General features: G+C 40.6%; 5 protein-coding genes across 11 annotated transcripts in view; all 5 read left to right on the top strand.

Moving 5' to 3' along the window:
- tln2a (talin 2a) overlaps positions 1 to 29,607 on the top strand; it is a 107,238-nt gene extending 77,631 nt beyond the window's left edge. Inside the window, exons 32-58 of the mRNA XM_056412213.1 lie at positions 139 to 278; positions 610 to 703; positions 807 to 896; positions 1,023 to 1,145; positions 1,250 to 1,393; positions 1,910 to 2,071; positions 2,835 to 2,975; positions 3,410 to 3,591; positions 4,147 to 4,279; positions 4,875 to 4,976; positions 5,498 to 5,668; positions 5,800 to 5,946; positions 8,856 to 8,957; positions 9,351 to 9,470; positions 9,949 to 10,095; positions 10,796 to 10,962; positions 11,445 to 11,628; positions 12,346 to 12,471; positions 19,591 to 19,707; positions 20,385 to 20,570; positions 20,690 to 20,797; positions 21,543 to 21,648; positions 22,687 to 22,811; positions 24,326 to 24,514; positions 24,591 to 24,773; positions 25,825 to 25,950; positions 26,761 to 29,607. Of these exons, the coding sequence (XP_056268188.1) occupies positions 139 to 278; positions 610 to 703; positions 807 to 896; positions 1,023 to 1,145; positions 1,250 to 1,393; positions 1,910 to 2,071; positions 2,835 to 2,975; positions 3,410 to 3,591; positions 4,147 to 4,279; positions 4,875 to 4,976; positions 5,498 to 5,668; positions 5,800 to 5,946; positions 8,856 to 8,957; positions 9,351 to 9,470; positions 9,949 to 10,095; positions 10,796 to 10,962; positions 11,445 to 11,628; positions 12,346 to 12,471; positions 19,591 to 19,707; positions 20,385 to 20,570; positions 20,690 to 20,797; positions 21,543 to 21,648; positions 22,687 to 22,811; positions 24,326 to 24,514; positions 24,591 to 24,773; positions 25,825 to 25,950; positions 26,761 to 26,889 (3,744 nt within the window). The 3' untranslated portion in view covers positions 26,890 to 29,607. The remainder of the gene's footprint in view (positions 1 to 138; positions 279 to 609; positions 704 to 806; positions 897 to 1,022; positions 1,146 to 1,249; positions 1,394 to 1,909; positions 2,072 to 2,834; positions 2,976 to 3,409; positions 3,592 to 4,146; positions 4,280 to 4,874; positions 4,977 to 5,497; positions 5,669 to 5,799; positions 5,947 to 8,855; positions 8,958 to 9,350; positions 9,471 to 9,948; positions 10,096 to 10,795; positions 10,963 to 11,444; positions 11,629 to 12,345; positions 12,472 to 19,590; positions 19,708 to 20,384; positions 20,571 to 20,689; positions 20,798 to 21,542; positions 21,649 to 22,686; positions 22,812 to 24,325; positions 24,515 to 24,590; positions 24,774 to 25,824; positions 25,951 to 26,760) is intronic.
- Positions 29,608 to 35,048: 5,441 nt separating this feature from the next.
- Positions 35,049 to 44,032, top strand: LOC130192318 (tropomyosin alpha-1 chain-like). Of its 6 annotated transcripts, XM_056412183.1 has the most exons (10): positions 35,052 to 35,308; positions 35,723 to 35,848; positions 37,861 to 37,994; positions 39,021 to 39,138; positions 39,325 to 39,395; positions 39,556 to 39,631; positions 39,720 to 39,782; positions 40,017 to 40,086; positions 40,724 to 40,802; positions 41,217 to 41,434. In XM_056412183.1, exons 1-10 carry the CDS (start codon positions 35,195 to 35,197, stop codon positions 41,218 to 41,220), a joined length of 855 nt encoding a protein of 284 aa, XP_056268158.1. In that variant the 5' UTR covers positions 35,052 to 35,194; the 3' UTR covers positions 41,221 to 41,434. The 6 variants fall into 6 exon arrangements, with proteins under 6 accessions (XP_056268159.1, XP_056268163.1, XP_056268158.1 ...); XM_056412184.1 differs by lacking the exons at positions 40,724 to 40,802; positions 41,217 to 41,434 and adding an exon at positions 43,342 to 44,032 and having other exon boundaries at positions 35,049 to 35,308; XM_056412188.1 differs by lacking the exons at positions 40,724 to 40,802; positions 41,217 to 41,434 and adding an exon at positions 42,153 to 43,335 and having other exon boundaries at positions 35,049 to 35,308.
- An 89-nt stretch (positions 44,033 to 44,121) lies between these two features.
- fbxo22 (F-box protein 22) lies at positions 44,122 to 53,310 on the top strand. Its single transcript, XM_056412182.1, has 7 exons — positions 44,122 to 45,194; positions 45,451 to 45,583; positions 46,193 to 46,280; positions 47,472 to 47,570; positions 49,478 to 49,630; positions 51,217 to 51,382; positions 51,646 to 53,310. The coding sequence occupies exons 1-7, from the start codon at positions 45,064 to 45,066 to the stop codon at positions 52,031 to 52,033; spliced, it is 1,158 nt and encodes a 385-aa protein (XP_056268157.1). The 5' UTR covers positions 44,122 to 45,063; the 3' UTR covers positions 52,034 to 53,310.
- A 1,200-nt stretch (positions 53,311 to 54,510) lies between these two features.
- On the top strand, positions 54,511 to 107,929 carry LOC130192807 (transmembrane protein 266-like). The gene is made up of 11 exons (XM_056412974.1): positions 54,511 to 54,573; positions 55,556 to 55,657; positions 70,096 to 70,287; positions 88,625 to 88,779; positions 90,464 to 90,537; positions 92,933 to 92,989; positions 93,188 to 93,326; positions 97,905 to 98,020; positions 100,019 to 100,214; positions 105,398 to 105,460; positions 106,977 to 107,929. Exons 2-11 carry the CDS (start codon positions 55,644 to 55,646, stop codon positions 107,606 to 107,608), a joined length of 1,638 nt encoding a protein of 545 aa, XP_056268949.1. The 5' UTR covers positions 54,511 to 54,573; positions 55,556 to 55,643; the 3' UTR covers positions 107,609 to 107,929.
- A 17,787-nt stretch (positions 107,930 to 125,716) lies between these two features.
- Positions 125,717 to 130,640, top strand: isl2b (ISL LIM homeobox 2b). 2 transcript variants are annotated; one of them, XM_056412910.1, is made up of 6 exons: positions 125,717 to 125,823; positions 126,274 to 126,463; positions 126,770 to 127,032; positions 128,264 to 128,553; positions 129,342 to 129,509; positions 129,859 to 130,640. In XM_056412910.1, the coding sequence occupies exons 1-6, from the start codon at positions 125,766 to 125,768 to the stop codon at positions 129,973 to 129,975; spliced, it is 1,086 nt and encodes a 361-aa protein (XP_056268885.1). In that variant the 5' UTR covers positions 125,717 to 125,765; the 3' UTR covers positions 129,976 to 130,640. The 2 variants fall into 2 exon arrangements, with proteins under 2 accessions (XP_056268885.1, XP_056268888.1); XM_056412913.1 differs by lacking the exon at positions 125,717 to 125,823 and having other exon boundaries at positions 126,333 to 126,458.
- The last annotated feature ends 13,539 nt before the right edge of the window (positions 130,641 to 144,179 follow it).

The following is a 144,179-nucleotide window of genomic DNA, read 5'->3' as shown; positions in this document are numbered from 1 at the left end:
ACCATATTGGCATGCAACTAACGCCAAAATGTCCATAATTCAATGCCCAATCTTGTGATATGTGCCCTCTAGTTGTTGTTGTTTTTTTGACCTTTTTCAAATGCAACCAATTAAATTCTATTTGATGTGTTATTTCAGAAAAAGGACGACCAGGTGCAGGTAATCGGGAACCTGAAGAACATCTCCATGGCTTCTAGCAAGCTGCTGCTGGCAGCGAAATGTCTGTCTGTCGACCCCGCGGCTGCGAATGCCAAACACCTGCTGGCTGCTGCTGCAAGGTAGCACAACGAGCCACATGCACACCTACACACTGTTTATTGAATGCTTTTATCTCATATTCTTCTTAAAAGTGCAATTTAAATTGTTATAATGCAGCCTGATCGGAAAAATTCCCTCCTGTATAGGGAATATTTATTTTAAATATTGAACTACTTCAGCTTGCACACAAACTCACAGGCACACAGAGGCATACAATCACAGGCGTCGTTATAAACCCACAAAACACCTCCCAGTAAATGAGCTCACAGATGTGAAATTCGGCACACTCTCAAATACTTTCAGTCTATGTTCGTTTTCATTGTTGTTGTTGTGCGTGTCCGTTTGTTTCAGAGCGGTGACTGACAGCATCAACCAGCTGATCACGCTGTGCACGCAGCAGGCTCCTGGACAGAACGAGTGTGACAACGCTCTCAGAGAGCTGGAGGTAAAACACGACTTTTTCAACCGTGTCGTCAAACGGGGGCCAATCAGAGGCCCCATGGTGAGTTTAGTTTACTTATCTCCTCATGTGGCGTTCATCTCCCCAGGCGGTCAGAGGAATGCTGGACAACCCCAACGAGCCCGTCAGCGACCTCTCCTACTTCGACTGCATCGAGAGCATCATGGAGAACTCCAAGGTAAGGCCTCCAGGGGAAACGGCCGACGGATCAGAGACCTCGGCAGTCTGCACAAACGGAGCTGAGCATCCTCAACATTCCTCCCTGGGTCCGATGTCCTGTCATCCTTTTATTTGTTCCGTCCAGGTCCTGGGAGAGTCCATGGCGGGTATTTCTCAGAACTGCAAGACCGGAGATGTGCCGGCATTCGGAGACTGTGTGGGATCCGCCTCCAAAGCCCTGTGTGGCCTCACTGAAGCTGCGGGACAGGTACAGACTCAAATGGCCTTTTTTTAGTTTGGAAGTGGCAATGCTGGTTCATGCTGGTTCATGCTGGTTCATGCTGCTGATGGGATGCTTCTTTTCTTCCACAGGCCTCCTACCTGGTGGGTGTGTCTGATCCCAACAGTCAGGCAGGGCACCAGGGGTTGGTTGACCCCATCCAGTTTGCAAAAGCCAACCAGGCAATCCAGATGGCCTGTCAGAATCTCGTAGACCCAGGCAGTAGTCCTTCTCAGGTACATGCACTGAACAATGTTCTCTTTATAACAAGTATCCAACAGTCAGTCTGATCTACATTAAAGCAGGACTAGGTGTTGGCAGTATGGTCAGATGGGTGTCTTTGTGTTCCTGCAGAGATTCATCACATAATGATTTAAACATAAAAAGTATGTGTGTTATAATTGTGTCTTTGTTCAGAGTACATGCAGATTTTTGGTGTTGAACGTAAATTTCCCTTAATTATTTCCTAATTTCTGACATTTACGACTCATCTTTGGAGATGTTGCACCTAAATGAAACACATTGTATGCAAATACCTGCTACAGAAGTGTCTAACGGTGTGCCCAGACTGCAGGTCTGAAAGTCCAATATTTACTTCATTATCACATTTTATTTAGAGGCTAGCAGTTTTTTTTACCCCCTAAAGCATTTTCACATAGGTCACTTTCCAGCTCGCCAGTCTATAACAGAACTTTAGGGGAGCTCCTTGCTAACTCAGCTAATTTAACACCTTGTTGTTCATTACGCTGCAGGTGCTCTCTGCAGCCACCATTGTCGCCAAGCACACCTCGGCTCTGTGCAACGCCTGCCGCCTGGCCTCCTCCAGGACCACCAACCCGGTTGCCAAGAGGCACTTTGTCCAGTCTGCCAAGGAGGTGGCCAACAGCACCGCCAACCTGGTCAAAACCATCAAGGTACAATCTATCTTCCAGTCTGTCTTAACTTTTTTTCTCTTCTGCCTTTTTTAATTTTTTGGACTTTGGTTTATTTGATAAGCCCATTAATAAAACATGTTTTTTAAATTTAGACATTAAAAAAATACATTTGTTCTTCTTTTCTATTTCTTTTCCCCCCCTTTTTTTCTTTAAATATGTTCTTTTCTATTTATTTTTCCCTCTTTTTATCTTTGGTTTATTTGATAAAGGACATTGCACATTAATAAAAACATGTTTTTATTTTATTTTATTTATTTTATTTATTTTATTTATTTTATTTATTTTATTTAATACGGGACAGTAGACATTAAAAATAACTTTTAAAATTATTTTTTCTTTAAATATGTTCTTTTCTATTTCTTTTTTTTATTCCTTTTTTCCCTCCCATTTTCCTGTTAAAATATTTGTTTTTCTTTTTTTACTTTGGTTCATTTGATAAGGGACAGTGCACATTAATAAAAGCATTTCTGTAAATGTGCGCATCATCCTTCAGGAGACTCTTAGACTCTTCTCTGTCCCCTAATTGGCTCACCAGGGTATAGCTATGGATTTAGTTTTGACTGTAACACCTTGTTGTGATTGATGTGGGAGGATTTTAGTGGATTCTGAAACATTTGGGATTCTTATTTCTTCCTCGCAAATAATTCATATCAAAACGGCAACGACTGGTTTTAATTCTTGCCTTTCTTTTTGGTTCGACAACTTCCTCACATGTGTTTCATGCACCTCTCCCCCCGCCCAGGCTCTGGATGGGGATTTCTCAGACGAGAACAGGAGCAAGTGTCGCGTGGCCACGGCTCCGCTCATCCAGGCGGTGGAAAACCTGACGACGTTTGCTTCCAACCCGGAGTTTGCCAGCGTCCCAGCTCAAATCAGTCGAGAGGTACGCCCACACGATCACGTGTTGTTAGTATTCATGCACGGCTATTACATGTGTTATTAGAATAATAGTTTTATATTAGTTTGAATTTGAGAGCCTCTTTGTTGCATGTCTTGTTAGTATTTGACAATGTCTAAGTCTCCTGAATGAGGATACTCACGATTCTCACTATTAATTGTTGAAAAGCGTAAATATTGTATAAATATTGTATGAACATTGTATGTAATCTTATGTTTTTTATGTTTGTTTTGTGACTATCTGCCTCTCAAGACTGAAGATGAAATATAAACTCTTGGCTATAACTCTGGCACATTTACAGAATTTTTTTTATTACACTGTCTCTTATCAAATAAACCAATATATATATATATATATTTAAAAAACAGGATATTATAATAAATGCATTCTCGCTGAAGTTTTATTTGTTTTTTCTTTAGGGCTTTGCAGCGCAGGAGCCCATCCACCAATCGGCACGCTCCATGCTGGACAGCTCCACCTGCCTGCTCAAGACCGCACGCTCATTGGTCATCAACCCCAAAGACCCGCCCACCTGGTCCATCCTGGCCGGTCACTCTCGCACCGTGTCTGACTCCATCAAGAGTCTCATCACAGCCATCCGGTGAGTGAGCACAAAAATAACGAAACACTCGGACGGGCGACAACTTTTTACAATTTGGGATATTTCCTGAATTTTATATAATCGTCTTGTATCGCCACTGCCAGAAACCAGTTAGCTTAGCACAAAGATCTTCCCAAATGCGCCAATTTTTGTATTTCCTGCTTCTTCATTTTTATACTACAGGTGAAATACCGGGAGTTTGGCTCGGCCCATTTTTTAATAGCATTTAGTGAGTCTCATTGCCAAAGTGCACTCATAGAAATGGACTCCAACCTCATATCTTTGTCTCATTAGGTCAGTTTCTCCTCGAGGTTTTCCCGCCATGCACGTGGACGGATGTTACACTGAAGTTATTCAGAGACATCCTGTCTGTGGATGGTGTGAGCGATGTGTAAAGCTCTGCACTTCTTCTCTCTCTTCCACTCCGCCAACGTGTCTCATTTTGTCTCTTTTCTCCCCGTCCCTTTCTTATTTTTCTTCTCTTGTCTTTTTTTTTGCTTTCCATTCCTCCTCTTCTTCTTCTCCTCGTTCTCTACTTCCCGTTTCCCTTCTCAGAGACAAGGCCCCGGGCCAGCGGGAGTGCGACTCGTCAATTGATAACATTAACAAATGTATCCGGGACATTGAGCAGGCGTCTCTGGCTGCAGTCAGCCAGAACTTAGCCAGCAGGGACGACATCTCACTGGAGGTAAGCAACCGTCGGATAATAACGCGACATTGTCCTCACGCCACCGCCGTCATCTCTTTTTCTTGTTCGCATTCGTCTCTATTTGTGTGTCCTCGTCTGGTTGTTTCGCTCTATCCATCTTTCTTTGCCTTTATTTTCTACGGTCAGATTGTTTCTTTTTTCCTCGTCTTGCGTCTTGTGTCTCTCTGGTAACTTGTGGATCTAATATCGGTTGTTTGTTATTAGGTTTTTTTGTCCATTCTTGGTCACAGATGGCTCATTTGACCAAAATTAGGGATTTAATATCATTTAAAAAAACGTTTGCAGTGAAAGCCACAGTCTTATTGATCGTCTAGCAGCGGACCTGCAGTACAGTTTGTGTCCCACTGGATCCATTTACCACTCTGCCTGTGATTTATATATTTAAATGCAATATTTAAACCAGTGTTGCATTTAAATACAAGAGTTTGTTTGAGCTTGCATATTAAAAGCGAGAATAACTTCAGGCGAATGCTCCCCTGTTTAGTTCTATACGCCTTCTGCTTTTTAGCAGCTGAATAATTTGAATGTACCTCTGTCTCATAAAAAGCAATTTATTTTTATTTCCTCTCTTCAGGCGTTGCAGGAGCAACTGACGTCCACTGTGCAGGAAATTGGCCACTTAATTGACCCCGTTTCCACCGCTGCCCGAGGCGAAGCTTCCCAACTAGGACATAAGGTATGTATATAGGGCAGGGGGTTAATTAATCTGCTTAAATAGTGGCGCTGTGGAGCAACACATTCGTTTTATTTTATTTTAATACTGCTACCCTTATAGTGGGTAGCAGTATTACACATTTCAACATGAGTTGTCTGGACAAAAATGAGCATTGATCATTATCACAGCAGTATCTCTATTAATATCTCAAAATATAAGTATGTACCTATTTTATATGATTTTTGTTTCTCAGGCTAAATGCTCATTGATGCAGTTTGTTGACTTGCTGTAACTCCTCTTGTCCTTTTTATTAAAAAGGCTACAATTGGATGGGTGACAACTTTTTACATTTTAGGATATTTCCTGAATTACATAATCGTCTTATATCACCACTGCCCAGAAACCAGTTAGCTTAGCACAAAAATTCTTGTTAGTACCAAATTATCTATTATTTTTAAACATGTTGGGGGGTTTTACGGGTAGTAATGTGAGGGTGGAGTTCTCCCAGTCCTCGTGTTTAAATCATGCCCCCTTTGCCTCAGGTGTCCCAGTTGGCCCGGTACTTTGAGCCGCTGATCGTGGCCTCCGTGGGCGTGGCCTCCAAGCTGAGGGACCACCAGCAGCAGATGACCTTCCTGGACCAAACCAAGACGCTGGCGGAGTCCGCCCTGCAGATGCTCTACGCCGCCAAGGAGGGTGGAGGAAACCCAAAGGTAAAACCGTCGCTCCTTCACTCCCCTGGAAGGATCATCTGGACTATTCTTACTCAACCGGTATCGGGGTTCTATTGCCAAGGAGATGATGCCAATAGTCATATAAATATCTCAAATGTCCCACTTCACAGGCGTCGCATACCCACGATGCCATCGAAGAGGCGGCGCAGCTCATGAACGAGGCGGTCGAGGACATCACGGTGACGCTGAACGACGCCGCCAGTGAAGTGGGCATGGTGGGAGGAATGGTGGAGTCCATCGCAGAGGCCATGGCCAAGGTGAGTGTGTGTCTCACGGGAGCTTTTGGGGAAATATCTGTCAGACATTTCTTTTCCCTGGATACCAAGCTTGTGGTTGGTCCACTCAATTCCAACTGGCCCTTTTTTAGTAAGATTGAAGAGAAGCCACAATATTCTTTTCTCGTTTTTTCCTTTTCAACTCCTCGCTGCACCGATTACTGTGAGTGAAGCGAGGACAACGTTGCGGTTGCCCGCGACTACAAATCAAATCGCCTGTTTAAGCATAATCAGGAGTGGACAAAATTGCATCGTGGGAAAATATGTTGTTCAGAACGAAAAAAGAGACAAAATGCTTTTCAGAAAACCAGTGTATTAAATCTGTAAGTTAAGTGAAGTAAGTAAAGTTTATTTATATTGCACTTATCACAGACAAAGTGTCACAAAGTGCAGTACAGTAGTCAATTAAAACTATTTGTCAATAACAGGGGCCAAAACATGTCAACAGTTAAAAGAGCAAAATACAATACACTGTAAAAGATGGTGCAGTAAAGAAAACAATAAAACATCTGGCAGCCTTATTTGGATTACATGGGTACAGCGCTAACGCTACCATAGAACTGTAAATATTTGGAGCTCTGAATTATGCACTGTGCCATCGCGGTATCTGCTGTGTCATCATTCTATGCACCAAACTTTTTTATTTAATATTTTTCTCTGGTTGGGGGGAATTATCTATTTACTTTTTATTTTGTACTTGTGTATTTTAATTTTTTTCTTTCCTAACTTGCTCTGTAATTTTCTGTAATGCTCTCTTGCATTGTGAAAATATTTGGAAAATAAAATATTCCACACAAAAAAGAACAAAATAAAACAAGTAAGAAAAGTAAATAAACAAAGAAGTTAAAAAGTTGATGGTGAGAACAGGGAAACTTTCAGAAGAGCAACTGTCATTTTCTAATTAAGATTTTAATATTTCTTCTACTTTTACTCGTAAGTTCCTGCTACTGTCTTGATTATAACCTCGGTGTCATAGAGGGAAATTGAGTGTCGACACTGTGGCGCTCAGACAGCGCGAGGTCTTTGGATCATCTTTCCAATTAACAGTCAAACTTGTTGGCAAACGCATAAGGTGTGAAGACATTTTAAGAAAGCCTGCATCTCAAGTGCAGACGGCATGGCAGCGACTAATTATATCCCTCCTCGCCTCTCTGGAGCGAGAGTTATCGCAGGGGTGGAAAAAAGTGCCTCAGGTGTGGGTCACCAGGGGCAACAGCGTCTCTAAATGTCATTAATAATTAATGAAAGTGGTTCATTTTGGATCCGTGTGTGTTTTGTCCTCGTGTCCCTCAGCATGTGCACATCAGTAGTTGATTAAAGAGAGATAATCCTCTCGGATAATCCATCAACATGACGGTCACTCTCTGCAAAGGGGATTTTTTTTTTAAATAAATTTTTAAAGGCTTTTTCTGAGAAACTTTGAGTCCTTTAGTCAAGACTCCAGATTCAAAAGTGTTATCTCTCTCACTGGGTTAAGCGAACATCGTGTACTCGCGATATTATAGATTAATTTCGGCACCAGCATGTCACTCATTCGGTGTGTATTTGAAAGTACAATGGCATTAATGTTGGCTTGCAGATGGTTAGAATTATTACAGTTGGGAGCAGGCACGTGCACAGACATTTTGGGGGGCAGGTGCTCAAACTCCAAAAAAGGGCACCCAATGCCAAAAAAATTAATTCTGACAGAGTTGAAGCATAAGCATCATTACACTGATGAAGCTGTCCTCGACCTGCATTTCCTCTGGCAGCATCAGACCGCTAGCTTACATTTTCTTTATGAATAAAGATGAATTATTATCAATGACAGTACAAGCGTTCTGATTGGCTAATGGCCACGTATTGCCCTCCTCGCTGGTCTGATACGGATCCGTATTGCCCTCTTACGTCATTTTCAAAATGAGCGATATTGATAGACAGGAACAGCCAAGAGCAGTGGTCCTCAAACTAAGGCCCGCGGGCCGAATACGGCCCGCCTCCACATTTGGCCCGGCCCTCTGAACAAGAGAGGCCTTATGATTTTTTTTTCAGTCTGGCCACGAAAATCCTAGAATAGCCCGTTAAATAGAACGGAATAAGAACTCTCTCTCTCTCTTTTCTCTCTCTCCTCTCTCTCTTTTCTCTCCTTTCTCTCTCTTCTCTCTCTCTCTCTCTCTCTCTCTCTCTCTATCTCGCTCTCTCTCTCCTCTCTCTCTCTCTCCCTCTCTCTATTCTCTAAACATAACTAACGTCAGTAAACAGCTGCAAAGCTTTGAAATCATGGATTTCGTGAGTGTTTATTTGTTTAGGAAACGTCGGACCAGTTGTGACGTCATGTTTTCAGCAGCGCTAATGTTGTGGTTGATTTATCACAAAACAACGTCAGGGGATAAACACCGTCATGACCTGTTGGTCTGGTGCTGCGGGTCAGAGGAGAAGGAGGTGCACCCGTTTGGTGGCGCGAGGAGCACTGCGAGGAGGAGGAGGAGGAGGAGGAGGAGGAGGACTCGTGAGCGCTGCGGAGCACGTCAGGGCGAAATTCTCACAAGAACTCAAATAAATGCCCCGTCTGATATTAAAACCCATTTGGGGGGAGTTTATGACAGAGAGAGTAACTTTTATTCTTAAATACTGATGATTGAAAAAAGTGGGCTCCAGCAAAAAGGGCCCTTTTCTCATCCAGGGCAAAGGGGGAGGAGCTTGAACACCACTAGGGCTCTAGGGCTCTATCTGTGCACGTGCCTGGTTGGGAGGCTGGATTAGTTCAACATGTCGCTGCAAGTCTAAAAGCTGGATGATTGATTGTTTTCATGTTTGAAGATGTTTGTGTCTTTTGTGGAGGACAAAAAACAATCATGCGTCAAATGAAAATTGCTGTACCGTTTTTAAAGTGTGTGTGTGTCTTTCCTTAGCTGGATGAAGGGACACCGCCTGAACCCGACGGCTCATTCGTAGATTACCAGACCAGTATGGTGAGACACTCCAAGGCGATCGCCATCACCGCTCAGGAGATGGTAAGCCTTCCAGATTAAAATTAAATTGTTGACATTGTTTTGGAAATTAATGATGTAGAGTAGATTTTTTTTAATTTATTTTTTATCTTGTAGTTGTCTGTCTTTGTTGTTTGCTGCTGCTGGCTGTGGGCCATCAAATGAAATGTCGTTGTATTACAACAAAGACAATAAAAACCTCTTTATCTTTAGACGAGAAAACTTGTTTTCAGAATTGTCATATATCAAATATGCAGTTAATCGACATTTTAATGTCTACCACACTTGCAGCCTGAGGCAAAGCATGTCTACTAGGATCAATTAAATTCATATATACTGTCATGGAAAACATTTAACGCTTTATAATGAAGCGTATTGCGTGTGCAGTGGAGTAAATGTGTGTTGTCGATCCCTCAGATAACCAAATCGTTGACGTGTCCCGACGAGCTGGGAGGTCTGGCCTCTCAGGTGACCGGCGACTACGGCCAGCTGGCCGTTCAGGGACGACTGGCCGCTCACACAGCGGAGCCGAAGGAGGTGAGCGCGCCCCGGGGGTCATTGTGTTTATGTAACTCTGTAACGCGGCTCATCTGGACACGTGACATCTCTGGCTTCTGCCCATCCTGGAGAGGGATCCTCCTCTGTTGCTCTCCTGAAGGGTTCTTCACTTATTTCCCTGAAGTAAGGGAAGAACCCTTATCCCTGATCGGATCAGGAAAAAAAAGGTTTTCCTGATCCGATGTGAGGTCAAAGGTCAGGGATGTCATATGTGTACAGATTGTAAAGCCCTCTGAGGTGTTTCTTTTCCTTCTTTTCAACACTTGTAGCTGCATATGTATATAAAATGGTAAGGGGAACAATTAGCTTTGAGGAAATACAACACGGTTGAGCCGAAATATTTTGCGTACAAACAAAAAATATCTCCGTTAAACTGGATTTCTGTCGTTTTTTCTGTCGCATAAGTACGATTTGCTCAGTGAATTTGTGCCGTACCGTGTTTCTCCTCCGCGACCAGATCGGTTTCCAGATCAAGACTCGCGTGCAGGAGCTCGGCCACGGCTGCATCTTCCTGGTCCAGAAGGCCGGAGCGCTGCAGATCACGCCCTCCGACGGCTTCACCAAGCGGGAGCTCATCGCGTGCGCCCGTGCGGTCACAGAGAAGGTACCGTTCCGAGACCCGTGGGGAGATTGTTGTCGTTGTCATTGTGCCAGTTAAGTCTTGAGACTTTATTCTTTCATTTCACGTCTTCACAACAGGGAAAGAAAAGCGATGCATGTGCAACGTGACTCATATTGTCTCCTATTCTCCTCCTAATCCATCATTTCTTTTATGTAAGCGTTCAAGTGCCGAGTCATTTCATCAGGATTTTATTTATACGAGAGGAAGCATCAGTTCATTAATTTCTGCTGCCACTCGGGCATCTGTGAGGAAAACAAATGGATCCAAAACAGTTTTGACACACACTCTGTTCACCGAGTGAGCGATGGCCCTTACACGGTGTTTTGCTGTCACCCGAAATTAGTTTGAATCCTCTTGTGACTCGTGTTTTGGGCTTCTCACTTGAATGCATTATTAGTCACGGTCCACGTAGATCTATATCATGAAACAATGCATGATTGATTTGTGTTTGTTGGTATCTATAGTGCAGTGTGTTGCTGTTTTCTGCTCTGCTTTGACCAATTAATGAGTCGGACTCCTCTGCAACTGACCACAAATATCTTAATATTATTTAACAGTAGTTATCGATTATTTTTTAATGGTCGTGGTATTTCAAATGTACCCTCTGCCTCAGGCCGAGAGATATCCACACACCTGTATGACTCATGAGGCGTGACGTTAGTGTGTGTGTGTGCGTCCTCAGGTGTCTCTGGTGCTCTCGGCCCTGCAGGCCGCCAACAAGGGCACGCAGGCCTGCATCACAGCAGGCAGCGCGGTGTCCGGCATCATCGCCGACCTGGACACCACCATCATGTTCGCCTCCGCCGGCACGCTCAACGCCGAGAACGACGAGTCCTTCGCCGACCACAGGTGAGAGCCGGACACGCGTCTGTGAACAGGGTCCGTAATGTAGTTATTTCTGAATGGGTTTTAGTTAAAGATGCATATCTAATGATCCAAGGCGGGATTTGGCACATTACCTGCCGCTATGAACCTAGATTATTACAGATAATAGTTATTGAGATGATAACTGTACCTCGGATGGAAGGGAATGGAATCACTTTTCTATCTCGCAGCTTCGCTTAGAGGATCAAGAAGAAACTGTGCAGCAGCTTCTTCCATTTTTTGTTCCTGTCAATTTCAGAGATAACAGACGTGACGTGTGACGCGATCTCGCCTCATTATCCTCGTGTTCACACCACATTTGATTGACACATGTCTTTCGATGTGAAAAGAGAGACGCGTGCATCATTTTGATGACCGAGTCACACACATTTACATTTTTAGTCCTCCCATCCCCATCGGAGCTTCAATTCAATTTTTTCTGTTGCTTCCTAATCTTCTGTGTTCAGGGAAAACATTTTGAAGACGGCCAAAGCTCTGGTGGAGGACACGAAGATGCTGGTTTCCGGCGCGGCTTCCGGGCAGGACCGCTTGGCTCAGGCCGCCCAGTCATCCGCCAAAACCATCACCCAGCTCACCGATGTGGTCAAGCTGGGAGCCGCCAGTTTCGGCGCCGACGACCCCGAGACGCAGGTTAGCCGCTCTGTCGGTTTTGTGTTTATTCCCTGTTATGGAAGATTGAGCTGCGTCATGGCGGTCACATTTCAAGATTCAAGGTTTTATTTCCCATTTATGCCTCGACCAACAGTCCAGACCCGTTGGAGAGCTAGTGCAGGGCTCTGAGTCAACAGTTTAGAAATAACACTGTAATAAGGAAGAAAAAATAAAAAATATAAAAGAAAACACTATAATAAGGAAGAAAAAATAACAATATATAAAAGAAAACACTATAATAAGAAAGAAAAAATACAAAATATAAAATAAAAACACTATAATAAGCAAGAAAAAATAACAATATATAAAAGAAAACACTATAAGAAAAAAATACAAAATATAAAACAAAACACTTTTCTCTTGTATTTTTTCTTTCTTATTAAAGAAAACACGATAAGAAAGAATATACAAAATATATTTTTTTTTAAGCTAAGAAAGAAAAAATACAAAATATAAAAGAAAACACTATAATAAGAAAGAAAAAATACAAAATATCAAAGAAAACACTATAAGAAAGAAAAATGCTAAATATAAAAGAAAACACTATACAGAAGGTGGTACGATGTACCAGAACAAGAAAGGTGCTAGTGTGTAAAGTTTTGGGATACAGTTTTATATTACAGAGTAATAATATGTCACATATTGCACATAAGTGTAGCGAGTTGTAATGAATCTGAGTCTGTGTCCTTTCTCCAGGTGGTTCTCATAAATGCTGTAAAGGATGTGGCTAAGGCGCTGGCTGAGCTCATTAGCGCCACCAAGTGTGCCGCCGGCAAGGCAGCAGATGATCCGTCTATGTACCAGCTGAAGAGCGCGGCCAAGGTGAGGGGGGGGGGGCCTGAAGTTCATTCTGGGGACTGTGTTGTCTTCAGATTTTAGATTTCTGGATTAAGCATCACATCAAATCCTTTTTTCTATTTTTTACGACGATTTATTTAACGATCCTCATCTAAATGAATAAATTTAAGAGACGTTCCAATACCATTCGTTTCCTTTCTTAATCTCCAATTCCCGGAACTTTGGTATGGGCCAGTGCGTTAAATAAAAATAAAAATGTGTCTTGGTGCATTGATGTGTGTTCTCGCCAATAATGATGCAGCATTTTAGGCCGAATCTGAGACATTTCCGATATTGGTTCTATATTATGTATGCATAGCTGACGTCCTCCTCTTCCATTGATCATCTGCAGCACCTCTCCTGTCATTATGAAACCTGTTTTCATGAGTCATGTCCCAATAATGTTAACGGCCAATGGAATTCATGTTCTGGATAAAAGGAAACTGTGATATTTGTATCAAAGATCAATATTCTGAATCCTTTGCTTCAACTCATAGTGTTGTGGTCACTGACACACCATGGGGATGCACCCCCACCCTGTTGCATGCTGGTCCTATACCTGCCTTCTTGTATACAGTGTATGTATCTATGTATATATATTCAACCCCAGGTTCTCATAGTGTTGCCCAATTTCTAAACTAAACTAAATGTTACTTAACAACTAAACATAAATTAAATATCCTAAAAAACTAAATAATTAACCTAAACAAATGAGCAACAAAAGCTATCTAAATCTAATTTAAGTATAGCAAACACCTCGAATATTTACACAATACTACTTCTGAGCAAAGCGACTAAATACTAACGACAAATAAAGATTCCCTCCATGCAGCTTGTTTCAAAGCACAGTGACTCGTCACCTCGAGCTGTGAAGATTTAAACGTTTCTGTTTGAAGATGTTTGTGTCTTTGTGGAGGACAAAACAATCATCGTCAAATGAAAATTGAGATGGTAAGCCTTCTGTTGACATTGTTTTGGAAATTAATGATGTAGAGTAGATTTTTAATTTATTTTATCTTGTAGTTGTCTGTCTTTGTTGTTGACAATAAAAGAATTGTCATATATCAAATATACCACACTTGCAGCCTGAGGCAAAGCATGTCTACTAGGATCAATTAAATTCATATATACTGTCATGACGAGCTGGGAGGTCTTTCTTCACTTATTTCGGATCAGGAAAACCTGATCCTCTGAGGTGTTTCTTTTCCTTCTTTTTCAACACTTGTAGCTGCATATGTAAACAATTAGCTTTGAGGAAATACTTCACCACTTTATTCTCCATCATTTGAGAGGAAGCATCGTTAATATTTCAAGGCATCTGAGAAAACAAATGGATCAAAACAGTTTTAAACCACGCCTCTGTTCACCGGTGAGCGATGGCCCCTTACGGTGTTTTGCTGTCTTGAAATTTGTTTGAATCCTCTTGTGACTACGTGTTTTGAGCTTCTCTTGAATGCATTATTAGTCACAGGTCACGTAGATCTATATCATGAAAACAATGCATGATTGATTTGTGTTTGTTGTTATCTATATTGTTTTGTTTTCTTTGTGAATTAATAGGTAGGACTCCTCTGTGACCACAATATCTTAATATTATTTAACAGTAGTTATCGTTATTTTTAATAGTGATGGTATTTAAAATACACCCTCTGCCTCAGGCAGAGATATCCGCACACCTGTATGATATGAGGCATTGACGTTAAATGTGTGTGTCGTGTGAAAATGCTCCAGGTGTCTCTGGTTATAAACCTGAGCCGCCAACAAACGCATGAGCCTACATCACAGGCAGCGCGGTGTCCGGCATCATCGCCGACCTGGACACCACCATGTGCTGGCTCACTTCCAGCTATCGCGAGAGCAGCAGGTCGCCGCCCTGAGAGCGGACAGCGTCTGTAGACAGGGTCCGTGTAGTTGACTTCTGTATGGGTTTTAGTTAAGATGCATATCTTGGTCGGGGTTGGCACATTACCTGCCGCTATGAACCTAGATTATTACAGATATGGTTATTGAGATGATAACTGTACCTCGGATGGAAGGAATGGAATCACTTTTCTATCTCGAGCTTCGCTTAGAGGATCAAGAAAAACTGTGCAGCAGCTTCTTCCATTTTTGTTCCTGTCAATTTCAGGAGATAACAGATGTGGCCGTGATCGATCCCAGACGTTCACTCATTATCCCCGTGTTCACACCACACGATTGACACATGTCTTTCGATGTGAAAAGAGACGCATCATTTGATATTGATGACCGAGTCACACACATTTACATTTTTAGTCCTCCCATCCCCATCGGAGCTTCAATTCAATTTTTTCTGTTGCTTCCTAATCTTCTGTGTTCAGGGAAAACATTTTGAAGACGGCCAAAGCTCTGGTGGAGGACACGAAGATGTTGGAGTCCGCGCCAAGCCCGGCAGGACCGCTGGCTGGCTCAGGCCGCCCAGTCATCCGCCGAAACCATCACCCAGCTCTGCACCGTGGCCGATGTGGTCAAGGAGCCGCACAGCTTGCGCCCGGACGACTCGAGACGCAGGTTAGTCGCCTGCCGGTTTTGTGTTTTATTCCCTGTTATGGAAGATTGAGCTGCGTCATGGCGGTCACATTTCAAGATTCAAGATTCAAGGTTTTATTTCCCATTTGTGCCTCGACAAGACCTGTTGGAGAGCTAGTGCAGGGCTCTGAGTCAACAGTTTAGAAATAACACTATAATAAGGAAGAAAAAATAACAATATATAAAAGAAAACACTATAACAAGAAAGAAAAAATATATAATAAAAACACTATAATAAGCAAGAAAAAATAACAATATATAAAAGAAAACACTATAATAAGAAAGAAAAAATACAAAACATAAAAGAAATCACTATTCTATTTTGTATTTTTTCTTTCTTATTAAAGAAAACACTAAAAAAGAAAATACAAAATATAAAAGAAAACGCCAAAAGAAAAAATACAAAATATAAAAAAACACGATAATAAGAAAGAAAAAATACAAAATATAAAAGAAAACACTATAAGAAGAAAGAAAAAATACAAAATATAAAAGAAAACACTATAAGAAAGAAAAAATGCTAAATATAAAAGAAAACACTATACAGAAGGTGGTACGATGTACCAGAACAAGAAAGGTGCTCGTGTGTACAGTTTTGGGATACAGTTTTATATTACAGAGTAATAATATGTCACACATTGCACATGATAAGTGTGGCGAGTTGAAATGAATCTGAGTCTGTGTCCTTTCTCCAGGTGGTTCTCATAAATGCTGTAAAGGATGTGGCTGCTAAGCTGGCTGAGCCTGGCCAAGGCCACTGGTGTGCGCCGGCAAGGCAGCAGATGATCCGTCTATGTACCAGCTGAAGAGCGCGGCCAAGGTGAGGGGGGGGGCGGGGCCTGAAGTTCATTCTGGGGACTGTGTTGTCTTCAGATTTTAGATTTCTGGATTAAGCATCACATCAAATCCTTTTTTTTTTTACGACTGTTTATTAAAACGATCCTCATCTAAATGAATAAACTTAAGAGACGTTCCAATACCATTTGTTTCCTTCCTGAATCTCCAATTCCCGGAACTTTGGTATGGGCCAGTGCGTTAAATACAAATAAAAATGTGTCTTGGTGCATTGATGTGTGTTCTCGCCAATAATGATGCAGCATTTTAGTCAAAGTCAGTTTTATTTGTCAATTTTCCATATGTGCAAACATACAGAAGATCGAAATTGCGTTTCTCTTCTGTCCAACATAAAGTGAATTGTGCAACATATAGACAACATAGAGTGCAAAAATAGTAAAAAACATGTAAACATATAGACAACATAGAGTGCATAGACAACATAAAGTGCAAAAATAGTAAAAAAACATGTAAACATATAGACAACATAAATTGAACTCGCAGCATTCAGACATGTGAGTCTGAAAGAGGACGGAGTGGGAGGATGGGGAGATAGTTCAGCTTCCTGACAGCCTGGTGGATGAAGCTGTTGGACAGCCTGGCGTGAGCCCGAGGCTCGGCACCTCACAGGTGAGTCTCGGAGCCCGGCATCTCCCAGAGGGCAGGAGGCTGAAGAGACCGTGTGAGGGTGGCAGGGTCACTCACAATCGAGGTCGCCGGCGGGTGAGGCGGGTGTTGTATGCTTTCATATGTCCTGCAAGGATGGGAGGGGGAGGCACCCATGATCCTTCCAGCTGCCTTCACTACGCGCTGAGGCGTTCCTGCTGTGGTCTGTGCAGCCCACGCCCACAGTGATGCAGTTGGTCAGGATGCTCTCGATGGTGCCGCGTAGAAGGTGCACATGATGGATGGGGCTCCCTGCTTTCCTCAGTTTCCGGAGGAAGTAGCCTCCTCTGTGCTTTCTTTCTTGCCAGCGATGTAGTGTTTGCTGTCCACGAGAGGTCCTCACTGATGTCCACCCCAGGAATTTGGTGCTGCTGACCTGCTCAATGTCCGCACCGTTGATGGTCAGTGGTGGGTGATGGGTGTGGCCTTTCCGGAAGTCAACAACGATCTCCTTGGTCTTGCTGTTGTTGAGCAGGAGGTTGTTGGCACCACGTGGTCAGAAGGTTGACCTCCCTCCTGTAGAGGGTCTCGTCATCCTCGTTGATGAGACCTATCAATGTTGTGTCGTCTGCAAACTTGACCATGTGATTGGTGCTGTAGCTGGTTTTGCAGTCGTGAGTCATCAAGGTGAAGAGCAGGGGACTGAGCACACAGCCCTGAGGGGCCCCTGTGCTGAGTGTGATGCTGCTCGAGGTGTTGCCGCACTGCTATTTATAACACGCATTGCTGTGGCCTCTCACTCAGGAAGTCCAGCAGCCAGTTACACAGCGAGGTGTTGAGCCCCAGCTGGTCAAGTTTGCAGATTAGTTGTTGTGGGATGATTGTGTTGAATGCTGAGCTAAAGTCTATGAACAGCATTCTTACATAGGAGTCTTTTTTGTCCAGGTGGGTGAGGGTGGAGAGCAGAGCAGATTGCATCCTCCGTGGACCGTTTGGCCCGGTATGCAAACTGGAAAGGGTCCAGAGTGGGGGGGAGAATGGATTTGATATGCGACATGACGAGTCGTTTAAAGCACTTCATGATTATGGGGGTCAGTGCCACTGGACGATAGTCGTTGAAGCAGGACGGAGTGGATTTCTTTGGCACAGGTATGATGGCGGTTGCCTTGAAGCATGATGGAACAACAGCTCGTCTCAGAGAAGTATTAAAGACATCCGTGAAGACGTCCTTAAGCTCCTCTGCGCAGTCCTTCAGCACGACCAGGATGTTGTCTGGACCCGTTGCCTTGTGGGTGTTGATAGACGAGAGAGTCCTCTTCACGCTGGCAGCAGACAGGCACAGAACCTGCTCATGGAGGGCTAGGGAGGGCGATTGTGTGTTCTGTGCAAAACCGCAAAGAAGCTGTTGAGGTTGTTTAGCAGAGAGATGTTGTCGTCGCGAGTTCTGTGGGTTTATAGTCTGTGATGGTCTGGATGCCCACAGGCACGCACAGGCTGGCGTAGTCTCTCTCGTTGTCTTCAGTGCCGGATTATCTTTTTTTTGAACTTTTTGCTTTCCTGATGCCAGGACAGGCTGGTCGCTATTTTTCGAGGTCCGCTTGCCTTGTCTGAAGACCCTATTTCTGGTCCCTCAGGCCGATGGATCTCCCTGTTAGCCACGGCTTGGTTATCTTGAGTGGTGATGGTCTTTACATGATTACATCATCAATGCACTTGCTAATGTCGCGGTAGCAGTGTAGTGTCTGTGGCACTCCCCAATGTCTGTGTGAGTGGGTGTATGTGCTGGCTGCCTGTGTACCCAATGTCTGTGTGGTGGGTGTATGTGGCTGCCTGTTTAAACATTCCCAGTCTGTTGAGTCAAAGCAGTCTTGAGAGGGAGGCCCCTCTGGCCCACACCCTGCCTCTGGGAGAACCGAACCGGTCGCTTTTCACGTCAGGACTCAGGGGCCGCTGGGCGTCTCACGCGCCGCTATCTCGATGAGGCGGATCTGAAGACATTCCGATATTGTTTCTATATTATGTATGCATAGCTGCGTCCTCCTCTTCCATTGATCATCTGCAGCACCTCTCCTGTCATTATGAAACCTGTTTTCATGAGTCATGTCCCAATAATGTTAACGGCCAATGGAATTCATGTTCTGGATAAAAGGAAACTGTGATATTTGTATCAAAGATCAATATTCTGAATCCTTTGCTTCAACTCATAGTGTTGTGGTCACTGACACACCATGGGGATGCACCCCCACCCTGTTGCATGCTGGTCCTATACCTGCCTTCTTGTATACAGTGTATGTATCTATGTATATATATTCAACCCCAGGTTCTCATAGTGTTGCCCAATTTCTAAACTAAACTAAATGTTACTTAACAACTAAACATAAACTAAATATCCTAAAAAACTAAATAATTAACCTAAACAAATGAGCAACAAAAGCTATCTAAATCTAATTTAAGTATAGCAAACACCTCGAATATTTACACAATACTACTTCTGAGCAAAGCGACTAAATACTAACGACAAATAAAGATTCCCTCCATGCAGCTTGGTTCAAAGCACAGTGACTCGTCAACTCGAGCTGTGAAGATTTAAACGTTTCAGTGCGTCGTGGAGTCTTATAGCAGATAATAATAACATGAAAGAAATATATATATATGAACGTTTCAGTGCGTCATGGAGTCTTATAGCAGATAATAATAACATGAAATATATATATATGTACATTATATATATGTATGTGTGTATATGTATGTGTTTATATATATTTATATATATATATATATATTATAAACCATTTGTAAGATGTTAGCTCCATGTCTTGATGGCTGTGGGCTGTGTGCGCCCCCTGTCTTTTCAGTTTGATAATGTACATCCTCATCGTCTTGCGCAACGCTTCAGAGGTCATATTAATAATACAAAATGTGCTCAGTACCATACTTGGAATGGGAGCCTCTGTGAGTCGTGTATAGTGTAAGTTGTCCTCTTGTGTTGCCGTGTAAAAACACGACTTTTAATGTTTCATATTCTCTCGTTAGCCTCAATATTAAAAGAATTAATGAATCACTTTCATAATCAACGACGATGCGATCGGTTTGAACTCTCGCCTGTTCTCTCGCCAGGTGATGGTGACCAACGTGACGTCGCTGCTGAAGACGGTGAAGGCCGTCGAGGACGAGGCCACGAGGGGCACCAGAGCGCTGGAGGCCACCATCGAGTGCATCCGACAGGAGTTGACGGTGAGAGGCCGTGTGGAGGCCGTGTGGAGGCCGTGTGCATGTACGGGTGTTGGTCGGCCAGACTCTTTCATATGTGGCTGAACTCCTTCACCCGGATTCAACATCCCGACCTTTTCAGATCCGACCTCCAGAACCTTCCGTCAGTCCCTCACACTCGCCTTAGAACTCGTGGTGACGGAGCTCTTGAGGCTCTAACGCTGCCCAACGCTCTGCCTGCACCGCTAAAGGGTTCAGATTCAAGAGCATCATTTAAACTCCACTCAACACCTGTTCACACTGGCATTTGGTTCATTTGCCAAATTGTTTTAATTGACTACCGTACTGCAGTTTGTGACACTTTATCTGTGATAAGTGCAATATGAATAAATGTTGTAAACTTATAATATTTGAAAAGTGGACGGATGTGTTTGTGTTGGAGCTACAACCGTTGATTTGTCTGTGATGAGTGAAATATGAATAAACTTTACTTACTTACTTGTAACACAGATTGATGCTAAATTATGTTTTTTGGTGATTCACGAATAATATTTGGGCTTTTTTTGCCCTCATAAAAATGTGAAGGCGCTGACTCATGAATTTATTTATTTTTTCCTGGATTTAATTAGAATTTTTTTTCTTTATAACGTCTCAAACAAAATGTGCTCTCTACTCCCCAAATCCCACTGTGTCGTCCGCAGGTGTTTAAATCCCGGGATGCTCCCAACAAGACCACCACTCCCGAGGAGTTCATTCGCATGACGAAAGGCATCACCATGGCAACCGCTAAAGCAGTGGCCGCTGGGAACTCTGGCCGGCAGGAAGACATCATCCGTACGGCCAACCTCAGCCGCAAGGCCATTTCAGACATGCTCACCACCTGCAAGGTCCGTTTTTATTTTATTTTTTAAATACTCAATGTTATGATGTTACTATAAATATATAAATGAGAGGAAAGTTCTACGGTCCTGTTAAATCTGGAGCGTGTGTGTTTGGTTTTTTCCAGCAAGCGGCCTACCACCCAGAGGTCAGCGAGGAGGTGAAGAACAGGGCGCTGATGTTCGGGTCAGAATGCACGAGCGGATACATCGACTTACTGGAACAAGTGCTGTTTGTAAGTTGAAGAGTGGGTCGGAGGGAGAGGGGGAGGGAGAGAGAGAGAGAGAGCGAGAGAGAGAGAGATTCTAGAAGTAGAAAAGCTCTTATCGTTATGCATTAGACTGAATTTACCTTTTGACTTCTTATTCTCTGGCTCTCTTATTCTATTCTTTATTCTTTTGTATATATAGAAAAGAAACTCGACATTACAGTTGTATATTTTCTGTTCTCTCCAACACACCTTTAAAAAAAATGTTAAACAACATAACAATATGTATTTTTATACAGTCACTTTCTTTGTCGTTGTTTCAGTTGTCCGTCTTGGTTCACGTCATATTCAGCTACAGCGTCCAACACACAGAGAACTACACACAGAGAACTACACACAGAGAACTACACACAGAGAACTACACACAGAGAACTACACACAGAGAACAACACGCATCAGATGGTGGGAGATGAGCGTAATAATGAATAAACTGCATTAAAAATAATCAAATACCAATAATACAGCTCCAACACAGCTTTTGAAACGGTTTAATTCTCAGTGAAATATTCAAAGTAAAAATGGCATCATTGTATTATGTGTGCTAAATTATATAAACTAGAAACATTCTAGATTTAATATTTATCAAATACTCAGCCTGACGAATTTAGATTTCTTAGAAAATTCCGAGGTTGTGGTTTTAAATTATGTGTGTGTCTGTGTTTGTTTGTGTGTCTGTTTGTCTTTGTGTGTGTGTGTGTGTGTGTGCGTGTAGGTTCTGCAGAAGCCGACCGGCGAGCAGAAGCATCACCTCGCCTCTTGTTCCAAGCGAGTCGCGGGCGCCGTGACGGAGCTCATCCAGACCGCAGAGGCCATGAAGGGTCAGCGCTCCCTCTCCTGTGTTATCATGAATAAACTCCAAAATAACTTCTATTCTTTTACTAATGAAGCTACGAGGAAAACAAAGGGCCATGTTTACAATCCCCCAGTAGGAGTCTACTCTCACATCTCCAGAGAATGAGCTTTTAATTTCCCAGAATAACAGCCAAAACATTCCTTTGTTCTAAACAATCTTTGTAACACTCCTGTCCTCTTTCTCTCGCCACAGATGGAGGTAAGTTGGTTTTCTGTACCGTGACTTTATTCCACCGGCTGTGAGCCATTCCACACCTCCACACCTCCCCTCCTCGCCATCTAACATTTGATTCATTTAATCCCCTTTTTAAAAATTCGGCTGCTCTCGGGGACGTCGAGTCGGCTCCGGCCACCGCGCTTCGTTTTAAATAAATCTCTCCATCTTCATTTCCACGAATGGCCGTTTGTGGCCTCCATCAGCTATGCATGGGACACATGGCTCTCTTTGTGTGTGTATGTCATCACAGTGTTGTTGTTGTTGTGTGGCATGATCTTTAGACACACCTCTCCCCTGACGTGGTTTTTTCTTTTTTTAATCCTGTTTTTTTCTTTATTTAAATTTTAAAAAACTTTATTTAACCAGGTGAATCCCATTGAGATTAAAAATCCCTTTTTCGAGGGTGACCTGGTCAAGACGGGCAACAACGTAAGAAACGCCTAGTTAGAAACAGAACAAGACGAGTTCAGAGAAACTAAAAGTTAAGAGACGGAGAAATGTTTGGGAACCTGCCTCCATTTCTTTCATTGTACATTTTTTTTATTATATATTTCTTTCAATATATATCTAAAAGCAGTAAGAAGTATTTTCCGACTTTCCTGCACGACGAAGGCACGCAGGTAGTTAGGGAGCAGACCAAGCATTGCCTTTATAAAGGTGTACCAATGACACCAGGTCTTGATTGTGTGTGTGTGTGTGTGTGTGTGTGTGTGTGTGTGTGTGTGTGTGTGTGTGTGTGTGTGTGTGTGCGTGTGTGTGTGTGTGTGCGTGTGCGTCCCTCCCTCAGGTTCAGAGTGGGTGGACCCCGAGGATCCGACGGTGATTGCGGAGACGGAGCTGCTGGGCGCGGCGGCGTCCATCGAAGCGGCCGCTAAGAAGCTGGAGCAGCTGAAACCTCGAGCCAAGCCCAAGGTGGGGGACCGCACGGCGCCACCGGGACGTGAAGCGGGCCGTTGTGTAGAGTTGCAGAGCAAAAAGACTCTCCAACTCCTGTGTTAGACACTTTAAAGACGTTATATTTTTTTTTAGGATATAGCGGTAAATGTGGTGAGTCGAAAAAAACACAAGCGTTCATCATATCTTAATATACCTGTGTGCATTGTCGGCCGTAGTAAATGAAGTTATGAGATCTTTTAGTAAAGTTTTAAACCACGATGTAAAAACACTCCAATACAAGTCAAGAGTCCTGCATTGTAAGCTACAGATCGTCTTTATTAGACAGATATTCTTTGTGTTGAAGCATGATCCCTTCAGTGCTCTCGACTTGTCAGTAAACATCTCCGTTTTCTTTTTTTGTGGTTTGTATTCCAAGTTTCAATTTTGGGAGTGAGACGTTTTGTTGTTTGACATTTACAGAACTGTGTTTGTGCCGTCTCCTCCTCGTTGAATATTCCCATCAAACTTTCCTTACTTCGTCTCTAGAATCTCTCACTTTTAACTTCCCGTAACCGTCACTGACTTTCAAGTTGTGAACCGTTAATAATTGTCTGTTGTTCAGTTTTACTTTATATCTCCGCAGCTGAAACTTTCCCACCTTTTGTTGAGTTGAACACATCCGTTATATATTATCTACAGCCAAGTTTCCCCCCCGTCTTCCCATCGTCCGTCCTGTGGTAGTTGTCCCAGTATACATGTCCTCTGGCTCCCAGTTAACCCCCCCCCCACACCTCACCACCGGAGGCCTTCTCTGCAGGGCTCTGTCTGATATGTTTGATATATTAGGTTGTTATTCAGTTCCAACTATATATCAAACATATTCCTACAGTGTCCCGCCCTGTCTACAGACGTGTGGTGTGAATGTTTCTCTTGAAACGTGCAGACTAGAGTACGACTGGATGTGCAACACTGACAGATCATATTAAAACAAATTATTTGTATCGGGCTGGTTGAAGCTTTTGGAAGACATGTTGTTTTCTCTTAGTCACCACGTGTGTTGGAATCACGTCACTTTCTTCTTCTGTGTAAAATGTTTATACTTGAAAAGAAAATGCTCTGTGGCTTCAGGGTTCATACGGTCATGGAAAACCTGGAAAAAGTCCTGCAATTTTTTTCATGGTTATTCACAGACCTGGAAAAAGTCATTGGAGAAAAAAAATACCCAAAAGTTTTGGAAAAGTCATGGAAAAGTCTTATATTCATATGCTCATTTAGGAGGGATATACTGTATGTATTGGAATTCTCAGTTAGTTTTAATACGCCATTTTCTCACGTTTTCATGTCTACACTGAGATTTCACAAACTGTTGGTCATGGAAATTTGGTTTGAAGTCCTGGAAACCCATCGGTCACCATGTGTATGAACCCTGTGGCTTTATATCGAGTTACATTTGTGAGCAGTGGGCTAAAATCCTCGCGGTATCGAAGGTACCGAAGTCCCGCCTCCTTGACAGGAGCCCTGTCTGACTGACTGGTCTCTTTGCCACTCAGCAAGCGGACGAGACGCTGAACTTTGAGGAGCAGATCCTGGAGGCGGCCAAGTCCATCGCCGCGGCCACCAGCGCGCTGGTGAAATCGGCCTCGGCCGCCCAGAGAGAGCTGGTGGCTCAGGGCAAAGTGGGCCTCATCCAGGCCAACGCCGTGGACGACGGACAGTGGTCCCAGGGGCTCATTTCTGCTGTAAGTAATGTCCTAGGGGGGGGGGGGGCATTTTATGCAGTTTGCAATGTTTCCCAACGCTGCTTTTCCTTTCCAGGCCCGTCTGGTGGCAGCGGCGACCAGCAACCTGTGCGAGGCGGCCAACGCCTCGGTGCAAGGCCACGCCAGTGAGGAGAAGCTCATCTGCTCGGCCAAGCAGGTGGCGGCCTCCACCGCCCAGCTGCTGGTGGCCTGTAAGGTGAAGGCTGACCAGGACTCTGAGGCCATGAGGAGACTTCAGGTGCACGCTCAACTCCCCACGTTGTTCTTATATCCGTGTCTATATTCAGGGTTCATACGGTCATGGAAAACCTGGACGAGTCATGCAATTCTGAAATGGTTATTTTCAGGCCTGAAAAAGTCCTTGAAGAAAATGAAATCCCAAAAGTTTGGGAAAAGTCTTGGAATGTGTTATATTCATATGTCATTAACAGTGATTTAAGGGACAATAGTTTGGTTAAAAGAATACATCTTTTAATCAAACTAGTCTCATTTATGTGTGTCATTTAAAGTTATACTGTATGCTTTGGTATTCTCATTGTTAGTTTAAATACAACATTTTCTCACTTCATGTCTACACAGAGATTTCACATAATGTTTGGTCATGGAAATTTGATTTAAAGTCCTGGAAATCTATCGGTCAACATGCATATGAACCCTGACCCTATTTTTATAATACGAGTCGATGGAATCAAGCATTCTGATTGGTTGAGTGAGTCCCAGGGTGTACATTATTGAGCCGTAATGTCCTGTACAAACTGTTTACATTTATCTGACCGTTCCATATCGGTGCGCACTCAAAATAACAATAACGGGTAGATTTTGCGTGACCGTTAGTTGTCATTTCAAGCTTGACAATGTTGCCCAGTTTATGCAAGGGGGCGGGCACAAACATCTCCACCAATCACTGCCTGCGCAGCACCTTGGCGCAAACTCTTTCTAATGCTGGTTGTAAGCGAGACAAACCATGGCAGTGAGTGGATATAAATCCCAAAGCTGCTGGGCGACCCCCTTGAATCAGAATCAGAATCAACTTTAATGGCCATGTAGGTTTGCACATACATGGAATTTGACTCCGGTTACACTTTGCTCTTCCGTACTTATACACACACACAATATACAATAAGCGGGATAAATATAAAAAAGACATTAAAGACAGTAGTCAAAAAGTGCAGATAGTGCAGATGGAAGAGTGACAGGACATTACTGACGATACAGTCACTGCCTCTCGTGCCTTATTGCTTCATTAAGCTGCTGTTTGCTGTTATCGACGGATCCTCTGTCTTCAACAGATCGCTGGCAATGCGGTAAAGAAGGCCTCCGACAATTTGGTGCGGGCCGCTCAGAAGGCGGCGTTCGACAAGGCGGACGAAGCCAACGTGGTGGTCAAGACCAAGTTTGTGGGTGGAATAGCTCAGGTAAGAACACGGAGCGGTGGAGGGAGGTTTTAGAAAGTTTGTTTCACCTGAAAAACCTGAATGGGGAACCTGTGATGGTTCATTTGTTCAATGTGTGTCCTTCTTTAACCCTCCTGTTACCTTTCGGGTCAATTTGACCCCATTCAATGTTTAACGTCGGTGTTCTTTGGGGTCAATTTGACCCCAGGCTGTTTTTCACTGTGTCAAACATATAAGAAATATCAACTTTTTTATATATTTAAAGGGCTATTTAGGTAGTCAACAAACAAACATAAAGTACCTCACACTTAAACTTGGGAAACAATATTAATTCTAATAATTTTCTGGAGGTTTTAACTGCTGGGGTCAAATTGACCCCGAGGGTAAAATATGTCAGTAAATATAAAGGTAACAGGAGGGTTAAATATTTGGGGCATGTTAGTGGTAGATTATGTTTATTTAGACATACAGAAATAGAAATTAAATGCTATCTTGGCTGGCGACTGTGGGTCAGTATTTAGCAAGTATGTCTTCCAATCGTCCTTCAGCAAGACACTTAACCCTGAATTGCTCCCTGTAGCTGTGTCCACGCTGTATGAATTTAACATGTAAAGTGTGTTTGAGTACCTTTTAAAAAAACACTTTTTAAATTAATTGGATTATTATTATTATCTGTCCTCATTTCCATATAGGCTCAAATATTTTTGGGGTAGAATTGTCATTTGGCAGCATTCATTTAAAAGTAGAATTGAGGCTGCGATCTCAAAATATGTTTGACGATGTTGTAAAGTATAGTTTAAAATGTGTTTATTTTTATTTTTTTGGGTCCAGATCATTGCAGCCCAGGAGGAGATGCTGAGAAAGGAGCGAGAGCTGGAGGAAGCCAGGAGGAAACTGGCTCAGATCCGGCAGCAGCAGTACAAGTTCCTGCCCACCGAGCTACGAGAGCACGACAACTAAAACATCCAAACCTCCGGCTGCGAAGAGTCCATCCGTTCACACGAGCCGTGGCCTCTGGACCGGCCCACAGCGACTTCACACACGTCGCCACTGATTTCTACCGAACCGGTGATGGCCGAGTCCGCAGTGGATCCACATCGCGTGGAAAAGACCACTCGCGAGTTTGAATGACTACTGTTTGGACCTGACTACTTCCTGAAAACCAACTGCGTGTTGTCCTCCGCGACCTCTTTGACCGATCTGAACCAGGACGCTCTGGACAAACGGCACGCAGCCCTCATGTTCGCCCTGAAGCTACCGCGTTCTTCTCGTTTCACAAACTGCAGCTCTGAATCCTAAACGTCTGAGGAGAAGACGAGACTGTCCCGCCATTCATTTAACACACAGCCGTGTTTCACTGCAGCGTCACTCGGAGAGCAAAAAGATTTCAGCTCGGCACTCTAGCGTGTGAATGTTGGCCTTTGTGCTGCAACGTGGCACCTTAATAATAATAATAATAATGATGTTTCCATCGTGACGCGTCTTGACTTTATGGAAGGTAGGATGCAGTCTTTGTGTTTCTCGAACCATAGTGTACATTTCAATATCGGACAGTTCTTTTGGGGGAATCTGCCTTTTTTTAAAAGTAGAAAGTGACACAAGTGACTGTTTTTTTTCTTCTTCTTTTTTCTGCAAATATTGAAGGGATCTAACATGCAACGTGCATTTTCTAAGGTGCAACAAATTCTACGCGTTTGTCTCCAAGCTCTTGAATAGAGGCGTCATCGCGCGGAGCCGCTGAGACTCGAGGAGAACGTTTTACACGACCGTAACCACGCGAATGCTTTTCTACACAGGACCACTGATTACCATTTGAAGGAATATTTATTACTCCCGAGTTGTTTTGTTTTTTGGCAGATAAACGGTCTTATTTACCACCACTGGCAGAGGCTGTGGTCACATATCTGTCCCAGTGCATCATACATCTTATGGGTATAAACTGAATTTGATCATCATGCAATAACATGGATGGTGCTCTAGGGGGCAGTGTTGTTTTTTTCCTTGCACCAAAAGTAATAATACAGGAGATGATATTGTATAATTGAGTGCTAAGTAGAAAATATGTGGTTAGAGAAACCAGGCAGGTTGATTTGACTACGGCGTCTTGCAAATCAAGAATACGACTATGCATATATATATATATACATATATATATACACATATATATGTGTATATATGTGTGTATATATGTATGTATATATATACATATATATATATGTGTGTGTATATATGTATATATACATATATATATGTATATGTATATATATATATATTTTTATTTATTTACTTTGGCCCCTCTTTTCTTGGTGGGTTTCTAGTCCTCTCTCCATCACTACCAGGGATCGATTTAAATCTATCCAGCTCCCCAGATTCTGTAATTTCAGAAAAGAAGCACATTTATAAACCCTGAAAATAACGTGGCAATAAGCTAATTGTGTCAAATAAGAAGGTTTAGAATCGATGTTAAAATAAGCGGATTGAAGGTGAAGTGGCTGCAGTTCATCTCCTCTCCTTGGTCCCTCAGTCTCTGAGCCGGACGGTGCTTTGTGCCACTTTACCGACTCTGCTATTTTTGTTTGCCGAGTTTGATTGTGGTGCGTTTTGGTTCCCTCGTCTTACTCTCTGGGCTGTATTTCTATATTCAAACGATACAGCGAGTCGTAGGATGAGGTCCTGCTGTGAACGTGCATGGCTTTGTGCTTCAGATGCGTCTCTTTCTTTCTCCAGAGTCAAACGGTCAAGGATCCACCGACTGATTCTGACCTCCACCCACAAGACGGTGCACCACAGGGCTCAAGACCGTCACATGGTTATTACTTTTTTTAAACATTTGGGTCTGAATTCAGAGATGTTTTCCGGCATTGTATTTTGTGTGTGTGTGTGTGTGTGTTTGGGTGGGTACACTATTCATCAGTCAAGTCTGTAGTGTTATTAGTGCCTTAGTCCGTAGTCCATACAGTGTGGTCAGCTTGAGTGACGGATTCACCTCATCGGTCAGTCAAAGGTACTGGACGAGCTTGTTTGGGGATGTGGGTTCATGTCCGTGGGGGTTTCCTTATTGTTTCAGGAACTTAGAGGAACACAATGTTCATGTAACATCAGCATATATATATATATATATATATATATATATGTATACATATATATACATATATATATGTATATATATTATATATATACATACATATTTGTATATATACATATTTATATATATATATGTATACATATATGTATATATATGTATACATATATAAATATGTATATATATATATATATATATATGTATGTATATTTGGGCACATGTTTGTACTGCATTCCATGGGCATGTACCACAGTGCTTCTAAACTATGATAGACTGGAGATTTGTGTTCTGATAAAACTGCTTTGTTGTATGTTATGAAGTCACTGATATATTTTATTGATTGGCTTTTCCTCCTTGTCTATGAAAGATAAATGTGATAAGAACATGTTGATAATATCTGTGACCATTAAGGTGTCGTGGCGCATTTTAATGAAGTGAAGTAATCAAAGTGTCCTGTGTGGTTTTTCCCCCTCAGAACAGAATCAAATTAAGAAGTTACTACAATAAAGATAAGTGATAACAATATTATAGATATTTATCCGGCCTCAATAAAACTATTTTTTTGTATTCACTGAAAATAAAGCATTTCAATGTAACTTTGTGTGTCAACTTTCATTTGGTTATTTCTTGTGTGAAGCAAATTCAGAAATGTATATACATTTTACAGCGGGGGGGGATTTCCTCATTCTGGTGTATAAAAAAATACCTTTTGAAACGTGCTTTCCACCATCTGAGATTATTAGGTGTTCCCTCATTTTGCTGATCTTCTAATGTAGGGTTCCTCCCGCCAATTACAGAACTTTACCAATACTGCATCCAACCTAATCATTTTAAACGCCTTCATTGAGCAGGTAAATATCAAAATAAAGATGCACGCTCGACTATGGCAAAGTTATTTGGAGCACCTGAATCACTTCCTTCCCACTCAAGTATCTGTAGCCACTTCTGGGGTCATAGCCAGGGTCATGACCCCGGAGTTACTGTCGGACCGGCCCACTCAGTCCACGGCACGCTGAAATATACCAATACACTTAACATTATTTAAGTACTTTATTATGTTTCTGTGTTTCTATGTTAGCCTATGTCTAAGTATATATAAGTATTTTACTGAGGCATTTATTTAAACCGTAGGCCTATATATTATGCAAGTATATATATATATAAATACATATATTAATTAAAATAATATATTTATTTGCTTAATATATAAGTTTTAATTATAGGACTTTGCCTCAATAAAATAAACTTAACTAAGAAACTTTGAATCAGAAAATATCTGATCAAAGAAACCTTGAACACGACTTGGAATCGGATCAAACGTTCAATTCCCACTTTTTGAACAATCCAGTTCTTTTTTTGGCACTTAAATTGTTTTATTTGTTTAGTGATATAAACATAAAACAAGTAAAAAAATGTCAGACATAAACATATATATATATACACACATATACATACCCCTACACCCATACACACACACACACATACATACATATACACACGCATACATACCCTCCAAAAAAAAAAAAAAAACAATCCAGTTCTTGATCACAAAACATTTTATTTGGGTTGGTTACTCAAAATGTATCGAGAATCAACACCCAGAGCTAAAAACACTGTTCTCCACCAGAATTGTATTCCTGTCGGTTTGGAGACAACTTTTTATTCAGACCTTTCTATCTTGACAAATAAAGTTATTTCTATAGATCTGACTCTCCATGTGTGTCTGCTACCTCCTCTCACGGTGCCTCTGCAGCAGCTAATGACGTGCAGAACCACAGCAAGGTTCTCCAGTCTATCGGTGAATAACGGAGAACGTGGAGGTCTCTGTCCGTGGGTCAGTTGGGTGTCAGGACATGATGGTGTTTCCCAGTCGGTGCTAAACCTGACGCTATATTCAGTCCATGCAGGCACGTGCACAGACATTTTGGGGGGCAGGTGCTCAAACCAAAAAAAAGGGCACCCATCGCCAAAACGATTTTTCCAAGTTACGGAGTTGATTGCTAGCAGCACTTGAAACACATTGTGTCGTGAGAAGACATGAGAGTTGAACAAAATGACATGTTTTCTATTAACAATTACAATTTATTTTCATTTACAAAATAATAGAAGTCAAAAATGCCATATAATAAACAACGTACTAACCTCAACCGTTCGGTCATGCCGGGAAATATCAAACTTCTGTAAAAACTTTATAAGGCCTCAATCTGATATTTCCCAGCATGACATCACTCTTGGTTAGTAAGAAGCTATTACAAGTGTTGTTTTTTCTTGCGTTTACTCTTTTCACCCTCTGCAATTACTCATACAAGATTGATCTTTGTAAAACTGGAACAGACAAAACAAAGAGAAACATACCACATAAAACAATGTGGCACATGGATAGCATGACACCGAGAGCTATTGTTAGCATAGTTTAGCTGCTCTGTTCTAGCTGTGAATTATTGTGACATTTATAAAATGAATTAATAAATTCAACATACTATCGAAATTGTCTAAATGGCATTTATAAAACAGATCTCTCTCTCTCAAACATGACGTCAGTAAACAGCTGGACTAGGCTTTGAAATCACGGATTTCGGGAATTTGTGTTTGTTTATTTTTTTTAGGAAACGTCGGACCAGTTGTGACTTAATATTTTCAGTTGTGGTTAATTTATCACCAAACAACGTCAGGGGACAAACACCGTCATGACTCATGACCTGTTGGTCTGATGCTGCGGGTCAGAGGAGAAGGAGGTGCACCCGTTTGGTGGCGCGAGGAGCACTGGGTGAGGAGGAGGAGGAGGAGGAGGGGCGCGGCGGGGGCTCGTGAGCGCCGCGGAGCATGTCGGGGCGAAATTCTCACAAGAACTCCAATAAATGCCCCGACAGATATCCAAACACATTTGGGAGGACTTGATGACAGAGACTATTTTTTATTCTTTAATACTTATTAATGAAGAAAAAAAGTGGGCTCCAGCAAAAAGGGCACTTTTCTCATCCAGGGCAAAAGGGCTGGTGCTTGAGCACCACTAGGGGTCTATCTGTGCACGTGCCTGAGTCCATGCTATGAAGGCAGAGCCTTGCTAAATTTGCCTTGGTCTCAAATTGTAGACATCAACGTCGATCACTGTGGCACAGCTGCTTCGAACACTGCTTTTAAGCCAGGAGTCCTTTTTCTGGTCATTTTCTCCTTAAAGTTGGTTCTTTATGGAACAGTTTAGCTCCACACCTTCCTTTTTGTATTAGTTGTTTTCATCCTGTCACTAACTATCCTGTCATTCCAGATCCTGCTTCCCATCTCGTCAATCCAACTCCCTTCACCTGCTTCTGACCACCTCGTTAGTCCCTCATTCCCTTCACCTGGTCCTCACGCCCTTCTCACCTGCACATCCCCTCATTAGTCCTTCACTATTTAGCTCCTTCACTTCCACTTGTCCTCTGCCAGATTGTCTTGTGCTCTCAGACTAAGCCCTTGAGCGGTCCACTGTTTGTTTATTCAGTCTGTTCCGTTCTTGACAAATAAGTAAAAGATCTTTAAGAGCACTATCTGTCTCCTGAGTCGTGCATTTGGGTCCACCCTAAATCCTGTCGTGACACTTTAGGCTAACTAATGCATATGATTTTACCAACTGACAGAAATCTAACTCTCAAGTAAAGCTCTTAATCTTTTCCAGTTCCCTCTGAGACTTGTGACAAGAGGCCCCGTTACATCCACCTGGCTGAGGGGTCGATGTCTGAAAGGCCGAGGGCATTGCGTTTAACGTGGACGAGCAGCTGATTTGAAGATGGCTCATCCATTATTTTGACGCCCCTAAATCTAATTATGATAAAAGTCAGAAAGCAGATACGGTTACCGATGACCGGCTGCATTCTGCACCTCAAGGATTCATCCGCTGAAGACGATCGTATTCAAAGAGGACCTCCTCGGCCACATTGACCCCAAACTCACTGCTTCATTCTTTATTTTTTTACAGTTTAATTTGAATAAAACGCTGATTCTCACATCAGGTTGTCGGCTCCGATGATGTAAAGTCGCACACCAATGACACGCGGTGACGAGCCTTCACACTGGCTTTAACCCGCTCATCACGCTGATATTTTTACATGACCTCACATATGTAAGCCCCCCGTGTCTGAGCCTTTTCTGATGAGCGCGAGCAGGTTGAATCTCATGCAAGAGGGGAAGTTTCCAAGTATAAATATAGCACTGATTATGTTTAATAATGTCTAGGATGTGCAACAATGAGGAAGAAAATGTAGTTTCACAACTAGTCTATTGCCAATACAGCCATTTTATTTCAAATAATTTAATAAAGGGGCTCATTGTAACACCCTGTTCTGTTTCTCCTGTGTTCCGTGTCTCCTATGTCTCCTCTGTGTCTTCTCTGTCTTGATTGTTTAATTCCCTGCACCTGCCCTCAGCCACTCTTGTCTCGTTACTGTCTGATGTCGTACACCTGTGTTTCCCCCCCTATATATTGTGTCAGTCTTTCCCTTGTCTGCTGTTGGATTGTCGTCTCTAGTTCTGTGTCCTTTTCCCGTCGTCCTGTCCGTGTTCCTGATCCTGCCTGCTTCGACCCTGCCTGCCCTGACTGACGATCCTCTGCCTGCCCCTTTTGGACCTTGTTTTTTTGTAAACTGTTTTGCCTCATTAAAAGTGCTTTTTTTGTTATTTATATTGCGTCCAGCCTGTCACTCTGAGCCTCACCCCGTCACAAGAACCTGACACTCATTTTATATAGACAATGAGCTCAAGTGTTTTAGGATTATTTACAGAGAATCAAAAGCCTAAGCCTTAATCAGAGTAAATCATTAATTGTCGGACATGTCTACGTGTCTATGTGGATCTCTCGGCGTGGATTGTGCAATGAGCCTCTCTGATCTCTGTATACGACCAGAGTGCCTCAAGCAGGCGCTTAACAGTCCAGAAGACAGTGACAGCTGACTGCCTTTAAAAGAAATTCTGAAATGAATTTTCAAAACAATTACAGCAAAGAAACTAAGAAAGATTGTTTCAAACTAAACTCCAGAGAACAAAAATACTGTCGGTGTGGCTTTTTATGCGTGATGGACAAAAAAAGTATTACGTAACACTTCTTAATGTGTAAATAGCTCACATCTTAATTTCACCCATTAACTTATATTTAGCTTGCTTCTTCTTCTTCTTCTCAAGGTCCAATTCCCCCCCCCCAACACAACCATGAATTATTGTTGACAGTAAACTATTATTATTAGCACTATTCTTACCATCTACCTCAGGCTGTGTGACAGCAGCAGCTGTGCCGAAGGCCCTGTGAGCTATCACAGAGGGGGAGGGGGGGGGCTGTTGAAATGCCAATGCTTCTGTATTTTCCTCAGAGCACGCCACTGCGGCCCATTTGAGACGTATAACTTTCAGGCATGTGTTGGCACGAGTAGTCGAACGAGCTCGATGATATACAGGAATCATCCCTGGAAGACCACACTGGCTTATATGAGGGGGGGGGGGGGGGGGGGTGATTGGGATTTATCCAATCATACAGTATATTTGTTTTACACGAATAGCTCTGATACAATTCATTATAGTTGCAATCTCTAAATGTTGAATTATGATGAATTAAACGCGTCTGACATCCTTTAATTTAGCAACTTATATTTTTTTAAAGTATTAGTATTAGTAAAAGTATAAAAAAGTGAAATAAATTATAAGACACATGATCAAATTATGTCCAACGAGCCTCTTCTCATAAGAAATGTATATGCATTGTTTTCCTGGGTGATGAATAGAAGTTTCTCCAAAAATATACCCCCCTCATGAGGAGCTATATTTGATTGTTCACACTCTCCCTCCTAGAAACAGAGGGGGTGCACGGTACCCTCCTCCTCCTCCTCCTCCTCCTGTCCCTGACCTCTACACCCCCATGTATAGTCACAGCAGTGGTCAAATGTCTAAAAGCAACGAATCACTGAGTAGGTCAAGAAGAAGAAGAAGAAGAAAAAAAGAGAGAGAGAGACTTGCCCCGCGTTGACAAACAGCTGCAGTTGTCTCCATAAAGTATCAGGTGTCCATGAAGTGCTCTGGCCAAACCACAGGTCAGACTCTCCAAGACGCAGCTCGCACTCCAGCCGGCCGCTCCGCGTGGATCAGACGCTCCGGGTCCCTTTCCTTCACCTTTCTTCTTGCTTTACGCGGCGGACAGCCCTCGACGACCGATAAGCAGCCATGGACGCCATCAAGAAAAAGATGCAGATGCTCAAGATCGACAAAGAGTCCGCCATCGACCGAGCAGGGCAGGCCGAGTCGGACAGGAAAAATGCGGAGGAGAGAAGCAAAAAGGTCGGCACCCATTGTGTGGAACCTGCTTTTACGCGCGGGGGGGGGGGGGTCGATGGCACCGTGCTGCGTGGCTCCTGTCCAGGATTCATATGTGTGTCTTTTATAGGATTAAATACAATTTGGGAAATTGTAATATATATGTTTTTGTTGTTGTTGTCTTCTTTATTTGGACTCCATGAAGTTGGTAAATACAAAACGGGAATGTTTTCTTTATGATTTCGGTAAAATGTTAATTAATAATATGTTCTCCGATACAACTTTATTGTAAACAGCATTAATGGTTGATATGGAGTGTGTTAAGTGTAGAGCGATGATTCACCGACACGAGAGGTGTAACGGGCTTCTTGAGATTGTCTATGAAAGTCATGGCGTCTGTCTGTTTGTACATCTTCTTTCTGTGTTTCTGTCATCAAGCTGGAGGATGACATCGTGACACAGCAGAAGAAGCTGAAGTCGACAGAGGATGACTTGGACAAGTACTCTGAAGCCCTGAAGGACGCCCAGGAGAAACTGGAGATCGCTGAGAAGAAAGCCATGGATGTGAGTGGGTCACCCATTGTCTCATGGTTTGACCTTGAACCACCCTGTGGGTCCCCTCAGGAAACTACTAGCAGCCCCCGTATGACAAATGATTATGCAAATATTAACATGTATATCTTGTGCATATATGTCTGCATTACACAGTCATTTGGACACATCTGAGGTCCAGTGGGGTTCGGTGGGGCCCTTCATACGCATATGTTGGGGTTTTAAGATCCCTGACAGATTTGTGTTTGTTTTAGTTTCAGCTGGCACTTTTACAGATATTTCCAACAGTGATGAAATTGACTGCATGGGTTTAATGTTACACCAAGTACGCTAAATGTATTACATCACAGCCACAACAACGTCAACAACACCAATATTATTAAGATAACATAAGACGACAGTATATACATAGAGTCCAAAGATATACTTTAGTGATTGATTAAGATGAATTAAGATGTTTGATAGGGAAATTAATAAGTACAAAAACAGATGCATACCACAGATAAGAGAACGAGACATGAGTATACTACAAAATGAAGCATAATGATTAATTGAAATAGAGGTATCCCTTCCTCATTACACCACACATTAGCATCACAACTTAAATCAGGACATAAAGTTACAATCAATAAATACATTTTGTATGCAATATGCTGGTGAGTTAAGTTCAAGAAATGCACTACTTAAAATAGGACAATAAAAGTGTGTGGGGCCTAATTCATACAAATATGGGCAAATAGCTGGGGAATAAAAAATAATAACACTAATAAACTACTAATAATATAAATAATAATATGATTTATGTTGTGTTAATCATACAGTTAATCGTAGTTTAGCTGACTCCGTGTCTATAGTTTGCAGCTGTGGTTTTGATAGGGTTGGCTCAATTTATAAGCCTCGTGAATTTTTTTAAAAAACTAATAAATTGAAAAGCACGTCAAATTGAAAATTATTCAGCAATTCGTTTTTTTCAAATGGTTTATTCCACGTGTGAAAAAAACAAAAATCGTGTACTTCCGGTGTTGGTGGACCGTCCCAATCCTCATCCGCGGTCGATTAAAGGCGGGGTGGGGGCAGGGATCAAACGCGCCGCATCTCCCACTGTGTGTGTGCGTATGTGTGTGAGCGCGCGCGCGTTTTGAGGCAGCCCTGCACAGAGCGGACAGAGAGAACTAGCTTAGCTGAGACCAACCTCCCCCAAAAAAAGCAGCAGACATGGCCGGTGGGAGCTCTCTGGTAGCTGTGAAGAAGAAGATCAAGTCGTTGCAGGACCAAGCCGATGTGGCGGAGGACCGCGCAGCGTTGTTACAGCGGGACTTGAACCAGGAGAAGAGTGCGAGAGAATCAGTAAGCCGACACTAATTATCTAAGGCAATTAGGTCTCCGGGCTTTGCGGACGGCGTGGCCGGGTTAAGGCCCCGGGCAGCGACGGGTTTGGCTCCAATGCAGCAGCCGGGTAGCAGGTGGACTTGCTTGAAATTAGCACGCTAGTTAGGATGCGCGTAAAGATGGAGGGGGCACCACCCTTCTGCACGTCCCGGGTACACAAACAGCCGGTAACAAGTAGGCTAACGTTGCAGCTGCAGGTCCTCTGAGATCAAAGGCTAGCTAGTTGGAGCACAGGGGGAGCTGCCCCCCCCCTCCCGCTTTTAAAATACTCAATTGTATCCATGTTTTGTGGCAGCTTTTGGGACAAGATAAACTAAATCACAATGACACAGGAAATTGTCGGCGTGACTGAAAATGGTGAAAAGAAGGGCGCCAAAATACGTCTTGGTTTGTCCTGTAAAATGCACTGTTGGTTTAAATGTGTATTAAAATAAATGGCAACCCACCCCTTGTTTTAGCTTGCGAATAAAACGTGCAAATTAGATCCTGCAGCAGCCCCTAGAAGGGGGTTGAGAGTCCTGACTCAGCCCAAGCTTTTCCTTGGACAGAGTATGGGATGTGTTGGACTGAAACATGCTTGATGATGATAATACACTTGATCTGACTTGTGTGTTGGTGTTTGTGTTCACCTATAGGCTGAGAGTGATGTAGCTTCCCTGAACAGACGTATCCAGCTGGTTGAGGAGGAGTTGGACCGTGCTCAGGAGCGTCTGGCCACAGCGCTGATCAAGCTGGAGGAGGCTGAGAAGGCTGCCGACCAGAGCGAGAGGTGGGCACCGTGCACCTGCAAAACTGACCTCACTTGGTCAACACGATCCACTCAGGAGACCGTTTGTTAGTCCTTGGTATTGTACAGAAAATGCACACTTCTACGCTTCATATTTTGTGTTTTTGTTGTGTTAAATTCCCGATCACCTAATATTAGATTTTGACAGTTAAATGGAAGAAAATCCAGTCTTTGAATATATTCTACAAAGTATCAGGTCTGTTTTTGATGCACAGTCGTCCTTCACGGGCAAAAAGTTGCAGTACTCTCGCACTGAGAAGTTCCTGTTAAACCTCAGTATACTACAAATCAAAGATTGCGCCCGACTCATGCTCTTGGAAGTCCCACTCCTAACATTTTGCTCCCTGCTGCCTCTGGTGGCTAGAAGTTGTATTGCACTAATGTAGAATGTACGAAATGGAAGCGCAGGGGCTAGGAAAGTAGTTTTTTGAGATGATGCTTTGCATAAAAGCATGACTAAATGCATAATTGTTTACAAATGTGTTTTATATTTATGCAAAATAACTCCTGACCTCTCGTAGAAACGGCCTTTAGCATTCTGATTACACAATGTAATTATGTCTTCTAGAGCAACAAGTGCAGGTATCGACAGCATGGATAACAAAGTCACACACACGCCTCGCCGTTAATCTAATTGTATTTACAGAGCACTGTTCATGCAGGTTGATGCAGCGCAGAAGACCAACAAGCGAAACAAATTACGACAAATCAAGTGTGACTGATTCCACAAGCTCATGTACACAGTGTTGGCCACCATCATAGGATGGGACCAATGTGTCTGTTAACTATCCAGACATTTTGACAAGATGGTAACACAATCTGTGTAAAAGTCTGTCTCGTCCTTCTCGAATGTCAGACCACCTTCACCGAAGGCACTTAAGAATGTAATTTTCTTTAAAAAAAGATACTGTTTTCTTTTGACAGTCGTACAAGAAGGAATTATTTAATCGTATTGACCTTTTTACTCGTGCCTGTGACTTACCCGCCATGCTGTTTTCTGTCATTCAGAGGGATGAAGGTCATCGAGAACCGGGCCATGAAGGACGAGGAGAAGATGGAGCTGCAGGAGATCCAGCTGAAGGAGGCCAAACACATTGCAGAGGAGGCCGATCGCAAATACGAGGAGGCAAGTCGTTTCTCAGCTGTTCGCTGAACTCTGACACTTTGTATTTAACTGCTGACATCAATGGATACTCCCGGGACAGATGCGTATTAAGTCCGAAATAATACGAGTTTAGTGTTGTCCAATACGTCTTATTCTGTCTTGTATCAAACTTGTGTGGGACTGACCTCTGTACGCTGTGACCTTCAGGTGGCCCGTAAGCTGGTGATCATCGAGAGTGACCTGGAACGTACCGAGGAGCGTGCAGAGTTGTCCGAGAAGTAAACGACTTCCTTCCCTTTTCCCTCCATCTCTTCAAGCCGCAATTTTTAAATAATGTTCCAGGCAAATGTAAAAAAAAAGTACAAAAATTTGTGTTTTTTGTGTCTGTGTGCGTGTCTGTGGTCATCTTCCCACTCAACCAAAACCGTGAACCAATAGCAAATGCTATGAGCTGGAGGAGGAGCTGAAAACGGTGCAGAACAACCTGAAGTCTCTGGAGGTCCTGGCTGAGAAGGTAGGAGGCAAAACATTGAAACAACAAATGACACCGCATGAACCCAGCAAATAGTTGGCTAACTTCGGCCTTTTATGTGCAACCACAGTACTCGCACAAGGAGGACAAGTACGAGGAGGAGATCAAGGTTCTTACAGACAAGTTGAAGGAGGTGAGTTAAATGACTTTAGCATAATTAAATCGTGGGAAAATAGTGAATCTGTCCTGCGTTTCGTTTTTTTTTTTTTTTACGGCCATTTTTGGTTAAGCCGGTGATTTTTAAATGAGTCGATGAAATATGCTGACTGTATATCTCTTTATCTGTATCGTGCTTTTAAATGCGTGCAGGGCTGTGGCTCGTACTTTAAACCGCTTCATGTGACCGGCTAACGTTTCCTCCGCTCAGGCTGAGACCCGTGCCGAGTTTGCTGAGAGATCGGTGGCCAAGCTCGAGAAGACCATCGATGACCTGGAGGGTATGAGTCTTTTCCACTTTAATCCTTTGCCATTCAGACGAGTCGTTTTTACAAAATGTAAATACCAGGTCAATTGTGACGTACAAGGCCGTTACTCTTATTTGGGTTTCCTTGAGCTCTCTTCTAATATCATACTATAAACTTGTTTTTTCCCCGGGGTAATTTCTCAAAAGGGTACTTGCAAAGGAAGTGCGTCTCTTAATAAACACTGGAGCAGTGTGAGGTTATTTATCTGGGCAGCAGGGAGGACACGGGCCTCGGTACAGACCTGTCAGTTGTCTGTCATGGAGGGAAACGACAAAGCGGCGGTCGTGTGGTCAACGACATTTCTCACCACAGGGCCATTTTTGGCCTTCTGGTGTCGTGCCTGCTCAAGGCCGGCGTGTCCGACGCCGTCCTCACGGGGTCGGGCAGCGTGATTCAGTGTCTCAGTGACTCCTCAGGAATCTGACGCATCGGCAGCTGTTCCATACGCACTTCCTATTTCTGTCTTGCCTTTTTTGTTTTTTTTCCTTTTGGTCCGGTTTCTCTATTTGTGTTTTTCCCTTTTTTGACTTCTGTTCTCTGACTCTTTATTATTTTCTTCTTTTTGTCTTCTTATTTCAAACCCTTCACTATTCTATTGACCACACAATAGATGAGCTGTATGCCCAGAAACTGAAGTACAAGGCCATCAGCGAGGAGCTGGACCACGCCCTCAACGACATGACCTCCATGTAATTCACCACATGCTTGTTTATCTGTTGTCTCTTGGATCTCAGCACCACTAACACAAATATACAATAGCTCCCTCTTGTGGCATGTTTGAGTGCAGTGATTTCTTTCTTATTCAATTATACTTCGGTAGATTTTTAGAAATCCTTTCACTGCATGCCTATCCATGTGTTCTTGAACTAAAAGGGATTTTTATGTATTTGACTAGATTCTTATGCTAGATTTCCGAAACCATTTGATTATCTTCTAGCTGCTAGTCTCTCTCTTCATAGCTTTTTTTTTTTTTTTTTGTGCAACTCAGCCATATTTAGCCCGTATGTCTCTCTCTATTCTGCATCATTTTCCCCTCTTTTTATTCTGCATGTCTTTTACCTTCCATACCTCAAATACTTTTTCTTTGTTCCTTTTCCTCACAGCTAAATGTTTACACCCCTTACTCCAGAAGCTGGTTGAACATCATCATCATCTCTCTCTCCTGTGCACCACAGCCCAACTTTCTGTCTCTGTATTTCCTCACCGCCCCAACAACACTCTCTGGTATTGGGCTGTCGGGTTCATTTGTTCCTCTTCCACACAGACCCTTTAGAGCCGTATTGCTTTCTGTAAAATAAACATGTTTCCATCCATACCATCACTTTCCACTTTCTCTTGCAATTCTTCATTTCTATTTGTTCCATTTTTGGTTGTCTTTTTTTAAGTTGCTTTGAGTGGCGATTTTGAATTAACTTTGAAGCTCTCACATTTATATTCCTTTTCTAGAGGACTGCTATTTGTTACAATGCAGTTGAGTTATTAATTATCTTCACCCGTGTCAAACTAGTGTTCACTGAAAGCACGACCGCTGTCAGGTTACTTGCTTTATTTGGCCGAACTTGTTCCTAAACTCGTATCTTGAGCACCCTCTAGTGGCCAAAAGGATCAACTGCACCACCAGGGACTTAATTTTAAGTACTGACTGATATCTGCATCCTATTTTATTATTATTAAGGAAGGGAATTCTATTGTGAAATAAGGATACCTCTTATAAATCGATTTTAGCTTTTTTCTTTTCCAGTACTATTACAATTTCTCGGTAAAGGAAAGATGGTGACGGCTTGTGAGACCTTATGGAAATGTGTCTGATAAATGGAGTAAGCTAGGGCACTTGTTTGACGGGTTCAGTCCAGCTTCAGAACGTCTGGTAATACGGAACTTTACTCCATAAACTGACACTTTGTTCTGTGATTTAGCTTTTTGACTAACTCTTTGTCTCTTGTACTAACTCTTTTGTCTTGTACTAACTCTTTTGTCTCTTGTACTAACCTGCCTTCTCTTTCCCTTTTCTCTCTCTTCCATGCTTTCTGATTGTCAAGACTATCTGTACAAGCAGCTTGAGAAAAACCGCCTCCTGACCAATGAGCTGAGGGTAGCTTTAAACGACGCGTAAACTGGAACGGGCTCTCGAACGCTTTCACTCTTTTGAATCTCAAATCGTCGTCCGGGCGTAATCGTCTCGTGCTGTGACATTTTTAAAATGGTAGAGACAACGGTGTCATGACACAACGCTTTAAAACCAAGTACCGCTTTCAACAAACGTGAATACAATGTAAGGTGTTCACATTGTGCATGCTTCAAACTGCGGTCGCAAGGTCGGAGGTCAGGCGACCTCGGGTTATGACGAGTTGCAGATTGGATTTTATATTTCCCGCTCGGTGATCGACGGTGAGGAGGCTCGTGGCCGACATCTGAGGAAGGCTCATAAAATGGCGCGAGGGGTCCAGAATCCTCGTCCGCTGAACTAAATGGACAAGTGTTAATTCGATTTTTTTTTCCAGGAACAATTAATTAAATTATTGGACTTGGTGTTCAGCTGTCCTGAGAGCTAAAATGCCCATTATTTAAATACTAAAGAATATTTGACTTGCGCTTTTTACATTTTTGTTGTTGTTCTTGACGGGCTATCCCCAATCTCTCCATTCGTATGATTAGTTGAAAGAACAAAAATTCAGAATTCACTAAAGTCTAAATGGTACCAAAGGAGGGAGAATGCTTTGGTTTTGACGCAGGAAGGATTTAATATGAGCAGACTAGCATATGTTAGATATGTCTTATATGATCGGAAGGTACATGTGGAGCCTGTGCCTGTACATGTCAATGTAATGGTACAGATTTCACGCTTTAGGGTAACATTTAAACGGCCAGACGGAATAAAAGCTGTGATAATGATAAAGAAGTAGGAATGCAACACGAGGGAGAAAAGGAGGTCGTCTCCAATTCTGGGGTTACATTTCTGGTAGAAATGCTTTGGCGCGGGTGCATGGGCTTGATGCCGGAGGTCATGAGCGTCATTTAAAACCTCCCGTTGTCCTGAACCTCGCTGCAGTATAACCCTCACAGGGAGTTGGCTGACAGGATTGTAGTTGAGAAAATGTACGAATGAATCCTAACGACGCCGTCTGTCCTGCGCCAGAGCGTTTGTCTGTTTTTATATCCTGTGCATCTTTGGGCCGTTTTTTTCTTCCTTTTTTCTTTTTTTTAACCCCTGCAATGCTATATTAACAGATAAAGTCACACGCGCTAGAGAAGACGGCCTGAACGTAAGGCAGATGCTGGATCAGACTCTCATGGAGATGGTAAACATTTGACCCCGGCTCTCTTCCTCCTCCTCCTCCTCATCGGCTCTGAATATGGCCGGTCTCCATATACGGCTGCTCCAGATATACTGTTTGGCCTTGTGTTTATTATAAGTGTCCTCTGAACGTCTCCTGAAGAAACCAGCTGTACACACGAGGTAGCACACACACACACACGCACAGCTAAAGTTAAACTACACTGGTTTCATTACACGCTGTAATCTGAGGTCATGTCTTTAAAGTTTACATGTGTATATGTTGGGAGGATTTGCACCTTTAGGGGAGGGAAGGGGGGAGAATGCACTTCACATAATCGTTGTTATCTAAGACATGAATGAAGTCATGGTTATATAAATGGGACTTTTATTCAGTGTGTTTCTGAAGTTTGTCTTTGTTTCTTCTGTATTGTAAACATTCATTCGGTGTCAGTGACGTTGTACACTTCCATTCCAAGAAAAAAGGGGTTTCTTGTCTGATCAGCCAAGTAAAAACCATTTGCACACTGCTAACTCGTCTGTTCATGTTGAGAACTTGTTTGCCTTTTTGTTTGTCTCTCCCATTTTTATCTTGGAAAAGTAAAGATCATGAATAAATTGTTGGATCAAGTAAACTTTCCTTTACATCTGGCTTTATTACAAATGTTTGTTGGTGGTTTTTGATTTCAACAAGAATGAAGGAGAAACATTTGATGTCATTACAAGTATTTTGCAGTGCTGTGACATGTGACCGATTTTAATTTATTTATAGCCTAAACTTACACATTTTTGTCGGATTTACAATCTGTGCACATACGGCATCCTCTTTCCATGGCCCTCATCAGTTCAGGAAAAAACTCAATGTATAGATGTATCCTTTATTCATTCCCAGGGGGAATGTTTTTTATAGCAGCAGCATGCAAGGTTAAATAGTAAACATAACAAATATTAAGTATGAAAAATGCTCAATACATACAATACAATAAAATTGCAACATATTGTATAAAAGAAAATGCTAACTATATATATATAACATTTGATATATTATATATAATTACATATTAAAGGGAAGAAACCTTCAAGAGGAACAGTGGCGGATCCGTCTTCCTGGATGGACAGAAGTACAATAGAGGTCATGTGTACAGAATGAACATAACAGTTACAACACATTTAATGCATATGAATGAATTATTCATATGAGAGTAGTAGGCATGATGTAAAAGTTACAACTATCAAAAATAACAGCAGTGAATATAGTAAGCTAAATGACATTCCATTTTACTTATAGAAATATATTAGGTGGCGCTTTTGTGCTTGTAATGGTTCTAAAATAAAACTGTCCACGTGACAATTTATTACGGACTATTGCCTCTGGCATTTTTTCCTCCAAGATCTTAAAATAAATTAATTCTAAAAAGGTGAAATGATAAGCATTTTACAAGGGAACACATATCAGCACAAATACGAATATTTTGAGTAACACATTTTCTTTCTTGTATAACTACCATAATTAAATTTTAACAAACTACAGAGAATGTAAAGGGGGAAACTTTAAACTGCCATAGCTCCTCCTCGCCGCAGGGGGGCAGTGTGTCGCAGCGGCGGCGGTGAAGAGGTGGAAGGTCGTAACTGGGCAGTCTTGCAGGAAAAACCGGACCACGTCTTGAGAGCAAAACATGGGTGAAAATGAAGAATTTACCGAGTATTTACAAGACTGCAAGGGTGCTTACGTCCTCAGCAACGTCGCCGAAGTGGTCGAGCGAATTCTGACCTTCGTACCGACAAAATCGCTGCTGCGGATCGCAAGGTAGCGCGACATGTTTGTGTTGAATAGTTAACTTAACGGTAATGGCTGTCGAATGGAAGCGAAACTACTCTATTCAGACCCGTAGACGCAGTTAGAAAGCTAATGTGGCAGCCAGAGTGTCGTCGGAGTCGTTTTACTTTTAACTAACGTGTCTGTGCTTGTGTTTCTATTCTGACAGAAGCACGAACGTCAGTTAGCTAGCCGGTAGCTTACATTTCTCTGTGTGTGTGTGTGTGTGTGTGTGTGTGTGTCTCAGTGTGTGCAGACTGTGGAGGAACTGTGCCCGGAGAGTGCTGAGGACTCACCAGCAGCTGACCTGGGTGTCGGCCTGTGGGCAGTACAAAACGGAGGCCCACGTCCTCTGCAGCATCCTGGCCGAAGAGGTGGAGGTAAACGTGTACCTGGACCGTTACTTTGCGCATGTGCAGTTCGCACGTTTTTGTGAAGCGTGCAGATTGCAAAAGTATGGTTAACTTGTTCATGCTTGGCCAGAATTATTACCTTCGCTTTGAAAATGCGGAAGGTTATGTTTTGATCGCCGTGTATTTATTTATTTAGTTGTATGCGTGTTATTCGCATAACTCAAAAAGTATTAAACCGAATCGCATGGAATTTGGTGGGATGATTGGTTATTATCCGGGGACCATTTGATTAGATTTTGGGATCGATCGGGTCAACGGTCAAGGTCAAGGTCATGAAAATGTCAAAATCTTATTTTTTACCATAGCGCGGTCAATTTTTATCCAATTGGCATGCAACTAATGCCAACATGTTCATAATTCAATGCCCAATCTTGTGATATGCGAAGGTATGCGCTCTACCGAGTGCCCGTTCTAGTTAATATTGTTTTGTACCCCTGGCGTTAAACAGGCATGCATTTTAAAGTAAATATCAAAGATGTGGAATATTATTGGGTCGTGTATTGCATCCTTATTGCAATTCATAATCGTTTTAAGATTACTTTAACACATGCACTTTTTACTTGTGTTTCTTTCCAGAAAGTGTTTCTTCTGCCCAAAACTGTTCTGGCGTTGGTCGACTATGAAGGCTTCACTGGACGAGCGTATAGCCACAGATATAATAAAGGTTGGTCTTGGAGATTTTTTTTTTATTGTCATCATTTGACAGAATATGTTGGGTAATTACACAAGTACTGTCATGCACTATTGTTACCTTCGCATTGAAAATGCGGAAGGTTATGTTTTGATCGCCGTGTATTTATTTATTTATTTGTATGCGTTTTATTCGCATAACAAAAAAAGTTTTAAACCGAATCGCATGAAATTTGGTGGGATGATTGGTTATTATCCGGGGACCATTTGATTAGATTTTGGGATCGATCGGGTCAAAAGTCAAGGTCATTAAAAGGTCAAAATCTTCTTTTTACCATAGCGCGGTCAATTTGTATCCAATTGGCATGCAACCAATGCCAACATGTTCATAATTCAATGCCCAATCTTGTGATATGCGAAGGTATGCGCTCTACCGAGTGCCCATTCTAGTTATGTATATATTACTAAAATCCAACATAAGTTGGATCGTGTTTATGCGTACCGTCGTATTAACTGGCAGCCACTAATATGGGCAAGACTACTTTGATTCATAGACGCCTCATAGAATAATCATAAAAGAATAAACATGACTTTATTTTTGCTGTAGCCGTAATAACTGGATAGTGAATTGGTGAGTTTGGTCACATGATGCTGCCCAGTTGTCTCTTCACTCCTGGTTAGCTTCAACTTGTGACCATTGTTCCTCTTTATCGCTGCACATGTTGTCACATTAAATAGTCGAGGATCTTTTGTTCCGTCTGAGTATTGTGACACTTATATCATGTTCCTTAAATACAGAAAGATGTGCAGAAGGTGTCATTCAGGGTCTTTTTAGTCTGTTTATTTTTGTAGTTGTTATGGTTATTTGCAGTTTTAATAGAGGCCTAGCTTGCACACTGATTTAGGACAGTGGTTAAACTATTGACAATAACTAATTGACACCTTCCGGTTAACCAATAATAGAAAATAAAGGCTCGAATACTAATTTGCTTGTATTTTTCTCATATAGATCTCCACGGAAATGAAAACTGTTAGGTATTGAGCAGCGTTGTGGAACCCTCAACGATGCTTTGCTAATGTACATTTTTCTGAATCAAGAAGTTGTTGCCTTAAGTTATCTCACAGTTCAGTTTCATGTGCTTATGTTTCATATGAAAAATAATCAGTACATAATAAATCGGTCAACATTCTTCATGTTTTTTTCTTTATCTTTATTACTCTGAAGCCAAAAAGAATCGCCACAGTCCAAACACGGTTGACGAGCTGAACCTGCTCTTCCCAAAAGGCTGTGACATCGTGGGCATCACCACACCGGGCGTCGTCTGTAAGTGTTCCTCATATTTCCACATTCACACGGAAGAAAACTCCACATCTCACACCCAATAAAACATGGAAAACACATGGGAAAACCTGGAAAAGTCATGGAATTTGTAAATGGTTATTTCCAGGCCTGGAAAAGTCCCAAAGGTTTTGAAAAAAATAGAAATTTCTTATATTCATATGTGCATTTACGCCAAGTTTTAACTAATCCATATGCTTTTTAAAAGAATGACGCTCAAAATATAAACCGGCATATATACGCTCTCAATACTCGCAGCGCACATTTTTCGCGCTGCAATTGAACGCACCGTAACTGAAAATACATCAATGTTTATTCTTTTAATCAAGCTATTGTCTCTCGTTCATTTGTGTCTTTTACGGTATTAATTGTCTCCCTTTTTACCTTCGCATTGAAAATGCGGAAGGTTATGTTTTGATCGCCGTGTATTTATTTATTTATTTGTATGTGTGTTATTCGCATAAGTAAAACAGTATTAAACCGAATCGCATGAAATTTGGTGGGATGATTGGTTATTATCCGGGGACCATTTGATTAGATTTTGGGATCGATCGGGTCCAAGGTCAAGGTCATGAAAAGGTCAAAATCTTCTTTTTACCATAACACGGTCAATTTATATCCAATTGGCATGCAACTAATGCCAACATGTTCATAATTCAATGCCCAATCTTGTGATATGCGAAGGTATGCGCTCTACCGAGTGCCCATTCTAGTTTTTAATGTATACGTTGAGATTTCACAAAATGTTTGGTCATTGAAAGTTGGTTTAAAGTCCTGCAAATCCGTCGGTCAACATGTGTATGAACCCTGCAAATATCACAAATTTGCCTCAGTGTGGTTTACAATCTGTACGTTAAATGTGTATATAAAAAGGTTTATTATTTATTATGCAAAAAAAATGATGTGGCCTTGCAAGAGTACTCGAGAAAACCCCAAAAAGAAAGATAGCCAGACGTCTCGGGTAGATCAAAGAGGAAGAGTCCACCTCTCGCCACAGTGGGCGACTATTAATCTCCACCGCCGCCGCCGCCTGGTTGTAAAGCACCGCCGGTGGCGGGCGCTTCTCCGCCTCCTCCCTCTGACAGATTGCCTCGTCTGCGCTCCCGTTTCTCCATATAATCACAACCCTGCGGAGAAGCGGCTCCATCAGCCGCGTTCTCCCTCCTCCTCGGGGGGGCGAGGGCTTGTCAGGCTCCCGCGGTTGATGGGGTTTAACGGCCGCCTCGGCTGCGTGCGATCGCACTCGAGTTTGCAGACGAGGGTCACCACAAGGTCTCCACACAAATCTTAATCCGATTGAATTAAATCTTTTGATTGGATTAGGTTTGAAATGTATAGATTACTCGCAATAAGTCTGCCGTATAGCCTTCAGTACATCTTTTTTTATTTATGCACATTGGTAATGGCATTAAAAAAAGACGCCACCTAGACGTCGTATTTCTGCATAACTGCTTATGAGTTCCATAAAGTGAAACGCATTGGAGGATGGGGATGAATGAGACGCGAATGTGCCGCGTTTGCTTATTTTGAATACAGTGACAAGTTTTCTGTAATGTCCACATTCAGTTGGCTCAAAGCCCGCGTCCATAAGGTGGTCAATGTCTCGTATTCCTGTAGATGGATGACAACGGGGCAAAAGGTTTTTCTCATCATGCACTGGAGCTTATTCGTCTGCTAAACTCTATGAACTGAGTTTATTATTGCCTTTTGAATGCAATTGATTGAGGTCGATACAAATCATTCCTGGTGTTTCTTATGCGCAGGCTTTCCGAGGCTGTAGTGTTGAACAAATATCCAAATCGTGTGTCTTCGGTCGGCGATGGCGAGGGACCGCTCGTGGCCGCTCGTTCATCACGACGTTGATAACTCGACGTTCTCTCTCCTCTGTGCAGTGACTCCCAGCGGCTCCTGCTCCAGCCGTCCTCAGGAGTACCAGGAGGGGGAGGCCGGCTTTGCCATCATGCTGCCCAGTATCGAAGGTGTCCACGTCAAGTCCTTTCACTTTTGCAAGAAGTCCATCTCCCCGACGGCTCTCAAAGAAGCAGGTGAGTCAAATCGCACCTCTTTTTCTCTTTTTTCTGACTCACGGTCCAGATGATACAAAACATTACTAGAGAATGAAATGCATATAAAATCACAATTATAATACATCGAGCTATGAATGCTTTATGTCTCCACAGCTGGGACTGGTAGTGTAGGAGTAAACTGTGTTTGATAAAACAATTCAATTCATTTTATTTGTATAGCCCATTTTCACAAATTGCACATTTGCCTCAGAGGGCTTTACAATCTGTACACATAGACATCCCTGTCCCAGAGCCTCACATCGGATCAGGAAAAAATCCCAAACAACCCTTTCACAGGGAAAAAATGGGAGAAACCTTCAGGAGAGCAACAGAGGAGGATCCTTCTCCCCGGATGGACAGAACAATAGATGGCATGTGACCAGAAGGACAGATTAGAGTTAAAACACATTCAACTAGAACGGGCACTCGGTAGAGCGCATACCTTCGCATATCACAAGATTGGGCATTGAATTATGAACATGTTGGCATTAGTTGCATGCCAATTGGATACAAATTGACCGTGCTATGGTAAAAAGAAGATTTTGACCGTTTCATGACCTTGACCTTTGACCCGATCGATCCCAAAGTCTAATCAAATGGTCCCCGGATAATAACCAATCATCCCACCAAATTTCATGCGATTCGGTTTAATACTTTTTGAGTTATGCGAGTAACACGCATACAAATAAATAAATAAATACACGGCGATCAAAACATAACCTTCCGCATTTTCAATGCGAAGGTAATGAACATGACAGAAATGATTTCATCAACCCGGAAGATCAATTTATACGTAAGACTTCTTAAAACAGCTTGTGAAGTATCGACTCCTGCAGCCACCAACATTTCACTGGCACTCCACCACCTCGGTCTCTTCAATAATATTCTCACGGCGTCATTGTGAGCTACATGAAGTCTGTCGGCTTGTTTTTTTTTGTAATGAGACCACATGTGTGCAAGATGCTCCAAGCGGAGACGTCTTCACTCCATCTGGACACAAACTAACCCTGCGTGGGACAATGTTTGCTCGTGCATACGTCATACGACATCGCCTATAGATGTCTTCGTCATCGGTCGTCTGTTCCGTAATATAATGTACGAGATATTTGACCGTACCACAGACAGCGAGGTAGTTATGAGACACTTTGAAGTCAGGGAACTTTAGACTTTTGTCCTATTTGGTTCTACAGATCAGGGTGGACCTCGTGTATTGTATGTCATGTTCCACACATGGGTGGTCCATAGAGTAATGAGCTGCTGGAGACCAGCACTACGTGGGCTAAGACTCACCAGATCATCTGCATACATCAGATGATCCACTAAAGTATTACCAGTCATTTACCCAGTCGGACAGACTTTCAACTGCTTGGACAGATCATCAATGTATCGATTATAAAGAACTGGGTACAAGCCTGACCCCTTTTCGGCTTTCTCCTTTTGTTTTTTTTCACAGGAATTTGTCAATTATCTATACGACTAAATGCAAAACTTTAAAAATCTTCCAGAACTTTTTTTTCTTAAAAAAAAAAGTAGTCACTTGTTTTTCTGCACTTTTTTCTTTCCAGGACTAGTCGACAACCCGGAGCTTCGCGTGGTTCTGATATTTGTCTATGAGGCGTATAAAACGGGAGGTTCGCAGTTCCTGAGCCAGATCCTGGAGCCGCTGGCCAAGAGCAAAGCGCTCATCGCCGGGGGCCTCGTGGAGAGTGTCTTCTCTCCTCCCAGACAGTGGTGCGTTCATGTCCCGCACTCAAATAATGTTTGTTTTCTTCATATTAAATAAATGAATAGTAATGCTTTAATACAAACAAAAAATGTCGACCCTGCACCTTTAGTTACTGTTACAAGGTCAGACAAGCTTTTGCAATTCACCCTTTTTTGTGATTTCCTGTTCTACAACCTTTTACATAATTTTGTATCTTTATTATTAGCGATATGTTTAAAAACAACAACAACTCTTTGCAATATTCCCAATCTCACGTCTCCCTCCGTAGCTGTAGCCAGGGGGCGTTCGGTGTGGTGGGCCTGGCCCTGAGCGGCCCCAAGGTGCAGGGGGCGTCGGTGCTCCTGAACCAGGAAGTCAGCGACCCGAAGGCGGCGGAGGCCACGATCCGGCGGCTGAAAGCGGCCAAGGTCCCCGAGCGGAACACCCTGGGCTTCATGTTCGCCTGCGTGGGCCGAGGCCAGAACTACTACCACAACCAGGCCAACGTGGAGGCGGAGGCCTTCCACAAGGTGTTCCCCAACACGCCGCTCTTCGGCCTGTTCGGCAACGGCGAGATCGGCTGCGACCGCATCGTGAAGGACGACTACACGCTGTGCGACACGGACAGCCTGCAGCACGAGTACACCACGGTGATGACCCTCGTCCATTTGGGCTGAACGGGGGACAAAAGGAAACGAGGAAACGCAAGTCGGGGAACAAGAAACATTTTTTTTTTTTACAGCGTCGCTCGCTTTCAGACTCGAGAATCTCGGCGCCACCATTTCACGCTCATAAAGCAGGAAAACGATCCGGTTCCGCCGATGCAAAGGCTCGATTTTTGGGGAAATTGTGTCCATCGGCTTCATGTTAAAACTAGTGAGTTTCACTAGAGTTTTAATATTATTAGTATTAAAATGGGATGCTGTTTGTAAAATATACGTGTATATATTTTTCCTACATTTGGGCCCATATTCAAGGCATATCTTACCCACTAACCTCGTAGGTCTTGTTTTTGCAGGTAAGTTTAAAAGATACACTTGTGTGTCCCCCGAGCTGTTGTTGTTGTTGTTGTTGTCATTGAGCGCAGGCACTTTTTTTTAATGCAAGTATCAGTGTGTGCTCCCTCTAACCGCACAATCGAGGCAATCTGGATTTTAAAACGCTCTGTCATTTTACGTTTTACACTTATTGTTTTTTACACACACACAAAAATCTGCGTTGACCTAGAAATTAATACTTTTTTTGCAAGATATCTATATATCGTGGTTCAAATGGGCATCAGTGAGAATCTTACAGTGCCTCTTTTTTAATGTTGTTTGTCCGCATCGGGTCATAGCTCCTACTACCTACTTCCAAATATTAATGGTTGGGCTAAATGCTTATTGCAGCTGAAAAGAGTCCCCCCTAAAATTTCAAACTTTAGGAAAAAGTTCTACTGTCCAATGTTAATTTTTTAAATTATTAATTCACTTGGATAACGGTTATTTTTTAAATCCTGTGAATCCAAATAAGATATAAAAACGTTACACATGCCTTTTTATACGACAGAATAATGCTAAAACTCCATTGATGCTTTATATAAATGTGTTATTTTCTAGATGGCCCTGTCATTAATCGTTGCCAACCTCTTTTTTTTTCTCACGAAGAAGAATATTCTGATGACATAAAGGTGCAATTTCCAGTGGATATATGTTTGTTGAGCAGTGATTGTTGCAAGAGTGGTTGTTTTTGAGAAAATTCCAATCTTACTTTTTGAAAAAAATGATTAGAAGTCCTCTTTTTGTGTTTTAATTCCCAAATATGTCCTCAGAGGGTTTGGAGAGGAACATAAACTGCATTTGAAGTTGGTGTCTTTGGCTCCTGAGGCGCATGTCGTTTTGTTGATGATGCACTTTTCTACATGTGCCAAATAACAGGCGTATCTGTTCTGCTCAATAAATTTGCTCAAAACTTGGATTTGTGTGTTTTCATATGTTCTATACCTCCACTGTTCCGGCAGCAGCTTTAGACCCGGTGCCTCAACACGTGGGGCGGTAAGCATCCCCTCCTCCTCGGTTGTAACCGCAGGCCTGCACTGTTAATATCATATCACCGGGTCTCCTAATGTGTGTGCGCACCCTAAAATATGAGCCTCAGCCAATCACATCTCGAGCAGCCCACGTCCATGGGCGTGCTTTAAATAAAAGGAAGAGGCGCTCGAGAGTGATCGATGTTCGGGGTTCAACCACCGACTGGCTGACGGCGATGAATGACAAACGGTTAAGCCAATTGCCGTAAAGGCAATTTTATATTCCCATAGTATCTTTTTTTTTTAATTTTGTGGAAAACTATAAGAAACCCTCATGACACGGAGGAGGGGCGATCGACCATGCAGACGTAAAGCTAATAATTAAAATAATAATAATCTGTGGCCATAATCCGCTCTCAAATTGCCCTGAGAAAATCCACTCTGAGGCTTCTTTCTTTCTCTCTCACACACACACGCACGCACGCACGCGCATGCACACAAGCACAATATCTTTACACTGCTGTGTGGTGAGCGGAGCGACGATCCATTGGCGATGCTGTCAGTGTTTCGATGGCGTTTGGTTAAATAATTTGAATTGTTCCCCGACCCGCTGCTGCTGCGTGGAAAGGGGGAGGAGGAGAGAGAGAGAGAGAGAGCCGAGGCTTCGTCGTCGGGGCTCGCTTTCAGCACCTTGGACGGCTCCTTCTTTTCTTTTCTTTTTTCCTTTTCCTTTTTCCTCTCCTCCTCGCAGGGTCCCCCCCCGCTGTGCGCTCTCGCCGGGGAAACCCCCCTCGGCTGAGGAGCGCGGAACCTGGATCCCGAGGCGGCAGCACGCGCCCCCGCTCCCTCTCACCCACGCCAGGAGGGGAGGCTGCCCCCCCTCCCATCTATAGGGGGTCGTGTCGTGCTCAGTCTGAATGACACTTAGACCGCCACGATGATCTCTGCGAGCGGCGATGCTTCTTGCGCGTGAGCGCCAGACTCCCCCCCCCCCACACCACCCCCCCACCCCCTTTTTTTCTTCTTCTTTTTTTGTTGTTGGTTGTGGCTTTGCACTGAAATCCAAGCGGCGCAAGTGGGGAGTAGCGGCGGCGGCTCGTACAATGCACAAGTGCTAAGGATAGCTGCAGCCTACACACACCGCGAGCCTGCTGCTGCTGCTTCACTCTGAGCATCACCCAGGGAGACGGCGATGTACATCTCACACAGGTAGGTCCTTCTGGCTGAGAATACACACGGAATGCATGGATGGAGCGAGCGAGGAGGTCTCAGTGTAGTGGTGAGCAGAACTCACATTTAGTTGGAATCTGATGGCGAGTTTGATCACGTGATGCATTTATTACTCTTGAAGTCTAAACATCTTTGTGTTGAACGTTTTGATCCCACAACTGTAAGAAGATGCTTCAAGATTAAAAAGTTTACATTTGCAAAGTCCACGATAAGATCGGGGTCACAGCAGTCTTTTCTGTGTGGATTATAGCCGTGGCTCTGAAGCACAGGTGTCAAACAAATCCGGCCCGACACATCATTTCATGTGGCCCCTGATGGCTTGAAAGACATTTGATTACCTTTTCTTGAAGAAATTTAAGACAAATATCCTGTGCTTTTATTTTGAAGGTTTCAAATGAAATGGATTTATGTTATAATATTAGAGAAATGTTCTAATGTACCATATTTCTACAATAATCAAATGCAAAGAGAGTTATTTAACAAGACGTTGGAGTAGTTTATACAGCGTCACAGTTACAACCGGCCCTTTGAGGGCAGGCATGATGCTGATGTGACACCCCTGCTCTAAAGGCAATGTAGTCTCGAGTTTTTGTCCATTTTTATTGCATTAAATTCTTCCCAAAACACATCTTTGACCTATAAAGCTCAAGTGTTGTGGTTTCTGTTAATGTGACATCTACCAGTCACCTTCTAGGACAGCCCCTCAGACAGCGTCCTCAAGCATGTGATGAAAGCAAGTAGCTCCACCGATTTCATATTTGACCTCACCCGATGAAAGAAACCCATCGTCCAGGCTGCAGTAGAGAAGGGGCTTCATGTCGCTATCCAATTTACTTAAAAATGTTTATATAATGCCCCTAATATCAAAGAGCCACCCCGATTATTATTCGACCTGTTGATTTGTTAAAAACTTTTTACCACAACTTCTTAACTTATCCAATAACGGCCATGTTGTCTGCAGGTGGAGCCTGAAAGCACCGTCTGTCAAGTGAGCGGACACCTCGTGACGACCACCTCTCCGTCTCTTCCCCTCTCCATCACCCGGCGTCATGGCCGAAACCGAGTGAGTTTTCTTTCTTTCTCTTCCGAAATTTGGCGAAGGAAAAGAGGCTCAAAGTGTACAAATATGGTCAAATGCAGAATTGTTATCGAGTGCTCGGATATGGTCCACATTCTTGTGGATTCCTGCCTCTACCCCGCACTTCGTTTTCTCAGGATGGATCTCAACTTCTCCTCACACGGTCTTCTCTCTTCTTCCGCCTGTGTTTCCGCGCTTCCCTTTCCTACAAAAATGACCTTTATTCCCACGGACACTGCTCCCGTTGACCCTTGTCACTCTGAATGCTAAACACCGAGCCGCGGGAACTAAACACCTGCACGATGCCGATGACGGAGCTACTCTGAGTCCACTCTGCATAGGTCACTGTGTAAATCCTCATACAGTAGAGATTATTATTATTATTATGAGTTAACACTTTTTTTCTTCTTCCAACAACTCCTTTTTCCACCCCCAGTCTTCTCCCAGCGTTCCATTTTTAAACTGTGCTCTCCAAGTGCGTATAGTGAGAACAGCTGATGCATTACAGAGGGATGTGTGTGTGTGTGTGTGTGTGAAGACAAAGTAAAGAGGTAAAGGGAGAACGCTGTAAATCATTATTCTGTGTGAACTCTTTGTTGGTTTCACTGCATTGATCCTCTTGACCCAGATGAATAGACACAACTCGTCGCTCTCTTGGGGCTTTTGAGCTCGTGGTGCCGCTCAGAGCTCAGCGGGTTCCGGGAGCAGCGTCATGCTGCTCTTGAGGTGAAATGCATCCTGGGACGGATGACGGTGGCTCACGGTGGATTTTTTTTTTTTCAGGAGAAAGAAGCTTTTACTCTTGAAGAATGATCATAAAACTAAACCATGAGAAACACATTTCATTCCTCTTTGTATTATTATTTTAACCGTCAACCTGGTTTTATAGGGTAGTACTGGATGAACGTCATTGATACTACTACTACTACTATTACTATACTACTACTATACTACTACTACTACTACTATACTACTACTACTATACTACTACTATTCCTACTAGTTATACTACTACTACTATTACTATACTACTACTACTATACTACTACTACTACTACTACTACTACTACTACTATACTACTGGTACTACTACTGGTACTACTACTGGTACTGCTACTGGTACTACTACTGGTACTACTACTACTACTGGTACTGCTACTGGTACTACTACTGGTACTACTACTGGTACTACTGCTACTACTGCTACTGGTACTACTACTGGTACTGCTACTACTACTACTGCTACTACTGCTACTGCTACTACTACTGCTACTGCTACTACTACTGCTACTACTACTATTCCTACTAGTTATACTACTGCTACTACTGCTACTATCCTGCTGGTTATACTACTACTACTACTATACTACGACTACTACTATACTACTACTAATATTACTACTAGTACTACTACTACTATTAATACTACCACTAGCACTACTACTACTATACTACTCCTACTACTTCTAATAGTTCTAATTCTATTACTACTACTAGTAGTAGTACTAAGTACGACTAGCACTACTACTACTATACTACTACTACTACTACTACTACTACTACTAATATTACTACTAGTACTACTAGTTCTACTACTACTATTAATACTATACTACTATACTACTCCTCAGGCACGTGCACAGACATTTTGGGGGGCAGGTGCTCAAACCCAAAAAAAGAGCACCCAATGCCAAAAAAAAAAATTCTGACAGAGTTGAAGCATTAGCATCAATACACTGATGATGCTGTCCTCGACCTGCGTTTCCTCTGGGCAGCATCAGACCGCTAGCTTACATTTTCTTTATGAATAAAGATGAATTATTATATAGCAACAACAGTACAAGCGTGCTGATTGGCTAATGGGTCGTCATGCCAGCCACGTATTGCCCTCCTCGCTGGTCTGACACGGATCCGTATTGCCCTCTTACGTCATTTTCAAAATGAGCGATATTGATAGACATCAACAGCCAAGAGCAGTGGTCCCCAAACTAAGGCCCGCGGGCCGAATACGGCCGCCTCCACATTTGGCCCGGCCCTCTGAACAAGAGAGGCCTTATGATTTTTTTTTCAGTCTGGCCACGCAAATCCTAGAATAGCCCCTGTTAAATAGAACAGAATAAGAACTCTCTCTCTCTCTCTTCTCTCTCTTCTCTCTCTTTTCTCTCTCCTCTCTCTCCCTCTCTCTCTTTTCTCTCTTCTCTCTCTCCTCTCTCTCTCTCTCTCTCTCCTCTTCTCTCTCTCTCTCCTCTCTCTATCCTCTCTCTCTCCTCTATCTCCCTCTCTCTCTCTTTTCTCTCTCTCTCCTCTCTCCTCTCTCTTCTCTCTCTATTCTCTATACTCTCTACTACTACTACTTTCACTACCACTACTCCTACTACTATACTAGTACTACTACTATTACTACTACTATTACTACAACTACTAGTATTAACAACTACTACTACTACTATACTAGTACTACTACTACTGCTACTACTACTTCTAGTAGTAGTAGTACTACTACTACTATACTACTACTACTACTACTACTATACTACGACTACTACGAGTAGTAGTATAGTACTACTACTACTATACTATAACTAGTACTGCTCAAACTGTAGGCAACACCTCTAATATAGGAGTCCAGAACATAATTTGTTTTCCCAATATTCAAACATCCAGTGTCGTCCACATAAATGTGACTCGCTGAGTCTTTTCAGAGACCTGTGTTCCCTTCAGTGTTTGTAGGAATAAAATAATCTGTTCCTGTAAACGGACTTAGTGTAAGGAGGTCCACAGACCTCTGTATTGTGCATGAGGCGTATGTTCATCTGCAGCCTTAGTCCCGCCCCCCCGAGGGTCTCCGTGTCTCCTGTGTCTTATAGGGCTTGTATCTGTAAAGGTCAGATAAGAGACCGGTCACACCAGGGCAGAACAGCCGACCCATTCATCATAGTTTAATCTGTAATATTATTAATGAGCTAATGTGCTTGGCAGACTACATTCATATCCACCGGCTGGACAATTACAAAAGGTCCTGTGGAAGTTGGACGGGGCCGGTGCAATACCTGAAGCAATCTTTAAATTATGAATGATGATTTTTCTGCAGGTACCACTGTTTTCGCCTCGTTCATTCTGGATGTGAAGTCCCGTCGGTGAAAGTTGACAGTTTTTTTTCCTTTTGCCTCATCTTCATCTTTTGATGTGAAATCCATATTACGTTGTATGTTAGTCAGCAAAGACGAGAATCGCTCACTGTGTTACTCTTAAAGCTGCGGAAGCCCTTTCACGCCACTGTGAGAAAGAAATTAGGATCATACTTATAAAATACTATCTCATAATTAGGACTTACTATCTTATAATTATGACTTACTATCTTATAATTATGACTAACTATCTCATAATTAGGACTTACTATCTTATAATTATGACTTACTATCTTATAATTATGACTTGCTATCTTATAATTATGACTTACTATCTTATAATTATGACTTTCTATCTTATAATTATGACTTTCTATCTTATAATTATGACTAACTATCTCATAATTATGACTTACTATCTTATAATTATGACTTACTATCTTATAATTATGACTTAGCATCTCATAATTATGACTTAGCATCTCATAAATATGAGATAGTATCCCATAAATATAAGATACTATCTCATAATTATGACTTACTATCTTATAATTATGACTTACTATCTTACAATTATGACATACTATCTTATAATTATGACTTAGCATCTCATAATTATGACATAGCAGCTCATTATTATGAGATATTATCTCATAATTTTGACTTATAGGATCCTATTTTTCTTCTCACAGTGGTGAAAGTACTGAGCAGCAAGAAAAATAAATGTATTGAGTTTATGGCACAAGTGTGACATCTCTATATTCTCTTTTAGGTCTTGAGTCTATCTAAGTTGATATTTTAGGAAAGGTTTGCAGTGATTATTGTTCCCTTAACAATGTTAAGCTGAACTGATGCACAGCAGCCATGCTTTGTGCTAGCGCTAGCATGCTCACAATGACAATGCTCACATGCCCATGTTTATAAGGAGCTCATGCTAGATTAACTATTAAACAAACAAAGCCAAAGTATTACTTCCCCCCCCGGTCTGCTTGCAAGTCTGCGTTATTGCACCGGGGTCATGAGGGTCACGAGTGGGACACCTCCAGTTGTTAGAGGATAAACATTCTTCAGCGCCAGTGGCTCCCGAGTTACTTCATGCCCTTCTGTTTGGGTCCCTTGAGCAACCTTTTGTGTCACATGATGACCTTCTCCTACCTGACCCACAACTCTACAGCCCACAATGAACTTTTATCTGCCACCCCCAGGGAATCCTCCAGCTCCCCTGAATATCACTCATTTCCTCCGGGGGATCTTTGGAAGTCACAGATTTTTTGAAATAAAATTATATTTTTGCCGAATTTTTAAACTGCCACTTTTCTGTAAGATAAGAACACGGGTGATACTCAGAAAAGGTCAAGACGTGTATTCACATTCACGGCGACAACTTTGTATTTATATTTTTACTTGGATAGAAACAGAGGCGGGTTTATACTTTTGTTTGATTTAATTGAAAGTGTTTGGATTTCAGTGAAATAACTCTTCATTACCATGTATGAATAGTAACAATAATATTACAACGCTGGTCTGTACAACAACAACGTTTTATTTACTAGATCACGCAAATATTGTCAGGCTTCAAGTAATGCGTTAGAGCATCGACCAATCAGCGTCCTGTGGGGAGCTAGAGGCGTGTCTTAAGGTGTGTGCTAAGCTAGACAACACAGAGTCAGCGTAGCTTCAGTTGTATCAGAACTGGAGAGGATGTTGTTGTTGAAAAAAAGAGCGAAGAACAAAACAATTGATCGATCAATCTAGGAATTCAATTCAATTCATTTCAGTTTATTTTATATAGCCCAATATCACAAATAACAAATTCTCCTCAGAGGACTTTACAACCTGTACACATACGACATCCCTGACCTTTGACCTCACATCGGATCAGGAAAAACTCCCAAGAAATAGAAAAAAAACCTTTTCACAGGGAAAAAAGGGAAGAACCCTTCAGGAGAGCAACAGAGGAGGATCCCTCTCCAGGATGGACAGAACAATAGATGTCATGTGACCAGAATGAAACATTACAGAGTAACAACACATTTAATGAGTATGCCAGGGTGTATGAATTGTTGGTAGTAGGCATGGACCACGATCCAGACCTTCATGATCCATCAGGCAGATGGAGGTAGAGAGGAGGAGTGGGCTATCGGTTTGACAACGGATAAGGTTAGAAGGGGCCAGAAGATTTCCTGGCCAGTTCACAAGCTATAATGTTTAACCAAAAAGCTAAATGGTCAGACGAAGGCCAACGGGAGAGCGCATTGCGGCCAATGCACTTTTTTCCCCTCTCCTCGCAGAGCGTTTGCACAACGTGATTACTCACTTCTACTCTGAGTACAAACAGAGGACCAGAACGCTGCTGGTGCCAACACCTTCGTCCCTTTGCCCACACATTCTACATATACATGCAAAATCTGTTGCGAGATTGTTGCTTAAGCTCGGCTTCACTATTTCTCAAGATCAGGAGGCTGTATGATGTACTGCCCACTTTGAAAACGAGTCTGCATTTTCACATTTCGATGTAACTTTGACACGAGTCGAAGTCTTTGTGAGTGGAGCAGAGTAGCCAAAGACAGTCCCTGAATTATCCCAAATACCTCAAAATAAACATGCCTATACCCTATTGCTGAACACAGGAACACTTTATACAAATCCACGAGCCGGGTCAGCAGCATTCTACCCAATACCTCAACTGGCAGCCAGGCAGCGCACCAGGTACAGGACTGTGGTCTGTGAGCTGTGGGCAGCTTGTGTCTGTCATGAGCGGTTATGTGTACGGGGATGATTGTTTTGGAAAGAGAGCCAAAACCTGCCGCTGCGCTGTAGATGAGTTTTGGTATGGATGAGATGTTGTGCGTAGGGAACGTGTGGAGAGGACGGCATCTGTCGGCTCAATCCCGCTGCGTGGCGTCACACTGCACAGCCACAGTCTCAGAGTGGTAATTAAGCCTTTGACCAAAGAAATAGGTGTGGAGGTATTTGTCATAGTGGCACGTTGACAACTTTCAAAGTACAACAACGTACTATATATATATAGATAAATATATATATTTAGATAAATATATATATAATATTATAATAATATATATATATATATTATAATATATATTATATATTCATTAATATATAATATATACTATTTTAATAATATATATATTATTATAATACATATATATTATATATACACATAGATATATATATACATAATAATAATACTATATATATTATTATTATTATTATACATATATATATATATACATAAATTCTACACACATATATATATATATAAGTAAATATATTATAGTGTTATATTTATTTTATATAATGACCAAAAGTGATTTATTTTGCTAAACTCTGTCAGAAGGATGTACCAAAAGTGCTTACAAATATACTTTATTGACACTTTATTTTTAAATAAGCAAGGTTTATTCAAATGTCACTTATCACAGACACTTGCAGCCACTAATGCATAAAGTTGATGATCACCATATGCGTCAAAGCATTGTTATAAAAGTTAGTCCTTCCTGTACATTTACAGTATTGGGACATATGATGATATATTCCCTTTTATTGGTTGCTTATTTCTTTATTTATTGCAGCATTGGTTGCAGAATTAAGTTAGTGATAGTGATGAAGCCAATAAATGTTTTCATGTGACATAACTGGTTTGCTTGAAAGACTGAATAACTACAGAAGGGGATTTGGCTGCTACTTTATAACATATGCAAATTATTGTATTTTTCAAATTACTGTTAAGTGAGACTTGCACTTTAAAAGCGGGTCTGGAGAATACAAGATAAATAAATCCTATGTATCCGTAACTATAAATCTTCATAATTAAATATGCATCAATCACATAAAACTATACATCCTTGGGAATTATTTATTAGCAGTTTAACGGTCACTATTTGACAGCAGCAGTCAACCTTTAATCACATTGTGATTTAAATGACGCTCAATCGGGATTCATGCTCATAAATACAAAGAAAACGGAGTCCAGCCCACAGACCAGCACGATGATCACTGACAAAATACACAAATCTCTCATTTGAAATATGCAAAACATTTACAACTTTGGCAGATAATGGTTGTTAAATTGAGTTTATGTCCGACCACATCGCTCATAGTGAGAGGGGGTTGAATAAATAGTTTTTTTAGGGCCCTGAGAAGAAAAATAATGAGTGCCAAATTGTTGCCTCAATAGATCACTTGTGAAACGACCACTTCCTACATCGCAGACATTCTTGCATCTTTACAACTTGTTCGAGGGATATAAAATCTCAGCGACTGAAGTCCTCTTTAAAGTCGATTTCTCTATATATAATTTTATTTTTATTTTTCAACGGCCTTTCTCAAACTTACAGACTTTCTTATAACTCATGCCCTGCTATCTATCGTGACATGACTCATGACATTCTGTGAGCAGACCTACAGAAATATAATGTTCTGTTTTTTACTTTAATATCCATTTTCTCCACTCATATAATACATATTGCACCGTTCATAAGTCAACAGCATCGCAGCCTCTGGTGACTATCTTCTGACCACATAGACGAGTATGCATCTTCAAAGAAACTCTCTCTCCAGCCGAAGGGGAAATAATCCCATCAAATTGGGATGAGGGCAGCGAACTCTTGAGACCGGACCGCAATATCAACTCTTTTTGAAAACAGGGGTCTTTATTAATGAAAAACAAAACAATGCTTCTGTTGGATGCTATACATGTAGAGATGACTACTCTTGGGATCCGCTCCCTCTACTTCTTAAAGAAGCTTTCACCCTTAACTTTAATCATTATATCAGTATGAAGAATCATTATATCTGTATTCTGGCATTTATTTTGTAATTAAGTGTCATAATTTTCTTTTCTTAAATGATGTCTACCTATTTTTTTTAGATGGCCTGGGAGGGCACGTTGGCTCTTTTATTTAGCTGAAGGTCTTTGCTGCACATGCTTACTCACCTGAAACAGTTTTTTGAAAGAATACACTAGCTTACAATAGCCGTGACTTTTTCATTTGGTTATTGTGTTCAGTGGATTTGGGGTTGCGACATTACAGCTGGTGCCTTTCCTTCTTGTATTCATGCTCTGTCGGGTTTCCCCTCACACACTGTGTGTTCACCAGGTGGGTTTAATGGGTCGAGGCCTTGCTGTTGGTTCTGGTTACACTTACATTACATTACATTACACTTACAATACAAGGCGGTAGTTTTTGTTTGTTTACCGTTTCTGCTGGTCAGGGGCGTTTGTAGTATTCAAAGAAAGGGGTGGGGGGGGTTAAGCCCCAAGGGGAGGGGTGTGTTTGGTTATGTGTGCAATTTCTTTTGGGGGTCCCGGATATCCATTGTTAGAGATGGAATTTCAGGGTCATAGTGATATTTTATGCTCAAAAATATGATAATAAAAATATATTAAATATATATATTTAAAAAATGGAGAGATGTCGATAGTTATTTCTTGTATTTCAGGAGACAGATTCTAACTCTTTCCTTTCATTGGCCTCAAGTAAACCTAAATGTAAGCAGGTAACAATCGTTAATAACTACCTGGACTGAAGCCCCCCTAAAGCCCCCCTAAAATAGGCCTAACGACACCCCTGCTGCTGGTTAATCTGTCACTATAGCAATGCAGTTGGATTTCTTTTGTCTTTTTGAGCTTTACATCTTCTTACTTCTAACTACATAATTAAGAAACACCTCTATGATGCTATATCGTGTATACAGGACTGTCTCAGAAAATTAGAATATTGTGATAAAGTTCTTTATTTTCTGTAATGCAATTAAAAAAACAAAAATGTCATGCATTCTGGATTCATTACAAATCAACTGAAATATTGCAAGCCTTTTATTCTTTTAATATTGCTGATTATGGCTTACAGCTTAAGAAAACTAAAATCCTATCTCATAAAATTTTAATATTTCCTCAGACCAAGTAAAAAAAAAGATTTATAACAGCTGAGTGTTTGTCAAGGCTCAGGAAACCCTTGCAGGTGTTTCGAGTTAATTAGACAATTCAAGTGATTTGTTTAATACCCTACTAGTATACTTTTTCATGATATTCTAATATTTAGAGATAGGATATTTGAGTTTTCTTAAGCTGTAAGCCATAATCAGCAATATTAAAAGAATAAAAGGCTTGCAATATTTCAGTTGATTTGTAATGAATCCAGAATGCATGACATTTTTGTTTTTTTAATTGCATTACAGAAAATAAAGAACTTCATCACAATATTCTAATTTTCTGAGACAGTCCTGTATGTTTGGCCTCCAGATGCTACTATTGTCATTTTTTAACGATAACCTCAGATTCTTTTCACAGTTCATCTGTGCATCTTTTGGTATGGATGAGTAAAAGTGTTTTTATAAAACTGTTATAAAACTAGCAATAAAAGCGTCAATGTCACCGATTAGCATTGCGCTCATTTAACATTTTTCCGACAGTTCAAATAAACGCAGCAGAACCAGAGATGGTTTTTGTTTTTCATTCCATGAATTCTTCTTACACGTCAAAACCTTGTGCACACATTACCCACAATTCTACCGGAGCACTGGGAGTTAAATCAAAGGTTTTGGTGTGTTATGCTAGTCGCGGCTGACGTGGCCTAAAGCCGCTACGCTCAAGCACAAACGAGGAGCATCATTAATTTTGACTCCACAAATCCAGAGACTTTTCAGATTCTTGCAGTTCCATCTGGAGACGCAATAAGCTACAACTTTTTTCCAGAAGGATTTCCCAATACCTTTAAAGTTGTATTCTAAAATCGATTTTAGAGTTCCTCTTTAACGGACACGGGGCTCACAAATTCATGAATTTTCATCCATAATGCGTAAGACTGAAGATGTGTTTGATTGAGAAAAAAAACACTCCGCATTCATCTTGTTGAACTTTGACCTGCACCTCGACAGTGCTGTCGCTCAGAAACTTAGCGTTGTCTTTTTAAGGTCTTTTTGTTTTGTCACTCATCTTTAAATTGTGTGTTTCTCAGCTCAGGTAGGAGCTGCTTCAATATGTTATTTGCCCGTCTGTAGATTTTTTTCCGTATTTGGCTGATTACATCCGTACTGTCCAGTGTTGAGGTCACAGAGGTTAGACCAGATCAGCCTCGGTGGCTTTGTTGACGTCGTGATGGTTCCCATAACGGGCGGTTCTGCCAAACACACACACACACACACACACACAGATATTGAGATGTCCTTCAATGGCACAGGTCACTCCAGATTGCATCAGAGGTCCTTTTAATGTTGACTTTATCGCTGTATATTTACGGGTTGTGTCGTGATATGGGATCATAGTATGTGTGTGTGTGTGTGTGTGTGTGAGAGAGAGAGTGTTGGGAAGTTACTGTTATCTGCCTGCATATCTATCAAATCTATCCTGTCTGTTTGCCTGTCTGTCCTTTCCTAAAGGTATGTCTGTGGGTCAGATTTGAGGTTGTTTGAGGAGGAAACACTAAGTGGAAAAAGAGTATTTTGACTGCGTGAATGCAAATGGCTGATGTGAATACTCTTGGCGGACTCTTTGCAAGCTCAGCTATAGTTTTTCTTTGTGTTTTAGCCACGAGGTAAATATGGAATGACTTGCAATATTATGAAAGCACAACAAACACGAATCTATGATTCATAGTGTCCTTTTCATCGTGCATTCTTTTGTAGTTTTATATTTGTATTTGTGAGTATATGGAGGTACCTTCCCCTCTCTTTTTTTACCACCTTCTTTCTTCTTTTTAATCGTCTTATCACCGCTACATTTCCAGCTTTTCCTCCTCCCTCTCTACCCGTACGTTTTTCTCTCTACTCACATTTTGTATTTATGTTCACTCTTACTTTTTATGTTTGACCTCCTCTTCTCATCACCGGTCCTCTGAGCTCCTCTTTACCCCTCTTTGGGTTCCAACCCCAGGTCCTACCCCATCTTCTCTTCTTTTACTGTTCACAGATTCATTTTCTTCTTTACTGCCCTCCCCTGTGCCCTCTCGTATAACCCCTGATATCCATCCCTCTTTTCTCCCACTCCTTTGACGTTGAGAGTGGGGACCCACTCGGCTGACAAAGAGAGAGGCGATGACGTCACAGCAGACATGATACACCAGCATCTGCTCCGGTCTAAAAATACACACCACATGGCTCACACACACACACACGCACACACACATGCACACACACACACACACACACACACACACACACACACACACACACAGTCAGTCTGCAGCTGCACTCAGCGTTTGTTTCCACCTCCACGCTCGACTGAGATGGCCCAGCTTTTACACAACTGGGGCTTGTGGGCACGCAGGGCCACGTGCTGCTGGCCCACAACTGAGGAGCCTTGACGTGTATTAATATCAAGGTTTAAAGACTTGCTGGGTTAGTGTGTAGCACGGAGGTTTGAGGCTAGGAACACAAAGGAAGGTTGGCATAATGATCTGTCACGTACTGCACTTAAAAATAAACAACTAGAACGGGCACTCGGTAGAGCGCATACCTTCGCATATCACAAGATTGGGCATTGAATTATGAACATGTTGGCATTAGTTGCATGCCAATTGGATACAAATTGACCGTGCTATGGTAGAAAGAAGATTTTGACCTTTTCATGACCTTGACCTTGACCTTTGAACCGATCGATCCCAAAATCTAATCAAATGGTCCCCGGATGATAACCAATCATCCCACCAAATTTCATGCGATTCGGTTTAATACTTTTTGAGTTATGCGAGTAACACGCATACAAATAAATAAATACACGGCGATCAAAACATAACCTTCCGCATTTTCAATGCGAAGGTAATCAATGCCCTTTTTGTAAATCACATGGAGTTAAAACCTAATGCATTGGAAATATTGACGGAAGGTGCATTTGAGTTAAAGAAAACTTCAAATTAATAACTGAACTATGTCATATACTGTAATGATGTATTTAATTTCCCCTTGAAGGCATATGGGTCAAACATATTAGGCTGGTCTTGTTTCTATGTCAATATTTCAGTATTTCATATTCCAGGTATTCCCCCAAATCCCATAGATGTAATGTATTATAACTCAAAGTGGGTCAACAACACATATTACTTTTGCAACTGTGATTCACTTCATTCATTGCTTCACAAAGCAAAACTATTTAACATGCGATGCATGTAACCAATCCTTTTTTCCCCCTCAGAATAAAGAATATCACGAGTTGATATACAGGACTGTCTCAGAAAATTAGAATATTGTGATAAAGTTCTTTATTTTCTGTAATGCAATTAAAAAATTATTAAATATTAAAAGAATAAAAGGCTTGCAATATTTCAGTTGATTTGTAATGAATCCAGAATGCATGACATTTTTGTTTTTTTAATTGCATTACAGAAAATAAAGAACTTTATCACAATATTCTAATTTTCTGAGACAGTCCTGTATATATAAAACTTTTTTTTAAAAGAAATTTTACTATAATCTCAAGTATTTACTATTGTAATGAAATGCACGCTAACATTATCTCGCTATCTGTGTCTGCCACAACTAAGTAGCTTAATTAGCTGACTTGCTTTGAAGCATATCTCATATTTGCAATGATCAAATTAGCATTACAAAGTTATGATAATGCTAGTGTCACATTTAAATAATTATTTTAAGATGCATTATGAAGATTGAAAGATTGTACAGAATCTAGCTGTGACATCTATCTCAACCTTGAGAGTTGTTTACTCTAATAATATTTAAGAATGTTCATATTGCCTTCAATGTACCCTGTACAACGATCACATATCAGGTATTGGCTACCTCTCAGTTCTCAGCTGACCTCAATGTGTCTCTTGTCACCCCTCCTTCTCTGAAGCTGGTTTATTACCTTCGCATTTGAGAATGAGGAAGGTTATGTTTTGATCGCTGTGTATTTATTTATTTATTTATTTGTATGTGTGTTATTCGCAAAACTCAAAAAGTATTAAAACGAATCGCATGGAATTTGGTGGGATGATTGGTTATTATCCGGGGACCATTTGATTAGATTTTGGGATCGATCGGGTCAAAAGTCAAGGCCAAGGTCATGAAAAGGTACCAAAAAAGTGGCTGCGGCGAAGGTATGCGCTCTACCGAGTGCCCGTTCTAGTTATTATTATCTTTATTTAAAAAGGGTTAGGGTTAGGGTGTACAGTTAAAACATAAATAACCATTTAATGCACTGCACCAGATTGTAGCTACACAGCTAATTAGCATCTTTCGTCCCTTGACAGACCATAATAAATATAAAACAACAACAAACATTACAGGATAAGACACACGACAACAGTATGTGTGGTAAGAAGAACACAGAATACACAAAGCAAAGCGACAGTACAGCACATTAAAAGTAAGTACATTATTAAAATAAAAACCATTAAAAGTAAGTAATACATATGATTAAAAGTAAATAATAAAAACATTAAAAGAAAGTAATAAATATGATTAAAAGTAAATAATAAAAACATTAAAAGTAAGTAATACATACGATTAAAAGTAAATAATAAAAACATTAAAAGTAAGTAATACATACGATTAAAAGTAAATAATAAAAACATTAAAAGTAAGTAATATATACGATTAAAAGTAAGTAATAAAAAAATAAAAGTAAGTAATACATACTATTAAAAGTAATAATATACTAATATTTAACCACGGCAAACATTTCCAGACCGCTTGAGAAAACCTGAACAGTCGCAGCAACACACTCTCCCCCCCCCAAGTAAATCTCTGCCTTTGAGCAAGGCACTGTATACCCGCAACTCCTCTGGTCCTCAACAGTGGAGGATTGTGTGATTTCTCAGTAGCTGAGTGGGTGTCTGCGTGTGACCTTCGGTGACCCTGCGCTCGCTCCCCGAGGCCATCGCTGTAAATAAGAGTGTGTTCTTAGTGAAGTTGCTGGGCTGAATAATTAATCTTTTTTTAAATCTGCATTGCATTTGTGCTCATATGCTTCTTCAACGAGAGCCTTGCTGTCCTTATCTCCCGCTCTGTTATCGTGGTCTATGTCTGCTACCTTTAGGATAATTGATGAATGTCATTATAGTGTGGTTCTGATATTTAAACTATTCAAATATTCACCTGAAATGTAAAAAAAAAAAGAGAAGAAGATTGTTTCTTTGAGGCGACACTAATCTGACACGGCATCTCCAGACCAGCATACTTTATAAATTGATTTTCACTGGTTTGACTTAAAATATTTCTGCAAACATTTAAGATTTAAGAAATGTTTTTTTAGTGATGCCTTTCCTTGTTTTGTCTCCTCTTTGTGCGTCTCTGTGTGCGTGTCTTTTCTGTTTGTCTGTGTTGGCATGTAACTAGGGAGGTGCAGCAGGCCAGTCTGTCGGACCTGGAGATCATCTCCCAGCCAGCGGAGGACGAGAACCAGTACTTGACTCCTCCGGTCCAGCTGGTGAGTTTCAGCTACAGAGATCTGCCCCTCGCGGCTCTGGACCTCTCGCTGGCCGGCTCGCAGCTCCTCTCCAACGCAGACGAAGACGAAAACAGGGAAGGGTGAGTGAAGCCGACGTTGTGTCGTGATGCCTTGTTTTTACGGGATGGATACATTTCATTTGTTCGTCATCTCAGCCAGGAGGATCATGAGCATGTGAACATATGAGTGTGTGTTACACCCTTAAAATGAACTGGTCAGAGACACGTCGTTTTTCTGTTTTGCAACTTTCATTTAATTAACAAGTTCCTGGTTAAAACAAGCATACGTTGTGTTGTCTTCAGCCTGATTACTGCAGCTGCCCTTCACACACCCCTCTCTTAAAGAGACAGCGCCGCTCTCTTAAAGAGAAAGCGCCGCTCTCTTAAAGAGACAACGCCCCTCTCTTAAAGAGACAACGCCCCTCTCTTAACCCTTGTGTTGCCGTTGGGTCATTTTGACCCGATTCAATATTTAACCCTCCTGTCGCCTTCGGGTCAATTTGACCCGATTCAATGTTTAATGTCGGTGTTCTTTCGGGAGTCAACAAACAAACATAAAGTACCTCACACTTAAACTTGGAAAACAATATTAATTCTAATAATTTTCTGGAGATTTTAATAGCTGGGGTCATATTGACCTCAAGGGTAAAATATGTTAGTAAATATAAAGGTAACAGGAGGGTTAAACATTGAATCGGGTCATATTGACCCGAAGGCAACACAAAGAGACAGCACCCCTCTCTTAAAAAGACAGCGCCCCTCTCTTAAAGAGACAGCGCCCCTCTATTAAAGAGACAGCGCCGCTCTCTTAAAGAGACAGCGCCGCTCTCTTAAAGAGACAACTTCCCTCTCTTAAAGAGACAGCACCCCTCTCTTAAAAAGACAGCGCCCCTCTCTTAAAGAGACAGCGCCCCTCTATTAAAGAGACAGCGCAACTCTCTTAAAAAGACAACGCCCCTCTCTTAAAGAGACAGCATCCCTCTCTTAAAGAGACAGCGCCCCACTCTTAAAGAGACAGCGCCCCTCTCTTAAAGAGACAACAAATGATTTACCTTAACCACACATTAAAAGTAAAATAAAAGAAATTACCACAGTTGTATTAAATTGGTAAAATATATGACATAACATATTTCAGGGTGCTACAGGTGCACCTCTGTGTCTGTCAAGGGCTAATCTCATATTCTGCTGCAGCGTTATGTTTCGGGTGGTCACGTATGATTGCATGCTCTAGGTCCCTCTCATGGTTGCATTGAGTTTCAGTGACCCGTGTTTTACATTGGTGAGACGGAGGGGTTACTAATTGTGGGTTGTATTCATTCAATCGCACAATACAGCAGTGGTCATTGCAGAGACACGTGGTGGAAGATCTGAGTGTGACTTTCTGGTTTTTTTAATATCATTTTCCTCAAAGGCAAGTGTGAGTGACAGACGTGTGCTCATTTATTGGTTTCAAACAGCTTTTTATGTGAATTCACAGTGACAATGATGTGTTTCTGTGAACAGTTTGGCAACAGGGAGGTGTCAGTGACACACTGGAGGTATTTATTCCTGCTGTGGGTGAACACAGCACAGTCACTGTTGAGCCAACAGAATTATGCATCTTATGAACAGACTCACAATCTACCACAATAAAACATAAAACACGAAGGTGCTTTTTATCTTCGCTGAGCTTAACATATTATATGTTTGTTAAAAAAACGGAACATCTTTTTGGAAAACTAATTACATTTTCCAATCATTTTTTTCTTCTCTTACTTCATTGCATCATTACGGATTTAACATAATAGTCTATACATCGACTAAAAAAAGCTTAAATTCTGTTTCAAATAGTTCCACATGAACAAATGAACAGCCTGCCTTTGAATGAGCAAATAGTTGCACATGCCAGAGATATTATCATATTGGACCCTTCTCTCACCCGTCTCTTCAAAAAGTAACGATGAGATGTAACCACATATTGTAAAGTTGTATAATTTTTAAATTGAGTATTTCTGGGTCAACCTTTTTTTAAATTTATTGTCAGTGTCAATCTTACTCAAACAAACTATAACAGACTAACAAACGGTTGCATGTTTGCATTTTGTTTGTTGCAAAATACAGTATTTTTTTTGTTTTACTCTTGATACTAGTTCATTGCAGTGAGAAGATCTTTTTCATCTTTTATAAAGGTTGCAGTTAAACTCACCAAAGAAGACCACCTGTACGATGGAGCCTCTCTCTCTCTCTCTCTCTCTTAAATGCCCATAGTATGCATCATTATCATCCATCATGTATTAAGTTTCCCTTCCCAAGTCCTTGACTCGCTGTCCCTGTTGCTCAGTCGTACTTCCATTTATCACGAAGTGACACCCTCCGGGCCGCCCGGCGTCCGTTAAGTCGACTGAGATCAATTCATCATTTCAGACAAAATCTCCGCCGTGTTCCCTGATCCCGCTGACAAAAAAGAACTTGACTGTAAGCGACATCTTGCAGCGCAGGAGCCAATGATATCACTCTCTTAATTTTTGCGTAAGTAATTTTTTATATGACGCCACCATCAATTATTGTATTGGTTTTCACAACAATGTCCTGTATAGGAACAACAACTGCAACATTAATCATGAATATAGTACTTTTTACAGTCATTTATTTGAAGTCAATTATAACTTACACATTGCCACATGCAGTTCTTGACTGATAACTTTGTTTTCTAGGATTTATATGAAACCACCAATCAATATTTGGTCTTTTTACTATTCATACTTTTATTTTTCCTCTTGTTGTGAATTCTGTTCCACTGCACTACGCACACATGGGACTCAATTAGTCGTGTCCACTACAGGCGCTCAAGGAAGAAAGCCACATCCATTAATTATACAGATAAAAATCTATACTATTGTAATGATTTTCAAGGTGATGACGACATAACATCACAAAGGCACGTCAGTTAAACCTCCGACCTGCTGATGGTGGCTCTGCTTTCCCCCCTTTTTTTCCATTTTAACATGATGTTGTGAAACGCTGGTATGCCATATGGATATGAGGTCACGTCACAGCTGTCCTTTTGATTAGTCACAACATCAACAGATCTTCTTTTTTTTCACTGTGCAAAGCCTGCCCACGGGGTCCAGTCCGCCCATTCCGTCCAGCAACTCTGACTCAAACCTGGCTCTGAGCACACGCTCTCCCTGGGATGCACACAAACACCATCAGCTGGAGTTCAGGATCCAACACACATACGCACACACACACACTCACATGCCAACTCCACACACACACACACACACACCACCTCATCCAAGTTGCTCCGTTTGACACCAAATCAGGTCTCACTCCATTGGCTCCCTTCAGTTAGCCGGTCATAGACCAGAAACAGATGGATTTTGGACACTCACACTGCAGCCAGTACAACCCTTGTGTGTCCTATTTCTGATCAGGGTCAGTGATAGCATATATATATATATATACATCCCTATGCATAATGGATAGATGTGTGTATGCTTAACATGCTTGTATTTGCTTGTGAAAACATCCACTTTACACTAATTACGTATACAAGCTGTATTTCCTATTGTTGCTCAACCTGTGAAATACCTGTCGGCCTATAACTGGGTCACGGGCCTGCCGGTGTTGAGTAATCACAAAACATGACTATACCAATATGTTCAAATGAGCTCGGGGTCCAGAGGGCAAGAGACTAAAGTTCTGGTCCAGAGGCTGAACCACTGTGAGAAGCCCCCGCTGTAAGAAGCTCCATCAACACAGCGGTGAAGGTTATTTTACCACTGAGCCCAATTTACTCAAACTGTGCTCAGTGCGATGGGGTCACTATTTCATATTCAAGTCATTAGTGCGAAATGTCTGCCTGTAAAAACGCTGCCAGTGGGAGTTGTAAAAGTCATCATTCTTTCATTTAGCTTTAATGAAATTCCATTTAAATCCAGCAGGCATGAGCTGTCCAGTAAATGTGTGTGTTACATCTCCGCTGTACCTTAAACGCGAGACTAATCTCTCACATTAATCATCATCACCTATATACCTCTTGCTTGGTGATGATAAAGGTCAAACATAATTTAAATATATATATATATATATATAGGTCTTCTTTATAAAGGTGCTTTTGCCAACCTGTGAATTTTCTTTTGACAGAATACATTTAAATAGTGGGAGTCAGGATTGAAAGAGAAAAAACACCCACCTGAGAGTGTGTGAAGATGAATTAATTAATTAAATTAATGAATGTAGAATAGAGAATAGATCACTCCCTAGGTATACATTGTTTTCTTTTTGTTTTTTATTTCATTCTGTATCTTTTTTGTTGTTTATCCTATATGTTTTAACACTTCTTCTTATAAATATGTGGTGAGCATCATCTAAAAATCTGCACATGCAATGTCAATTGTCTGAAAGACATCTGTAAATGTCTAATTGATGCAAATAAAAAGAAAAAAATCCAATTGATGCAATTAAAAAAATGAAGAAAATATAAGATCAGTAAGATGTGGCGAGCGAGCAGCTCACTGAATGTGTCTGTTGTCCCCCACCCACCCCACCCCCGGGACCCTATTCTATTCTAGAAGCTGGGCTTCTCTGTGATTACACCTGTGTCCTCCGTCTGCTCGTTACCGTATCGATCTCACCCCGTCAAACAGACAGCAGCCACCGGCCTCATTAAATGACATTCACGAGCGCCACGCCCCGTGCACCATCATCATGTTTTATGACCGTCTCCATGAGGCAGTTGGGCGGGGGGGTGGGCGGCTTTCTCGTGTCAGCTCTTTTTCGACATTTGTTGGATCGTAACAGTATGTAAGAAGTCTCATCGGGCCTCCGTATCTGTGTTTGCTTTTCAGAACGCAAATCGAAATAAAATGCCGAGAGACCAATTGCTAAACACGCCGTACATGGGGCAAAGGAAATTAACCCTTTTTTTCTGGACGTATAGAATGATTGAAGTTAAGAGAATGCAAGACCTAAATGAAATTGTACATGGTTGAGCAGGGGTGTCAGTCATTTGCCGCGTGGGCCACATCACCCTCTTAAAGGGCCGGATGTATAAACTACTGCCGAACATGTTGTTAAATAACTCTCTTTGCATTTGATTATTGTTTATTTGAGTGTAGAAATATTCTACAAAGGAAAATGTCTCTCATATTATAACATAAATCCATTTAATTTGAAACATTCAAAATAAAAGCACAGGATATATTTCTCAGATTTCTTTAAAAAAAGGTGATCATGTGTCTTTCAAGCCATCAGGGGGCCACATAAAATAACGTGGCGGGCCGTATTTGGCCCGCGGAACCTTATGTTTGACACCTGTGTCGTAGAGGAATCAGTTCTAGCTGTCCCACTGATTCTACCTGGGAAAGTGGATTGCCCCCCCCCCCCCCAGCATGCATTGCATTAGCTGGCTCATTGGCTTCCTGATATAGGGAAGCAGCGTCACGGAAAAAAAGCTGTGCGTCGGAAAATGTTTAGGCGTAGCTGTCGATGTGATGTTTTGTACACAAAAAAAGATGATAACGCCCGCTCTCCTGAAAGTGAAAATATCCCAACCGCGGTAGAGGTGTTTCATCAACACGGTGACGGCTCATTGGCTGAGGGGCTGGAAGCTATCCTCACTCGCAGTTTGGGAAATAAAAATTTTTTCTCATCTACTTATTCCAGAAAGAACCTTTAAAAAAAAGATGCAAACTTAACACATATGTTTTAACCCTCCTGTTACCTAAGGGTCAATTTGACCCCATTCAATGTTTAACCCTCCTGTTACCTTTATATTTACTGACATATTTTACCCTCGGGGTCTATTTGACCCCAGCAATTAAAACCTCCAGACAATTATTAGAATTAATATTGTTTTCCAAGTTTAAGTGTGAGGTACTTTATGTTTGTTTGTTGACTACCTAAATAGCCCTTTAAATATATAAAAAAGTTGATATTTCTTATATGTTTGACACAGTGAAAAACAGCCTGGGGTCAAATTGACCCCAAAGAACACCGACATTAAACATTGAATGGGGTCAAATTGACCCTAAGGTAACAGGAGGGTTAAAAGTGTGTTCAAAGTTTACATCGTACCGTACTTGTTCTCAAAGTTATTGTAAATAATCAGTTTTTTTGATGAGTCCTTGAAATCGATACCGCAGGGTGGAAATAAATCCCACGTGTACTTGTTGGGCGAGAGACGACATGCCCGGCTGTATTTTCTCCCTCCTGGGTTTACAGATTAGATGCTGAAAGGAGCACCGTTTTGTGTTATTATGGTTTGCCTTTACACTGCATGGCTGCCGAGTGTTTAATAGCAGGAAGCAAGCAGAGGGGATTAATCAAGACGAAAGGCTCCCCGTGTCAAGCTGCCACCGTGTGATGAAGCACCTACTGTCAGCCATGTTTGCATATCATGGCCCGTAGCATTGTGAAGGTGGAGCTGACCTTACCGCTCTCTCTCGTACGCTGCACTGCCCTCCCTTCACATGACGGCCCGAACTCGCTCTCTCTCTCACACACATATATTTGAACATGCATGAACAGAAACACTGAGATAGAGATGTATTACTGACCGTGTTTACATGCATTCGAATAACTGGCTTAGTCGGACTGAAATCGAATTATCCGTTTCATGTAAACACCTTTGTTCGACTATGTGCGGTCCGACTACGATCCGATTAACACCCTGGATAACTCGATCCGATCCGGTTGATAATTCGACTATCGCGGCATGTAACGGTGAATTGGATTAGGAACTGGACTTTGCGTCTTTGCGCATGCTTGAGATCCCGCCGCCCTCCTCCCCCCTCCCTCCCATGTCGTGACCCGGAAGTCGAAAGAGTCGAAAGAGACGATAATGTCACTATTAACATCATGCAAGAATAGTAGAGGGATGTAGCTTCGCCTTGTTCTCTGTTCGCCATCTTTCTCGAAATGTTGATGTTGTTGTTGTTGGTTGTTGTTGGTGGTGGTGAAGAGGTCAAGCGGAAATGGCTGTATCACCACGAGTTGTAATGAAAACAGCGCCACCTATCGTATCGGATATGACATGCTTTCGGCCAATAATTCGAATTACTCACTGCCATGTATATTGGGATAATAGCAGATCCCCCAAAAGATAGCATAGTCCGACTAAAGCAAGATTCGAATTATACCATCATGTAAACACACTGAGTGTTAATCTAATCCTCTGTAATCACGGTTTACTTCAGATTCCAGTTTATACTGTTAGATCACATGTAACTTCCGGGGCTATGGCCAGAATTCAAAATTAGCATATGGATATCTTCAGTGTCAGTATGTCATGACATATGAGAAATATGGAGCAGATTACATAATGTATGGCCGAGTTACAACGACTTGCATTTTCATGGCGAAGGGTGTTTTTTGCCGTTGCGCCCACCGCACATAGTTTAATATTTTTTACATCTTTTAAGGATATTTCGCTGGAATGGTCTCAAGAGCATACTGCCTGACTTTGGAATGAATCGGGTTTAATCTCCAGGAGGAGTTGACTGTTTTACAACTCTCCAAAATGTGAAAAAAGTGCAAAATATGCAGATATTGATGGATTGATTGCAGCGCCCCCTAATGTTCAAATATATCATATATTGATTCATCGATGCTTCTTCACATTTAGATCGGCTTTTCCTTACCTCTCTTTATGAATATTTTAATATAATTTATGCTTTGTTTCGCTTGCTTCTCCTCTTATTCCTTCTGGTTTACTATTTTCCTTTCACACTCACCGTCTCGTCTTTTTTCATCGTTTTTTTCTGCCCTCGTTTTCACACAAAGTAGGCCTTCCCAATGCCTGAAAACCAATCTCCGCCGTAACTCAACAAAATGCCAAAAAAGTGGTGCACGTTCTCTATAAATCATGCTGTACACACTAGTCGGCACATCGCGCTGACCTACCAAGATGGCCCCTTCAGCAGCCTCGTGGTTCACGGTCCTGTGGCGAGGGTGAAGACAGGTTGCAGATTTCCAGCACTCGTTCACTGCACTGTTGCCTAACACAGTGTTTGTTCCTATCAGGAGAGATGTGGGCGACATTGTGGGAGGTTGTTTTTCGAGCTATAGCATCAGGGGGCAGTTGCAGTGTTAGCAGTTTTGGCGTCATGGTAAGTGGAGTGTGGTTATTAATAGAGTTGGGCCCATCCATCTTCCTGTCTAGGAGAAAACGCTGGAAGGACCGAGGTGGCGTGGGCTTGTGTTCAGCACTTTCATGGCCGCCCACTCTCCTCCTAGTCATCAAGATGCTTTTGTTTGTTTGCTCACTTTTCTTTTTTTCTCTCGTGCATTTCAGCTTGTAAGGCTGCTGCTGGGTGTGTGACTTTGTCAAACATGTCAGCGAGGGAGATTTGAAGGACCGGGTCCTCATCTGCAACATGCACTGATGGTCTAAACGGTCACTGGTGTCACACACATGGTTCAAAATCTTTGAATTGAGTTCCATTCAATTTAAAATATCTATTTTGCAGCATCTGATCAGAGGGCATATAACATGCTGACTTTTTGACTGTTGATTTCCTCTCAGAGAAACAAAAATAATGGATTTAACACTGTAGGCAACAACATCCATAGGTTGACTGTCACTGAGAAATGTGACTATGATGGGATACAACACTTGAACTCTGTTTAAAGGACAGGCCACATGGATTTAAATACAGCCATGAAACTCAACTCCTAAAGCCAACAGAATGTAAAACACTACTTTTAAAGCATAGCCACTAACACTCCACAAGCTGCTGCAGTACCTGCTGCTGCCAGCACGATGCACATGTACAACGAAAAGATCACGGTGTGTAGAGTATGATTCTAGCAATGTGATACGGTTGAAGTACCTGAACTCATTATTGTCTTATAACACCTGGATAAAAAGCCTAATATTTTAAGATTCAAGTTTGCGACACTGGATCACCAGACCACCGAACACCCATCCCCCGCTGTTGATACAAGTGCCCACCTGAGCAGGGGAATGATGTCATCACCTCCCATCCCAGTGATGGCTGTTTGGCTGCCAGACGCCGAGACAGAAGCATATGTCGCTGGTACGGCTGTTCCAAATGTGCAAAGGAGTCCACAGTTAGCTATAACACCAGATGGTTCATCTAAATCTGGAGTGAGCAACGGGGGGAAAAGAGGAACAAACAAGTGCTCCTACACCCTCTGCCTCCCACCAGCTTAAGGCCAAGGGTCCAAATGTCACATTTGCAAGTTTCAGAAAACGGTTAAGGAAGGAAAGAAATCATGGCTTTTTGCTTATGATCACAACTATCAACATGGCTCTGAGACCTGAAGCATTTTGTCTCACTTGAAGTTTAAACATTGTCTTCCTCTCTCAATGCAAACCCTTCACGGATGTGTGCAATAATACGACTGTGGGTCCGTCAAAGCATTTTTTACTTTCCCCTCCTGCAACTTTGTTAGATGAGGGGGAAAAAAAGTTTAATGTTGAAATGACTTCCCTTTTGAAATTATTATGCATCCTCTGATGGCCCTCACCTAGTCGAGCCAATTTGGCTGGATTTAATTAGAGAGCACAGGAAGTCGTCTGAGACGGCGACCTGGGAATGACCGGCCTCCCTGTTATCTCCCGGGCTTCTTAATTCCGCCGCCACTGGGATGGCTGCCGGCCAGCGCAGTGCACAAGTTCATCGTTTGTCAAATAGATGATTTTCTGCCCGTCCTGAGGATAATAAATCTTTTTATGTCAGAGATTCTCCAAAATGATGAACATTTATGAAATGGTACTTTTATTGCAGGATTTAAAAGATGTGTTCAAAGTCGGTAATTTACCCTCAAACTATACTCTTCTCTTTTTTAATAACTGAATTGTAAATAGCAGCCCGTTAGACCTAAAACTAAATCATACATTATAATTAGAATGATTTGATTGAAATAATCATGAATTACTCTTTTCATGACTGATTATGTACAATATTTAGACAATCATCTGGTAGTTCGGATACAAACTATTGCTATGTCTATCCAGGTGATCTGTTTTGTAATGTGTCCTGATGTGTTAATGTGTCTCCTGAATTAAACTGGGCCACGTGTTACACATATTTCCATCTTCACTCGTGGTGTAACATACCATATATTTGCATATGAACCGCAGATTAATTACACAGTTTAACGGTAAACATCACAGTGTGAAATATTATATTATGTATAATTATCTGCCAATATTTAGTCGTATGTGATCGGGACATCGGCATTTATGCTTTTCTAGTCGCCGGTCTTTGATAATGTTACATTGTAAACAACCAGCCCGTGTTTATATTATTAACATAATGATATAAGAAGGTTTATATTGACAGGACGGTGAGACGGAAAAAATTACGACAACAAAGTCAAATCATAACATTTCGAATATTGTCTGGAGCCTCGTAGACCAGCTGCTATAATCTGTATCTGCCAATATGGATGATCGATGGTCAGCATTAGTACAAAATAATTTGATCAGGGGTCTTCAAAAGTTATATTTGCTCCCTTTTTTTTGTTCCACTGAGTTTTATGATCCGTTGCACTATTTGCTGTATATTTCATTAAGTTAATGGTCACAAAGAAATACATGCACAGCTCGAGTCACCCATCCTTAAATCAAAGGTGTCACATTGCTTTTCTAGCTAATAATGGAGAGGGATCAAGTAACAGAGAAGAAGCCCATTAGTGGAGCTGGATGGCCTCAGAGCAAGCGTAAAGAGATCTGTTTGTCTTTACCTCTTCATTCAAATATAATTTATCTGGACGAGAACAACATTCTAACCACCATGTTACCACCCAAACACAACGTGAGTGTTGTAGGTTCAAAAGGTCAGTCATTAATTAACACATAAAAACATCTCCAGAGAGTTTCAGGGTGATCTATCAAGGCTTAACGATGGGGTTTAACTGCACCTATTTGTTAGGCTCAAATCTGATATAACAATAACAATAATAATAGTCGTTATATTATTGATAATGATCATTATACCACACCTTAATCATTAACTTTTCATATTTCTTTCTAGTTATTGCCAAAGTGGAAATGTAAAACCAAAAAACAGCTCGAAGCAGAAAGTCAGTACCTCGGATATTTACTGTACATCTTGACACTAGAATCTGTCATTCATTCCTTTGGTTCTGTTTCCACTGAAAGTGCTGCCGGAGTGTTTCGGCCTCTTCGATGCTGATGTGTTGTGATCAATGGTGCACAGGCGTCGGTAACGGGGAACCTTTCAAATGTTAAATTAATTACTTGCAATCTAACAGCATCAGTGAAACTCAGCATGTATTTTATGCTTAGTTGGTACTCTCCTTTTCCATGCTTGCTTTAGCATAACGCATAACGTGTGTATTTGTGTGTATTGGTTGTGGAAATGTGGAGTCTGCTGGAGACGCACTATTTCCTACAAAAAGAGAGGATGCTTCCTGTCTGCTTTGTTAGGTGAGGCTGACTTCGCCATAAGCAGACTATGATTTGGTTTATATATATATATATATAAATAGTATAAACAAAAACAAACAAGTAAAAATAATTAAATATAAAACACCTCAAAAGGGTTTCCTGAGCCTTGACAAACACTCAGCTGTTATATTTTTTTTTTTTTTTTTTCTGATCTCTTTTTTTAAAATTATAGGATTTTAGAGTTTTGTTTTTTAGTATTTTATATAGCAATAATAATAAAAAAAAAAAAAACAATTTGCAATATTTTCTTTTGTGTAATGAATCCAGAATATATGTTTTTTTTTTTTTTTTAATATTATTAAAAAAAAAAAAGAACTACAAATATTCTAATTTTCTGAGACAGTCCTGTATATGTAAGGAGTAGGAGTGTCTTCGGTGGACATTCCTTAAAACAATTAATTAAGAAGCTAAGGGAACTATAATTACAAATTCAACTACTGGTGCAAAGTGAACGTATAAATATATATTTGTTGAGGCTTTTCCATCTAAAACAGGCAACTCCCAAAGAAAAGTACTGATCATAATATCATTTCAAGAAACTATGCAGAGTACATTCCTATAATTTTCAATTGTGAGCACTATAAATACTGCATACTACTGGCCAAACTTTTACTATTTGAGTGAAATTACTCTTTCTTTATTGCCGTCTATTGGATTAAGGATTATTTATTGTTAAAGCAATACAAACCCCTCTACTGTGGTGGAGTACTTTATCCAATAAGACTATCAGGTGCTGTCCCAGTGTTTGGTAGCTCACTCAACATGCCACTATCGATTATTTTTCTTGATTTATACTCCCTCCTCTGTGTCCCTGTCCACCTCCACTCAATCTTACTGATACTAGGAAACAGCTCAACACACACTAATGTAGAGAAAGAGAGAGAGCAGGAGAGATAGAAAACAGAAATGCAGAGTGAGAACAAATGAAGAAAGAACATTAACATGAACTCTATATTAATGTCCACATTGTCTTGTAATTTGATTAAAATTACTATAGCACTATTTATTTTTATTAGGTTGTTTAAAATGTCAACGTGAAAATCCATGACGCCAGAGTGAGTTCGAGAGGTGACCTTGTCCATTGCATGTCTTTGTCACTTGTACTGGTGACTCGTGCCAGGTGGTTCCGTCAGGCGGTTAGGGCTGAGCGGGTCAGAGAAACAACATTAGCTACTGTTCTGTTTGCCATAATAAGACTCATTAATATACGGCATGTGTCACCATCAGGATCTGACTACGTGTCCCCTCTTGGCCCTGTTGGTTTTGGCATGACATAAAGTAAGGACAAACACACATTTAATGAATTTAAGCCTTTTTGTATCAGAGCCAAGTTTTTGCACTTCCTGTGAATTTGCATCCCTTATTCATCACTGTGTGTGTGAGGGATGTTTTGGCTTCTCTGGGAGCCTGTGCAAATACCTGTTATCAATTCTGGGCAGATTGCAGCGCACAGGTTTATTGCCTTGTTGACTCATTAAAAATATCCCTAGATGATGGATTTGATTCTGCCTTCCGATGCTTTATGCAAGGCCATCTTTACTAGATCTTGATCGTGATTAACACTACAAGTCTACTGCCAAGGGACATATAGATAAAACCTCCAACGGGTAAAATGTACTCGCTTGTTGCAGTGCATTGATATTCAAACTACAAGGTTTCTTTAATTTACCACGCTACAACACCAGGATGCAAAACAACATGTGAAAGTTGTCGTCCCTGTAAGCCACTCACAACAACATGCGATAGTCCCTATAAGCCACTCACAACAACATGTGATGGTCCCTATAAGCCATTCACAACAACATGTGATGGTCCCTGTAAGCCACTCACAACAACATGTGATAGTCCCTGTAAGCCACTCACAACAACATGTGATAGTCCCTATAAGCCATTCACAACAACATGTGATGGTCCCTGTAAGCCACTCACAACAACATGTGATAGTCTCTGTAAGCCACTCACAACAGCATGTGATGGTTCCTGTAAGCCACACACAACAACATGTGATAGTCCCTGTAAGCCACTCACAACAACATGTGATAGTCTCTGTAAGCCACTCACAACAACATGCGATAGTCCCTGTAAACCACACACAACAACATGTGATAGTTCCTGTAAGCCACACACAACAACATGTGATAGTCTCTGTAAACCACACACAACAACATGTGATAGTCCCTGTAAGCCACACACAACAACATGTGATAGTCCCTGTAAGCCACTCACAACAACATGTGATAGTCTCTGTAAGCCACACACAACAACATGTGATAGTCCCTGTAAACCACACACAACAACATGTGATAGTCTCTGTAAGCCACACACAACAACATGTGATAGTCTCTGTAAGCCACACACAACAACATGTGATAGTCCCTGTAACCTGCAAGGTTTACAGCTATAAATGGCCATTTTAATAAAAATATATATAAAAAGGGCGCTATAATATACACTTTTAGGAAAACATTAAACACTTGGGGACTTGGATATTTTATTAACAAACAGCTGTGAGTAAATTGCACCTGTTGGCAGTTCTAGTCGCGACAGTTTTTTGTCTGATTTGTACTTTTTCCCAGACAAATGTTGAGATTAGCTCTTCTTTTACTAGAATTACTACTGGATGTTTATTCTATTATACCTGCCCTCAATAGTGAACCATTTATATTTTAAAGCATTAGTTTTACATCTGGGGAAACCCCTCTTGAAGAGAAGCTCGATACCCCTCTTTTTGTTGAATATAATGCTACAGACATTGGCTCATTAGTTGATCTTATAGCGTAAAGACCAGAAACCGGTGGAATAGCTGGGTCTCTCCAAAGTGAAAAATGTATCTGCCTACCTCAAAAGCTTACTATAAACATACATGCCCTTGATTATTGATTTGCCCGCAGCCATAATTTACTCCGTGAGGTTGCCAGGCAACCAGAAGAGAAAGGGTGCTTTGAGGAAACTTTGACCCAATAACTCAAATCCTGGCTATTGCCTTATTTTGGAGGTACGGAGGATAATTATAAAACTATCCCCAAAGTGGACTATAAGTATTTTATTCGTGGTGTTTATTGTGATTGGCTGCACTGTGATAATTCAAGAGCTATAAAAGCCTGAGGGGAATGTACCCTTAAAAAAAGTTTGTGAGAAGAGTATTTCACTTTCACCACTTCTCTTTACTACTCCCACTCATGGAGTTTTATTGTTTGGGGTAATTTTTTCTTATTTTTTGCTTCCCTGCAGCAGTTGAATGAAGCATGAAATCATTTTATATGAGATGCACTTTGATGGACTATCTAATCATGTGGTTGAAGTTTGCCATACCATAAACTCGGGAACTGGAGGTCGTTTGAGCCAGTAAAATGTTTGGATGACTGAAATGCATAGATTTTCTTTCTGTCTTATTAACACCCCCAAAACTAGCTAATATGCTCACATTGTACAAATATTCCATTTAACAGGTTCACACAATCAGATCTGAGAAAAATTAGTTAGTGTGCTGTAAGGAGAAGCCACAGATCCATAAAGGTGAGAGCATGTTATTACTGGAAGTTGTCTGGTGCAAATCCTCAATGGCTCATGGGCGATGTTGTTGGAAAAGGGGAATGAGTTCATTTCATTACCTTCAACTGCTGTCTGAAGGTGCCCTTCAGCAAGGCACCGAATCCCAACTGCTTTGGTGAAACATATCAGTGGCAGTATGTGAATATTTAAATGGAAGGGGACGCGGAGCTGAAGGACATCATTCACTCAATTCTTGTTTGAAATGAAGAAAAACATATTTTGTAATGTTCCTATGGATAAACTTCAATGATTCAAGTCTTCCAAATCCAATCAAATGCTCTTACATCCTTACCTACAATTATTACTTTGTTGATTTCTTATTGAAAGCGTTTCTTTGGTTGAACAATAGACTTCTTTATTTTCACAATTGCCTCAAATCTTACCAGCGGACTTTTACTTTGGCATTCAAATGCTGTGGGGCAAACCAGTGATGCGACGTAGCAGCTTTGTGTCTGCTTGAGTTGTAGTTCCTTTAAGTTTGGGAGCATATGTTGTGGGCTGTGGCTGACATCCGTGAGAAATGAACTGATGCATGTCTTATGGAAATTAATACATGATGTATGTGACTTGACAGTAGTACATTTGTGGTTTAAATTATATTAGTTGTAAAGTTTTGCTTGTTATGTATAATATAGGTTTATGCAATAGAGTCTGATCCAGAGTTTGGATTTGGTTCTTTTTTGCTCTTCTAAGTTATTAATAGACTAGATTAACAAACTTTATATTTTGGTGGAACATATTTTCTTTATATATGCGTATATATATATATATTTATATATATAAAGATATATATATATATATATCTTTATATATAAATATATATATTTATATATACATAAATATATCTATATAAATAAATAAATATATATATATATATATATATATAGGCTGGCTCTCAGGATGGCATTATACCTGGCATCCATAGAGTCTCGCCAAGACTCAACAGAGCAGATTCTGCACCATCTGGAAGTCGCACATTAGTGCTACCCCACCCAGAGCCAATAAGATGATTGCTATCAGCATGATTATGCCTTTATTAGATTAGCTGTGCATTGTTTACAGGCTTGTGGCTCTGCCCAAGCCAACCTTGAACGAATAAATACTTTCCTCTGAAAAACCCATGCAGTAATCAACGCATTAGTACAGTGGTCCCCAAACTACGGCCCGCGGGCCGGATTCGGCCCGCCTCCCCATTTGGACCAGCCCCCTGAACAATATCAGAGACGCGTTCCGATTTATTATTTTTTTCACCTGGCCCGCTGCCGTTGAGATTGCAGTGAGACGCGGAGAAAATGTGGAGTGGTGCTCTTCGCAATAGAACATCTTTGATGGGACGTGTCGCGTCTCGGATAATCAGCGTTCAGATGTCGACAGCGTTTGGGAAGTTAGGTTAGCTTGAATGTTAGTCCGCTACATCTGCTGCTGTCACGCTGCACGGTGTAGCGATACTAACAAAGTACCCGTACGTTAAACACGATGTGATTTAGCATATTTTTAGTATCGATACTTCATTAAAAGAGCGATCAGAGCGCACGCGCTGCTTCGCTCCGTTAAATGCTGTCTGCACGCGCAGCGCTCACAGCGAGTGGCGCGCGCATCGCTCAGCCGTGATGCGCGCACACAGGTGAGCACATTCTTGCTAGCACCCCCCCCCCCCCCCCTAATTCTCCAAATTAATTGGAATGTACTTGTAAAACAATCAATATGAAGGTTAATGTAAGACTTTTCTAAAGAATTTATTGTGTTACATTCCAGTTACCACTCTAAATCTGGAGTGGATGATAGATGTTTATAAAAAAAATTATTTCAAGGGTAGAAAACATCTTCATCCAACAGTTTTAAAGTGAGAACGTGACGTGGTTTAATAGGCTATGACTGGTATTACAACTTAAAATTATCCAGATTCCTCCGTAATGATTGCAGCATATAGTCAGTTTTGTCACAGGGCAAAAATAAAACAGCCATTTTTGCCACCGTTGCAGCTCATAATTAGCACCACGCCAAGGAATGAAGACGTGATCAGAGGAGAGAAATGCTCAGCCAACGTCTGTCCCCTCAATGCCAGAGCATGGGGAGAAGGGGAGAGGTAGCCGGCTGAGCCAAGTTTCCACTCCAGCTGGAGAGCCGGTGAGAGGCACGGCTCCTCTCACCTCCGACTGTCAGCCCTCGTAGTCGCTGTCAGACTACCTGGTACATTTAGCTTTTGTTTTTTTCAAGTCTGAAACATGTTAACCTTTTTATTTTCTCTGGAGCATCTTGGCATGCGATTGTGGGTGTACGTGAGATTCATATATAAATATATATAAATATATATATATATTTATATATATGTATATATATATATGTATATATATATAAGTATATATGTATATATATATTTAAAATGTGCATCACTTCAAAAATCCTTTAAAAGATTGTCATTTATTAAGCGTTATTAAGTGTAAGTACACAAACCAAATTTTATATTTTCAATATTAAATTAAACACAATGCTGTGTAATTTTAAACAAGCACAAGGGGTACTTAGCTAAAACAACATTTATTCCAGTTACATCCCTGATTAAAGGTTGAGAACCATAGATAACATGTAATTAAAATTCTCACCACTGAAACGAAGATGTGCATTTAAGTTAAAATGCATATCAACGGGCTTCTGATTTAGCTGAGCGTGAAATCCTGCCCTCTAAGCAGCGTCCTTCTACAGTGACTCCCTTCATCGCCGTGTAAAAAGGAGCCTATCGATATTCCGGTCACTCCTACAGCCGCTGTCACCAGTTCACAGAGCTCCACTGTCCCTCTCTCTGTCAATGGCGGCTCTGACCAGCTTCCCTTCCCTTTCGCTCTCATCAGCACCAAACTCCACTTGGATTAAAAACAGACGTCCCCTTTCATGAGCGTAAACTACCACCCTCTGTTGGCCATGTCAGGAGGTTCAGATATCAAGCCCAACCATAGCATCATTAAACTCCATCTCAAAACACATCTATTTACACTGGTATCTGCTCGATTTGAATATTTTATGTCCTGCTTTTTATCTTCTCTGTTTATTTATTTTCCTGCACCATCTTTTACAGTGTATTGTACTTTGCTCTTTTAACTGTTGACATGTTTTGGCCTCTGTTATTGCCACATTGTTTCAATTGACTACTATACTGCACTTTATGACACTTTGTATGTGATAAGTTCAACATAAATAAACTTTACTTACATACTTACTTACTTTATTAATTATTCAAGTGTCAAATCTTAGTGTGTCAATCCATTGATTCACATTGGTCATCCTTTAAATAATACAATTTCTCTCTATGAAAAGTTAAGTTGGGTTGAGGCCAGCATATTTTTATGACATTTAGTAATTTTTTTAATATTATGAAGTTTAGCAATGCAATATAATATGCCATCAAAAAAAAACTTATCCATTTCATTTCTTTCTTTTCTTTAGGTCCAACTGGCTGAAGCCCTGTTGCGGTCGGCGCGTGGACCTGTGGCAAGTCTGTATGCTCAGCGCTGGTTTCAACTGCATCCTGGTGGCCTGCGTCATCCTGGTGGTGCTGTTCCTGTCGTTGGAGCTGCTGATAGACACCAAACTATTACAATGTAAATATTGTGCACGGCTACTTATCCATATCACTTATTTTAACCATTAGTTGATCGAGTGCGAGTTTTTGCTGAGCGTGCATATTCTTCCTCAGTGACACTGGAGCACAGACTGTGAGTGACGTTCATAAAACACCTGGGGAGGCATGCAGGAGTAGCTCCACGACAGTGGGTAGTTAAACGCTAATGTCCCCAGGCTTCAAGTGAAACTTTATTGACTCTACTTTTCCAAACAATCAACAGGGTCAGATGAAGAGTATTTATTAAAAAATATTTTTTTCTTATTACTTCTATCATTTGCTGTAGATACACCGGTACGGTCTTTAACTCATGGCTTTGAGGTAATAACCTTGTTATGATTGAGATCATAAGTTATAAGGAAGAGCACCTTACAGTAAAAAAAGTACCAGTTTCAAAAAGTACCTTTATTTGAATAACAATTTGCAGTTTATGCTCATTTTCATTTCTATTTTCACTGAAATTCAGAGGAAAATATTGTGCTGTTTGCCATATTTGTTTTTACAATTATATCTACTATGGCTACACATCAGGTATATATGTATTACATAAAAAACTATGAAATATCAATATGATAACCTAAAATAATGCAATATTCTGGTAAATATTAAGCCAGCGTGTTCCAGTTACTTTATCCAGCACAGGCTTTGTGTTGCGAGTTTGTGTATTGCTGCATAAGGGACCCTAAACTGTCTTTGAATATGACTGTATATGGACTATTGTACTGAATACTGGAACAATAACAGGCTTTAACAACGAGAAACTCAAATAATTTACATGAGTAGGTTTTCAGATTTTAGTTTATCATTTTATTTCACTTTACAGTACATTGACAGTACACTTTACAAAGATTCAAGTCTGGTAAGTGTTGCAGAAAGCATCGAAACAGTCATGCGATCTATTCTTAAATAGTCCTGTGTGTGCATTCAGTGTCTCCTCTTTCCATCACTTCTTGCGTGTGCAGTCCTGCCAATCACAGAGGAGGCTGCTGCCGGTGGTGGTGCCGGATGGTAAATGGTTGTGACGGAGAGTGATGGAGAAAGGTGATAATGAACCAAGTCCCTTGTCAATAGCAGCGGGCACTCGACCCGATCGATTACTGGCCGGCGTCCAGCTCCGGTCTCGCTGTGGGGACTGCAGGGGACTCGAGTCACTTTGGATCTACTGTAATCCGGTTGCCAACTCCTGCAAGACAAACAGTGGAGTGGGCAATAGGGCAATAGGGAGTGCACAGAGTCATTAGAGGCGTAGAACTTGAGTAGAAACAGGTTGGCATTGTGGATTCGTGAGATATGGAAAAACATAGAAACGCTGAAGGACAAAAGGAGAATATTCTACTTTTCTAGAGAGCAGCTTGAGGTGTGTTATGGATAAAAGTTCAACGTTAATTCAACGTAAAAATGTAATTTTTTTTCTCTTTGTGCTCGACCATCTTAAAAAATAAATATCACAAATTCTATTTCCATTGAATGGCAAGACACATGCCTATATACAAGATAATATGAGCCAAGATGCTCAAAGGAATTTAGACAACTATTATTGTTTTATTAATTTGCTCACCTCATAGATACATTTTATTACCACCTTGCTTCCTTGCATTGTTTCTTGTGTGCTCCTCTTTAGGACTTTGCAGGCTAACATCTGTCCATGTTTCTTCCTTTAACAGTTTCCAACGCATTCCAATTTGCCAGCATCATCCACTGGATCAGCCTTATCATCTTATCGCTCTTCTTTTCAGAGGTAAAACAATCTATTGTTGTCGATAAAACCTTGTTGGTGATATCAGGGTGAATAACATTATTATTGTCACATCAGTTTGAATAATGGTATACGGTCACAGAAGTCCTTCATGGATATATATATATCACTGATATTTGAAGTGACACATCACATCTCTTTTAAATTCAATATTTAATTAAACAAAACTTCATTTGTACACTACCGTTCAAAAGTTTGGGATCACCCAGACAATTTCGTGTCTTCCATGAAAAATCACACTTTTATTTATCAAATGAATATAAAATGTAGTCAAGACATTGACAAGGTTAGAAATAATGATTAATATTTGAAGTATTAATTTTGTTCTTCAAACTTCAAGCTCAAAGGAAGGCCAGTTGTATAGCTTATATCACCAGCATAACTGTTTTCAGCTGTGCTAACATAATTGCACAAGGGTTTTCTAATCAGATATTAGTCTTCTAAGGCGATTAGCAAACACAATGTACCATTAGAACACTGGAGTGATAGTTGATGGAAATGGGCCTCTATACACCTCTGGAGATATTTCATTAGAAACCAGACGTTTCCACCTAGAATAGTCATTTACCACATTAACAATGTATAGTGTGTATTTTTGATTAATGTTATCTTTATTGAAAAAACAGTGCTTTTCTTTTGAAAATAAAGACATTTCTAAGTGACCCCAAACTTTTGAACGGTAGTGTATATCTTATAGCAATCTAAACCAGGTACAGGCCTCTAAGAAACTAGAGTACGTAGCCACCATTTAATTTCCTTCGTGTCGTCCGTCGTCTTCTCAGGATTCAGCTTTAGATGCCACCTCGAGGCCGGATGGCTGCTCTGTTGTGCAAACCATAATTGTAATCAGTCTTAATAAAAGTGTAGCTATTGTTTGATAATGTAGCGTCTTATCATCGTTCTAGAATTGTGGGGGGGGGAAAAAATGGAGAGGGGAGAATTTGGCCCACGGGCCTCAACTCCAGTGCAAACCAATTACCCGACAGACTCGGCCCCGACGCCCTAAACCAAACATTAATTACCGGTGAGCCACGAGGAGCAATAATTAAAGCTGAACTTAATGAGCGGTAGGGATGAGGTTACGGCGATACGATCCATCCAAATACCTCGCCCACTGACATCACAGAAGAAGAGTCATCTGGGGAATGGAATTGAGATAGATGGAGCTCATCCCCAGCCGGGCCCCTCTGCACCAATCGGAAAACAGGATTAGGACATGTGGGTGGAGTCATTCGACACCGGCGCTGTTGTTCCAACGGACGCTTTGGGTGATGGATGAGCCGGACCGGTCATACATGACACCGCGTGCTAATTGGCGTATGCATCACTGACACCTGCTCAACAAAGGTTCCCACAACCAACAGCTTTTAAAAAAAAAAGCACAATGTAAAGATGTGACATGTGATCATGTTGCGATGTTCTTCCGTAGGTCAAATATCAAGATCAGGGGATCGTATTCTACCCAGATACATAGCTGCTTGTGCAAGGACAGTTTTCTTTTGTTGTTCGAGATGTTTCTGTGATGTCATAGACACATTAGGTGTTTTTATTGTTCTGCATACGTTGTAGATGCAACACATTTTACACCAAGCAAATAGTTATACACTACCGTTCAAAAGTTCTGGGTCATCCAGACAATTTCGTGTCTTCCATGAAAACTCACTTTTATTTATCAAATGAATTGAAAATTGAATAGAAAATATAGTCAAGACATTGACAAGGTTAGAAATAATGATTAATATTTGAAGTATTCATTTTGTTCTTCAAACTTCAAGCTCAAAGGAAGGCCAGTTGTATAGCTTATATCACCAGCATAACTGTGTTCAGCTGTGCTAACATAATTGCACAAGGGTTTTCTAATCAGATGTTAGTCTTCTAAGGCGATTAGCAAACACAATGTACCATCAGAACACTGGAGTGATAGTTGATGGAAATGGGCCTCTATACACCTCTGGAGATATTTCATTAGAAACAAGACACTTCCACCTCGAATAGTCATTTACCACATTAACAATGTAGAGAGTGTATTTTTGATTAATGTTATCTTTATTGAAAAAACAGTGCTTTTCTTTGAAAAATAAAGACATTTCTAAGTGACCCCAAACCTTTGAACGGTAGTGTATGTTGGGCTACTTTATGGTTGTCTCAATGCACACATAGAGCATTCTAGCATATTTATATGGACAATGAAGAGGAAAGCTAGACCACAAAGGCCTCTTCTCAGTTTCTGTTCGTGTTCACACGTCTTGACAACGGGTGTTGGATGTGACGACAACTCGATAGACTGTCACAAGATCTTCCTGTATGCATCATCAACTCTCTCACCTCTCTTTTTTTAATGCTTTTATTTATCTCTCTCTCTCCCCGTCTGTCTTAGACCGTCTTCAGAATCGTCGTGCTCGGGATCTGGGACTACATCGAGAACAAAGTTGAGGTCGGTGGCGTCGCCCGTTGGTTCATTAGCAAGTCTTGATGACCATGGTTTCCATTTTCCCCCCCCAGTATTCAATATTATTTTAAATGTTGCCACTTGTTCCAACATTGGTGTAGTTCAGCATTTTGGGAAATACGCAACATTTGCACATATTTGAATTGCGTACGTGTGTGTGTGTGTGTGTGTGTGACCTCTCAGGTGTTTGACGGTGCCGTCATCGTGCTGTCCCTGGCCCCCATGGTGGCCTCCACGGTGGCCAACGGGCCCAGCAGCCCCTGGGATGCCATCAGCCTCATCATCACTCTCCGTATCTGGAGGGTCAAGAGGATCATCGACGGTGAGGCCGACACACAAAGCTGGCGTCCGTCAAAATGTGTTTTTAAGGACGAGCGCCTGCGTGTGAAACTCGTCTTGTGGAGCAACGCACGAGAAAAAAAACGCAATCTCGATAACTCAAAAGTAGAACACAGTAGGCATGAATATCAAACTATGCGACCCCATTCTCTCTGTGATTATACACATAATTTACTATTCAGCCCAAGCTAGCTATCGATCATCCCTCGTAGCAACATTTCTGCCACTCTGCTCCTCTTAACTTGTATTGATTGTAAGGGGAGGGTTGAATAGATTCAGAGAGGCCATCATGAATATCGTGGTTGTTCTCCCTTATGCTAATGAGGAGCGGTTCAATATCTGTTCAGAGGTCACCCTCACCACGGGCCTCTGACTGCATACAGAATCAGCTGCACACAGAAGCCAGTGTGCGGTGTGTTCATGTCCAGTGAGCAGGCTGACCAGACGTCCTCTTTTCCCCTGGACATGTCCTCTTTTTGAGACCGAAAAAATGCGTCCGGCAGGGATTCAAAAAACGTCCGGGATTTAGCTTCGTCGGATATTTGTGTTTCTCTGGGTCTTTCACAAACTAGTTATTACCCCTTACAAGTTTTGGAAATGGTATCTCCCTTGCGTTCCACCTTCTTGCCCGAGCTCTGACTGTAGAGAGAACAGTCATTGGTCGACCGATATCAGGGTTGCCAGATACACGATAATTATCCTCCAAATATGACCATTTTGAGCCTTTGGTACGATACGTCACCATTTCCAATCTGGCAACACGGAGCACCTTGCCGCCTCCACTAGTTGCATTGTTTACAGCACATGACATCTTTTTTATTTATTATTATTGCTTCAATATATGGACAAGACACATGAAAGAAGCGCTGGACTAAATGCCACAAAAAAGATTTGTTTTACATTTGCACTTTGCAGTTTTGTTAAAGTTCAATAAATAGATGTTCATATAGTCAATTGTGTCATTTTTTGTCATTTTATTTGTGACATTTGTATGCATTCACATGGTCATGGTGCGGCATGCTATACCCCCCCCCGGCGACGAAGTGTCCTCTTTTTCACAAACTCATATCTGGTCACCCTACCAGTGAGACAATGGACGAGGATAAGGACTCTTTTCCCAAATGTTTCCCCTCGTAGCAATAGTTTGATATTTTAAGAAATATGCGAATTAGCTTTTCTGGAGGAGATGGTTAGCTTAGCACAAACACCGGGGAAACAACTGAAGCTTAGCTTAGTTTTAAGTTCTTAATAAAGTCTTCAATTGACCTTTTTCTGTCTCGCTTGATTTCAGGACGTCTTTAGTCGAGAAGATAATCGTACGTCAGTACATTGTTTTAATGGATCAAAGATATTGAACTGAAATGGGACACATCACATTGACACGATTAATCATTTCAGTAATCAATACAACACGGCTTTCAACCACATTGATTTACTCTGGCGAAGCACGTTCAGCCGGAGCTTCTTAACGAGCGGCGTGTTGTGTTGGTTTCCAGCGAGTTAACTTGTGATTTTTTCTGCCTCACACCTCGAACCTGTTGGGTTTGATGTTTGTGAGCGATTGAGTTTCCTTGTGATGGCGGCAACACACCTCAAAGGATAAAAAAAAAAAATCACACTCAAAACAATAAATGTACAGCTGAGGGACCGGATAGGTTATCATAGGAGAGGGATGGAGTCGCAGCTTGACAAATGAAGTGGGAATGTTTGTGTCAGTCCGTTCGGAGTGGAAGTACAGCAGAATGTATAAGGACTAGAAAGAGAATTTATTCGCAAAGTGATATGTGATTATAATCTCAATGGGATCATAATCTTAATGGTATTCACCTGGTTGAATAAAGGTTCAAATAAAAATATGAAAAAATTATTATATGTATTAAAAATATATTAAAAATAATTTTGTATATATATATATATATAATTATAAAAAATTTAAAATAATTATATGTATATATATATATATATAATTATAAAAAATGTAAATAATTATATGTATATATATAATTATAACAAAATTAAAATAATTATATATACTGTATATGTATGTATATATATGTCAGATCGGGAGATATCAACTTCTCAAACACATAGAACAAAAATTATTGAATTAAATTAATTACATTTTACTTTAATTTCTTCTTTTTCATCTTATAATACATTCCGAAGAAAATTAAAATAATGATTTGTGTGAGTAAAAATGGCTATAAAAAGCCATCCGATAAATGTTCCTCTACAATATACAGAAAAAGGTTTTGCAGGTTGTATAATGTAAGTCTCCGGTTTGTGTGAGCAGTGGAACACCTGACTCCAGGTGAGAGGAGAGAGGGCCATGTGTTTGCCTCAGTAAAACCGTGGTGTGAATTACACTGTTATGCATGTGCTGCCAGCAGCAGTGAGTAATGCTGTAACACACACACACACACACACACACACAGTAATACAATCAATCAACACTGTATACTTTTAACCACATTCCTATGAGAATCTGCCTAGATGGCGCTACAGAGACGACGACTCTACTTGTGAATGTGCACACAGGCACACACTTGAAGAACGTGCATTTCTTATTTATTTATTCTTTTGAACAGCTTCCAAGTCTATATATCTCTTGAATACGGAGCCCTTTAACGGACATGAAGAGGTAAAACAACCAAGGTTTAACATATTTTTTTATTAGGATCTCTACGACAGCTACAGTAACCTGCAAAATAGCTATAAGGAACCCTGAATTATGTTAATTTAATGTTTTTCAGACCATAAATAAAGAAGGTATTTTGATGAGATATTTAACCTGGGATGAAGATTTCCATGCCTTTTTAAATCTTGACTGAACTGACCCCATCTGTTATGTGTGTGTGTGTGTGTGTGTGTGTGCCAACATGACTATAAATAGGTCCAAGGAGTATGTGGCGATGGCTGTGTGCTTCGCTTCACCAGAAAGGCGGTTTCATTGTCCTCCTTGTTTTGATTTTTACAAAGTTGGATCTCGTGATAGTTCAGATCCACAGATATTGTAAGAGGATTATGTTTCACCTCCGTATGTTGCCCATAGTAACATTCCCCATCAGGATACACAGTGTTACCACGTGTGACATCATGCACCCGGCTTACAAGTGTGATCTCAACGAGGTGTGAGGTATCGACTGTGATGACAACAGGTATTCAAAGTTACCCTCGAGATCCTTTGTTTTTAGGTACACCTTTCATAAATATATGAATAAACAACCAATTAATTGCAGTTTTATAGCGAGTCTGATTCAAGGATGGCCAAAGTATGCTGGCAACACTTCAGCGCAATCATATTCAAACTTTGTCTTTCTTCTTATTATGCACAATAGTCCCTTAAAGTTACTAACACAACATTCAAGGGCATCTGGTTTATTATTATTATTATTAGATATTATATTTTTATTATATTATATATATATATGCATATTATATTATTATATATATTATTATTATTATTATTATACATCGTGCATTTTTATTATATATTTTTTCTTCTTCGTTTTTGTTGAACTGATACACAGAGAAACATTCTGAATTTTGAAATTTTATGTTGGAAATTCAACCATTGCGAGGACAGATCCTGTATCTCAATGCTCCGTCATCTGTAGACGCTTCCAGGACCGTGACGGCAGATGTTAACCCGGTGGAACGGGATGTTTAATTAAGGCTGAAGATATCCCAAAACCTCGTCACACGATGAAGTCGACATGAAACCAGATTCCTGGGGAACATTTCAGCACCTTTAAAAAATTCCTTCAGTACAGCCAGGTATCGGGTTACTGGCAACCAGCAGTTAATGAGGTTTTGCATGTGTGATGACATACAGAGCGAAGGACACGTGGTCCACCACACCGGCCTTGGACCGTGATGTCGTTGATGTATTTGACCATAAATACCTCCAGCAGCTGAACCTTTTCTCACTGAGAAAGTCTGATATGATCCACCCAGCTTCTCCAGTTTACTTTCCTTTCTTATACCAATATGTCCTTTTTGTTTGTTTGTTTGTTTTCCATTTTTGTTTTGTTCTGTTTGTCACTGTCTCTTGCCCCCATGTAAAGCGTCTTCGTGTTTAGAAAAGCGCTATTTAAGTTTGAATTATTATTATTATTATTGCCCTGGCATTCAGTTGCAGTCCCTTTAATCATGTACACAACAACAAACATTAATAATAATAATAATAATAATAATGCAGTTAATTTAATTTATACAGCGCTTTTTAAGGTACTCAAAGACACTTTACATCACAGAAATTAAAACAACCTAAAATCTATAAAATAAAAGTAACTAAAATGACCATAAAAACATTAGAGGTCACGCTCAAAAAAGAGATGTTTAATCTCAATGGTTAAATAGAGGTTTAAAAAAAATAATAAAAAGATGGAAATAATTAGAACATAGAGCACACAACCACACATTAAAAGCAGTTCTGAACAGGTGGGTTTTGAGTTGTGATTTGACGATAGAAAGGTCGGTGCAGTCTCGGATGAGTTTGGGGAGAGAGTTCCAGAGTATTGTTTTCATTTTAAAACTCTCTCTCTCTCTCCCATGTTAGCGTATGTGCTACAAGTCAAAGTGGAGATGGAATTGGAGATCCAGCAGTGTGAGAAGACCAAGGCTGTGAGAGAGGAGCAGCTGGAGCATCTCACTCAGATCTGCCAGGAACAGGCTGTGAGTGACAACAACTCCTTCTTTTCTTGATGTGCATCGTTCCTCGTTCACAACACACACCTTGAAAAAAGGTTCAGCTTGGGAGACAGAAGTTGTGCGTATAGCAATTTTACGGAATTTGCAGCATGCAGTTAGAATAATTGTATGGCACACCAAACTAAGACACAACAAACAACTTTATGATGTTTTATTTTATTTCATACAATACTATATGCAAAAATACAAGGATAATGTATTATTGTCTAAAAACATGTTGCACTTGATCCAATCCCTTCATTTCCTTCTGTGATGTTGATGTGTATTATTGTCCAGTAAACACAAAGACAATACATTTATACAGAATAGTTCATGCTATCTACTCTCTACATACTTTTCTTTATCACACACTATACTATGATATTTTTTGTATGACCTACTGTATTATGACATTTAAAAAAATGTAATTGTTATGATATACGACGCTTTTACATTTTTTATGTCTTACATTTTACTAGAATTTGAAGGATTTTAAGGACATGCAAACTATGACATTCTGGTGGCCCACTATTCTGTGATCTTTTGCATATACTGATGACATCTTACTTCAAGTCATTTGTATGCCATTTTATACCATGAAATTTAAACAACATATATATATTTTTTTATTTGTTTTAGATTCTATAGTCCAACATTTTAAGACATACTACATGGACAATTTGTATGACATTTGTATGACCTACAGTTATATTATGATATGCTATATACACCATGGTATTCTTTATAATGTATAGTTGGAAAAGGGGGAGTGGATCATGTTGCTGAAAGTTTGCTATTATGTAAATTGCACACTTTTTAAAAACTTTAACATCCCTCCACTATTGGAATTGATCCACAGCCTTAATTCTGCATGATAGTAATTGCAGTGATTTAGAAGAATGCCACTTTAAACTTAGACATAGTTTTACATAATTAATGTTATATTTCATGCCAATCGTAAAAAAACACCATTAAATTGTAGAAGTATCTCACTCTCAGCTGGATAGTCAATGTATAGTTAATTCATAGTCATATCACCATTTAGTTAGGAAAGCCTCATAAACCCCATAATACACTGGCAGTTCCTTTTCCCACCAGAGGAGGGCAGCAACACCTTAAGAACAGCTCCAGTCTTTCCACACGTTTTATTATGATTCCTCAGAGGACACTAACGTTATGATCCCTTGTGGCAAAACGCAGGCTAAAATACATATAATGATAAAGAATTAACCTTAAATTGACCATTTGAGTTGAGTTCTGAGAAAAAATACAGAATAATTTAATTAATTAATTAAAATTATAATAAAAAAGGAAATAATCAGATCCTTTGAAAAAAACCATGTGTATCAAATTGCTCTTCATATATATAGGAACTGTAGTTTTCTCCACTTTAATGTTCATTTTAGGTGATATCTTTTCCTATTGGTTCATAAAAGACTATAAGTGAAATATTTAAAAGATATACTGATAATGTCTCTTTTAAGAGTAATACATCTGTGCATGTATTATTTGTAAAATCACCTCAACGTGTTTTCTTTATTCTTTTATTCCCTTCCTCTGACACAATGTGCTGCTGAAATGTTTTCTTTTTCAATGAGTTGCACGTATTCTTTCAGCCGGTACACCGGAAATTAATACGTTGGGACATCCCCGCTGTAAATCAGCGAAGTTTATAGTTTACCCGACATAAAATTAGATAATGCATGTGGAATAATGCTGAAAACACCGTTAATAAATCTCTAAACCTACAAGAAGAGACAAAGCTATGCGTGTCTGGGACGATGTCACAGGCCTAGAGTAGATGTTACTGTTACTCTGCCTCTCATGTTTTCCCATCTCTGTCCTCATCACACGCTCCATTTCTACATTCACTAACCTGCTGCTTTGCCCTCTCTCTCTTTTTCTACACACACACACACACACACACACACACACACACACACACACACACACACACACACACACACACCAAACTGTCTCCAGTTTGAGATCCGACAGCTGAGGGCCCACCTGGCCCAGCAGGACCTGGACCTCGCGGCGGAACGCGAAGCCGCCATGCAGATTCATCACGTGTGGGGCAAACAGGGCCGGAGCTTTCAGGTCGTGGAAGGCTCGACTCCCGGGGAGTCTGACGACGAGGGCGGCCAGAGAAACCCCCGAGAGCCTCGCGGCACCGCAGGTACAGTACGGTCTCCGAAGCAGACGTCTTTAGGGACTGGGCTGCTCGATATACGCTAAACGTGAGAAGGGTTTCTAAAGTAGGGTCCATTGGACCTGGCTGTGTCTGGTGCCCCCCCCTCCCCCATCCCCTCCTCTCTACCTCCATCTTTCTCATTGAATGTGGAGGTCTGGATCGTGGTCCATGCCTACTACCAACTATTCAAACATTTCTCTGACTCATCGAATGTGTTTATGTAACTCTGTCATACCTCCTTCTGGTCACATGACATCTCTGGCTTCTGTCCATCCTGGAGAGGGATCCTCTTCGTTTCCCCCCCCCCTTTTTCTCCCTGTGAAAGGTTCTTTTCTATTTCTTGGGAGTTTTTCCTGATCCCATGTGAGGTCAAAGGTCAGGGATGTCGTATGGGTACGGATTGTAAAGCCTTCTGAGGGGAATTCGTAATTTGTGATATCTGGCTATACAAAATAAACTGAATTCAAATGAAACTCTAAAAGCTGTGGGCTAAAAAAAAAGCACACGGCAGACAGTTGAATTCTAAAGAATCACTCCATAATAAGCTCATTTGTTTGCTTGAGAAAGCAGCAGGACAAAACCAGAAGAGAGGTGTGTGGCATAAAGTATGTACATATTTATGTGGAACAAAAAGTCCCCAACAGTGTCACATCAGGTGAACCGGATGCCGAAGCAGTGTCGAGTTAATCTGGAGCAGTAGCCCTGGAGCGTCTTCCAGTCCGGGGCTCTTAGCCCCTCTGCGCTCGCCCACAACACCCATCTGCCCCGCGGGCGCTCCGGGAACTATATGAGGGCAAACATTTTTTTTCAAAAAATGAAAAGCTTTTAGGATCTGGTGAATCGTGGCGAAAAAAAACAAGCATGTTCTCCGACACTACGTCAGCTTCTATCCCCCCCCCTCCCAACTATCTCTCTTACCCCCGACCCATCTATCCCAGACCTCTATTTTCAGGTACAGAGTGCTCGGTGCATTGCGCCGTGTCGGGGGGAGAGTGGGGCTTTCTGTCAACATCTGTTCCCCTTCACCTGCAGACCACAATAGTGCACCGGGAGGCTCCGCAATATTACCCCGAGGGCATAGCGGGGGAAATCTGGCCTCTCCGAAAAAAAATCAAGTGGGGCTTTTTACAGAAACATGGTCACTGGGATGAGCACTCTGGGCCACGGGGCTCAGGTCACGTCGGGTCAACTCAAATCAAAGCAACTTCTCCGACACTAGCTCGCACGATGCCATCAACACGATCAAGAACTCTCATCAAGGCGGTGGCCGTCACGGGAGATTAAAGGGTCTCGCCGAGATTTGAGTGTTGATCAAAGATCCAGGAGTTCACTCTGAGATACTGACTGTAGGATTGTAGCCGAGCTACTAGCTACCTAAATGGTAACGTTCGTCTTCTTTATTTAGAGTGTTGCCATGCCAACAGTGGCTAGTTAGCACCATAAGTGCAGATGGAAATGTAGTTTTTGCAAGTTAAACCAAATCGATGATGTCACGAGATGAAAAGTCAGAAGATCGGCCAAAGTTATTTCAATTCATCCCAAGAGAGGGACGTGAAAGTCCTGACCAGATTTGATGGAAATCCATCCAATAGTTGAGTAATTTTACTCAAAACTACAAATGTCAGCAGGCTAATGGAGTTTACATTTCCGGGATGACCAACATCTTCATCCTTTGAGGGACCGTAAACGACATCGCCATCAGCGTGTCATCGCAGGGTAAACACAGGTGTAGTTAGCTAAATGAATTAAGGCCCAAGTCTATTTAATTAAATTCAGTTCAAATTAAATTTATTTTGTACAACACAAAAATCACAAATGACACATTTGCCTCACATGCAGTGTCAGACATACACCAGGTCAAAGGGCAACATTTTGCCCCTGATGTCACGAGGAATGCCCCTATAATTTTCTCTAATAATGATGATAATTGAATAGCATTTTGTTTGTGTTCTTTGTTGCGTGTGTCCTATCTGTACTGCATGTACTAGGTAGGTACACACACAAAGAAAATATCAAGAATTTTGAATTTTTTAAAAACAAAGAAATTGTCAGGTTCTTGTGACGGGGTGAGGCTCAGGCGCAGAGAAAAAGCTGGACTCAATATGAATAACAAAAAGGCGCTCTTTAATGAGGCAAAAGTTTACACACAAAAAAACAACAAGGTCCAAAAGGGGCAGGCAGAGAATCCAGGTTCAGGGTCAAACAGGCAGGACCAGGAACACGGACAGGACGACGTGAAAAGGACACAGAACTATAGACGACAATCCGACAGCAGACAAGGGAAAGACTGACACAATATATGGGGGGGAAACAGGTGTACGACATCAGACACTAACGAGACAAGAGTGGCTGAGGGCAGGTGCAGGAAATTAAACAATCAAGACAGAGAAGACACAGAGGAGACATAGGAGACACGGAACACAGGAGAAACAGAACAGGGTGTTACAGAAATAAGTCCAAATTGTAAAAGAAAATTAACAATAATAAATAACCACAAAGAAATAAGAATAACATTGGATTCAATCACTTTGAATCTGTAGACTACTGCCTAATAGTCTTATTATTGCCATCTTTATGACAATTCCTCATATACTGTAAGCATAAATAAAGTATATTTATTAGTTTTGAAAAAAAACGAAAGTTATTTGACAAGTTTAAAAAAGTGCCCCCAATTTCTTTTTAAATGCCCCTGTATTTCAGTCAGTGGGGGCAAAAATTGCCCCCTGAAAAATATGTACGTGTCCTACCCGGCTCATATGTGACATTTTCTGTGACGAGACCTCACATCTGGAAACAGGAACAACTCTCCGGATGGAGAGAAGTACAAATAGATGTCATGTGTCCAGAATGAACACGTGCACATGACTTCGTGTGAGCCAGCATGTTAGATACCAGGGCCATAATTAATGTTATTAATTACCCTGCAGTGACATGTCAAAATGGCTGCTGTGAAAAGTGCTTCTTGAATTGAGAATAGCTCTCTTTACAGAAGACCCCCCCCCCCCCCTTGCTGATCCCAGTGCTACTGCACTTTATCTGTATCCACATTAGTTGCTAATCTACTTCAACCGGGATGTAGATCTGATACCCATCACCATCATATTTCAGATTTGAACTAAAAGGACCTCAGAGTGCCTCTTTTCACACAGAAAGATGACAGCGAGTAACTTGACTGTCACAGGAAGAAGGGCAGAGAGCCTTTTATATATACATATATATGTATGCTGGACACACCATTCTCGTTTTTTCTTCTTCTTTCTTCTTTTCCTTAAGACTCATGCGTTATTAATTGCGGAGCGATTGTCTCGGTCTTGTTTTAGTGAGTGCAATGCCTCCTCTCCGGGGGTGGCTCAAGGATTAATATTTTAGGCTGAAAAATAAATGAAATTACCCATCAGAGTCTGCAGCATGTCCCAGGGGAGAGGGACTATAGCACTCAGGGTACTTTGGGTTCGCACTCAGCCGGCGGACAGTGAGCTCGAGACCAATCAAGCGAACGGGGGAAGCTCGGCGGATCGCGGCCATTCGCCACGCACACGGAGGCCTGCTAGACTGGAGGGATCTGAACAAAGAGCTCCCGCTCTCTCTTTTTCTTCCCACCCCCCATTCCTGTCATCCCTGAAACCAACCCCACCCTGTCCCAGTTTATTTCCGGTGCACTAGGGTGCAGCTAATGCACCAGCGTAGCTAGTGCTTGATCCTGAATCACTTGACAATGAAGTGTATACCTGTGGCCTGGGGCTAAAGTAATCTCTGTCAATATTACGCTGTAAACATAACAGATATTTATCATTGGCACTACTTCGAGTGGTTAACACTGAAACAGACCTACACGGACAACAAGGCATGACATCCAATCGCATTTTCTCTGCCACACAGAGTATTAGCAGTAGGAGTCAGTCATATTATAGCATAATTGGACTGGTGATTTCCTGTAATACACCTGCAATGTATGGTATATTCTGTATTAATGTTATATATTAATTAATATCTATGTCAATCAAAACAGTATTTCATCCATTTCTTGTATTTCTTTATGATCCAAGATGTGTACAACCAGACATTGCAATTAAAGCTGTAATGTTATATATATATATAAATATTTTTATATAAATATAATAACAACAAAATATAGAAATAAAATATATTAATTAATATTCATATATATATGTATATATATAAACAATAACATATATAAATAAATAAAATATATTAATTAAGATGTATATATATTAATATTAAAATATGTATTTATATATATATTATATATATATATATATATGTAAATCCAAACACTATTTGATCCATTTCTTTATGTATGAACCATGATTTATACAACTTGACATTGCAATTGAAGCTGTAAGGAAGAAATAGTAATATTAGTGATAGACAACATGCATATAATACAAAAACATGCCTTTTTGTTATGGTGGTGTGAGTTTAACAAGATGATGAGGAAAGCGTCACATTCACAAACTAGAATGGGCACTCGGTAGAGCGCATACCTTCGCATATCACAAGATTGGGCGTTGAATTATGAACATGTTGGCATTAGTTGCATGCCAATTGGATAAAAATTGACCGTGCTATGGTAAAAAGAAGATTTTGACTTTTTCATGACCTTGACCTTGACCTTTGACCCAATCGATCCCAAAGTCTAATCAAATGGTCCCAGATAATAACCAATCATCCCACCAAATTTCATGCGATTCAAGAAGATGTTGACCTTTTTCATAACCTTGACCTTGACCTTTGAGCCGATCAATCCAAAAATCTAATCAAATGGTCCCCGGATAATAACCAATCATCCCACCAAATTTCATGCGATTCGGTTTACAACTTTTTTTGTTACGCGAATAACACGCATACAAATAAATAAATAAATAAATAAATGGCGATCAAAACATAACCTTCCGCATTTTCAATGCGAAGGTAATGATAGAGCCGGAGAGTTATTAAAGGGTATAAACACACTTTTAATTTTAGGAATACAGTTTTTGTATTTCAGCATTAAAACACAGAATGATATCTGCTTGGAGGTGTTTTTTTAATTGTTTATATGGATTACATTGAACACAATCAGCCACTATAGAAATACATTTGGGAGTTGTTTTCCACAACTATTAATAAGGTAAATTAATTTATATATCCTTTCCTTATTAACTCAGATCCAGTTGTGCGTGATGACATGAACAACTACATCAGCCAATACTACAGTGAAGCAAGCAGTGGTAAGTTACTGAACATAGACGTACATATATATATATATATATATATATATATACCTCTCCTTGTGCATGTAAATACAATTATAGTTCGTAAAGTAGTGACTCAAAAGTATTTTGGGGTGTTTATATGGAGGTTGATAGGACAACACTTTATAGGTTTGGTCATAGAATTGATTCATGCAGGTTATCATATACACAATCTTAATCTCTTCATTATGTGGTTATGTTGGCTTTTCTTTCATGTAATTGCAAAATCCATTCATATAAATGTTTTGTTTTTAAAAATAATTTAAAAAAAGTTGAAAGCCGGTCAGCGCTGTACTTATTGAGCAACATGATTAGGGCTTGTATTACTTACTTTTAATGTTTTTTATTACTTACTTTTAATGTTTTTTATTACTTACTTGTAATGGTTTTTATTACTTACTTTTAATGGTTTCATTATTTACTTTTAATCGTACGTATTACTTACTTTTAATGGATTTTATTTTAATAGTTGACTTACTTTTAATGTGCTGTACTGTAGCTTCACATTGTGCGTATTTTGTGTTGTTCTTACCACATACACTGTTGTCGTGCGTCTTATCCTGTCCTGTTTGTTGTTGTTTTATGTTTATTATGGTCTGTCAAGGGACGACAGATGCTAATTAGCTGTGTCGCTACAATTTGGTACAGAGCGTCACATGGTGACATTTATGTTTTAACTTCACATGATCCCTTTCAAATAAAGATGATAATAATTAATAATATGACTAAGGTAAACTGTGTCCACATAGAGCCAGCATCTTTCTCAATTGTTCCCAAAGTGCTACCCAGATCCTGCGGCAGCTTTTTCTCCCAGAAAAAAAAGTACTTTTGAGGACACATCATGCACTTGTTGTGTTTGAAGTAAATATATATATATACAGGACTGTCTCAGAAAATTAGAATATTGTGATAAAGTTCTTTATTTTCTGTAATGCAATTAAAAAAACAAAAATGTCATGCATTCTGGATTCATTACAAATCAACTGAAATATTGCAAGCCTTTTTTTATTTTGTATATTGCTGATTATGGCTTACAGCTTAAGAAAACTCTAAAATCCTATCTCATAAAATTTTAATATTTCCTCAGACCAAGTAAAAAAAAAGATTTATAACAGCTGAGTGTTTGTCAAGGCTCAGGAAACCCTTGCAGGTGTTTCGAGTTAATTAGACAATTCAAGTGATTTGTTTAATACCCTACTAGTATACTTTTTCATGATATTCTAATATTTAGAGATAGGATATTTGAGTTTTCTTAAGCTGTAAGCCATAATCAGCAATATTAAAAGAATAAAAGGCTTGCAATATTTCAGTTGATTTGTAATGAATCCAGAATGCATGACATTTTTGTTTTTTTAATTGCATTACAGAAAATAAAGAACTTCATCACAATATTCTAATTTTCTGAGACAGTCCTGTATATATATATATATAACTATATTTGTTTTAAACTATGTGGTTCGACTTTTTCTAAACGTGTGCAATGTCTTCCAAGATACTGGACCGTTTGTCTTGGGTTCCCGGGTCATCACCATGGCAGCCATCGACGTCCACCTCCCCACCAATCCAAACCCCCTCCAGTCGAACCACATGCTGGCGATGGAGCGGGTGGGCAGCGTGGTGAGTGACATCTCAACCAGCGTGTCGCGGTCCAGCGGCAGCCTGGCGGCCCGGCCGCTCAGCCTGAGCGGCCACAACCCGGCTTCCTCCACGACGGACTGCAGCAGCAGCAGCGCGGCTCAGGACCTCGCGTTGAGCTTCGGCCCTCCGTCCTACTCCTCGGGCCAGGACCCCTGCCGGGACCCCGGCAAGGTGGTGCAGGAGCTACTCTCCTCCCTCTCGGAAGACTCCTGCCTTGCTCAAAAGGGCCTGGCGGTGGACCCCGTCAACCTGAAGCTTCCCAGTCCCACCGGCTCAGGAAAGGCCAGCCCCGAGCTGGACAACAGAATAAACATCTTCAACCGCAGGAACCAGGAGGAGAGGCGAGGCCGGGGGAGGGGCTGCGTACTGTTGCAGACCAAGCCGCTGATCCACCTGCAGAGCAGCACCACCGAGCCATCCCTGGAGGAGAAGTACCGGCTCCTGGGGCCAGCTGACACGCCTCTGGGGCACATGTCCGATACATAAAGCTGCATTTACGCAGGAACAGAATCTTTTCCTTTATTTTACTGCCCACCTTGTTTGGCATATATCTGAAATCTTGTGGCAGGACAAAGCCAATAAGACTTAGAAATGTGATTTTTTTTCGTTCTGTCGCTGTGGAATTCCAATTCATTCAGAGGAAGCTTGAGCGTAAGCTTGGAGCTAACACCGATGCTCCTAAACGTCGTGTGTTCAGAAGTGGAAGAAGTAGAGATGACAATAACAGCTCTTAGGCCCTTTTTGCCGTAATGTCCAACCTCCCATGTTCCTCATTGGTGGATTTTAAAAAATCTGAAATTCCCCTATTTAGCACAACAAAGACGATACAACCCTGTGTAGGGCGGGGGAGGGGCGGGGCCAACGTGTCATTGGACACATTCTTCATCAGGAATTATTACTTTGAATAGGTCCTAAATGCACTCAACTTTAAATGAATTAAAACCAGCAAGGGGGCATTTCCAAGCCAATACTGAACAAAAACTTTAATTCCGATGTGTTTACATTGTTTTGCTGTTCTTGGAATTTCAAGCAAGTTAATAGAGTTTTTTTGTTTCTATTGCATTCTTCTTGTTATTTTGTTTTATTTTAATTTGTATTGATCACATTTAAGATCAGTCATGCTGTTCTTTGATTAAACAGCTACAGGGTACATCAAGACGGGCTTAACTATACAAACAGCCACTTTTTATTATTATTATTATTATTATTATTATTATTATTATTACCTATGCCTTTATATCACCTATGTGTTGGATTTTAAACAATGGACCATCATCATATAGTTATTGAATAGCATTTATGTTCACTTGTTCAAAAAAACATTAGTTGGGTGTATTTGTGTGGTTGAAATGAAAAGGTAAGTGACTGGATGCTTTACATGAAACTAGATTGGAGTGTGTGTTTGTGTGTGTGTGTGTGGCATGAAAGACGTGCCCAAAAATGGCAAGAAAATTCTTTGCACTTTAATGTTTACAGACACTTTTTTGTAAACTTGATATGGAGGAAGTTATTGCCAAATGCAGGTGTTGTCATTTGAATGAAAATAGCAAAAATAAAAATTAGTATTTCCATATATACCTGCTCTCAGTTTACATGTTAAATGCACTTGAAGCTGTAAAGAATACAAACTGCAACATGATAAAACCTCTAATCAAAGAATTTCTTCCCACAGGCTCCTCGTTACACGTTGAACTCTACAGTCTCCTTCGTGTGCGTAAGACTTTTGAGATTTCTAAATTATTTAAGGTTATTAACATTGGAAGACCTGTCAAAACAACCGCTAATTAGTCAAGTCATTGCAAGTGTGTCGTGAGAAGTATCAACCGCCCCCTTATTACTCTCTCGCATCATTAATTCAGAAGATAAACCGCTGTACCATTTTGTTGCTTGTCAAATGTTTACAAGCATCCAGAGAATGTTTTAATTGTTAATAACTATTATGGCTGTACAATTAATCTGATATTCAAATCGTTAATATAGGAGCAAATAAGTCCTTGTGAAGATGTAATGGCGTAAAGTCTACCTGTGTGTGTGATCTAACAGCGTTTCTCAACATGTGTACTTGTGCGTACTTTCCTCTCCTTGTGTCCTCGTGACTCGTGACACGTCATCAGTCGCAGTCCGAGTACATGTTCACATTCAAAGTTCGCTTCTCGCAAAGCACGGTCAAAATGCCCGGATGTGACTTGATCCTCCCACTTTCCGGAGGATGCATCAGAGGAGACTTGTGCGTACTCTGGCCAGCATATATCCCAGAATGCATTTCACCAGCAACCGGAAACAGTAGCGGAGGAGAAAATAAACTACTGACAGTTGACTTTTTATAAATACTACTGTTGTTGAGTCACGGAATGTCATTTGAGGATGTTTTGTTTGTTTGACTGAAAAAATAATTTACAGTGAATAATTAGAGTAAACCCAGGAGCAAGAACAGCTGATGTGGTGACGTCATCAAGTCAGCTGCTGTTCCAATCGCAGAAAGACCGTCCTCCCGTTCTCCGGAGTCTGGACTACCAAGACCAGACTCCCAAGTCCAGACTCCAAAAGAACACAAGTCTGTACTCGTGTACTTTGAATTGAGAAACGCCGTCAGTGACTTGCTCGCTGTAGTTTGTCCCGTTAGCGCTGTTAGCCACGAGCTAACATCTCAGGCGTCGCCATGTTGAGAGCCGGTGGGAGTCAATCGAAAGAAAAGAAAAAACATTCTCATATGTTGCACCTTTTAAACTTGAAGATCTCTAGGTTTGAGGATTGTTTGTAATGGCCTTATATAATTAATTTGTAAAAGACACGGTGCATAGGCTATGGGTAACTAAGGTGACTCTTACAAATACTGTATTATAAGAATTAATTTGCAATGATTTTTGAGCACAGCTCTTTTTGGGGACACAAAGCTGAAGACTCATCGCCCTGAGTAACTGATTTGAAGCCTTGTAACTAAATTAAAAAGACACTGACCTAGACTTACGCTACAGACTATAGTTGGAAACAATACATCACACGAAACTGCTTAATAATGGTTAATGCAGCTCAAAGAACTGCATCTTAATCCCCAAAAATAATTACTCTGCAAACGGTGATGTTTCTATTTCATTTTCTAAAGGGTTTAGCAGGTTTATTTACATTGATCGGGCATCAGAGAACATTTGATCTCTTTTATGGGTATATGAGAGCAAAGAATGTAAGTGGCAACATCTAAACGTCACCTTTAGTTTCTGACCTGCACTAGACTCCTGTGATGCTTTTTAAAGTGACATTGGACTCATGTCCATCAAAGTTATCACAGATCAATTCTGAGAGGTAATAATCAATACTCAAAGACAACAACACCTGTTTTTATTGCTTTAAGCAGCCAACTGTGCTGTGTGCGATTGTAGGGTTAGGGGTTAGGATGGGTTAGGGTTATGGTTTAGTGGGTTGGGGTTAGGGTTTAGTGTGTTAGGGAGTTAAGGGTTAGGGAGTTAGGGGTTAGGGTTATAGTTTAGGGGGTTAGGGTTTAGTGGGTTAGGGTTAGGGAGTTAGGGGTTATGATTTATTGGGTTACGGTTAGGGAGTTATGGCTTAGGGGTTATGGTTTAGTGGGTTAGGGTTATTGTTTAGGGGTTATGGTTTAGTGGGTTAGGGTTAGAGAGTTAGGGTTTAAGGGTTATGGTTTAGTAGGTTAGGGAGTTAAGGGTTATAGGTTATGATTTGGTGGGTTATGGTTTAGTCGGTTAGGGGGTTAGGGTGGGTTATGGTTATGATTTAATGGGTTAGGTATTTCGGGGTTAGGGGTTATGGTTTAGTGTGTTTGGATTAGGGGGTTAGGGGGTTAGGGTTAGGCAACATGAAAGTTGATAACCTGGATCCGTAGCCTTTAGCAATAGAGCCATCACATCAATCTAGTTTCCAAAAATGACAATGCCAACCGCATGCCTTGAAGCAAGTAAATAAATAACGATCCGCTCGGCCCTACACACACACACTCACACACACACAGTTGACTATGGGTGTAAAACCCTGGCTCAGCCTCTATCTGCCGCAGCTGGCTTGACATCAATGCCTCTAGTGAACGTGCCGTGATTCCAATCTGGAGCCCTGGAACTAAATTATTGATACGCTGGTAACTGCAGATTACCGTAAACCAGACGTGGTGCCGAATGCCTTTCCGCTAATACGAAGGGCCAAATGAAAGGTGTGCCCGTATCACGCCGGGTTCGTCTGGGTTAAGTGTTCAATCTTTGACGGGCGGACTTTGAGCAGACTTTTTAAGAGACGCGCTGATAAGTAAATTGCTTTTGGGACCTGTCTGACGAATCCAGAGCGTACCGTACCTGTCACACTCACGGGACGCTAAGTGAATTAACAGTGACCATTAGACACTTAATAATGAAAATGTTTTAATAATGGCACAGAGGGAGTCACTTTAACTGCATTAACATTACATGATCATTGTTGGTGTACCGACTCTCAGGTACAGGACGATGAAGAACCTCCTTTCATAGAAATGAGACGTCTTCATTCTACAATTCATGATTTTTACTTTTTTTGGCACACAATGCTGTTGCTCCTGATGATTTTTAATGTGACATACTGTATGCTTAAAGTTTTCGAGACTTATTTGACATACTTTTTTCTATGATCATGGCTTTTTATAACTTGAATACAAGCATTACACATTATATTACTGCACAATATACCAACAGTTAACATTCAATGAAATCATCATCACTTTTGGGGAAGGATATAATCTTTGAGCACATTATGTGTAGGTGACCAAAGTTTACGCTTTTCCTAACAAGGCCGGTCGAATAACAATTCTGGTATTTTTGCTTTTGTTTACACACTATAGCGAATCTTTTTAATTATGCTTCATGCCACACAATACTCTGACTTCTTTATGAACTCAAACATCAAAACTAAACTATGACTTTTTTCAGCCTGCTATACTATTATTTGTTTCTACACATTACGCCGTGATCTTTCACATCACTTTTTTCGACACACTGTAGTGAAAAATGTTTTTTTAGTTTTTTCTCAGATTTTTTAATCACTTTTTTAAATGTATTTACTTTTTCCACATTCTTTGTCATGTTTTTCTTTATGTTTTAAATTTTTTTTTTTTTTTTACTTTTCTCGACTTACTCTACTTTTCATTATTTCTGGGTCTCAAGCTGGAGGACCAAGGAGACGAGGAGACAAGGAAGCAGAGAAATGAGAAGTGACCAGAACACAAGCAGTAAAACATATATTACGAAATAATAAACCAACAGTTAACACTAAATTAAATCATCACCATTTTGGCAAAGGTTATACCACTATGAGCATATTATGTAATCTTGCCAGACTAAGTGTACTCTTTTCTAAATAAGGCTGGCCTTATTAATTCAGGCTGAGAGGAGGCTAAAATACACTTTATTCATACAACAATAAATTACGATTTATTAAATTATTTTTTTCCAAATGACTTTTTAATGTATTATAATATTTGTTATTGTTTTACTGTTTTCAACATGCTATACTTTGTTTTATTCATCATAATATACTTTTTTAAACACACTACACTTTTTTCCATATCTTAAAATAACACTTTTTCCAATATACTTTATTATGTAACCTGTAAATTAACCTGTACAGCACTTTTCTAGTCTTCCGACCACTCGAAACGCTTTAACACTAGATGACATCATTCACCCATTCACACCCATTCATACAGTGATGGGAGGAGCCAGCTGCCCATCAGGAGTAACAATAATACATTCATACATTCATACATTTATACATTTATATATTCACTCACCGTAGGCACAGCTAAGGTAGCACTTTTGGGGTTAAGCGTGTTGCCCAAGGATACATCGACCGAGCCGGGGAGCGAACCGCCGATCCTCCGACTGAAGGACGACTGCTCACCACCGAACCACATTCACCCACATGTATTTTTTAATCATTTTTTTCAAAAATCCCACATGACTTTTTTCAACATACTATATCATGTTTTATGACTACACCGTTACTTTTTAAAAACCGTTTTCGACATACTATAAAACTACTCCAATAAGTTCTTTCTTACTTTTCTTTCGACACTATAACGATTTAATAACATTGTTCGACATAATATACTGGAAATGTTATGACTTTTCTTTAACATATTATACTATATATAGTCATAAGATAGAGGGTCGAAGACTGAGGAGAAGAGCAAGCATAACATTGAGATATGAGAAAGGCTTGAATGAAAAATAAAAACATTAGACCCTTTGATTGTGTATCTTATCTTTTTTGGCTGACAACTTTACTATTTTATCTCCCTCTTAGTTCTTAGTGTCATTTTTGGTAGCAGCAGACAGATGTCTTCACATAGAGAACACCAAAACACTCGCAAACCAAAAAACAAGCAAAAGAAGCCTTCACAAAGCCATAAACAAAACGATAACTTAATGCTAATGATTAGTTGTATCATTTGGATTTGTAAAAAAGCAACCGTTTGCTCACAATTACAATTACATTTATTTTTACAGCAAAAAGTCACAAATCACAAATTTGCCTCAGAGGGCTTCAGACATATTAACTTAAAATTTGTGATGTGTAATTTCTGCTGCTCCCGAGTGGCGAAATAATAATGGTTATTGGAGGTATATTGATTTAATTCCACTACCTTTCTGCCAAGCTATTGTCAGCTATATCAAGTGCATCAAATAACCTCAATCGAGTGTTTTACTCTGTTTACTGTCATCTAGAACAATGACAATGATATATATATATATATATATATATATATATATATATACACATAAATATATATATTATGACCAGGTCAACCGGTCATAACGATTAAAATGAGCGGAACATAATACACAGCATATTTATTTTTTCAATAGCTTTTCCACGAGGTATTTACTGACTCAACAGGGTTTGGTTTATGAATATGATTGGAAAAGGTTTTGAATGCTGCCTCTATGCACAGAACAACTGGGCATATGTTAAAAAAGGTTAATCTCATTGAGAACAAACAGATGTGGGAAGTGTGACAGCATTACTGTCGCGGTCTGACAGATTCAGAACACGTCTCACACAGGACGCTCTGATATCTCTGAAGAGGCTCTGAAGCAGGAGGGAGAACAAATACAAATAAATTATACATCGTTCTTTAAGAAGCTTCTCAAGTTCTCCTTTTTGAAACATATTTCTTAAGTGCACGTGGATCCAGGGGTTCGCTTTGGTGGAAGAAATCCACTCAGGAGACTGTTGTCATGGCTACAGAAGTTTCTTTCTTTTCTTTTTTTTTGGCATTAACATAAAAGTGCTTTCAAACCTTCCCCTCAGATGACTGTTCATGCCACCTGGAATAAAAGTGGGTCAAACTGGAACTGGAAACGAGACCCGTTGGATGACTAACGCTCAATAATTTCATAAATATATATATATATATATATATATAATATTATTATATATAAGTTGAATGACATTTTTTTCAATAATTTAATTAAATAAAAATATATATAAATAATATTATAATATATAAATTTAATGACCAATGCTCAATAATGTCACGTGCATATATATTCATATAGTATATATATATATACAATATTATTATATATAAGTTGAATGACTAATGCTCAATAATTTCAGATGTATATACATATATATATATATATAATATTATTAAATATAAATTGAATGATCAATGCTATATATATATATAAATATATATTTATATGTCTAATATTATTATATATAAGTTAAATGACCAATGCTCAATATTTTCTTATAAATATATGTAAAATTATATTAAATATATGTGTATATATAACATTAGATATTAGATCCAAATATAATATTATTTATGAAATGGATTTTAGTGAATGTAAATCAAAAAAATGTTGAAGTAAACTATGAATGGAAATAAAGCCATACATTAATTATTGAGTCTGATTTGACTTGTTAAGGAGTCTTAAATAAAAAACAAAAACCCAGATCCTGATGACTTTCTCCTGTTGCTCCTGCACATGAGCAATCAGAAGAAAGTTGGTCATGTATAAAGATGAAGACACAGCTGAGATGGTCCTCTGGGAGATGGGACACTACATCACTCTGTGCCCCAAAGAAACAAAATAATCCACGGAACATCAGAATTAATTCAGCAAATCCAACATGTAAGTATGTTATGCATGACTAACGGTGGATTAGCAAACATTTTTCAGTAAAAAGGCCAACTCTTCAGGGAAATGGCCGCCGACATTTTTCTAAATCGTATTGAAGCGACGTCCATACACATCCAATGCTTCTGCAACAAATGCTTACAAATCTTAAACGAACATTTAGAGTGTCGAGATCTAAGTGCATACTTACTAAAAAGCTGCACAGTAATCTTTATTCCAAAAATGAACCAATAATTCCTGTTTTTCCTAATCTCCAATCGACATAGTTTGTTTCTTGTTCCTAAAATAAACATTTAGAATGAAATGAGCATGTTGTGATCGCTAATGTAATATTCATAGTGGTATACACGGTGAGAATATTTATGAATAAATAAATAAAAATATGTTAAGTTAATGTCAGCGTTGTGTGATCACGACAATGAACATGTGGATAATACAAATATTGCTATAAATAAATAGCAATAAGTACTGTTTTAACATTTTAATTCAGCATTTTAAATATCTGAGTGCTTATTGTATCCTAAATGAATACAACAATCTCATTGATTAGCATCACTTTGGTGGATTTTCATATTTTTTATATTTCCATATTTGTATTTGTCTTAAAATTATTGATAGCCTTCACGTTTCCAACTGGTTTGTGGCATAACTCGACATATATATACATATATATATATATATATATATATATATACATATATACGACATATATGACGATATGACATCAGCCACCGTGAGACTGGTTGCCTTTCAGCCGAGCCGGACTCGGTAGCTTTGGCTAAATCACAACCGCGGTTCCGGGCCACAGAACTCAGGAGTGTCTTGGCAGCACTTGCTGAGGGGTGTGTGTGTGTGTGTGTGTGTGTGTGTGTGGGGGGTGTTGCATGGGGCCCTGCAACATTTTCCATCTGTCCTCCGGGGAGTCGCACATCAATTTGCTCTCAGCTAAATGCACTCGCATATGAATGTTTCAGCACAATTTAATGTTTCAGCTCCAGCCCCAAAGGAGCAGAGCATCAATTTGTGAACACAGTTCTCTTGGAGTTAAAAGCCAGGCCGGATAATACAGAATGAAAGGCCGCTGTCAATCTAAAGGGGCCCTTTTTTCTCCTTCTTTTCTTTCTTCATAAAGCACGCCCCCCCCCCCCCTCCCCCTCCGTCTTCTGCCTCTGCCTACAAGCAGCTTTTCAAAGTTTCCTCCTGAAAGTGGACGACTGAGGACGGCAAGCAGGCAGCTCGCGGTTCACCAGAGTCACCGCTCCATTGGCCGAGCCCGGGCCAGGTTTTCCCAGAGCTCTGGTTGTCTGCCATTTGGTCTCCACATGCTCTCACACACTCCTACACACACACACACACACACACACAGCTGGTGGAGGGAGCGGGTCAGGGAGTCGTGCACCTGCTGTCTTGTGATGCTGAAACCTCGTCCTTCACACAGCAGAGCTTCCATCAGGTGTGAGAACACGGGTGCTTTACAAAAACAGGCAGATTGTGACACGAGTGGATTTAATCAGCTGGTCAAGAAGCAATAAGAAGAACACGTGGCAATGCAAAAGATCCTCTCATCTGAGAAGTTGGAACCAGAGAACGATGAATCAATCATCAGAGCAGTTGCAGATTAATTTCTGGTCAGTCAACTAATCAATAAATCAATGAATTGTTTCAGCTCTAATTCAGGGAATACACAAATATTAAGAGTTCAGTTTTAAATACATGCTTATTTAAACTTAACACATGAAAAGCCATTGCATCTTTTAAGCCATTGATGCTTGTGTTTTATGTGTTATTTATTCTTATTTATTCTGAATTAGAATGTCCCGTCTTAATGTTTTCATACATGTTTTTACCTGTTGCTGCTGTACTGACTGATGAGTCGCCAACTTACATTTCATTTGTATGTTTTTACAATGACAATAAACATCCTTATCCTCAAGAGACTAAATAAGATTTCTGTTTTAACAAATGTTAAAATAACCAGGAGTAAAACATCAGCAAGAAGCGTCATTCAATTGCATTAGATTGCATTATTATAATAGAAGGTGTTCCTGTTATTTTGTCCACCCCAACACAAAACTGTTGTTTATTGCCCCACCATTTAAAAGAGTCACAGCTAAATCTTTAAATGCAACTAAATGACTAATAGATATGAATATATTAATTGTAAAAGTTAATACTCCTGCACACATTATGCACACAGTATTTAAAGACCAACTGTTCTGTGTGATATTGTTGTTTTGACTGATCCAGAAATATATATTTCCTCATTTCAGTGACTTCTCAACAATAAGATGAGAGCAGATAATAAAATACAAAACATCTGTGAAATGAAACATCTGGCTGAGAGTGACGTGGTAATAATGGCACACATTCTTCAGCCTAACAATGCAGCAGAACTGACCTGAGGCACCAATCAAAAATGAATACTAATTATCATGTGAATACGGCATTAAGTCTGAAGAACGATGAATTATAAATCCACAACATGGTTCCCCTGTCAGAACCGCCTCGCTTGCATGAGGATGTGATTTCCTCTTTTTTTGTGACTCTGTCCCACAATAAATAACTATGCATGCAGATATACCATCAATGTTGTGATAAATAGACACAATATACTGTGAAATATGTTGTAATAATGTGCTAAAAGTTTAGCTTTATTTCAATGATTTAGGGAGATATCTGTTTCCACATTTTTAATATCCTCTAACCTGAGTGCGTATAATAATTTGTCTGACTGTGGACATGCGAGCGGTCTCAAAGCACTTAAAGTAACTCACTATTGGTTCTTCTAAATCATTTAAGATCTTTAAAAACAGACGTTAACTACCTTTCAAAGGGGTTTGAGGTTCAAGCGTTGCATCGAGTAACAACAAAATACATGTTCAAATGTGTTAGAATTAAAGTATTTAAACATTATGATATCGCAGATTAATACATACATTAATACTTAGTGATTATATAATTTTTATTATTATTTGTGCATGAATTAGCATGAAGTCTCAAGATTAGAGTAAACACAAAAATAATAAAAGTAACCAAAGTGTGCAAAATCAGGACTGACACCATGACTGTTGAAGGATATCGCTTTGATAATATTTATGAAGACATGTCCTCAGTTCTTAAGGAATATAAGTCATAAATTCATGGTATATAGTCCGAACGAATGTCTTTATTGTCATTTAATAGCATTCAGATTGGATAGTTTTATGAAGTCAAAATAAATACCGCACATTTTGAATCTATAAAAAGTAATGATCTCCAAGAAGTTAATATACTGGAAAAAAATAGATAAATCATTAAATATAATATATATTTGAGGTTTTTCACACATTTAATTGATCGAAATACAACATTGATGGTAATTTGGTGAGCGGAAAACAAGCAAAGCACACACACACACACACACACACACACACACACACACACACACACACACACACACACACACACACACACACACACACACCTTACCACGGATTTGCAGACAACAGCCATGTACAGGCCAGTGCACAGAAGAAGGAAAAAACTAAAAACTTCCTGCAGAAAGCAGACACAGAGATCACATCCTCACACACGTGAGAGATTTAGAAATCGACTGAGCTCACATGAAAAATAAAACACCTGCATACGTTAGCAGATCACACAGGGCACCTCCAGGCCTCATCCACAGTAAAATAAAATAAGAATTAGAAAAAACATATAAAAAGTTTGCAGATGCTTTGACAGAGTGAACATGAACACATCAGCATGTGCATTATACTTCTCAGCCCACGGCATATGTGGACTAAAATGTGTGATGGACACAACAACAACAAGTACAGTTTGCTAAATTAAGACTTGAAGTAGTTTAAAATCCCTTCAGTGTGGCATAATCCCAAAATGGCGAACTGCTTCTCATTTGAGAAGAAAGAAAGACCAACAAGCCTCTTTGATTCTGAGAGCGGACGTGAGCGCATCTTATCGTCGCTCCAGATTCAGCACAGGTGAGCTCAGGTGTGTCGCTCCTGGTTTGGAGTTCAGCCGGAGACATTAGCAAAGGGGAAGATACACAATATGCAGCACTCACACAGTGTGGCTCTTGAGTTATCACCTTCATTTCACAGCAGCTGGACAATAATGCTCAATCAACAAAAACATTTGTATTTAAAGAATGTGTTTCTTTGATTTAAAGCAAGTTTATCATATCTGATATGTGACGGTGAGACTGATGATTAGTATCTCTTGGTTTCTTTCAAATTATTTCATTCATTTATTTCTTTGCCCATTTCCATATGTTATATGATTTGTTTTAATTCATCTTAATTCGGTACGTACATTAGCTGCAGTAAAAATGTTCACGAACAAAATTATAAAAAATTACAACAACAAATCCATCATCCAACATCTAATGGTATTCCAATTGAATTAGGATGCTTTGAATTTATTTTATTTTTTCTTTAATCTGGGGTAAGGTCTGTGTGTGTGTGTGTGTGTGTGTGTCACAAGGTGCAGAAGAAAGTCTGATTTCAGCAAATTATGATTTGAAGAAGAAAGAAAAGTATATATTTGGAAAAGAAGAACAATTGTACCCTGTTCAATAGAACACATGCTTTTATTTCTTCTTCTTCTTCTTCTTCTGGTTGTTCTTGTTATTCTTCATCTTGTTGTTGTTGTTGTTCTTCTTGTTCTTCTTCTTGTTTTTCTTCTTGTTATTGTTCTTCTTCTTCTTTTAATTGAAGTCCCTCCAACAGACATAAACAAATTGGCACGACCTCAACCGACCGAGTCCCGGGGAGATGAGAGGAATCAGTGCGTAACTCACGGGTCTGACAGTCACAGGCACCGTGCCACGGAACCCTAAAACATTCAAGAGACGACGAGTCACCGGGAGAAAAAGGAAGTTCCGTCATGCGGCCCGGAGAGAGAGAGAGAGAGAGAGAGAGAGAGAGAGAGAGAGAGAGAGAGAGAGAGAGAGAGAGAGAGAGAGAGAGGCCTGAATCACAAACAAGAACATTTTGCTCTTGCCAAAGTTTAAGTGGATAATTCCAGTCACACATATATATTTCATGGGGTTAATGGGCCCGCCATCAAACTGTGATTAGAGATTCTTCAGGGAGGTTTTTTTTTAATGCCGGAGTGACAGCCGCGATGGCCGCCTCCGATCCGAGCGTTCATCAACAAACAGTCACGCAGCGCGGAGACGTTTCCTCGCCGCTGCATCGATACGGGACACGACCCGCTCGTGAACTTAACCCCCGTGACCTCGCATGCGTTAGCACAAACGATTCAAGTTTTCAAGTTTCAAGTTTTTATTGTCACATCCCCTTTTATACAAGTATAATCGGTTCGTGAAATTCTTATGTGCAAAACACCCGACAGCAGTAGCAGACTAAAAAAAAGAATAAGAATGAGAATAAACTATACAATATCCACACACAAAAAAGAAGAAAGTATTAACAATATATATATAAAACAATGTAATAGAATATACATCATGACAATATATATATATAAAACAATGTAATAAAATATACACTTTTTTGAGACTATATATATATATATGTATATACATACAATATATATATAAACAATGTAATAAAATATACACCATGGCCATAGATATTCACAGAATATGTTCTAGTGTGTAGTGTTAATGAGGGTCTCAGTCCTTGTTCAGCAGCCTGATGGCCTGACTGAAGAAGCTGTCCCTCAGTCTGTTTATGCGGCACTTGATACTGCGGTATCGCCTGCCTGACGGTAGAAGGGTGAACAGTTTGTGGCGGGGTGGTTATTGTCTTTCATCATCCGTTTGGCCCTATACGCACCGCTTGGTGTATATGTCCAGGATGGAGGGAAGCTCACCTCCAACGATGTACTGTGCCGACCGCACCACCTCTGTAGTGCCCTACGCCCAGGGCGGTGCAGTTCCGTACGTACCAGACAGGCGGTGATGCAACCTGTCAGAACACTCTCGATGGTACTGGTGTAGAATGTTCTGAGGATGCGGGGGGCCATGTTGAATTTCCTCAGTCGCCTAAGGAAATACAGGCGTTGTTGGGCCCTTTTCACCACGTGAGTGGTGTGCGTGGTCCATGTGAGGTCCTCGGAGATGTGCACGCCGAGGAACTTGTCTGTATTCAATATGTTATCCGTCTGTGTGGTTTATATGAATACATGAATACAAGGCAGCGTATGAATAAGCCGCAGCATCAGCATCCAAACGTTACCAGGGGCGTCGTTAGGCCTATTTTAGGGGGGGCTACCTGTGAGTCCAGGTAGTTATAGAAGGTGACAAGTTAGTTAACGAGTGTTAACTGATTACATTTAGGTTTACTTGAGGCAAATAAAAGGGAATAACAGCGAGTTCTTATCTATCTTGTGAGAAACTGTCTCCATTGAGCGAGTGTGAACGAGTAAATTCGAAATACAAGAAATAACTATCGACATCTTTCTATTCTTTGCATTAATATATATTATTATAATATATTTTCCATTGAATGGTATATTTGACACTGAAGTAGTTCATCTTTTTCTCAGTGATAAATTGTCAGGCTGCAAAACAAACAGTAGATCGGAGATCTTGGCTCACTCAGCACTTTATATCATATCATATATATATATATATATATATCATATCACATATAATATCATATATATATATATATATGATATCATATCATATATCCTGCTGGAAATTCACTTTGGTCACTGCCTTGTGTATGTATTTTGTTTCCTCTGTATATTTAGTATTTTAGTATTAGTATTTATTATTGTTATTGTGTTTTATGTTTTATTTTGATCTTTTATTAAAGCTCTAATGTGCACCTGCTGCTGTGATCCTGCAATGTTTCCACTGTGGGACTAAGAAAGGAATATATCATCTAATCTAAAAGAAAATAGCATAAAATATCACTATCATCCTGGAATTCTGTTCCTAACAATAGACATCCGAGGCCTTCCCAAAGAAATTGCGTGCAAACAGTACCTGCCACGCCGCTCCCCTTGGGGTGTGGCCCCCCCTTTCTTTCAATCCTACAAACGGCCATGGTTTGAATGATTAAGCGCACCCCGGTTAATGCAACATTCATCAGGCTGTGTTATCCATCCTGTTGCTTTCAAATTTACTAACATATTTTACCCTCGGGGTCAATTTGACGCAATTAAAACCTCCAGACATTTATTTTAATTAATATTGTTTCCCAAGTTTAAGTGTGAGGTACTTTATGTTTGTTTGTTGACTACCTAAATAGCCCTTTAAATAAATAAAAAAGTTGATATTTCTTATATGTTTTACACAGTGAAAAACAGCCTGGGGTCAAATTGACCCCAAAGAACACCGATGCGTACAAGTTGTGTTTAGGACAGTGAAAACATATCATCCTGTGAATTTTATGTTTTTCCAGTTGTCCCTAATAAATTAGGAAAAGTCATGAAATTTAAAGCAATAATAATGATAATATTTTTTTAGAGACGTTAAACATTGAATGGGGTCAAATTGACCCCAAAAGTAATAGGAGGGTTAAGACAAGTTCTCATAATAATGGTTTTATACCTTCTTTTTGCAAAAGTTGTAAAGAAAAATTAGCAAATGTTCTACAAAGAGTAAATAGTTGGATGTTGTTCCACTGGTATCAGTTTGGTTGGTGTTTATTTCCTTTATCTTCTTTACATTTTCACTGTTTACGCCACGTTCTGGATTCATCACCACAAGCGAGCATGCTAACCAACAACAAATGTCTTGGGATTTGACCTCATTTGACCTTTCAGAAGTCTGAAATAGTCGCCACAGTGGGGAGGAGAATCTGTAAAGAGAAGCACAACATATTTATTTAAGGCTTACGGCACAAAGCTCTCACAGATCTTTAGTGACAGTAACTGAGACTGTAAAAAAAGGTAAAGTAATGGTTATAATGAGCTCTCTGCGGCGGGGTGAAAAGGTTATGCAAAAGCATAAAAAAAGAGGTGCTCACGTCTATAGTTTTAAAGCGATACACAATAAATGTATTTTATATTCAAGCCACTTTTACAGTAAGAAATAAAAGTGGCTTGAATATGATACTCTGAGAAACACTCTGTCCGTCACATTGAATTAACGACAGACTGCCCCTTTTACTGCTAAACAAAGTAAAGCCTGTAGGAATAAAGATCAATATGAGCCGTATTTAAAAAAAAACTGCCATTTAATTTAATGCATCCTAATTCAATTGAAATGCTATTAGACGTTTGAGCTGACAGTTCTATGAAACAATCAGACTGCAGGATGAAGTCACTCATTAAAAATATATATTTCTTTAGATGCATTAGGACGTGGAGACACAATAGCAACACAAAAAAATCCAATATGCATAATATAATATCTGATTTTTTTTGCATGCTTCAAGAGTAATCCTGTTTTTACTCAATTTGATTTGGAGCAGATTCATTTCAGTTACAACATGCACAACTTTATTTTGTAAAATGTGGATACATAGAAAACGTCTACACATAACTATATATATAACTATATATTTTTTCCTGCACGGCTGATTTGAAGTACAATCTGTTTAATTTGTGTTGTTGCCCTTTAGTTTGAATCTTTTGCCACAAGTATCTTCTGGAGCTGCTGTGACTGCATCAAAAGGAAATAAAAGCCCTTTTTATAAATGATCTCCGTGAGGTTAGAACAGGACATTCATCCTCACTGAACTCTTTGTTTGTGCACTCGTGCTCAGCTCGGTCGCTTTGATTTTTTTAGAAATGATGGATCATTCTCCACATCAAACGGTGTCTCTGTAAACTACAGGAGGAGCCTGGAGAACACACGGAGATGGAAGAGACAGAATAAGCAAGACGTCTGCAGGTATTCTTTGTATTCTTGTGTCCTCTTAGTTTAAGATCCTGTTAAAATACCGCAGACCTACAATTGTTACCCATCAGACATGACACAGTACTTCTGCTCACACCTCGGTGGCAGCAGCGTTAGAGGTCACTTAGTTGACCTGGACGAGATCAGCCTGCCAGAACAATTTAGACATTTATAAGTATTAAAACAAAAATAACTTACCTGTTAAACTGCTCTCAGGGATAAAATCATATGCAATATAACCCTATGAGAAGACACAGCCATGCTGGTATTACCTTTGCAGCAAAATAACCACATTAACGGACACATTTGTGACTTTTTTACATTCACTAATATACTCACCATGTCCCCCAAACTCATGTAATTATGTGTTTTAAAGCAGGAGAAGCATTTCTGGTTTGCGGCTTTCAAAATAAGAGTCGTCATTATGGCAGGAACACTGTTTTGTGCAAATGTTTGACATGATGTTTCAGACCGAGCATGAGAAGTATATCTTTATGAAACAATACATGCACGAGCACCTAATAATCCTATCAAACTTTTGTTTATATATTGACACATTTAATTTTTCAGAAAACTATTAAGTTCTCCTGTCCATTATTACTGCAATTTAGTGAAAATATTGAATTGTCAAGCTCCGATTGAGCAACTCTGATGTTTAACTGTAGTTCTGCTTTTCCTCCGCTAGATGGCGCACGTTCTCGAGTAGATGAGAATCCTGGAGAGACGGAACAGAGGAGACGATCAACTGATCTTCCTGAAACCCCCCAAAAAGATAATTACCGTAAGAGGGTATATCGTGTTGATCTTTATTTTTTTAAAATTTAAATAGATATTATCACGGCAGTAATCTAGACTAGTTGTGCCTCCATGTCAAAGACCAACAGAGGACTCTCTGGAGTCTCAAGAAGACATTTCAGTTTCCCATCACGACATGGGACATCATGTTGATGTTGAACCAAGACATGTACAGTATGGAGCTCAAATATCCACCTCATTGGAAGAGATCTGAATTATCCCGCATAAGACAAAACTGTCTCTGTGTATCTGGGCAGAACAGGATAACAACCAACACGCATTCATTTGTGTTATGGCCCAAATATTATAAATACATGTCATGAATCAGTATTGCTTCATCGGGTGACCAAGAAACGCGAATTTATGGGCTGGTGAAACTAAACACATTTTACTTTTGGCGGTAAATATTTTAATACAGCATGCGTTGTCAATGATTTGTGTTTACCTATGATGATGATGATGATGATGATGATGATGATGATGATGATGAGCATTACGCAATTTATTTGCACCTTGAGATCTTGATCGAAATGGCTCCATGGTGTTATAGTGTTATTGATATTATTATTCCCCCCCCCCCTATAAATCTTGCCATTTAATGAAACCTCCTCATTCTCAGTATCTATCCAACATACAAATATCCATCGGGACTTTGAGATGGAGAGAGAGAGAGAGATGCGATTGGCGATTCATGACGTCATGACGTCATAGCAGCAGCGTGTGGGACCCTGGAGCCCCCCCTCCCTCCCTCCCTCCCTCTCCCTCCTTCCCCCTCTCCCAGTCCGGAGAGAGAGAGACACACGTTATCAGGGAGGCAGCCGAAGGGCCAGTCATCTCCTCACATCTTTTTCTGCCTCTACCACAATCCCCCCTTCATCCGTCCTGTATGGTGGATATTATTTTCAGCTCTTCTTTCTTGGGTGATATGGGGGATCATTCCAAAAGTAAGTATCAGCTCAGCTGCTCGGCGGACAGTTTTTTTAAGTGCAGGGCAGACTTTTTGTTTTCGTCGCGGCGGCGTTAAGAGCTCGGGTGACATATATATATATTTATGCATGTTCCGACTACTTAAGTTATTATTTTAATGATGCAATAGGTGAATAGAAGACTGTATGATTCCTCTGGCTGTGCACTTTGAGAGTCGCTTTTTTTTCCATTTTTTTTTTTCATAAAACAATTCAATGAGGAATGCTAGAAAACGTCCTCATTTGTTACATAACATTAAGACTCAAGATTTCCCAGCAAAACTTGAAATATATTAGACTTTTATTTATTTTTAAACCAGTAAATGCTGCAATTTGTGATACTATCTGCGTGTTGTTGTGTTTGTTGTTGTTGTTGTTGGGCTGCGGTTTTTTTTAGTGTGTGCTTTCAATGTTCTTGGCTCTTTGCAGAGAAGTCAGGATTCGCGATGTGTGTCGGATGTGGAAGTCAGATCCACGACCAGTACATCCTGAGAGTCTCTCCCGACCTGGAGTGGCACGCAGCCTGCCTGAAGTGCGCAGAGTGCAGCCAGTACCTGGATGAGAGCTGCACTTGTTTCGTCCGGGAGGGCAAAACCTATTGCAAAAGAGATTATGTAAGGTAGGAGTTTGGAAATATTCTCTTTATATATAGACGGGATTATGTTTTAGTCACATCACATGTAAAAAGAAAATGCAATACGAATTATGAAGCGGGTCAAAACTAATTCAAGAAAGACATAAAACACTATTATTAAGTTTACTATAAATAAATGAATATTTGTTATCCATTCACATTATAAATTCATTATAGCAGTATTTAGGTGGGCTGAACGTTTACTTCTTCTTCGTTGTTATTTCTTTTACAATTCTTCTATATATTTTTAATACTTTGACACATTTTTTTACCCCCTAAATTGTTTTTCAGGTTGTTCGGAATAAAATGTGCGAAATGCAACCTGGGCTTCAGCAGCAGCGACCTGGTGATGAGAGCCCGGGATAACGTGTACCACATCGAGTGCTTCCGGTGCTCGGTGTGCAGCCGGCAGCTGCTGCCGGGAGACGAGTTCTCCCTGCGGGAAGACGAGCTGCTGTGCCGGGCGGACCACAGCCTGCTGCTGGACCGGAGCTCCGCAGGGAGCCCCATCAGCCCCGGACACATCCACTCCAACAGAGCGCTGCACTTGGCAGGTCGGTGCATTCATATTATTACTATATATGATGTGTATTTATTTATTTGTACTAAAGTGGAATTATTCACATCAACAATATTTTTTATAATTGTTTATTCTTGATTAAAAGCTCTTCGGTTTAGAGAAATGGAAGAATGAAATGACATAAATTCGTATCTAGTTGACAACTAATTAAACACATTTAATAACGTTTATTGAAATATTGTGAGAGCTTGGGTCTAGAAAAACGAAATGAAAAATCAATATATGGGTCAACGATTAGTCATATTTGTTGTCTTTTAATATCCAGATAATTTGTTTTGTACATATCTTGCTTAGCATGTGTGCATGTGTGTGTGTGCGTGTGTGTGTGTGTGTGTGCGTGTGTGTGTGTGTGTGTGTGTGTGTGTGTGAAGTGTGTGTGCAGCGACGTTTCTTCAGGCTGATTTAATAATTGATCTCATTAGCGTTTACCTGCTCTGTTACCGTATCTAAATAATCTGCTAGGCCTATTTGAGTCGCGACTGTGGCAGCGTGCTCGTGCGCGCGCGCATGTATGTGCGTGTGTGTGTGTGTGTGTGTGTGTGTGTGTGTGTGTGTGCAGAGCTGTCATCCTGAGGTCGTTTGCCAACATGCAGAGAGAGAACAATGCAAATGAAGGAATAATGTTCACCGACTTTACAGCGCGGAATTCAAAATGCCCGACACACACAGATCAGCCCGGAGTCACCGGCAGCACTTATTTATGATTTCAACTGCGTTTTTTTATTTTGTTTTATTTTTATATAATTGTGTTATAGATTTAGTGGAAACAAAAAAAATCACCTCATTTTTTACGACCATATGGAAATTATATAGGCTGACAAGATGATGCAAGAGCCGAGCAGCAACCTTCAACATAATGTAATAATTTACAATTTAAGTTTAGGTTAAATTAAATTGTTCTTTAAGACTATTATATATTTACCTGAGCCTTCAAACTATTGCAGACATTTATTTATTTATATGTATATATATATAAACAAATATATATATATAAACAAATATATATATATATAAACAAATATATAAATATAAATGTATATATAATAAAATGTAATGCCAGTAAACATAACACGTACAAAAACACGACAATCAGAAATAATGTAAAAGGCCAAATATTAATATTAATAACCGAATCACAGTTTGAAATATAGCATTATTTTCGTTCGGTTTCTGACGCGTCCCCCCCCCCCTCCACCCCCCTTTAGTCCCGGTCACGGTGCGGCAGGCCCCGCATCGGAACCACAAGCAGTCGGAGAAGACGACCCGGATCCGGACGGTGCTGAACGAGAAGCAGCTGCACACGCTGCGGACCTGCTACAACGCGAACCCGAGGCCCGACGCGCTGATGAAGGAGCAGCTGGTGGAGATGACCAGCCTGAGCCCCCGGGTCATCCGGGTCTGGTTCCAGAACAAGCGCTGCAAAGACAAGAAGAGGACCATCCTGATGAAGCAGCTGCAGCTGCAGCACCACAGCGACAAGTCCGTGAGCATCTTCGTAAGTCAGAGCCCTTCATGTACTTTACCACCATGTTGATTTGTTATTTTAAATGCATGACCCAGATGCATGTAAACCCAGTTAACCCTTTAATGCTTCACTAACAATGCATTCGTTTTATTATAATCCTTTATCGGGCGATGTGGTAACTTTGTTGTTGATTTTTCTACATAAAAGCAATATTTTTTTTAATATATCACAACAGTAAAATAGTATTGCTATGTCCTCTAATAGCACTGTGGTGTTGACAATTTTTATTTTGAAGTATTTCAACGAGTGCCCCACAATGGGTTAATGTGAATTGCTCTCAGTGTATTCTACCCTTATCTAAACCTTATAGTCTTTATAGTTTACTTACAACGACGCTCCAGTTGGCTCCGGTGCTTTTCTTGATTCAAACTTTAGGCCAATGAATAATGAATCAACTGCTTTGGCTTCAGTTGCTTGACCCTGAAAGATAAAAAATATCCTCTGCATGCAAAGCAGGCGTGTTCTCCATCTTAGAAACATCTCTTGCTCTGAAAATATATAGTTTGATTTTTGCTCCATCCCATGGGAGGACACTTTTTTTTTGTGGTGAAGGGGAGAGGGAAAGTGTTTTTTTCCCCTAAAGTTAGCATTTATCATAAATGGCACAAGTTGAGATTTAATTCAGTATTTTGTTGAAACCATGTGTGTATGGGTGTCACGAAGACAAATGAGTTATGCTCAGTTCTTTCAGAAGTGACGGACACTTTCTTCCATCACACAGACAGATGATCATGTGATTTGACCATTATTTTTGACAGAACCTGCAGGGCCTCACGGGGACTCCTCTTGTGGCCGGGAGCCCTATTCGACATGAGAGCTCAGTGCAGGGAAACCCAGTGGAGGTCCAGACCTACCAGCCTCCATGGAAAGCCCTCAGTGAGTTCGCCCTGCAGAGCGACCTGGACCAGCCAGCCTTCCAACAACTGGTGTGTGTGTGTGTTTATGTGTGTGTAAGCGTGTGTGTGCAGGAAATACTGAGTTAGATGTTAGATGTTAGATCTATTTATCTATCTGTTTATATATCTGTGTATCTATGTATCTGTATCTATATGTATCTATCTATCTATGTATCTCTCTCTCTCTCTCTCTCTCTATATATATATATATATATATATATATATATATATATATATATATACATCCATCTATCCATCCATCTATCTTCTTAGCAAAGACACTTGAGCTAAACTATAATGCTTTAACGGCCAGATTTTCAAAATAAAAGCCTACATATTTCGCCTGCGTTGACGCTACATGTGATTGTGTCTTCTTCAGGTGTCTTTTTCTGAATCGGGCTCTCTCGGAAACTCGTCCGGCAGCGACGTGACTTCTTTGTCCTCTCAGTTACCGGACACCCCCAACAGTATGGTACCCAGCCCGGTGGAGACGTGAAACTGCCCCACCCCCCCCCCCTATCAGACTCGTCGGTCATCCCTCTTGCAAAGGACAATTGCAGCATGATCCCGGTCCCCCCCCCTACCCCTCCCCCTGCACGTGACCAGCTCATCACATCACCCAAAACTACAAAGGAGAGTTTCAAAAAAAAAAAATTTTTATTTCATGACATGGAGGGGATGGAACCAGGATAGCCCCCCCCCCCCCATTGACTCCCGATTTTATTTATTTTTGTGGAGCTTTCATTGATAAAAAACTAAGAAGAACAATTGCATGACGTGATACGGAGAGAGATGTACAGAAGACCTCCTGATGGATGTAACACACCTTCCCTAAAAAAAAAACTATTTGGAAACATGTACAGATGGACGTGCTGCGACTTCATTGTGATATTATGTCTTTGTTTCTTCAACATGAGACTTTTTTTGATACATTTATTGCGTTGTCGAGTCCTCGTTGACTCATGTGTCTTAAAGGTCAGAGCATGAAAATCTGCAAATTATTCGTATTGTAAAAAAAATACTTTATCTTAAAGGGGCAGGTTTGTTTTGAGCTTCTCGATCAAAAAGTAAATTATTGTTATATTATTTATTGTTATAGGTAAGCGATTCGTAAAGGGATTATTAACTGATAAAGAATAAAAAACAAAAACAAGAATACTTTACATGTCTTGATAATCAATCTTTGTATACATGGCGTTGTTTAAAAATAATAATACATGTTTTGCATTTGCGAGCCAACAAGCACAAAATTTAATTTATTTTGAAAATGCAGCTTTAAAATGAGCAACAACTCTCCATCTATCAAGTTTTACTGAATTATATTTATATAGTATATACCGCTCTAATAAATTCACTGTTCAGCACAGCGGGTTAGGGTTTACTCCTCGTGACGTCATTTCAGATTTTTAGAAAAGTGCAAATACAAGTCTTCTACAGCAGTGGCCGAGATTCAAGGCATAAAAAAATAAATAAGTACAAGTAAAACACTTCATTCCAGTTGCACTGAATATGTCGTTTGTCCTGTTAAAAAAAGTCGTCCTGCAGGAATTGAACCCCCGCGGGCTCCGTCGTCTTATCGTCCACCTCCATCTGTGGGGTTTTTCCTTCTTTTTTTCTCCTCAGCACACGGACACTGGTCATTTACTATCTCGGGGGCAAAAACCTGCTGTAAATTGTGCTCCGTCCAGTTCCTCAGGTTGAGTCACACAGAGCTGGTCTAGACAGCGCGGAGGGATCGGCGACCCTTTATCTAGTCCTGGCATCACCTGCAAGCGATACACTGACTGAAGCCACAACAAACTAACTAAACACCCCCTCTACACACACACACACACACACACACATCGAAAGGGGGGACGGAGAGAAGCCCGTAAAGGGTCACTTCTCCTCCTTTGGTTTATTTTCCTTTCAGTGAATTGCGTTATGGCGCGCGGGTCAGCCGAGATGACAGCTCCTCCGCGCGCATGCGTACAGGACAGAACAAAGGTGCCATGCATGCGTTGAGAAATCGGATGTGGATAAACCTGTTTTTCGATCAGAATTTTCTTTCTTCTTTAAAGTGAGCACAGGAGGAAACACAATCATATATCATATCACGTTGTATATTTATGCTTTGTCAATCACGAGGAGGGACTTTTCGTTATTTTCGATGCAGTTTTGCTTTTTATTTTACAAAAAAAAGGCATGCAGAAAGGTGAAAAATATGTTTTGAATGTCAACAAATTACGTCTTTTTTTACATCTTAAAATATTTAGTATCAAAATATTCCAGTGCATGCTTTTGAATGATTCCTCACAAATGATTACTGACAGTATTTTGATATTTAAACGTATTCGCTCTGGAAGAATGTATGTTTTTTTCTCTCCCCCTGTGTCTCAATCGGAAGTTTGAATGACAAAAGACCGATAATAGATTTGTAATTGAGCTATTTCAAATAAGATAACTAAACAATGCGATCGGATTAAGATAACAGAGATAACAGAAGAATAACAATGGCGTTTACAGAAAAGAATGCAGGCCTATTGACCTCCAGCAGAATGATCATTGTGCCCTATGTTTCTAAAAGAGCATATTTACGGTATATAACTCCATAACGGCTCACACAGATCACATTGAAAATAACTCAAACATATCACATTAGGGGGGGAAAAGTATTGTGAACGGTGTTAAATAAATTATATAATTTTAATTTAAATTTTTTTCTTGAGAGATCAAATGTGGTAAAGCTAAAATATGAGGAACAAAGAAAATACAAATAATTAGTCCGCAAAAGCCATAAAAAAAGAAGGACATAAAATAAAAATGGAGACAACATTTAAATGCATGAGATCCATTTAGGTCGTATTAGTCTGTATAGATCCCTCTGACACACACATGACGCCCGACTTCTCATTTATCTTCCATCAAGTCGATGGGCGGTTCCCCTCAGTGCGTAAAACAAGAACCACAATAAACACCAGTAATCCCACGCGCACACACACACACACACACACACACACACACACACACACACACACACACACACACACACACACACACACACACACACGCACACACGCACGCACACACGCACGCACACACGCACGCATACACACGTCATTTTGTGTAACTCAAACCCATTTTATTAATAATTGACCTAATTGTACTTGCAAACAGAGATCGTATTTCTTTTAATTAAAAAGTTATTTTCCTTTTTTTTTTAAATGACACACAGCAGCAATGTATATAGCCCCCCCCCCCATTGTTTAGGATTATCTGAGGACTGTCTGCATGTGTCAAATGGCCCTGATGCTATAGACGCTGTCAGAACGACACCGTATCATTACTGATTGAGCATTTAGAGGTGTGACGTCATTCTCTAATTGGGACGTAATTAGATCATCCCGCGCACGACAACGACCACCACGCGGTCAGTGACTGACAGACACGTGGATCATTTATATGTTCAATAAACCGTGTTTAGTGTGAGGGAGGAGAAAATAAATAAAAGAGAACAGACATGTGGGCACGCTGCTTTTCAAGTTTTATTTTTCCAACCCCAGAGATATTAAAATATATTGTGTTTCCCATAATTTTATGATCATTTAAAAGGAGATAACACAGCCCGTATATATCAATGCATTTTTTCGGGTGGCTTTTCACCAACCAGCACACATTATATTTAGAGCTTTATTTTTCGTAGAACAATTTTATATTATTATTGTATTTAAAGCGTCTATTTTGACGATATTTTAACTGCAGGTCAGTGCCTATCAGTGGGCATCAGTGACCAGTTCATCAGGTCCACATTGCTAAAAGTAATGCAGGGTAATAAATCCTATATACCTGAATAAAGTTAATAATCTTTAGTGTTTCTAATATTTCGTTCCCACCATTTTTATTAATACATGTTGACTAAATATTAGATTCACTTCTCAGTGACATTCTGCAGCTTGTTACATTAAAGATGTTTCAGTTTAATGTTCAACATTGTTCACTAAAGAGAAATTAATTGATGAATCAATTTAGTAATTAAGCTGTGATGTCATAATACTGTTTATTATCATATTACAAACAAAGTCATAAAATATAACACATGCAAAATAACAGGAATACACACACACATATATATATATTTATATATATATATATATTATATTATTGACTTTGGGGCTGATCTGGGAGATTGTGGGCAAATCTCACGACTTATAGAATTTAAAAAAAGGGAATAAAACAAACATATTTTTGGTTTAAACAAGGTTTTTCAAACACATTGTTGCATGTGTGTCAAATTTAATGTGAACCAACCACACACACTGTGAGAGTAAACTTTATTCATTTTATTTCAAGTGGATTATTACTTTTCATTTTTTAAATAAAATGTCCATCGTATATACCACACAGACATCACACAGACCCTCCGTTTGCCCACAGGACAGATTGCTAATGAACATTTTCACATAAAAAACATAGAAATGGGAGATTTCATAATGCCATGTTTTCATATTGCTGTGTGCAAAGGTTTCGTGCATCATAATTCAAAATGATTTAGAAATGTAATGATAAACAAAAGCTACTCCTCAATAGACTTATACCATCTCCCTCATGCAACACCTTCTGAACCATCTTGTTGCATTTGTAGAAATTGCCCTTATAGACATTTGAATTATAGAATTACTTACATACAAGTAAACAAAAATATGCATATGTGTGATTTCTGTGGAGTGTGTGAACGTTTCAACACACCGTGACCTTGCTCTGCGAGGGGGGGGGGGGGCACCATGCAGAGAAACGACACGGCCGAGACCAACTTCAAGTCCACAACCCTCTCCAGGGAAGTCTTCTGACAGGCTGACTGAATGCAGAGATTCAACATGGGAGCTTTTACTATTCGGCAAGGGGAACAATAAAGGAGGGATGGAGGGGTGGAGGAGGGCGGGGGGGTGGGGGGGGTGGACTTGAGTGGAGGCACGACTGGGATGAGGGTCTCCATATAACAAACGGTTACACTAAATTACACAATGCGATGTGGACAAGAAAGTAAAACAAAAAAATCTAAATTTATGACTAAAATGAGGGTATTAATTAATATTATTATTATTATTATCCACATGCAATGCAGCCAAACAGAACCGCGTCAACGTCATTAAATTGCGTAAAATGTTTTGTCTATACCTCCTGTCAGGTGTTTTTAAAATAATAAAGTTTAAGGACCAATTCATCTCAGATGGGTAATGGCCAATTTACCATCCGGTGACAATAATGTAATCTGCTCTCCTCTTTATGTCACACTGATAATGAAAGGGCAGCGTCAACATCTACGTGTGCAGGACGGGGCTTATAGTTGTGTACTATCGATCCTCAGTGGATGAGGACATATCCACATATTATCCTTTAAAAGCACGGCGGGGGCCAGCAGGGGTGGAGGTATTTAAAAAAAGATGCATTAAAAACAAACACATATTGATTTTTCTTTTTTAAAAACCTCCCCTCCAAAAAACACATTTTATCTTGTTTTCTGTTCACGTATTTCCACCATCATCTTCTATAAAGCCACCGTTTTTCTAGATGTGAAAATAAGAAGACATTTGGTGTGTTAAATAAAAAAAAAACACATATAATGACATTAAAACATTCTCTATTTATGTATTATGTGAACTTAGAGGCAGGAAGTTGCAACAGTGGCACCTTGACGGCTATATTACTGCTGAGTGTGTATCAAAAGTATGTGTTCTCACTTGTGCACACTGTCTGCGTGCATTTGTGTGTGTGTGTGTGTGTGTGGAGGGGATGGTGAGCAGACCTCAGGCTCACCTGGAACACACAGAGAGACACAATCAGCCTCCCTGGTTCCCGTTGCTGAGACAGTGTCACAGCTCCGTAAATCACCGAGCCCCACCCACGCATAAATCTGCTGCAAGAACAACACACCAACGGCCATTCGGGGAAGAGAGAGGAAGGTTGGAGCCGCCCCGATGGACAACGACTCTCTATAAACCACCTCACGAAGGTTCACCTGTACTTCGACGAGACCAATCCGTCATGAGCCGAGAAGCGGAAGACAAACACTCGTCACCTGGGAACAAACAATGAGGCGGGGGCGGTGGAGTGTGTGTGTGTGTGTGTGTGTGTGAGTCACTTGAGATGTGGAAACGGGCATCAAACGGTTCCAGGGAGACACTCTGGCGTTCATCAGGTTCATATAAGTGTCAGTTCAGGAGTTCAAGAATGTTTTCAGGAAGTCTTTGTGTTCTTAGATTTAGTGCAAAAGTTCAATTAACCTCCTGACTCATGAGTTAGGATGGAACGGAGGCCAGCTTTAATTATAGCATTCGCAGAGAAGAAGAAGCCGAAATGTGAAATGTCGTTTGATATACTGTCGCTGTCAGAAAGAGAAGAAGAAGAAAAAAACCCACTGTAAGTCAAAAAGAGTTGAATCTTCACACGACGAGGGGGGGGGGGGACATTTATACTTTGGGTTCATATCGATGAGCTTTCGCGTCCCATTTTCTCGGAAACATTTCGCACACAGTGGCACAGATTGTTGTTTATTATCTGTTGAAAATGACGCTTCAATCTAATTATACATAAGTGCATTACGCGACTGTTTTTAAACCAGTTTAATGGACAGCATGTACAGTAAATGTCCAGGTTAACTTTCAAATTAGGTTGGAAAACCAAACCAAATCCTCTCCAACAGGACAGTAATTACATTGTGTCCAGTCTGGAACCACACACACACACACACACACACACACACACACACACACATACAGGGACCGGCTACACGAGATGGGCCACAACAGTATCAGGACACACAAAGAGCAACACACATGGTCCAGAGTAATTGAGAGATAAAGAGAGTTGAATAAAAAAGAAGAAAAAAAAGGGAAGGGAGGCCTGCCAACCCGCTGGAGATCCCCTCGTCGTCCCCACGACGTTTCTGCCACTTTAAGAAATGAAGCAATATCATTAATGGAGGTCCTTCCAGTGGGCTGACATCTTGCTCCGATTCACCGGTCCCCCCCCCCCTGTCCATCACACCATTACGGTGGGCCCGGCAGAATTAAAATCCAATCACTCCTCTGGCTAGTTTGATTAAGGAGGGCAACGGCACAAAAGAAGGAGCTCTGACCCATTGTTGCCTCTGCCAGGGGGTCTGGGGTGGGGGGGGGGGGGTGTCCCCAGAGGCTGCAGCAGGGGCTCTGGTCCCAGGCAGCACCCAGACAAGCCCTGGTCATAAACTCCATCGTAATCCACCGTGTTGCTTCCATGTTCATTTTTTTCCGGCTTCCGGCAGTCGGCGTGTTTTAAGACACGCGATGCTCGGGTTTGAACTTGGAGGATATGCCTAACGGCGGAGGAACGAACACACTTAAACATTTAAAAAAAGTTGATTGTCGCTTATTCTAAGAAATTATATCGATGGGACTTTTTAATCTAGGAGGTCAAAAATGAACTAAAAGCACATTAGGTCCACCTAATGAGGAGATGTCATGATTAAATGAGATATGTGTATTGCCAGGAAATGCATTCCTCATATATGGGCTACAGTCTATTCTTTTTATGATATGTTGTCTCTGTGCATTATGGGTACAGCCTCTCAGAGCTGGTGTCATGGATGTGGACTCTTGGGGATAACAGGTTTTGTTTTGTATCATCTGATCTCCAAAGTGTAGATGGAGTCGTCCCTTTGTGTCTGTAGCTTGTAGCTTGTAGCTTTGCATCAGTGACCTTTGAATGTTTCCGGCGCTCTTTCAAAGACACTACAAATACAAATTAAGAAAACTGGAATCAACGGATGATACTTACCTTTAAAAATGAAATGTTTATCTTTGCCTTGCTCAAAGGCACATTTAACATCAGCGACTAGCGGGGAAATGTACCAGCACTTTTCTACCTCATGATACAAATATTTTGTGATGGTTTTGGACTCGCCGATTCTAATTTGGAGGCTGCCACACAGGAGGGGGGTCACGCCGGTCAGATCATGTCTGGGAGAGGAAAAAAAGTCAGCATCACAGGTAGAGAGAGAGACTCCGAAGAGCAGAGGCCGAAGCCCAAATTAAAACCAGAAGGCGAGCCTCTTCGCCCAAAAGTGACATAAATTACGGGGATTTACAAGATTTCCCAAACACTTTTAACAATACTCCCCTTTTAATGTGCTCTCTGTTTAATAATGCACTTTAGCTTTTAAGAGCATGATAAACAAACCAATAATTCACTTTTTTTGTTTTGTTTTATCATCTGAGGGTGAAGCCCTTCAGGACCTCGTTCTACAGCGGCGTTCAAAGGGGTCTCGAGCAGATCAAATGAAGGGGGCTGTCGCAAGACGTCTCTGGACCACGTTGGGAGATCTTATACTGGTTTGATCTCCCGAGGATAAAAGTTCATCTTCCTTAAGCACCGGGCAACATTTAAGAGGGACACCGAAACCGAAAAAAGAATAAAGAGTATTTATTTATGTTTTCCGAGCCCCCCCGCCCCCTGAACAGAATGTTATCGGCCAATGTCGAAGGATGAGGTGGAGCGAGAGAGAGTCTCGGGTCATGTGGACGACAAAGTGGTCATTACACATAAAGAACAACGTTATATAGGCCTTTATTTAAATTTAAGATACGATACAAAAAGTTCGTAAGGAAATGGAAGAAATTCCTTCAACCCGCTGCTTGTAGAGCTCCTACGATATCTCCATGGAAGCCATTTGCTTGTCTGTCAGTGTGAGCTCTGGGAAAGCTCACGGTAGCAGTTTTCAGTGTGTGAGGCTTCACAGAGTAAGTCAATGATTCTCCCGGCTGCCAAAACATATAAAGAAGACTCTCCAGGAGAGGGTTTCATAAATCCTCAAACAATGGAATTCAAAGTTTGCTAATCTTTCAGCGGGGGCGATGAACGTTATAATGTGGAAAAATGAGGACAAGCATGTCACAAACTTCTTCCTGGCTGGGCCGTAAATTGAGGAGTTCTGCGGGGAAGACAACTGACGTCTGTGTTAGAGCGAGGACCTGGAACCAACACCGCACACACACATGCACACACACATCCAAACAAATTGTCCCTCGTCAAGTGCTCGCTGCAGGAAAAGACATAAAGCAAAAAGCAGAAGCCAGGAGGATCGGATCAGGAGCCTCTAGCAGCCGCTGTGTGGCTCCATGAAACGGGACGATAATGTCTCGGCTGCTCTCAGATCTGTCAGCCTGCATTATATTTCTGGTCTTTGTGACTTTATGAAAAGAGATTTCAGGGATAGCAGAGGCCCTGAAGAGCCACTCGATACGTGGGTTTATTGGGAGTCGGATGAAGTGAACCTCACTGCAGTTCAGAGAGAACTTCCTTTTGAGGTAGATATACTATCATGAAATATGCAATGCAGCAATATACCAGGATGGTCACTTTTATGTACACTACCGTTCAAAAGTTTGGGGTCACTTAGAAATGTCTTTATTTTTCAAAGAAAAGCACCGTTTTTTCAATGAAGATAACATTAATCAAAAATACACTCTATACATTGTTAATGTGGTAAATGACTATTCTAGGTGGAAACGTCTGGTTTCTAATGAAATATCTCCAGAGGTGTATAGAGGCCCATTTCCATCAACTATCACTCCAGTGTTCTAATGGTACATTGTGTTTGCTAATCGCCTTAGAAGACTAATATCTGATTAGAAAACCCTTGTGCAATTATGTTAGCACAGCTGAAAACAGTTATGCTGGTGATATAAGCTATACAACTGGCCTTCCTTTGAGCTTGAAGTTTGAAGAACAAAATTAATACTTCAAATATTAATCATTATTTCTAACCTTGTCAATGTCTTGACTATATTTTCTATACATTTTGCAACTCATTTGATCAATAAAAGTGAGTTTTCATGGAAAACACGAAATTGTCTGGATGACCCCAAACTTTTGAACGGTAGTGTAGACTTACAGGTTCTTTAGCCTCCTGTTTATTTGAAATATTTCAAATAATCCTCTGGGTGGATTACCATGACATTTGGGATCCTAATGAAGGACATGTCATCTAGCGCCGGTGCAACACCTGCATAACTTAACTAAGCTAATATTCAACAAATATAAATATCTAACACATTGCAGCGTCTTTTATAAACTCTTGACTCTTAATGTTTGCCGTCTCCCGATGTGACGAGGCTGTTATCCAACAGGTGTTTTTATCTCTTTTCAAGCATTTAGTTTACCTTCCACTAAATAATAATAATCCATTTAATTTATATAGCGCTTTCTAAGATACTCAAGGACACGTTACATGTTACATTTTATACACCCACAGCTACAGGGAGCAATTCAAGGTCAGGTGTGTTGCTCAAGGACACATCGACTCGGGCGGAGATTGAATCACCAACCCCCTGATTGAAAGACGTGACTGTTAACCACTGACCGACAAAAAAAAATAACATTTGAAATTTTCTGAGGAAACAATGGGGGCGTCGTCTCAACTTAGAAGAGCACAAAACAAACGTCTTTTAGTTGAGTATAGGCTTTGTGTACAATTGCATAAAAAGTACATGTAAATGTGAGGAGTTAGAAAAACAAGGCACAACTTAAACATTGTTTTGTTGATGGATTTAAGATCCAAGATTTTCTCCAAAAACAATGTATTTCTTTCTGGTTATCCAGTGGGAATATAAATAGTTTACTCCGTTTCAGAAGAAGGAAAAATACAACCCATCAAGGAACATCTACATCTAACGATGCAATCATTTGGAGGTGAATGGTTATCACCGACAGCGACGACCTGGAAGTTATGACGCGTCACAGGGAAGGAAAGACGTGATTGATCTGCTTCGGACACCGTGGACTCAGATCTCCGCCCACGATGTTCCCCCGACACACAGATCTCCATCTTCAAACTGGAAGTGTCCACAGTCGTACATCTGGGAGATCTGAGAGATGCCGAAAGGAAGCGAGACTTAAAAACTTATCTTTACCGTTTCCCATACCACCGACCGACTGAGCCCCCGAGACTGTGTAAATTCCTCTGCCCCCTGAAGTGACTCCGGGCAGACAATGCGACGACACTCTGTGTACCGACGTGTCCCATAACAAAGAGAACAGAGGAACGTTTTACAAGGTATGCGGCAGACGAAGACAAACACGAGCTCGACGTGTTGCACACTGAGTAAACCTACGAAGCGTGCTTTACGCCCTCTCTCCAGTCGTGTGATTCATCCCACGAGAAGACACCAACACGTCATGTATTCGATGCATCGGTCAAACAACTCTGCTTTCATTTCAATTTTTTACATTCTCACATTTATTTTTTGGAACATCGCCAATTAAAAAGTGATGCAATATTCCACGAGGATGACCCACACGGCCCGATGTTATTGTAGAAGACGCCGGTGTATAAGTCCACTCGCGAGATGGCTTTTGTACTATCGGGGGGGGGAGAGTTATTTATATCCGAAGAGCAGGGGGGCATTCATCATCCGGCGCAGTGGTTTCCCCCTTCAAAGTTCTCCTTTTTTATGACGTGCATTATTTCTCGTGCACGTACATAAACAAAGCCGGGGCCGCCGGCACTGAATCAGCAGACTGTGTCACTGTGTGGCCCCTAGGTCAGGCCGAGCTTTCTTGTGCCGCCTGTGCTTACATTAGCATGTGAAAGGCTAAAGCTGTTCCAAATATTCCCTCTAAACATTTAGCCCCGAACCGAAAACTCGCATGGAAAAATTCCAGGGGAGCGGGGACGAACCTAGAGTTCTGAACTGCTCATAACATTCAAATAACACGATGACATAACTTAGACAGAGATGAGGATTTTTCAAATATATTGGAAAGTAAACTTTTTTTTGCATTTTACGGTACGGTATTTTATTTTATTTTTTGCATCTTTTGTAGTGGCTTTTGTCCAATAAATAAAAATAAAAACATAAATCAAATTGCCACTGTCGCTCCATGGAGTTTGTGGTTTACGCGGCAAAAAGAAAGCCCTGTCCATTCAGGATTGTATTTCTCAAAATAATTTATTTTAACTTAACAAAACAAGCAAACCAACAAAAAGAACAAAAGGAACTCCTCACGCTGCCTCTCCATGGGCCTACCCAGGTGCATGCTGGTCCTGTACCTGCCTCCTCCTACATATAACCACAGGTGGCCACAGTGTTACCCAATTAGTGAACAAATGAACAAACAAAAGACTAAATATATCGAAACAACAACAACAACAAATTAAACTAAACTAAAAACTATCACAAGAAAAAGCTATTCTAATATATCAAAAACATCTAACCTAAATAAACAAACAACCTGAATGATTAAACAATACTATTTGTCAATGAAAGAACTAAAAAACTAACATCAAATAAATATCTCCAACAATCTTATTTCCAGATTCTCAATCTTCAAATGGATTCGTGCTGCGTTCCACACGTCTTCTGCCAAGTCGGCCTCCGTCGGCCTCCGTCAGCCTCCGTCAGCCAGCCAGGCTCCAGCAGTCTGTGTTTACATTACAAGTGCCTGGAAATGAACTTCCCCACACTACTCTCATTTGTCTTATCAATCTCTGAAAGTTTTTGCCTCGATGATGGAGGAAAAAAGGTGTTCACCTCGCACTCTCGACATTTCCCTCCCCCCCCCCCCCCTCCCCCTCCATCCCATTCCACGCCGACGCACAGTAGTAACCAGTGAGCAGCGGCCAGGGGCGAAGAAACAGCGTCCTGTGACCAAGTTTAGCCGCCCGCACACATTTTCTTCTTCTTTTTTTTAAATTAGCAGAGTGCGTCTGCTAGGGGTTGGCTGGGTTGGGTTGTATGTGTGTGTGGGGGGGGGGGGGAGGGTCACGGCGTAACATATAAATATTCAAAAGGCCCATGTCGTTTATTCCCAGTCTGCTCATTCTGTTAACTCTTCCGCGCGGCGGAGCCGAAATCATCTGTCATTCACCCTAATTTAATCATCAGCCACTCTCATTCAATTATCCAATATAATATGCAAATGAGGCGAACAATGGTCCAGCTCATGCTAATTATGTACATCACAATAATTAAATTGGATAGAAGTGGTGGAGGGGAGCGTGGGGGGGCTGACCTATCATAAAATGGGGAGCAGATTCTTTAATTAAGGCAGCACATTTTTTTTTATTAGAATCTGTAATCTGCCCGTAAATTGTTGAATGGTGGCCGTGCACGGGGGGGACATTACTCTTATTGGAAAGCGCTCCCCGAAGACCGGTTCAGGGGAAGCGCCACGAGGGACGTGGCTCACACATCAAGGGCAAATCCAGATCCCCCGTTTACTATGATGGCAAAGCATCCTGGACTGGGAACAAGTTTGTTCCAAAAGACAGAAAACCATGAAGCCGATAATAATAATACGCTTAAAAGACACAGACGGAGAGAAGCCAGTGGTCACGCACGGAAACATGATGGTTCTTAAATGGTTCTTTACAAGGCTTTTGGGTTCTACAAAGAACCATCCCCTACTGAGGAACCATTCTTTCATTTGAGACACCTTTATAGGTTCTTTGAAGAACCCTGGTTTGAAAGGTTCTTTGTGGAACCAGAAATGGTGCCTAAAGATCAATTTTTAAGGTTCTTTAAGATACCCTTATAAGTTCTTTGAAGAACTATTTAAGGAAATGGTTCTTTAATGAACTCTGGTTTGAAAGGTTCTTTGTGGAACCAGAAATGGTGCCTTGAAGAACCATGTTTTGAAGGTTATTTGAGACATCTTTATAGGTTCGTTGAAGAACTCTTTAAGGAAATGGTTCTTTAAAGAACCCTGGTGTGAAAGGTTCTTTGTGGAACCAGACATGGTGCCTTGAAGAACCATGTTTTGAAGGTTATTTGAGACAACTTTATAGGTTCTTTGAAGAACTCTTTAAGGAAATGGTTCTTTAAAGAACCCTGGTGTGAAAGGTTCTTTGTCGAACCAGAAACGGTGCCTTAAAGAACCATTTTGTGAAGGTTCTTTGAGATACCTCTATAGGATATTTGAAGAACTATTAAAGGACATGGTTCTTTAAAGAACCCTGGTTTAAAAGGTTCTTTGTGGAACCAGAAATGGTGTCTCAAAGAAGAAGAAAAAAGTAAGATTCTTCGAGACACCTTTATAGGTTCTTTGAAGAACTATATAAGGAAATGGTTCTTTAAAGAACCCTGGTTTGAAAGGTTCTTTGTAGAACCAAAAATGGTTCTTCTATGGCATCACTCTGAAGAACCATTTTCGGTTCTAGACGGCGCCTTCATGTTTCCGTGTGTACGATTTGGTTTTGTAAAAGTGAATCAAACATCACAAATCTTGCAATATTTATTTCCCGCGGTCCAAGATTCTCAAACCTTTTGAATAATCTGAACTCTATTTCAAATCACGACATTTTCACTGCGCAGCGAGCAGAAATAAATGATGTAACATGTCGGCAGAGCATGTCAGACACAAGAGGAACGTGGACTCTAATCCTCCTGCTGCTGCATGCATGCAGGCACCGCTGCCTCCCCACAACAGAGCCGGCCGTGTCCAGCGGCACAACTCCAGCCCAGCCTGCCGTGGGACACACAATGGCTCACTCGGGAGGACGGACGGCGAGCAGCAGGACCCCTGGACCAGTTGCTGAAGCCACTGAAATATTTACAGAGGCGTGCTTTGTTGCTTTTGTGGTGATTGATTGAAAAGAGAGGGGGGGGGGGGGGAGACCTTTGAGGTGGGCTCCTCCACCCGCCGACAGACTATCTGGCCCCTCGGATGAAGCTGGAAAGAATAAAA

Source organism: Pseudoliparis swirei, chromosome 4, assembly GCF_029220125.1.
Source record: "Pseudoliparis swirei isolate HS2019 ecotype Mariana Trench chromosome 4, NWPU_hadal_v1, whole genome shotgun sequence".
In the NCBI taxonomy this organism is placed as follows: domain Eukaryota; kingdom Metazoa; phylum Chordata; class Actinopteri; order Perciformes; family Liparidae; genus Pseudoliparis; species Pseudoliparis swirei.
The sequence above is the reverse complement of the archived record's forward strand: the minus strand, read 5'-3'. Positions and strand labels throughout refer to the sequence as shown.

Bases quoted from the DNA above. Each gene is read 5' to 3' on its own strand.
- fbxo22 (XM_056412182.1), top strand. From the start codon at position 45,064: ATGGGTGAAAATGAAGAATTTACCGAGTATTTACAAGACTGCAAGGGT. The intron at 49,631-51,216 runs GTGAGTCAAATC...TTTTCTTTCCAG, and splicing joins GACGGCTCTCAAAGAAGCAG to GACTAGTCGACAACCCGGAG. The intron at 51,383-51,645 runs GTGCGTTCATGT...CTCCCTCCGTAG, and splicing joins TTCTCTCCTCCCAGACAGTG to CTGTAGCCAGGGGGCGTTCG.
- LOC130192807 (XM_056412974.1), top strand. The intron at 92,990-93,187 runs GTCGGTGGCGTC...GTGACCTCTCAG, and splicing joins ACATCGAGAACAAAGTTGAG to GTGTTTGACGGTGCCGTCAT. The intron at 93,327-97,904 runs GTGAGGCCGACA...CTCCCATGTTAG, and splicing joins GGTCAAGAGGATCATCGACG to CGTATGTGCTACAAGTCAAA.
- isl2b (XM_056412910.1), top strand. From the start codon at position 125,766: ATGGTGGATATTATTTTCAGCTCTTCTTTCTTGGGTGATATGGGGGAT. The intron at 125,824-126,273 runs GTAAGTATCAGC...GGCTCTTTGCAG, and splicing joins TATGGGGGATCATTCCAAAA to AGAAGTCAGGATTCGCGATG. The intron at 128,554-129,341 runs GTAAGTCAGAGC...TATTTTTGACAG, and splicing joins ACAAGTCCGTGAGCATCTTC to AACCTGCAGGGCCTCACGGG.
- LOC130192318 (XM_056412184.1), top strand. From the start codon at position 35,195: ATGGACGCCATCAAGAAAAAGATGCAGATGCTCAAGATCGACAAAGAG. The intron at 39,139-39,324 runs GCAAGTCGTTTC...TGTGACCTTCAG, and splicing joins CCGATCGCAAATACGAGGAG to GTGGCCCGTAAGCTGGTGAT. The intron at 39,396-39,555 runs GTAAACGACTTC...GTGAACCAATAG, and splicing joins CGTGCAGAGTTGTCCGAGAA to CAAATGCTATGAGCTGGAGG.